Here is a 143,461-nt window from a genome sequence, read left to right as displayed (position 1 = left end):
AAGTGTGTGTGGATGTGGGTTTTCTTTGTCTTTTTTTCTATTTACTACATTTTTCATAGTTTTTATTGTGCTGTATATTTTTTTCTCCCCTCCCCTCCCGTTCTCCCTTCCCTCCCCTTCAACCCTCTCCCATGATCCCCACGCTCCCAATTTACTCAGGAGATCTTGTCTGTTTCTACTTCCCATGCAGATTAGATCCATGTGTGTCTCTCTTAGGGTCCTCATTGTTGTCTAGGTTCTCTGGAATTGTGATTTGTAGGCTGGTTTTATTTGCTTTATGTCTAAAAGCCACTTATGAGTGAATACATATATATTTGTCTTTCTGCATCTGGGTTACCTAATTCAATATGATGTTTTCTAGATCCATTCATTTGCCCGCAAATTTCAAGATGCCATTTTTTTCCACAGTGTAGTACTCCATTGTCTAAATTACTACATTTTCTTTAGCCATTCTTCGGTAGAAGGGCATTTAGATTGTTTCCAGGTTATGGCTGTGACAAATACTGCTGCTATGAACATGGTGAGCACATTTCCTTGTGGTAAGATTGAGCATCCTTTGGGTATATACTTAAAGTGGTATTGCTGGGTATTGAGGTAGGTTATTTCCTAATTTTCTGAGAAATTGCCATACTGATTTCCAAAGTGGCTGTACCAGTTTGCACTCCGACCAGCAATGCAGGAGTGTTTCCTTTACCCCACATCCTCTCCAGCATAAGTTGTCATCAGTGTTTTTTGTCTTGACCATTCTTATAGGTATAAGATAGAATCTTAGAGATGTTTTGATTTGTATTTTTCTGATGGCTAAAGATATTGAACATAAGCTGGGTGGTGGTGGCACCTTTGATCCCAACACTTGGGAGGCAAAGGCAGGCAGGTCTCTGTGAGTTCGAGGCCAGCCTGGTTTACAAGAGCTAGTTTCAGGATAGACTATAAAACTACAGCGAATCCCTGTCTCAAAAAACAAAAACAAAACAAAAGATATTGACTATTTCTTTAAGTGTCTTTCAGCCATTTTAGATTCTCTATTTAGGTATTACCCCATTTTTTTATTGGATTATTTGGTCTTTTGATGACCAATTTCTTGAGTTCTTTGTAGATTTTAGAGATCAACCCTCTGTCTGATGTAGGCTGCCCTTTTGTCTTGTTGACTGTGCCTTTTGCTTTACAGAGCTTTTCAGTTTCAGGAGGTCTCAGTTATTAACTGTTGCTGTGCTACTTGGGTTATATTAAGAAATGGTTCCCTGTGCCAATGCATTTAAGTGTACTTCCCACTTTCTCTTCGATGAGGTTCAGTGTGGTTGGTTTTATGTTGAGGTCTTTGATCCATTTGTACTTGAATTTTTGCATGGATATGGATCTATTTTTATTCTTTTACATGTTGATATCCAGGTATGTCAGCACCATTTGTTGAATATGCTTTCTTTTTTCCATTTTATATTTATTGCTTCTTTGTCAAGGATCAGGTGTTTTGGTTGATATCTGGGTCTTTGATCCAGTTCCATTGGTTCTCCTGTCTGTTTTTATGCCAATACCAGATAGTTTTCAGTGTTGTAGCTCTGTAGTAGTGTTTGAAGTCAGGGATTGTGGTGCCTCCAGAAGTTCCTTTATTGTACAGGATTGTTTGGGTTGTTTTTGTTGCTTTTTTTCTTTCTTTTTTTTTTTTGCTTTTCCATATAAAGTTGAGTATTGTTCTTTTGAGTTCTGTGAAGAATTTTTCTGAGATTTTAATGGGCACATCAGAAAAATCATCCACAATGAGCAAGTAGGTTTCATCACACAGATGCAGGGATAGTTCAACATACAAAAATCTGTCAATGTAATCCACCATATAAACAAACTGGAAAAAAACGACATAATTATCTCATTAGATACTGAAAAATACTTCGACAAGGTACAATATCCCTTCATGATAAAGGTCTTGGTGAGAGCAGGGAAACAAGGAACATACGTAAACATAATAAAGGCAATATACAGCAAGCCAACAGCCAATATCAAACTGAATGGAGAGAAACTCAGAGCAATCCTACTGAAATTAGAAACAAGACAAGGTTGTCCACTCTCTCCATGTTTATTCAATATAGTTCTTGAGGTCCTGGCTAGAGCAATAAGACAACAAAAGGAGACCAAGGGGATAGAAATTGAAAAGAAGTCAAACTCTCATTGTTTGCTGATGATATGATAGTTTACATAAGTGACCCCCAAAATTCTACAACTTATAAACACCTTCAGTAATATAGCAGGATGCAAGATTAACTCAAAAAAATCAGTAGCCCTCCTTTATACAGATTATAAATGAGCTCAAAAAGAAATCAGAGAAACATCACCCTTCACGATAGCCACAAATAACATAAATACCTTGGAATAACTCAAACAAGTGAAAGACCTGTATGGCAACAACTTTAAATCTTGAAGAAAGAAATTGAAGAAGACACTAAAAAATGGAAATATCTCCCATGCTCTTGGGTAGGTAGAATTAATAAATTAATAACATTAATAAATTAATAAAATAATAAAATAAATTAATAAAAATGGCAAGCTTACCAAAAGCAATCTACAGCTTTTCTTTTTCTTGATTACACTCCTATTAATACAATTTTCTGATCATAAACAGGACAGGGTGAGGTATATGTGTAATTCTAGCATTCTGGAGGCAGAGGCAGGAGGATTTTGATATCCAGGTCAGCCTGGGTTTCACATTGAGTTCCAGTTCCACTGGGTCTACGAGACTCAGTCTTGCTGAGTCATGAGGTAGCTCTGTGTCCACCTTTTTAGAAACTGCCAGTGGCTACACCATCTTTGCTCTTGACTGTCATCTCTATGGTGTGTTGAGCTTCTCAGGACCCTTGTCCCCGCTAGTCACTCTCTTTACTGGAGATGGGAGGTGGTACATCACTGTGGTTTGTACTTACATGTCTTGTGACTAGTAATTGTTAGCTTCCCTTTGAGTGTTTGATGGCCATTTGGAAAAATGCCTATAAGCTAACCTTTTGTTCATTTTTAATTAGGTTGTCATTTTACTACTGAGTTGTGACGTTCCCTAAATATGATCCTGTTTCAAAATGTAAGATTTAGTGATATATTTAGGCAATCTTTGTGTCATCTTCATTTTCAGGATAGTGTCATTTGAAGTACAAAAGTTTTAACTTAATTGATGAATAATTTTAAGGATTTGTTTTATTTTTATTTATGTGCCTCTGTCTGTGTTTGTATACGTACGTCTGAATGTGTATATGTTCCAGTTACCCTAGAGCCCAGAAGAGGGCCTTGGATCCCCTGAGCTGAAGTTTCTAGAGCTGAGCTGCCTAATGTGAGTGCTGGGAGCCAAACTCAGGTCCTCTGGGAGAGCAGCAAGTGCATGCACTCAGTCACGAAGCCACCTCGTCAGCCCCTATTTGTTTATGTTTTGTTAATCTCTCTATTTATTTGGTGTATATGGTGTTTTGCCTGTGTGAGTGTCTGTGCGTCACATGCACACCTAGTGCACACAGAGGCCAGAAGAGGGAATCTGGTCCCCCAGAACAAGAGTTATAGATGGTTGTGAGCCACGATGTGGGTGTTGGGAATCAAATCTATGTCTTCCGGAAGAGCAGACAGTGCTTTTAGCCCCTGGTCTTTCTCTCCAGTCCCCCTATTTATTTATTTTTGAGCCAGGGCTTACGCAGCCCAAGCTGGCCTCTCCCTCAGTACATAACCAAGATTGCCTTTGAACTCCTAGCTCTGCTGCCTCTCCCTTCCAAGTGCTGGGATTATAGATGAATGCCACCGTACTCAGCAAAAGTTTTACATTTTGACCAAGTTCAGTTTTTCAGCCTTTGATCACTTAGGACTGTGGGGCTATGGCCAAGACGCTATTGCTTAACCCAAAGCCACAGAGACCCATTTCTCTCTTTCTTTGAAGAGTTATATGGTTTTAAGTGCTTACTTTTAGGCCCATTTCCTGCTCTGAGTTAATTTTTATGTATAATGTGGCACAGGGTCAAATTTCATTTTTTCCACATGGATATTCATTTGTCTCAGCACTATTTCTTGAAAAAGATGACTTTTTCCCATTGAATTATATTCATTCTTTCTTCAAAACTCAAGTGCTCACATGGTTGGGAATGTAGCTCTTTTAGCAGAGGACTAGCCCAGCATGCAGAAATCCCTGGGTTCAGTCCCTCTGTATGCTTAAACCCAGCCATGCACATACCCCACACACATGCACACATACACGCACACATAGGCACACACACACACACACACACACACGAATACATAATTTTCATCTTAAAATCTGTGATTCCAAAATCAGAAAAAGGCAGTGTAAAAAAAAAAAAAAAGAGCATAGCTTCCAATAACTTATAGATTGTATTAGTCTAGAAAATAACAGACTTGGGGCACAGTTCAGTAAGAGGGTGCTAACATACACACACTCTGGGTTCAGTCCTCAGCATTGCAAACGGTAATACCATATTTAAAAATAAGTAACTGGATAACTAGGGAAAAACAACACAGTGTGGGCTGGACAGATGCCTCGGTGGCTGAGAGCGCTTGTTTAACCTTCCAAAGGACCCATGTCAGGCAGTTCTCAATTGCCTGGATACACATACACATCCTGCATACACACACACTCAGACTTACACATGTGTATAATTCCTGCATACACATGAAAGTAACACTCAGACTTACACATGTGTATAACTTAACTTGTTAAAATTTGAAAATTCAACATTGTAGCTGGGCAAGGGTGGCGCAGAAATTTAATCCCAGCCATCGGGAGACAGAGGCAGGAGGTTCTCTGAGTTCCGGGCCAGCCTGGACTACAGAGTGAGTTCCAGGACAGCCTGGACTACAGAGTGAGTTCCAGGACATCCAAGGCTACACAAAGAAACCTTTTATTTAAAAAACAAACAAACAAAATAATATACAAAGTTATAGTTTACAATAGTTGAGTCTAAAGAGAGCTGCAGGGGTAGATAAACATGAGAAAAGGGCTATCCTTCTCTCATTAATTAAGGAAATGAGAAAGTTAAAAAGTTGAGGGTAGAGTTCCGTGGTAGTTTGCCTCGTATGTATAAAGCCGGGATCTGATCTTCATCACTGCAATGGTAATAGTAGTAATAAATTATAATGTAATAATATGATTTATATGATTGTGTCAAAAGTCAACAGTACACGATAAAATATTTAAAGAAGACAAACACTAATTTATGACTAAATTATTTTATTCTCCCAGCCACCTAGATCAAAGAAGTTTTCTTAATCTAGTAAGGATTACCTGTCAAAAATCTAAAGCAAATACTTGTCAACAGCGTTGATGCATTCCCTTTAAGTTTGGAAGAAATCATGTCTATTTTCATGACTATATGATTTTACATAGTAACATTAACCTTGGCCAATCTGATAAGAAAAGGAGAAGAGAGAGAAGGGACTAGGAAGGGAGGGGAGGAGAGGGGAGGGGAAGGTAAAAGGGAAAGGAGAGTGAAGAGAGCTCATGACTGGCGTTTGATCTGATCACGTATTTAAAATCAGTTATATATTAGAACAAGAGGCTTTAAATTTGATGTTAAATATAAGACATTTTATGAGAAGAATAAGACTTCTCTCTGAGTGGTAGCGCATGTCTTTAACCCCAGCACTTGCGAGGCAGAGGCAGGTAGATCTCTGAGTTGACAACCAGCCTGGTCTCCAGAACAAAACAAAATCAGAAGAAAAAGCAGAAACAGCAGAAGAGGAGGAAGAGGAGGAGGAGGAGGAAGAGGAGGAGCAAGAGGCGAAAGAGAGAAAGAAAGAAAGAGAGAGAGAGAGAGAAAGAAAGAAAGAAAGAAAGAAAGAAAGAAAAAAAAAAAGAAAGAAAGAAAGAAAGAAAGAAAGAAAGAAAATGATAGCATTTCTCACCATCTACAATGGCCAATGGGAAATTTTAAAAATAAAATAAAAAAATTATAAAGATAGCATAAAGAATATAGTAACTGCATCTCCACTCCCAATCTTGGTTTTCTTTTTTCCTTCTTCCTTTCTTTCCTTCTTCCCTCTATAACTTCCTTCTCCTCTCCCTTCCTCCCTTCTCCTTCCTCCTCCCTCCCTCCCTCCCTCCCTCCCTTCCTTCCTTCTTTCCTAGACTGGCTCTCACGAGCCTCAAGCATCTGGTGTGACACCAAACTCCTGGTTCTTTGGCCTCCACCTCCCAGTTGGCTTTCCCAGGAGTCAGGTTAGGGGTTCTTGGAGGAAAGCCTGCTTCCAGAGTTGGAACAAGAAAGTGGGAGGCAAGAGGATCTCCCCTTACAAGGAAGTGCTCTGAGGACAGCAGCAGAGCCCTTCTTACAGGAGACCTTCATGCTCCCACATCTGAACAGTTATGTCCAGTATGGTGAAATCAATACCCATGAGGTTTTTTTGGCATAAAATGTAGTTGAATAAAGAAATCAGGGCTGGAGAAACAGCTCAGTGGTTAAGAGCACTGGCTGCTCTTGCAGAGAACCTGTGTTCAAATCCTACAGCCTCTACATGGTAGCTACAACCATCTGTAACTACAGTTCCATGGGATCTGACCTCCACAGGTATCAGGCACACTCATGATGCACAAACACATAAAATAAAAATGAATTTAAAAAAGAAAAAAAATCAATCAAGACAGGGTGTGGTAGTGCATGACTTCGATTCCAGTACTTGGGAGGCAGAGGCAGGCAGATCTCTCAGTTTGAGGCTAACCTGGTCTACAGAGAGAGATCCAGGAAAGGCAGGGCTACCCAGAGAAACCCTGTCTCAAAAAACTAAAAAGAAAGAAATCATTCAAGGAGAATGAACAGATCTTTCACAGACCAGAATTTCAATGAACAAATATGACAGAAATAGCAGGTCCATAAGCATTTAGGAAACGTTACTAGAATAATTGCTCTGTGTCAGAATTCACCCATGGAGATTAATCTTTGGAAATAGGGTATTCATATAGATTCTCAATATCTTTGCAATAGACTTACAATTAAAAAAGGAAAATGTAGCTTTTCAGCAGAAAAACCCATGCATAGTATCTTAGCCAATCTCTCTGTCCATGAATGATGCCAATATACGCAGTCTGTATGTGAACACAGAGCCAGACGTGTCTAGACAGCCATAGTTCTCACAAATACAAAATGTATGATAAAACTTCAATCTCAGAATATCAGTGAGTAGGTTTTTAATATTACCACGTTTCATACATACGGATGTTGTGTATTTTGTCTTTTGATCATGGTTATACAGTATTCTTGGGGGGAAACATACAACCTGCCTCAGAAGAAACATCCAAAAATCCAAAAGGAGGCATTCTATAAAATGGCACATCATTATTTCCTTTTCTGGCAGTTGTTAACATTTGTGGCAGGCAGAGAAAGAAACTGTGGGAATATGTACCAGAGGGCAGGAGGCTTGGGGGCATAGCAGCTAAATGTGTGAGCAAGTCTGAGCTGCATTTGAGGCCAGAGAAAGGACAGGACAGGTCACTTGTTGAGCTTGCAGAAGGCCTGTGTTGAGAGAGCTACAGGAGGCGGGGTTAACTGTGGAGGTGAGCTCGCCTGCCTGTTAGCGGGGTACAGTCCGGCTATGCTCACCACCTTTGCTGAGCTGGGCGCTGCCTGTGGGGAAGCTGGGCAAAGCAAATGTGAGCTCTTTTGTTCTCTTTTTCCGACCTTTTCACAAGGCTGGAAATGATTGCAAAATGAAGAGCTTAAAAAGAAAAAAAGAGTAAAGAGATAGAGGACCCGAACTCAGCCTGTCTTGTGTGGGATCACTTAATATTTTACAAGCTTTCCGTTATCTTCAAATTAATCTACAAATTCAGCTCCTTATCAATCAGAATTCAAGCTGGATTCTCTTTGAGGTTTTTAAGTATCTGTTTGAAATTTTTTAAAAAGATTTTAATGTTTCTAGACAATTTTATTTCTTCTTCATCGTTTTGGACCTTTTTACCCCAATCTCTCCCCACAACACACACACTTCCCTTTACCACCCTTGAATCCTTTCCCACTAAACTCTGAGATTACTTCTGTTTTCTTTTCTTCTTTCCCCACTGAGTTTAGCTTGTGTTGCCTAGCTATTTTGGGAAGTAGGGCCTGCCTTGGTATGTGGTCAACCCACCAAAGGTCACAGCATTAAAGGAGACTGAGACCCTCTCTCCCAGAAGCTATCAAATGTCAACAGCACCTCAGCCAGTGGCGGGATTTTGTGCCCACCTTCTTCCCATGTTGGACTCTTTAAGCAATTTACAAAAGAATACAGTTCCACCAAATGGTAAATCAACCTGAAATAATTACGTGGAGATTCCCTCTGTTACTTACGAAGAAAAAAAAATTCAAGTTCAGATTGTATTGCTCTTGCTGCTATTTGTACCAGAACAAAGAAATGGCGACCACGGAGAGATCCTCAGTACATTGGGGTCTGTTCAAGTGTGCACGCGCCCCGGCTGAGGCACGGAAGCCTCTGCGTACCCAGTGCTCGGATTTATTTTAGGAAGCTAGCTGCTCCTTTCTACCGGGGAGCAAACCGAGGTTTGCTCACTGGGTAGGGGATGCCTGTCTCTTTTTGGTGAGAACTAGAAGCTACGTGGGAGCAGTTGGCAGCCACCTGTGATATTCATTATCAGACCCAGTGGACCCTAGAAGCATTAGTGTGGGGGGTGGGGGGGAACAAAACAAAATGTCATGTATGCCATCCACGTGCGCTTAAAACAGTGCAACGCAAAATAATACATTTGTCGAGTAAACAGATGAAACAAGGCTCACATTAAACACAGCCATGGTGGCTGCCTGCCGGTGGTGGGCGGGGCTGGGAATACCGAGGAGAAAGGAGAGGGACGCATGCTCATTAATCAGTTAATTGCACCAGGAAGAGGCCAGAGCAGAGCAGGAGGAAGATGTATGCACTAACTGAAGAGGAAAGCGTAATTAGCTCCGGCAGGAGGGAAGGGAAATGTGCCGGGTCTGGGTCCTCACCTGAGGGCTTTTTTGATGTGTTTGGAGTCTAGACCATCTCTTTAACTGGTTTTTTCACTCGGAGCATGCTTCAGTGTCCCCCTCCATGTATTTTCCTCACGTTTGAGGCTCAATTGTTCATGAAAGTGGAAATTTGAGGCAGGGTACCTCACTGTTTAGGAGTCCCAGCCTCCGGAGCTGCACCTAGGACTTTTTCTCTCTTCCCTTAAGCTGCTCACTCAGATTTGGGGGCAGAGCTCAAGGCCCTCGGGTGGCACCAGCTACCACTCTTTGCGAGTCTCTCATCCATCCAGCTTCACACCAATTTACAATTGATAGGGCGCTCTGCCTGAGAACAGCCTATGGGTGGGATTTCACTCACTGGCTTTGGAAACCTCAAGTGTATAATTAATGGGAGTTGAAAGGTTTAAGACGACACAGGACAGAGGCTGCTGGATTCCAGGCAAACGCTGGGATGTGGTTTTGGGGGAAATGTTCCAGAGAAAAGAGATTTCCAGAGAGATGCAGCGATGTGGCTCCCAGCATAGAGGATGTTGTGTCTTTGACTCAATTACCCTAGGAGACAGTGGAGTGCCTTCTTGGAAGAGCCTTAAAACAGAGTGGTGGAGAAAATAAAAAAATAAAATCACCCCCACACAGACCTTGTTTCTGGAGTCTTTCTTCCCCGTCCCCAACCAACAGCACAAAACAATGAAGATGGAGAAAATGCATAAGGGTGTGTGGAAATGGGGTGTGTGTGCTAGAATTGTTTTTAATAATTTAAATCCCTTCTCCAGTTCCTTGCTTTTTATGTTAACGTCATGTAGGATTTTGCTGAGGTGTGTTTTCCTAGGGGTTAGAATTCTGGTCGTCTTTTTCATGTCAAGATTAATTGCACAGTTATCTGTAGTGTACTTGAGACTCAAGAACAGGGTCAGGAGAAAATACTTTTCTGTGCCCCCAAACTCCCGATTTTATAGTCACTCTATTTCCACGGGAAACTCGCGCTTCCTCCCTTCCTGCCTGCCCCCTCACCATTGTTAATGGGTGTTTGTTTATGAATAACATTAGAGCAGAAAACCCCATAAAACAAGGCTCCCCCCAAAGGAAAAAAAATATGAAAGAATCAGTTTCAGAATCGAAGACTTGAGAATATTATAAACACAGGAATTCAGTCATTCATTCTGCACAGGGTGGCCGCTGCCTCTCAGACTCTCCTGTGAGGCGGGTACACACTACAAAAGGTGTTTCTCACCGAGCCTCTCACCCAAATCCAGTGACACAGCATTTAGGCTAACACATTTAGAGGTACGTTTATTTTCTTCAGGTGAACAAATGCAGGACAGGAGATGAGCAGGAACCAGCAAAGGATGCTGTGTTTGCACTGTGTTTATGAGTACGACATTGAAGCAGACCCCGCATCCCTGTTCCAGACACACTTCAAGATAAAAGAAAGCATGTCTGTCTCTGACGATCTGAGGCAAAGGGACTATGGCTCTGAAGAGTCCTCCTATCCTCAGCAGTGGCAGCAGGGCCGACCTCATCCTCCTGCCCTTCCGTGTCCCTGATCAAGACTGAAGGAAAGCCTGGCAGGTTTCCTTGGGTGACATGTGTGACCTCAGCCTCGAGCAAGAAAACAGGATCGGAGCCGTTTTGGGCTTCATGCCAGATCCTGTGCCACCGTGGGGATCACACAGACCTTCATAAGGGCACTATTCAGACTCTCCTGTGAGGCGGGGACACACTACAAAGGGTGTTTCTCACCAAGCCTCAGAAAGGCCTACGCAGGTTTAGCTTAACCTCATTGGCTTCATCTTGTGCTGAGAAAGATGTGATTTGTGCTCAATATAACCAAGTTAGGAAAACCCACGGAGGACAGGCTGCAGAATGGAAACCGCGCCCTCCTCCCACACTGTAGCCATGGCCTCCGGAGCTGCCAGCCAGATTCCAAGAGTCACTGGGCACAAGTTGAAGTTAGGTGTTTGGGGGTTCAGAGGATCTGCCAGGGAGTCAGAATGTCTCCCTACAGCCTGAGATTTCTATACTTTCTTTTGGAGAAAGGTGTGGTACATTGTCCCTTGTCCTCAGACATGGTCTCTTTAAATAACTCAGGGGTTGTCATAACAATTTCTTTCTTTTTTTTAACAATTTATTTCTTAAGACAATTTTCTTGAGTCACATTTAACTATGCAAAAACAATGCCCTGAGACCATCATTCCCCTAGACACTTAAATAGCTAGATACTGAATGGTTCCTCACTATACAAACTCACAAGCACACTCACACAAGGACCTGGCATAATTTCCCACATGGAAGGACACTCTTGTGTCTACTCACACAAACATACAGATATTTGCACATGAATCCCCACTGGAGGCATTATCTGACTAGGAGCTGGGTCCCTGGGAGAGGCAGCTGCTGACAGCAGACTTGGGTTGCTGTGGAGGGAGCCGGGTGGCTTTGCAAAGCCAAACTGTCCCAGCTCACATTGAGAGCGTGTTCTGCAGAGGGCCCCACTGGATAGCTTCTGAGCCATTCTTCTGAACAGGGTAGATGGAAAGGCAGATGTGCACAGATAAATGAATAGCCCTGACCTTGGGGGCGGGGTCTAAGCACAAGCTCCTGGTTAGAGAAGCCTTGAAAAGGCCAGCAGGGGTTTGCTGGAGCCTGCCCCTCCAAGTTCTCTGGCTCCCTCCCCGGTAAACGGTGGCTAGGTATGTCCTGTCTCACACCGCTAAGCCAGACCCAGGCCTGCCGAGCGCAGGGCCCAGAGCTGAAGAACCAATTCACACCCAGCTGCTAATGGGTGGTAATGACTTCAGAGACCGGCCTTGCTGCACCCCGCAGGGTGCTCCATTTCAAAAGCATGCCAGCTAGGGGGACCCTTTCATCTGACTAAACGAATGTTTAATAATGTCATTTCACAAATTGGTGGCAGATGACAGCACTCAATTCCCATTACATAGGTCCACCTTGCCTGGTTACAAGTCCTCATGGTGTCACAGCACACACATTCCTTCATTCCCGCCCCCCCCCCCCCCCCCCCCCCGCCCGCCCGCGCCACCGCCACATCTCAGGACCACTCTGTATAGGAAGGCGCCATGGTTGAGGAAGCAAACAGAGGACTTACTCGAAGATTCTCCCACAGAGATACAGAGCGGTGGGTACAAAGACCCGGTTTGAACGCATAAGACACGGGGTTTCCCTCTGTTTGTCTGTCTGCGCATGCTGAAGCCTTAATCTATTATTTAAGCAACCTTTTGAGTTTGACCTGCCATGAAAGTTTCTGCAGCCCCGGTAAGTGTTGCTTTCGTCTAGGTTACCAGCTACAATCACAGTCATCATGAGGAGAAACCAATTATGTTAACGTATGCTCTGCTCAGCCACTGAGGTCATCTGCCTCATAAGCCAGTACTGTGCACAGGTTCAAGGGAAAGCCCAGGCATTTCATCTTTGCCTGGGGACCAGGCGGGGTGGTTCCGGTTACAGACGCTCCCCCTCACACAGGAATCAGATGGACAAGCTCAGGTTTCAATTCGACAAGCAAAGCGTTTGTTTCCTAAGGAGTGGCGGACGCTCACAAGTTTCTGACAGGCTCTTGTGGGCAAGCTTAGCTGTTGCTGGTGGACAACCACTGCTGGGCTGCCTCCGAGGTAGAAAGAGGCCCAGTGCCAAGAGCCTGGAGCTCCTTTCCTCATCTGTATGGCGTTGGTGGGCGTGGCCTCACTGCTTCAGGAACAAGGAAGGCGGATTCCAGCAAAACACCCTGGCCTTTCTGAGCACAGCCTGCCTAAGCAGTTTGTAAAACACGTATGTCCTAGGAGTGACGAACTGAGCAAAACTACCAAGCCAATGTTTAATATTTTAACAGCCAGTGTTTCTGTTTAGGTGCTATTTACCCTGCAGTAGAACTGCAGCTTCTTTGCCTCTTTTTTCATGCAAATCTGACAGGCACCAGGGCCCTCTACAATCAAGCTGTTCTGTGTGCACACACTGCCTTAGGACGGCTGCACAAAATCCAGTGAACGCTGAATTGGAAATCAGAAAAAAAAAAAAATAGGAGTTCCAGTCCGGGATGTGTGATTAACCTCATTGAAATGCTATTTCCATATCTTAAAAATGACGTTAGATTAATGATCTCTTAGGTACTGTTCAGCTCTAGGATTCATAGACACAGAGCGTAATTTGACTATTCAAAATTAGTGCAGGCGCTGATAATTACCGCAGTCTACGCTGATGGCATAATGCTGATCATGGACGTATCATTCATTTGATGCCTTTTTTCCCCTTTGAATACAACTAAAAACATTGCTTGAGAAGAATATTAAGCAAAACCTCATGGAATTGCTTGTATTTGGCCATTTTCAACCTAAAAATTGGCAGTTTCATGTTGCCCGACTCACTGTTCTCTTTTGCAAGGATCTACTTCAAGGCAAGATTCCTACAAGTACAAAGATCTACAGTGAAGACAAGAGATAAGAATATATCACATAATCAGTCATTATAAATATCATAATTTTATGTCTTACAAAATGAATGCAATTATCTCCATAACCCCCCCGCCCGGGTCTCTCTCTGTGTGTGTGTGTGTGTGTACATGTGTGTGTGCGTTTGTGTGTATGTATGTGTGTGTGTTTCTCCAGGGTCTTTCCTATGTACCCTGAACTGGTCCTAGACTCAAATCCCACCCCCACCCAGTGCTACAATTAAATTCATACTCTGTTCATTGAGTACATTTTGTGTGCTATGTCTTTGGTTGTTTTGTTATTTTGTTTGTTTGTTTGTTTTGAGACAGACTATAGTCCAAGTTGACCTCAAACTCAATATGTAGGTAAGAATAGGCTTCAACTTGACCTCAGGAGGGCTTGGGTCATACATAGGCACCACTCTGCTGGGTTTGTGTGGTGATGGGGCATCAAACCCGAGACACGGAGTAAGCTGATAAGTCCTGTTCCACCTGAGCTACACACCAGCGATACCCATGAAGGACTACTTAACGCTTCGTCATTTCATGGGGCTACTGCTCTCACAGTCTCCCCGGGAAATGTGTAACTAAACCATTCCAAGGTTATGAGGAGGAAGCTGGTGCCCAGGGATACTGAGTCGACTTCTAGGGACAAGAGGTGGAGTCGGGATTCAAACCAAGACAGCTCTAGAGCCGGGGTTCTCCCATTCCACCAGATGTGCAACAAATGACCGTCAGCAATGAAGAATCACATGCGTGTCTCAGGAGCACAGAACAAGCAGAACTGAGGGTGCCCGTCCACGGTGGATGAATGCCCATTCAGACGACAGCAGCCACACAGTGGGCAGATTGTCTTCTTTATGGACTGTGGAGCCAACTGGGCTGATGCCTAGGCACCGTCTAGGCCTTGTGGCCTCCCGGGTGCTTGGGACACTCTTGCAGAAGAGGTATTTTCCAACCCTCCAAAACCTATGCTTCATGAGACTGGTTCACAGCACAGAGGCAAGACTCAGCCACCAGCAAATGGGGTTTCCTGGGAATGCCTCAGTAACACTGACTCAGTAGCACTGCCTAGACAACAGCTTTTCATAAGAGAGACAGGGATGATGAGACCCAAGCCTGACTTTAAGAACCCAGGGACTGGAGAGATGGCTCAGTAGTTAAGGGCACTGGCTGCTCCTCTGGAGTGTTCTGGTTCAATTCCAAGAGCCGTTGCTTGCTACCATCTATAACTCCAGTTCCAGGGGACATGATGACTTCTGGGTTCCAAGGGCACTCACAGGCATATAGTGAGCACAATACTCAAGCACAGAAAGGCACGGCTCAAATCAATAATCTTAAAGGGGCTGGAGAGGTAGCTCAGCAGTTAAGAGCACTCACTGGCTGCTCGTCCAAAGGATTCCAGTTCAATTCCCAGCACCCCCATGGAGGCGCACAAGTATTTGTAACTCCAGTTCCAGGGGATCCAATGTTCTCTTCTGGCCTCCTTGGGCACTGGACATGCTTGGTGCATAGACAATATGCAGGCAAAATATACCTACACCTAAAATGAAAATACATAAATCTTTAAAAGAATTTTTTAAGACAGGGTTTCTCTGTGTAGTCCTAGCTGTTCTTGAACTCACTCTGTAGACCAGGCTGTCCTCAAACTCAGAGATTCACCTGTCTGTGCCTCCTGAGTGCTGGGATTAAAGGTATGTACTACCACCTCCCAGATTAAAATATGTTTTTAAGTAAATCTTTAAATAAAGAACACATCATCACTAAGAGGGACCTGGTCCCTACACAGCCTATCAGATGAGATTACAGGCCCTACATCAATGCTTGCATTAGGGCAGGCAGGCTGGTTCCCACAGACCTGTGCTGCAGGACTGCGTAGCATCTGAAGTGCATATTGGGTACAAGGGGCCAGGAAGAAAGACTTAAAATGCAGAGATCTAAATGACAGCACATGGTAAGGATTGAACAGTCTATACATGCAATGGACACCACAGTCAGAGACTTTCTAAAGACCCACAGCACCATACCAGAATCCCAAGCTTGGCTCTCCAGGAAGTTGGTAGAGTCTTCGAGAGGTGAGACCTCCTAAAGTTTGGAGGGCTGTAGGAGGAGGCCACTTGTTTGTTCCTGGCCGCTTAGCCCTGAAATAATCACACAGAAACTGTATTAATTAAATCACTGCTTGGCTCATTATCTCTAGCTTCTTATTGGCTAGCTTTTACATCTTAATTTAACCTATTTCTATTAATCTATGTATTGCCATGTGGCTGTGGCTTACAGCTAAAGTTCCATTTGACTCCAGCGGGTCTACCTGGCTTCTCTCTGACTCCGTGTCCTTCCTCCCAGCATTCAGTTTAGTTTTTCCCACCTAGCTCTGTTACCCTATAGCTCTGTTATAAGCCCAAAGCAGTTCCTCTATTAACCAATGGTATTCACAACATACAGAGGAGAATACCGCATCAGAGGGCTTCGTATCACTTGGGATGTGCCATTAGATTTAAGCCCCTAGGGTCTCTGTCTTTTCTCTTGTGTTACAGTCATGGGGTTCTTTCCTCTGCCATGTCCTGCCTACCACCATGTCCTGCCTGCCACATGTCTAAAGCCATGGCACCATTCACTCAACATGGAGCAAACCCCTCCAGAACTGCAGGCCTGAGCAAACCTTTTCTTACAAGCTGGGCATCTCAAGTATTTGTTTCAGTAACAGAGAAAAACAGGAGCAGAGAGAGGCGGGGAGGGGGGCAGGTGACACAGAAGTTAACTTTGAACAGCCAGTTCACACCACCAGCCTGCTGAGTGGGTCTAGGAGGCCCAGACTCTAGAACAGGAGAACTAGAGCATCCCTGACAAGATCAGTCTTGGTCACTGTCTTTCAAGCCTCCAACTGGTCAGGTGACATCCACACACTTTGTGGAGTTGAATCTACTTTATTCCATGCCTGTTGCAGATACAAATGCTAAACTCATTTAAAAAAACACTTTTACAGAAATATTTTGACTTGATATCTGGCTTCTGCGACCCAACCAAATTGGCACACAGCACTAGCTGTCCTCTCCGTAGGTAAAAATACCTAGAACAGACAGTTTGCAGAGCTGGTAAGTAGACCAGAGGTCCCTGGTGGGGAGAGAGGAAGAACTGGGGTCTATGACTCTTATAACACAATCTAAACACAAGGGAGGAAATGGACAAATTTAGTCAGGGTTGGGTTGTAGGGCAGCAGTAGACCCCTTGCCCTGTGTGTATGAGGCCACAGGTTCTATTCCCAGGAGACAGCACAAGAATGTGCTGTTTTTCCCCCTAAAGGGCATTTTCTAGCAGAAAAACAGGAAGGATTCTGACAGAAACACTCAATGATACTGATGATGGGCCTCCCTTTTCTAGGATCAATAAAAAAAGCCAGGTTTAGAGATGGCTCAGCAGGGAAGAGCATTCGTTGTTCTTGTAAAGGATTTGCATTCAGTTCCCAGCACTCGCAAGAAAGCTCGCGACTATCTGTAACTCCAGTTCTGGAAGATCTGAAGCCTTTGTCTGACCTCAGAGTGCACATGTGACCAGGCACACGTGTGGTATAGCCATCCATTCATCCATCCATCCATCCATCCATCCATCCATCCATTCATCCGACTATACAGACGAAATACTCATACACATAAAATAACTTAAAAAAGAAAGAGAAGAAGAAGCCAACCTCCCGGCCTGGCATCCAGAAAACAGACACATCTTTCAGTCATTCCTCCTAGGCCCAACATGGAACTAGAAATTTTGATAGCATTTTCAACAGAAAGCTAAGTGTGGTGGCTCAAATCCATAATTTCAGCATTTGGGAGACTGGCATAGGATAGGAGGATTGTCACAAGTTTGAAATGAGTTCCAAGTCATACCTTGCCTCAAAAAAACCCCCAACAACACAAACACATATATTCCTAAGGATATGCATCTGCACATATACACATGCCTGTATACACCTGATCACGACTCTACACATGCATACACACACCTGTTCACTCACACACATGCATGTGTAGATACACACATGATCACGACTCCACACGTGCACATGCATATACACACATGACCTTGACCCCATACTGACATCAGACAGTGGGGAGAGTTTGAAGCTAATCCCAGAGCCCACCAACACACCCAAGGTGTCTCCTGGAGCAGCCTACACGTGGGGCCACTACTCCCTAGCCTGCCTGCATTCAGAAGAGCAGAGTTGAGCAACAGGGAGTAAGCACCACCATGAAAGGAATTTTGGGAATCAAAGGAAGGGATGGGCGTGTAGCTCAAGGGCAGAAAGCTTGCCTAACACAAGTGAGGTCCTGGGTTCCAACCCCGTCACCAACAGAAAGAAATGTTTTTTAAAAATAATGTAGGGGAAAGACAGTCAACAGAAGATCGTGGGGCTTGTTGGCCTTTTAAAATCTCCTGCGGTTCTTAGTATGCTATATGAACTTTTAAGTCATAGTGAGAATTGCTAATACATATTTTCTACTGCAGAAAAGGGGAGAAATAAATAAGAACACCCCATAATGAGCTCTAAGCCAAATGATAGCAGAGATAAGCCTTGACTAGCAAAGGGCACCCACTGTCCAGATGCTACCTGTGCCCCACCCACTTCAAGCCCCAAGGGCAGGAGATGATTGTGCTCCCCAGACAAGTGTCCTGAGTGGCTCTGGGCTGTGTTTCAAAGGTAAGCAGCCTGAGGCCCATTGGCTGGATCCTATGTGGCCTGAGGAGATGTGGCCTGTCCAGAGTGGGGGATGCGGGTGCTGTCCCACTCCTGTTCCTCCAGAAGTCAAGATGAGGGTGCATTTGAAATGGACTGTTTTGAAGTACTGGCTATTACACAAACTTTGGTCCTGAGAGTCTGTTTAGGAGTTCAAGTAGGGAAAGGCAGCAGCTACTCCTACATCCTTGACCGAAAGTCAGGGAGGGAGGAAAGGCTCCCTCAATCTGCTCAAACACAGATTGAGCACGTGTGTTTACGATGATCAGCGAAGTGACAGGTGGTGTAGTCAGGCTGCCCTCTTATCGGGATGAGCGTGACAGCATTGGCCTCACAAACAGAAGCAGGACAGACATGAGGATCTGAGCTCAGATCCCAAGCACCTGCATCAAAAGGTGAGCTTGGTGACAGTATCTGTAACCACAGAACTGGGGGACAGGACAGGAAGATTGCCCAGTTTGCCGGTAGCCAGTCTACCAGAGATCCTGGCTCCCGGAAAGACCCTATCTCAAAAAGAAAGTGGAAAGCTAGAAATGGTGGCACATTCCTTTAATCCCAGCGCTCCAGAGGCAGGGGGAATCTCTGTGAGTTCAGCCTGGTCTACATAGCGAATTCCAGGTCAGCCTAGGCTATGTAGCAAGATCTTGCCTCAAAACGGTAAACAAGCAAACAAAAATATTTTAATGAAATAAGATGGAGAACAATATAAAAGGGTATTGACCCCTGACCTTCACATGGAAGAACACAAAGGTGCAAGCACACTTGAGCACACACGCTTGTGCGCATGCTAGTGTGCGCCCATGTGCACACACACATACACACACACAATGGGGATGAACTAAATATCTGCAGGCTAGACCCAGCATGATCTGGTCTCCATCCCACTGACTCAAATAAAGAAACTGACCAACGCTGGTGGATGGAGAATCAGCCACTCACCTCCCCACACACTCCAAGAGGCTGCAGTGTCTAGATGGAGGGTAAACTCTAAGTGGTCCAGAAAACAAAGGCCACTGATGTCCCCAAAATTGCATTTTGGCTTCCTTTCCTGCCCTGTCTTCAGAAGAACCAACATGAAGAAAAGTATTCCCAAAGGAGGAGGAAGCCACTGTTAAGAGTAGAAGATGTGTGTGGGCCGAATCCGATCCTTGGGGGCAACGTGACCCTTAGATATGACCTGAACCAGGGTCAAACCTCTCAATAACATCCAACCACACACACCTGGTGCGGGGAGCCAGTGCACTGACCCCGAGTCCTAGAATTGATTTCATTCTGGAACTGGGCTCTCAGGCCGTCCTACGCTGTCACAGTGTGCGTGTGGATAATTTTCATAGAACACCCAGAGGCTTCCGGAGGTTTTTTATTTTGCTCTCCTCTCTCTCTCTCTCTCTCATATTAAAAGTAAGATGGCTATGGTGGAAATTCCACTGGAATTAACATTTTAGGCAGTGATTATGCGAAGTGAAATGTGCCAAGTTTAAAGCTCCACTGTGGAGATTCTCTGTCCCCAGTGGGATGCCGGAAAGACTTTACCTTTGATGCCAACTGAGCTCCAGAAAATGAAAGGATCCCTCCTTGCCTCGTCTGAGAGACAGAATCAGCAGCATCTCAACTGGACAAGCACTGGAGAGAAATGCTCCAGTGGACGGCAACGGATTAGTCTTTTTTTTTAATATGTAAAATATTTCCTGAGCTTTGTTTAATAAGGATTATTCTACAAGACACTTAACTTGGAAGCATAAAGATTCAAATAATAATATCAAAGTTAGCAGATATCCACATGGATCAGTCTGGAGTAGACGCAGGGACAAAGGTTAGAGATAGGGAGGGGACGAATGCAGCGACTGTCATAAAGATCTTACTCCCCAGGTGAGGGGAACTCAATGAACCACTAAGTAGGAGACAGTGCTGTCCACCAAAGCTCAAATGGAATGTGGGAAAACATCCAGGAGAAGAGAAACAAAGGAATCCCTCTCTCGATACGCAGGGAAAAGTGGAGGAGGAGGGCAGGAAACTCTCTGTGTCTTGGATCCCTGTGGGAGCCAGCTGAGCCAGCTTGGAAAGGCAGGAAAGGGAGCTGAGGAGCAGGAACTGGAGTTCTGCTGGGTAGCCAGAGACAGGAGGAGTCCAGCCCCTGCCAGGGTGCAGGCAGGGCCCAGGCTGCCATGCCCTCATGTGGCTCGGTTTAGAGGCTTTCAGGGAAGAGTTAGGGAGAGAACCCCTAGGCAAAAGCTTGGGCTTTGCTGTGTTGGAGCTGAAGGCTTGGAGGATTTGGTGAGGTGTGCAGTGGAGACACTAAATTAAGTCTTACTCAGCCTGCTCCTCAGGAAAGGTCAAGTTGAATTGTTCATGGATCCCTGACTTTAAAGACGTCGTGGCAGAAAGACAGTGTAACTGATGCCAGGCAGAAAGTCATCTCCATGTCTTAAATGTCTTGAGAGCGGCTCCCAGGATATACTCGGAACATTATTTGGGTAAGGAAGGCTGACCCTTGTACTGCCCTCCCCAAGCATGTGTGAGCTCCTGGGCTCCATGCCCAGCACAACAAAATCTAAAAAGCAGCAAAAGAAAGAGAGCTTCCCATGGACTCCGGCGTGTGAGGCTAGAGCATCATCTCTAAGTGGGATTGCAAGCATGTGTTGACATGCATGAATTGCAGGGATCTGTTTAGTGAACACTGGAAACATCACTGTAATTCCAACGCGGTTGGCTCCTGCAATGTGAATGCACACGTGGAAAGAGCCAGGAGCGGTACTTTCCCTTCAGACAGGAAGTTCACAGCTTGCGCCTAGGCCTCAAGTGATGCACGGACAAGCCAGCCAGTTCAGGTGTGGCCAGCTTCTTACATTTAGTACCTGTGTTGCGCACTCTTGTCCGAGACATGGGCATTAATGGAGTGGTGATTTCTTTATTTATAAAGTCAGCATAATGACATTATTTATGTTTGGAAAAATTAGAAAGATAGCCTTGCCCAGAGACCCAGCATAGAACCTGGACTGGGAAGGAGACCTGTGCCATAGCTCTGCATCCTGTCTTCACCTTTACACTCTTGTGAGATGCCTCAGTCCTGAGAGAGGAGGGAATCCTGAGAGGAGGAGAGATTGTGACGGGCATGGTTCTCTCAAGGATCTTGAGTATATTTCTTGGGATGCATTGAAGATGAGGATTAAGGGATACACTGCTTACATGACTGAAAATTCTACCAAATGCTGAAGAACTAGATGAAAGAAAGAAAGAAAGAAAGAAAGAAAGAAAGAAAGAAAGAAAGAAAGAAAGAAAGAAAGGGGAAGGGAAGGAAGGAAGGAAGGAAGAAAGAAGGGAGAGAAGGAGGGAGGGAGGGAAGGAGGGAAGGAGGGAAGGAGGAAGGGAGGAAGGGAAGAGCAAAAGAGAGAGAGACAGACAGAGAGAGAGACTGGAAAAAAGTGATTTGGACTGTATAGAGTGGCGGCACCCCTTAGTTTGCTTACCTTATTGACTGATGCACAATCCAATAACAAGAATGATGCAGAGCAGACAAACCCCGTTGGCCTGCTGTGCTTGATTTGAAATCTGAAGATTATACCTAGTTTATGTCTCATTATATTTTTGATTCCTTAAATATGTAGCCAGGTCATCTTCCTGAATGTGCTGGCTAGTGTCTTGTCAACTTGACCCAAGGTAGAGCCATTTGGGAAGAGTGACCCTCTACTGAGAAGATGCCTCCATCGAGTCTGCTGTAGACAGGCCCTGGGGACATTTTCTTGATTGATGTGGGAGGGTCCCGTCCATGGTGGGTGGTGCCGTTCCTAGACACGTGATCTTGGAGTGAGCAAGATGTGGGGAGCATTCCAGTGAGATAGGTTCCTCCGTAGGCTCTGCTTGAGTTCCTGCTTCCAGGTTGAGTGTCTGACTTGACTTTCTTTAGCAGTGGACTGTGATCTGGCAATGTGAAAGCCAAATAAACGCTTTCCCCCCAAGCTGCTTTGGCCATGGTGCCCAACAGAAAGCAAACAACGCCATTGGCCATGAAACAGAAACATCTCTCAGATTTTTGTTTGTTTTTTTAAATGATTTATTTACTTTTCTTCTATGTGCATTGGTGTTGTGTTTGCCTGCAGGTCTGTGTGAGAGTGTCAAATCTCTTGGAACCGGAACTATAAGCAGTTGTAAGCTGTTGTGTGGGTGCTTGGAATTGAACCCCAGTTCTCTGAAAGAGCAGCCAGTGTTCTTAATCACTGTGCCATCGCTCCAGCCCTATTATTTTGTTTAGGATTTGAATTTTTTTGTTCGTTTATTTGTTTGAGACAGAGTTTCTCTGTGTAATAGCCTTGCCTATCCTGGAACCCAGTTTGTAGACAGGCTGGCCTTGAACTCACAGAGATCTATCTGCCTGGGGTTGTAGGTGTATGTCACCCAGAGTGTTTTTTTTAAAAGACATACGTATTTATTTACTTATGAGGGGGGGGTGGAGAGAGAGAGAGAGAGAGAGAGAGAGAGAGAGAGAGAGAGAGAGAGAGAGAGAGAGCTGTGAGATGCCCCTGGAACTGGAGTTACAGGTGGCTTGGGAGCTGTCTGATATGTAGTGCTGGGAGCTGAACTCTAGAAGAGCAGCAAGGGTTCTAGATCACTGAGCCATCCCTCCAGCCCACTATATCTGCCTTTAGAAATTCTATATCTTAAGAAATTATTAGCCGGGCAGTGGTGGTGCACGCCTTTAATCCTAGCACTCAGCAGAGGCAGGTGGATCTCTGTGAGTTCAAGGTCTGCCTGGTCTACAGAGCTAGCTCCAAGACAAGCTCCAAAACTACAGAGAAACCCTGTTTCTAAAAACAAACAAAAAATAAAAAAGAGAAATTATTCTTATTGTTAAAAAGTCAAATAGAAAAATTTATGAAGTCTTAAGACTGCATCCCTTCCAGCCCCATACACTCCCACTCCCCTCTCCAATGCTCCCCAGGGCGGCACCAAAGTCGTTCCTCCAAGCAGTAGATCCATCCCTGTGGTCGTGAGACCCAGAGCCCAGAAGCCCTATATGCCTCAGCAACATCTCAGGAGAGTAAAAGTTGGTCACCCAGAGCTGCAGTGTCAGAAGCATCCCTGGGGGGCAGTGATTTAGGGTCCAAGTAGCAGGTGTACCCCAGCATGGACAGTACATACACTTCGACTCCACATTGCATACACACAAACTCCGCTCCACACACCTGACACATAGGAGGAACCCCAAAATGAGATTCCTGCACCCCACAGTTTGAGGGGCCTGATGACAAGTGCCATGCGATGGGAGAAGAAATGGCACCTGACGGACCAAATCGTAAAGCCACAGGCCCGGGGCGCTGTCCCTGGTCCACTGCAGGGGCCCTGCTTCCATCCCTAGCACCAGAGACTAAATAAGCAAGTCTAATGTCATTTAGAATGTCCCATCGATTGCATCACAGAAAGTACCCAAGCTGGTGACCCTGTCATCAAAGCCAACATCCACAGCCAATGAGATGATAGGGATACTGATCTAAAAACCTTCACAGTCAGGGCGGACATGAAATTTTAATGTTGCCTTTTTTTCCCTGAGTTTACAGAGATCAAATGCGTACACTCAGACATTTGTGTTCTCCTGGAAGGTATTATGAATCTTTAATATTATAAGTGAACGCAATCGAATGTGTTTCCCAAATCAGCTATGATGGCACAGCATTCCTTAGCCCCGGAACGTAGCCACCTGGCCCAGCCTCAGTGGCTTATTGGAGCATGTTTCCTCTGCCAGCATCCCTGAGCCCCCACACCCCACCTCCACCATTGCGTATCTATGCCCAGAGGAGTATGACATGCTTCCTGGGACACCAACAACTCCACAGACTTGTTCTCAGCCCTGGATCACAGGGCAATAGCCCATGGTGAATAGCTGGAAAGACGCTGATGGCCTTTTACTGTGTCTCAGTTGCTGCTGGATGCTCTCCGGCATCTCTTCAAAGGGCTTTCTTTCTTACACACCGTCAAACCTAACTCATTTGGGGGAACATTTATTTTGTGTTAAGCCTTGTCTCATGTTAAATCATGTTTTCTTTTGTTTGTAGATCCCAGTTTTTATATAGATGTATCTAGGTACCACTTCCTGTTCCTTGCCACTTCTCTCTACAGGACCTTCCCTCTACTTCCAGCGCCCGCAGCAGGACAACAGTCCAGTTGGAGTGTCCTGAGCCCTGTGACTGCTACACATGGGCCACAGATCTGTCCTGCTTCATGTTGGGCAGAGGTGGGGGAAACCCCTGCAGCACTTTGCCCTGGGACAGGCGGCATGAACAGGAGCAGTACCTCCCAAGACGGGATAGCTAGATCTCCCAGACTTCCACACACCTGGAAACTTCCAGAACAGCTCTTCTCCTTGGAGCGTGAAACTCTGCAAATCTGCAACCACTTTGCTTACTGGGGACCTAAGCAAAGGGCAGGTTTCATCCCCTCCCTGTCTGACTCTGTGTCACTGGGCTTTCCTGAGCAGCACGGTCCCTTGAGGTCATCCTTGCTAGGACCACCCGCTAGAGGTTGCTGATGCATAAAAGCTTCACCGTGAAAGAGCAGGGAATATGATAACACGGAAGAAAAGTAAGCAAATATTTATAATCTACGATGAGCATCGAAAGGAAGGCGGTGTAGGTGACGTGTGAATGTCCAGGATGATTGGATCTGGAAAATATCCTGTTGACATTTTTTTTTTGTTTAAAATGGCATTTGTAGAACTAATAAAACTAACCAACGAGTATGTATCATCTCATAAACTTATGTCTACATACTTACATACATCACCATGCAAATGGACAGGCATTTTGTGTATGTATATGTACCAAGTTGAAAACACAGGGAGTTTTAGAGTTCGTCCTTGTTTCAGGGGAGAAATAGCAGCTAACTGAAAAAGTTGGTCTGATGAATCGTTGCAAGGGAAGGGCTTGTCTCTGGAATATGAGCATCCACAGCCCTGGTGAGAGAAGAGGGAATTGAAGCCCTGAGAGCACCAGGGCTTGGAGCAGGTGCAGGGGACATAACATGGCTGTGAAGGGTAAGCATGGGGACTAGGCTCAAGGTGAAAGATGGAGGGGCATGGGGTTTGCATCAGGTGGAAGGTACGGGGATGTAGGGTGTACATGGAGCAGGGAATATGGATGTGTAGGTTACAGTGTGGTGCACAGAGATGGGGGACATGAGAGCATGGGTCGTGAGAAGGTAGAGGGCTGGGAGTTGTGGGGTGTGCTTGTGGTTGGGCTGGGTGGAGGTCATGGGGGTGTGGGAAGTGTGGGGTACAGGGCAGAGTATGTGGTGGATGGGTGGAAGGGGGTTCAAGAGTTGGAGGGTGGAAGTAAAGGGTGAAGGGGCAGGGAAGGCAGGGAGGGGCAGAGTACACAGGACACCACGGCAGGAGGGGTCTTCGTGAGTGTTTTAGTATTTCCATTGCTGCAACGGAACACCATGACCGAAGCAAGCTGGGGAGGAAAGGGTTTATTTGGCTTGTGCTTCCACATCTCTGTTCATCACTGAAGGAAGTCAGGACAGGAACTCAAACAGGGCAGGAATCTGGAGGCAGGAGCTGATACAGAGGCCATGGAGTGTTGCTTACAGGCTTGTTCCCCATGGCTTGCTCAGCCTGCTTTCTTATAGAAACCAGGACCACCAGCCCAGGGATGGCCCCACCCACATGGCCTGGGCTCTTTTCCATCTATTACTAATTAAGAAAATACCCTACAGGCTTGCCTATGGTCCAGTCTTCAAGAGACATTTTCTCAATTGAGGTTCCTTCCTCTCAGATGACTTTAACTTGTGTCTGTGTCACTGACAAAAAACTGTCAAGTACAGTGAAGTATGGGTGTCCTATCCTGAGGGACATCAGTCAGGGTGACAGAGCCCCCAAGGAACCTGGCTCTGATATTGATTTGCCACGGGCTCATTTCTAGGCAACTGTTTTCAGAATAGGAAGTAGCCTTGGTATTCCCCTGGTCCTCACTGGCATGTCCCTTCTGTTCTGGGAACTGGAGTCATTAGCCCAGCTCTGTCTAATGATGTCGTCTGTTCTCCCTGCTCCTCTTCCCTGAAGTCCCGACTGGTCTTGTCTCTCCATTGCCCAGTTCCCACTCTTCCTATCCTAGGCTGTTCCTACCTGGGATTATCTCCATTATTGGGACCCTAGAGCCGTCTTCACTGATGCCACATCCTCAGGGCCCAGCCCCAGGGGTAACAGAGCTTCCCATGCCCACAGAGGACCCCTGCTTCCCATATCCATGTCCACATTCCTTGCTGCTCTCAGTTTCCACAAGAATCAGAGAAAACAGGGTGAAAAGTGTACCTTTAATCAGCAGCACAACTCACAGCCACAGGTGGAAACCCTTCACGGGCCCACCAACCGGTGAACTCGTAAATAACTGTCCTCACGATGGGCTATCACTCAGCCATGAAGTGAATGATTGAATCACTGACGCACCGCACAGAGAGGGGCCTCGAGAATACCTGCTTAGTGAGAGAAGCCAGGCACAATGAGCTGCCTATGGCGGGAGCCCGTTTGGTGACAGGTCCAAGGTAGGCAGACCCATGGAGACAAAAGCAGGTAGGTGGTTACTAAGGACTGGACGTGGGAGAAGGAATGGCCACTAATGAACCTCAAAGGGGTCTCCTCCACAAACTGTGAAAACATTTTGAAATTAGGTAGGAGTTATGCTTGTATAGCCATGTGATTTCACTAAATTTTACTACATTGCACAATCAAAAAGTATGTTTATTATTATTTTATGTGCAGGAGTGTTTTGTCTGCATGTATGAAAGTGTCCTGTGTGTGTGACTGGTAGCCGTGGAGGTCAGAAGAGGGTGCTGAATCCCCTGGAACTTGAGTTATGGATGGTTACAAACCTCGTGTGGGTGCTGCAGACTGAACGTGGGTCTTCTGCAGGAGCAGCAAGGGCTCATAACCACCAAGTCCTCCCTCCAGCCCCGAGTTATACACTTTAAAAGGGTTTATTTGGGGGCATGAAGACTGGAGTTTAGCTCTCCAGATTCTACCTTTAAGCCTTCAAATGTGGCCATGTGAGCCTGCAACCCCAGTTCTGTGGGACCGAGACAGGCAGATCCTACACCACTGGCTGCTGGTCAGCAGTATAGCTGAAAAGAAATCCTGTCTCAAAAAATAAGGGGCAAAGCAATTGGGAAAAACATCTTGATTTCAACTTCTGGCTTCTCCATGTGCCTGCACAGGCAAACACACCAACACACACATGCATACACACTCACACACTCATCCATAATGGGTTCGTTTGAGGCTGGAGATGTAGCCTGCTTTGATCGCCAGCAGGGGGAACGTTTAATTTGGTGTTGTGTTGATTTTACTTCAATTGAACAAACAAACACAAACAAACCCAGACCTGTGGGTAAGGAAGACTTAGTGACCGAAGGACAAACAAGTTCAAAGGGATTGGTTAAGACCTGGAAATCCAAAATGTAGTTAGTTCTCATGCTCATGGTATTCTGTAGCTTGCTCGGGCCACAAACACAAGGAGCAACTTAGTTTTGTGAGACAAAGCTGTCCTGTGCCACAAATAGCTTGCTCGTAGGCCGCCTCCTGGGATGTCATCTTTTCCCTTGAATTGTTGGGGAAATCCCTATAATTCAGTCTCTGGAATATAGTTGATCTTGGGCTCTAGTTCTGAATTAATCAATGAAAAGTCTCATAGCCGCACTCTTTAGGGAAGTGGAATTCAATGTGATCCATTTGCCCTATTTGTCAGCTCTTCTGGCAGTTGGTTAGATGGGAGAGAAGCTTGAAGTTATTGGCTAAATAGAGATTTTGGGATTATCTTTAAAGTTCAATTATCTATGCTTTGCCTGGCCTCAACCAGCAGTAACAACTCAGGTAGCTAAATAGAAGTCGGGTCCCCATTGCATCTCTTGGATGTTGGCTTATTAATTTCTTCAGTAATAGAGACCCTAAACATGAACCCCCTCCCTTCCTCCCCAAGCCCTCACGCTCTGCATCCTAATTTGTCAAATCAATGCCGTGTCAGAGCCCAGTGTAAGTGGGTAGTTCTCAACAGGAAACAAATGTTCTTAATAACGAAACACAGACAGCCAAGAAGTGAAACTAGAAATTTCCAATATGCATTTGGTAATCTTCACGTTCATAGCCAGGAGGTATTACAAAATGATTCAGCAATGCAGTCGGCAATCTTCCTCAGTGTTTCCCAGCGATGTGTAGGCCGTCACTGTCTTCATTGACTCGATTTGAATTAAGACAGCTTTTAAAAGTGCTGGTTCGTTTTAGCCGGTTTTCAGTGGTGCCACTTCTGCTCACTAGCCACAGTCCACACGCCTTTTAAGGTCTCTTTTCTTGGGCACATTTGTATTTATATTAAACACAATAAATATCTCCCCTTGCAAGAGCACCCCATGACCCTCTTTGATCTGAAGTCCCCACATCCCTTCACTTGACATATAAATTAGCCGGCCCCTCCCGAGAGGCCAGAGGAGGGTAGGGTTTCATCCTCCCTGGCCCCTCTTGAATCTCCAGCATCCTGTTTTCCCATTGCCATGGAGATGCAGCTATGCACACACTGCAACAAACGCCTGGAATGGGAAAAGTCCAGACCGAGATAGAATTACTAACCAAACAAATGCTGTTAGTAACAGGGTGTTGGGGAGGGAGGGACTCCAGGTCCCCTGCTTCCCCACAATCAGATTACAGGTAGAAGTGCAGACAGCGAGACTGAAGGCCCGCGTGGCGATTCTCTTAAAGATACCGCACATGTCTGACGCTCAGGAAAGCAGCACACAGTGCCGAGCAGACGGGCGTGTAAGCTATACTTAGTGGACATGGGAGATGCTCAGCTCAAAGACGTCCCCTCTGTGGAAGTGTCCCTGTCCTGAACCTCAGCACACAGTGTTGTTGTTATAAAAGGAAACACGAGAACCACCAACCCAGAGGCCAAAGCCAGCGGAGACACTCCCTGGAAGCCCTAGCTGCCCCCCAGGTGTCACGTGTGCCCTGAGTAACAACAGCCTTTCACTGGCGATGTCAGACATACTGGCCTAGTCAGTTTCTCTGCGCATTAAAGATCAGTTAACATTGAGGACTTGGTTATGATATTCCGGCTAAGACAGTTGCCTACCCAAGCATCCAAGTTAGCCTGAGTTTTGCTTTTCTTCAACTCCCTTCGGTCTTATGTTTCTAGTGGTGTGTTTGGTTTTGGTGAGAGAGCCCTGACCAGTCTCCAAGGGAGATTAACAAAACAAATGGAAGACATACAGACTTGATAAAGAAATAAATGGTGATTTTCCTCATTTAAAGAGGACAGTGAGATTTTTAATAGGGAATCCTAGAAAATGTTCTAAGCGCAACAGTGACATGGAAAGGAAGTATTAATTAATTTTGTCATCCTGGTAAAGGCAGTGCTCACAGACAGATGCTTGAACTATGGCATTAATTAGGAAATTGCATTTATCCTTTTTACCCAATGCTTGTGACATACTAAAGTTTTCTTACAAAACGTAATGGATTCTGTCACATGAGTGGATTGCTGTGTTTGTACCAACTTTTCAGTGGATTTCAAAGCTGTCTGGAAGAGCCCACTGTCCACAGAACACAGCCACAGCCCGGGTGTTTCATACCAGACTTTCTGTGACTCTGAGAGTATCAATTTGTTGATTTTCACAGTTACTATTTTTTATATTTATGCTGAGTTAGAACTTGCAATGGCTTTAGCAGACAGTATGTCTTTCATCCTGGAGGATCATTCCCTACCTCCACTTTCCTTGGGAGTGTAAAACAAGGGAGTGCTTTAGCTTCCCTTAGAAGTTGTTTCCAGGCAACAGAAAGTACGGGGAAAGGGCTGCTCAGTTGGCAGAGTATTTGTCTAGCATGCACGGAGCAAGCCCTGAATTCAACCCTTGGCACCACATACACTAGGTCTGTTAATACATGACTTCAATTCCAGCACTCAGGAAGTGAAGGCAGGAGGATCAGAAGTCCCAAATCATCCTTTGCTATGTGGAGAGTTCAAGACCTGTCTAGAATCCAAAAATCCTTGTCTCAAAAAAGAAGAAGAAGAGGAAGGGGAAGGGGAAGGGGAAGGGGAAGAGGAAGAGGAAGAAGAAGAGGAAGAGGAAGAAGAAGAGAAAAAGAGTTGTTTTTTTTTAAGGAAAGAAGATAAAGAAATCACAAGGAAGAAAGTCCTAAATTCACCTTGTTTTCCTATCCTAAATTGAACACACTCAGGACAGTCTCTCAAGTGCCTTCTCTTCCCAGCAGAGGACTTTGCAGGCCTGTCTAGATGAATGTTCAGCTAGGTTAACTGTCTGAATTATTGCCAGTGTTGTTTATTGTCTTAGAGAAATGGTCTTTTTGAAGTATGAGGTTCCCAGGGACTGGAGAGTTGTCTCAATGGATACAGTGCTTACTAAGCAAGTGTGAGTTCCTGAGTTGAGATGCCCTAAACCCGGAGTGGCAGCCATACATGTAATCCCGATGCCCTAAGGTAAAGCAATGAAAGCCAGGGGCAGCTAGGCTGCTCATGTATATACACAGCAGCAAACAGCAAAGAGACCCTGTCCTCCTCAAACAGGGTGAATGGTGAGGACCACACTCAAGATTGCCCTCTGTCTTCTACATGCTCCCCCATGCCATGGCAAGTCACATATACACACATAAGTATCACAAACACAACATACATTTATTATATGCACATACATGCACACAAAACATCTAAGGTTCCTGAGTCACTGCAGGAGGGGGGGCAGCACAGACTTGAGGTACTGTTGAATTGGTGCATCTGGGGCTTCCAGCTTAAGACAAAGGACACCCCAGGGCAGATTCCCTGGAAGGCACTGACCGGTCATAGTGGCAGTGCCTTGTGGAAAGACACAGGACGGAGGCAAAAGGAGCTGTTGGCAGATACTCATCTCTTCTATATAATATTACTCAACTGAAACACCTGTTTCCTAGCAACCTGGAAGACAAGGAAAAGCCCATCGCCGCTTTGGTTTTCTTCTGCAGGAGATGCATTGCTGAAGACAGGCACATCAATTAAGGAAATGAAGTCTCCTAACTTTGTCAGCGTTTGTCACTAGCGCTGCTACGGAAGGATTGCTGGCATTGCTGCAAATCGTACAATTTTTAAATGACCTCTGTCACACTGATAAGGATGTCTGGTGAGTTTTTTGTCTATCACAGGCCTCTTGTAGCCGGCCTTTCATGTTCAGATCTCGTAGGCTCCTACGCATCAGGCTCCATGAACAACACACTTTGCTTGCTTGCTTTTAAAACCCTGGGAAGCTCTCAGCCTCCTTCGCTCAACCCTCTACTCATACTTCCTGTGAACAGACGTGGAGAACCTTGGCTAATTTAGTCTTTTTTTTTTTAACTAGTTCTTTAAGCTGGTTAAAACCAGGGATGTCGTTTGAAGGTTGCTCAGTGTGCCTTAGCGCTAACAGCGTCCATCACCCTTCCCAATGCCGTCTTCATTTAAAACCCTTTCGCAAAAATCTCAGACTCCATCATTAGCTACAGAAATACCCTAAGAAGAGGATCTACGTCGTTAATTCTCACACCGTGCCATTTTCGAAGGGTTTAAACGATGTATGGCTTGGGATGATCTGAAGTCAGCAGCGTCCTTCCATGTCACCATTGTGGTTGACAAACGGAAGGAAATTCCTTGGGACTCACTTAGGAGTCATTCCCTATGACCAGGGTTCCTTCCCTGTGGCCCGTGTGCCCTAGTGCCGAGTGACAGGAATGGAGACTACTCCCCCAGACTGTAGAGCCAGCAAGCTGTATCAGTTCTCTTGCTATGAGGAGCAGGGTCCTCACAATGTGGGGTGCAGCTCACCCAGGCTCAGAACCCATGTGTCTAGCAACACATGTGACTCAGACCGAAGAATGATTTCAAAACAGCAGCATAAAGATTAAAAATAAAGCCTTGTAAATCAGTCCTGCATGCTACAATAAATAAACTGGCCAAAGACACGGAAAAGTTCACCCAGACAGCAGGAAGGAAGTCACTTTAAAATTGCAAGCAGTGTACCATTTTTATTTATCATGTTATCACTGTATGATGTGTAGATGAATTTGAGAACGTGTGATATAAGTGTGTGGAGGTCAGAGGACAACTTTCAGAAGGAGGGTCCCTCTTCCCTCCTCGTCTATGAGACACTGTCTCTGGTTTCTGCCGTTTTGGTTGACCCATGGGCTTCTGGGATGATTCTCCTGCCTTCCCACAGAATGCTGAGGTTTCGGATCTGTGACTCTGCAGCCAACTTTCTGCAAGTGTTTGTGCCAGGGCTTGAACTCAGGCTATCAGGCTTGTGCGGCAGGTGTCCACACCTGCTGGACTGTCTTGCCTACCTCAGCAAATAATTGTTTAAGGGGAAAAAGAGACTTTGTTTACAAGAAGAAATATTAGCTGAGGAGTCCACCTTGATAAAGCCTTCTGTGAAAGAAATGCTCCCCGGAACAGGGACAAGAGGCCCACCGAAGTTCAGGACATCGGAGTTGGAAGTACTGTTTACAGCTATAAACTGCACAGACATTTAGCTATAAAAGTAGTGTTGATTAAAAAAAAAAAGACAAGCAAACATACAAAAACAAGCAGCTGGAGAGATGGCTCAGTGGTTGAGAACACTGCGTGCTCTTCCAGAGGATCTGAGTTCAATTCTTAGCAACCACATGGTGGCTCACAGCCATCTCTGGCAAAAGCTTATACACGCAGATAAAGCACTCATATACATTGAATAAATAAATATTTTTGGGGCTGCAGAGATGGCTCAGCGGTTAAGAGTACAGGCTGTTCTTCCAGAGGTCCTGAGTTCAATTCCCAGCAACCACATGATGGTTCACAACCATCTATAATGAGATCTGGCTCCTTCTTCTGGTCTGTAGGCAAAACATCCAGACAGGATGCTGTATACATAATAAATAAGTAAACCTTTAAAAAATAAATTTTTTTTTTTAGAAAAGAAACAAAACAAAAACCTTCTAGATAGGCAGCCTTGGGGAAAAACTAGTATAAGATGTGAGGGAAAGGGCTGACCTGGCCCCGAGGAGAGCACAGTCGGGGCTGTGGTTTCCGTGGAATGAGCTGCCTTCTCTGTTTTCCCACCCCTGCCAGGTTCACCAGGCCCTCACAGACCGTTTCTCTGAGCACCTAAACCCGTCCTGTCCCCATCGCTTTTCCAGGGGACCATACACAACAGCCACAAGGAGTGGGGCACTATTCAGGTTTCTTGGCTCATTTCTGCTTTCCTTCTAGGCTGAGATTCAGGCCTGGCAGTTTTAATGCTAATCATTAACTTCCGCAAGATGATGGCATTTCAGTGGGAATACAAATATGTCCTGTTCTTTGCTGCATTCTCTGTTCTCTGCTGAAAGTCTGGGGTAACCTGCGCACTGTTGGCTGGAGTCCAGCTCAGCCTGCACTGACTTCAGCAGATAATTTGGGCTGAATAAGAACAGGAGAGTGAAGGCCGAGCACTCACTTAGAATACTTAATTTGCACAGTAAAAGCTGATCTTAGAGGCCAGGGAAATGCTCAGCCATTAAGAACACTTCTTGTTCTCACAGAGGACCTGAGCTGGGTTCCCAGCGCTCACAGCCAGGAATTCACAAGGACTCTGAACTCCAGCTCCAGGGAATTGGGCATCTCTTCTGCAGTCACCAGAGAGCACATGTACACACACACACACACACACACACACACACACACACACCACACACACACACACACACACACACACACAAATAATCTTTGCCCACGTGTGGCGGTGAATACCTTCTTTCTAGCACTCTGGATGCAGAAGCAGGCAGAGCTCCGTAAGTCTGAGCCTACCCTGGTGGACTCGGTGGACTCCAGGCCAGCCAGGGCTCCACAAGGGTGGTGGGCATTCTTGCCTTGCAGTCTCAGGTTCTTAGTGTTCAGTTACAAATTCTGGACTTAACTCTTATGCCACATGTGTCGTGTCACAGGGCTTGAAGGAAATGAGGGAAGGACAGGGTCAGGAGTTCAGAGAATCACTACTTTGTTCTCTGTTTTTGGGAATGTGCAGGAGCAGAGCACAGGCTAACATGCAGCAGAGCACAGGCTAACACGCAGCAGAGCACAGGCTAACATGCAGCAGAGCACAGGCTAACACACAGCAGAGCACAGGCTAACACACAGCAGAGCACAGGCTAACACACAGCAGAACATAAGCTAACACGCAACAGAGCAGGAGTTAACACACAGCAGAACTCAGTCTAACATGCAGCAGAACACAGGCTAACACGCAGCAGAATACAAGCTAACACACAACAGAGCACAGGCTAACACACAGAAGAGCACAGGCTAACATGCAGCACACACAAGCTAACATGCAGCAGAACTCAGAACACAGGCTAACACACAGCAGAGCACAGGCTAACATGCAGCAGAACACAAGCTAATATTCTTACACCATATGGTCCTAACTAGGTTTCCTTTTTGTCTTTTTTCTTTTTTGAGACAGGGTTTCTCCGTAGCTTTGGGGCCTGGCCGGGAACTCACTCTGGAGACCAGGTTGGCCTCCAGCTCACAGAGATCTGCCTGGCTCTGCCTCCTGAGTGCTGGGATTAAAGGTGTGCGCCACCACCACCCGGCTCAATAGGTTTTCAATGATTCTCCTAACTCAGTGGACCAGGAAACCCTTCCTGAACTCGGAGAAGTCAGGAAACTACAGACACCAAGGAGCTGGCTTTAGACAAGGTGTAGAGTCTAACTGGAGTGCCTCCTGAGTTTGAGGTGTTGGCTGACCAGGCTTTCAAAACAAGGTTCAGAGATGCCCCTGGGAAAGACCAAACAACTGCAGGCCAACCGAGAGGCCGTGCTACCCATAAATTAATTATGACTAAGTTTTATTTATATAAATGACCTCTCAAAATGATTTACTCAAAAGTACACCCCTTGCTACCAAAATCACACTTTTCATGTTCTTTCTCAGAGAAGAAAAGCAAATCAAAGCCAGGCACAGGGAATGAGGCAGCGGTGGCAGTGGATTTTGTCTGAAAACAATGTGCTGCGTCTCCCTTGCTCTTCACGTGGCTTTTAAACTGTAGTAGGCTGTAGCATGAGTTCTAATTGATCTTAATAATAAAAACCCAGAGTCAGATATCGAGGTTAATGCGGAAGATCAGAGAAACAGAGCAGCCAACCACTAGAGAGTTCTTACTGAGCACTGGTAGCAATGCTCAAACCGGAAGAGCTATCCTGTCTCTACAAAACTTCAGATGACAGGATCCATCTCCACGAATCCTCAGACTCTCTGCTCTCTCTATGAAACCTCGGACATCCCTGAGCTCCTCTGTCCTCCGGACTTACATTCCTCTCTCTGTTCAGTCATAACACTCCTGTCTCCACCTCTCTAGTGTTGCGATTAAAGGCGTGTGATCCCAAGTGATGGGATCACCCTTGTGTGAGCTCTGTTTCTCATTTAGACAGATTCAATCTCAATAGCTCAGGGTGGCCTTGAACTCACAGCCTCTGTCTCCCGAGGACTGAGATTAAAGGTGTTGCCACCACTGCTTGGCCCCTATGGCTAACTAGTGGCTTAGCTCTGCACTCTGATCTCCAGGGAATCTTCATTTGTTAGATTACAAACAAAATATCACTACAGTAGGCCATAATAAAGTTTGATAACATACAAATTAGTATGTTATATGCAAACTGCCTATTTGAAGCCAGTGTAGAAAAATTTAGTCAGTTCCTCCCAGACATTAGATTTTATATTCTTTTAAATTTTTTCAGAATTTTGAGACCCTGCCTATTTATTGACTGTAATTTTTAAAAAGAAAGTATTAGTTATTTTCTTAGGTGGCTGCTCCAAATTCTGTGTTAAAATGGGTAACGTGCCACTATTGTATGGAGTTGTCTGTAGAGGTCAGGAACAGAGAGCTGTAGCCCATTTCAGTGTCTAACAGAGGCCATTTCCCCAGTCCAGCATGGAAGGGAGAGAGCCCAAGACTTTCCTGCTTGGAGACTCTGTCTTCAACCTCAGCCTGTGAACAGTGAGCTTGGAGAAGTGGTAGCTGTGAAGGCTCCTTTCCCATCTCCTCCCACCCAGAAGGCCTTTGTGTTTTCTCTGAGCTGAGCAAAGGGGCTACTGCCCTCTGCATGAGGGAGAGGTCCAGAGCATCACATAAAATTCAGCGTGCTGAGGATTTAACACGTTCGTCACATCCCCCAAAGACTGCTTTTATATATCTCTGCCAGCTGATCTCATGCACACAAGTGCCGAGAGGCTGAATTTGGGAGCAGCTAACGTGTTTTGTCTGGGGATATTTCATTTGTTTGTTTTGAGGTAGAGTTTCCTATTGCGGCCCAGAATGGCCTCCAACTCTCACTGATCCTCCTGCCTCAGCCACCTAAGTCTGGAATTATAAGGCGTGAGCCATCACACTCAGTGTGACGTTAAATCAGTGTTTTTTCAGACCCCTTACTTTACGAGTGTGTATGTGCATGTGCGTGAGCGTGTGTGTGTTTGTGTGTGCGTGTGTGTGTGTTTGTGTGTGTGTTTGTGTGCGTGTGTGTGTTTGTGTGTGTGTGTGTGTGTGTGTTTTAGAACACACACAAACACACAAATGAACACACCAAAAAAGGAACCAGAGGAGAGCCTTCCTGCCCCTAGCCATGGAAGGAAGGCGCTTTGCTCTGTGTGTTCTCTGGTCCAGCCGTGGAGAAAGGGCGCCCACACTCTCTGGAACAGCCAGGGCAGGTGGGCAGGCTGGGCAGTGAATGGACCCCTCTCCTATGTGCACAGAGAGTCTTACTAGCTTAAAGCCTGGCAGAACTTGGCGGAAATACTGCAACAGGTCCTTCCTGTTCAATTACTGTCTCCTACTGCTGATCACAAGATTTTTGTATTTTTGAAAGATACATGGAGAATCATCAGAACCTGTTGTCACAGGGCTGGAGAGACGGCTCAGAGGCTAACAGCCCTGACTGCTCTTCCAGAGGTTCTGAGTTCAATTCCCAGCCACCACATGGTGACTCACAACCATCTGTAATAAGATCTGGTGCCTTCTGCTGGCCTGCAGGCACACGCGCAGGCAGAACACTGTATACATAATAAGTAAATAAATCTTTAAAAGAAAACATGCTGTAGGCCTGAGCAGTAATTACGAACTGTGAAATACAGATTGTTTCCAGCTTCTTTTTAGTGTGTGTGGGGGGGGGGACTGGAGAGGGTACGGTGTACACATGTGTGTTTAGTGTGGTGGGGGATGAGGGACAGGGTGTGTACACACATGTGTGTTTAGTGTGGGGGAGAATGAAGGATAGGATATATACACACGTGTGTTTAGTGTGCGGGGATGGGTTATAGGGTGCATATACACATGTATGTTTAGTATGAGGAGGTTGGGGGATAGGGGATAGGATATGCACACGTATGTTTAGTGTATGGGGGATGGGGAATAGGGTGTACACACATATGTGCATAGTGTAGGGGAATAGGGATATAGTGTATACACACATGTGTGTTTAGTGTGTGTAGGGATAGGAGAATAGTGTATACACACATGTGTGTTTAGTGAGGGGGTGGGGGATAAGGTGTATAGGGTGTACACACATATGTGCATAATGTAGGGGAATAGGGGTATAGTGTATACACATGTGTGTTTAGTGTGTGTAGGGATAGGAGAATAGTGTATATACACATGTGTGTTCAGTGTGTGGGGGGAATGAGGGATAGGGTATACATATACATGTGTGTTTAGTGGGGAGGGAATGAGGGATAGGGCATATACACACATGTGTATTTAGTGTGGGGGTGGGGTATAGGGTATATACACATATGTGTGTTTGGTGTGGGGGGGATGGGGTATAGGGTATATACACATATGTGTGTTTAGTGTGGGGGTTGGGGATAGGGCATATACACATGTGTGTGTTTGGTGTGTATGGGGAATGGGTTATAGGGTATACACACATGTGTGTTTAGTGTGTGTGTATGTGGATATGGAATAGGGTGTATACACATGTGTGTTTAGTGGGAGGGTTGGGAGGTTTAGGGAATATATCCACATGTATACAAGTGTAAATGCCTGTGCACACATTCAGACACCAGAGGAAGACATTTTGGCTAGGGTAGCTGGCCAGAGATCTCCCAGCACCCACCTGTCCTTTCTTCCCTACCCTGGAGTTATAGGAGTACCTGCCTTTTGACTTAGGTCCTGAGGATTTGAACCTGGATTCTCTTGCTTGCATAAGCAAACACTCTAAGCTATTTCCTTAGACTCTTAGCTCTTTTTGAAGTCCTGAGAATGTTCTTCCCAGAGAACACAAAACTGAGCTGTAGTTCCCCAAACTGAAATATACATAGCAATCTCCCAACAGGAGCCCATCTGAGTATGTGAAACTCAAAACGCTGTTGGGCAAGCTTTTGTGTAACGGGCTTCCTGTCTGCACACTTTCACAACCGGACATTTAAATAACAAAGGCAACGAAGAAGCCATCCAAAGAGAGGTGCTCCTGACCAATATTTGACACACACTTCTTCCTTCCACAATCCCGTCTATGCACTCTGAACCCCAGAAAACAGCAAGTACAGAAATACCCTAGTCTTGCCAGATAGCTTTCACCAGGTGCACCAGGGTCTGGTCCCTGCTGCAGGGCAGTTCTCCCCCAGGATGAAGGACACTTGCCCCCCACACAGTGCCAGCCCATCTGGGGTCAGTGAGGACTTCAACCTTAGAGAACAGTCATAGCATGCGTGTGGGTGTCTGATTCCTGCACCAATGCACCATGGGGCATTAGATCTATAACTGCCTATTTATTCATTTATTTATTATTTATATATTTCAGTTTTGAGGTTGGGTCTTACTCTTAGCTCAGATCCCTAATTCATGAGGGGGATCCTTCTGCCTCAGCCTCCTGAACGCTGGAGTTATAGGAATGTGCGAGCCACCAGCTCTATTCACTTCTTTAAAAACATTTTTCACAGGGACTGGAGAGATGGCTCAGAGGTTAAGAGCATTGCCTGCTCTTCTAAAGGTCCTGAGTTCAATTCCCAGCAACCACATGGTGGCTCACAACCCTCTGTAATGGGGTCTGGTGCCCTCTTCTGGCCTGCAGGCATACACACGGACAGAATATTGTATACATAATAAATAAATAAATAAACATTATAAAAACATTTTTCACATATTTATTTTGTGTGTATGAGTGTTTCATCTGCATGCATGTATATGCACCATGTGTGTGCCTGCTGCTCGTGGATATCAGGAGGCATCAGATCACCTGGACATGGAGTTATGAGTGATTTTGAGTCACTACGTGGATGCTGGGATCAAACCCAGGTCTTCTGTAAAAGCAGCTTGTGCTCTTAGCCACCAGGACATCTCTCTGGTCCCTTTATTCACCTTTCCTCCCCGTATCATTTGGTTTTGCGAGACAGGGTTTCTTTGCATAGCTTTGTGCCTGTCCTAGAACTCACTCTGTACACCAGGCTGGCCTAGAACTCAGAGATCCTGCCTCTGCTTCCCGAGTGCTGAGATTAAAGGCGTGTGCCACCACCACCTGGCTTCTTTTGTTCACTTCTTAAAGCATGCAACTTATATTTTAACTTTATTGATATGAATGATCATGCTGACTATGTACGTGTAATAGTCTTTAGTTTAAACAAATCCCATTGCCATCTAATCAAAGTGCTCCCTGCCACCCAGGCCCAGTTTCTTGGTGTGGGACTCCAAACCAGAAATGACTCCTGCGCAGCCCTGTGGCCGCCGGCACAGTCATCAAGGGTAGCCTGCTTAGCCCAACTCTCCTCTATTGCATAGTCAACACCCCAGGTTTTGTTTTTTGAGTATAAAGTCTTATTTCCCCCTTTTCCCTTTTGGGGGGTCAATGTCTCCTGCGCCCCTGCCTTCAGTATTTATGAAGATCATGTCAGTATTTGTTCCTACATTATACGAATCAAACAAAGTGGTCTATGTTCAGTGTGAAAACCAAGAACAGTTTTATACCTCGCTTAGCTTCATCCAGAAGACTCCCAACTCGAGGAATGCCAGGGACTTCAAATATCTCCACCTATTGCCCGGGAGTCGCTGATTTTGCTTTCCCTGGCCTTAGCAACCACACCAGAGCCTGCTTCTGCCAGGTTATCACGTTTTAAGCAATGTGGTATAATCTTTTCTCCCCTCACCCCATGAAAGGCTTTCCGAAGTACAAATTAAAAATGCTTCCTCGGGAAGAACTGAAAAGCACGCAAGACGAACCATTACACATGCCTGTGTATTTTTAAAAAATAAGCACATACATTTTGTTCTCATGATTATGCTCATATTTGCACACGAGAGTAGAGAGAGTCATTTAAAATATGGATCAAGGAATTATTATGTGAGGGAATTGTTTTATTCTGGCCTCTCATTTTTGAGATGAGCTACTGAAGGTCCAGAGAGGCTAACTTAGTCGGTATATGGCAGAGTAAGGAAGGAAGACATTCCTTCTAAGTCCCTGCCTGTGTAGCCCAGGAAGAGCCATTGGCTTTCAGACCTTTGAGCCTCATCTTTGTGTGAAACTAAATAAGACCAGTGTTAATGGAACCAACAATGAAAAAAAACAACTTAATTCATGTACCATTTACCCATTTAACATACACAACTCAGCGACTTTTAGCAAGTACACTTTTTCTGTGTAACTATCACTTATATCTGGTACCCAAACATTTTCATCCTTGCTACAAAAGAAAAGGAATCCCATATCCATGAGCAGACATCTCCCCAAGTCCAGCAACCCAGTGTACTTGACAGTTTTTGTCAACTCGACAAACTAGAGACGCCCAGAAAGGGGGGACCTCAGTTGAGGAATTGCTTCCATCATTTTGGCCTGTGAGTATGTTTGTGGGGGCCTTTTCTGGATTAATGGGTGATGTGGAAGGGCCCACCTCACCGTGGGCAGTGCCAACCCTGCACAGCTAGTCCTGGATTATGTAAAAACCAAACTGAGTAAGTTATGAGAAACAATCCAGTTCGCAGCACCCTCCATGGCCTTTGTGCCAGTCAGCTCCTGCCTTCAGGCTCCTGCCCTGCTTGAGTTCTGTCCTGACTTCGTTGATGATGAACAACGATACGGAAGTGTAAGTCAAATGTCTTAGTTAAGGTTTCTGATGCTGTGAAGAGACACCATGATCACAGCAACTCTTATAAAGAAAAAACATTTAGTTGGCTGGTTTACATTTTCAGAAGTTCAGTCCATTATCATCATGGTGCGTTGTGGTGGCATGCAGGCAGACGCGGTGCTGCAGAGGGGACTGAGAGTAATGCATCCTGACTCACAGGCAATGGGAAATGTTCTGAGACATAGGACAGTATCTTGAGCCTATATTGAGACCTCAAACCCCACCTCCACAGTGACACACTTCCTCCAACAAGATCATACCTATTCCAACAAGGCCACACCTCCTAATAGTGCCACTCCCTCTGGGGGGGCATTTTCTTTCAAACCACCACATCAACTAAAACCTTTTCACCTCTAACTTGCTTTTAGGTCTTAGTGCTTCATCACAGCAATAGTAACCCTCACCAAGACAATATTCCTACTGCATTTCCAGACTCAGATGTCTCTGATGATAGGCCTAGGCCTGGAAGGACAGAAGCCTCTGCGGAAGCCCAGGGCACTCCCTCCGGATGGGTTGCGTCTTTGCTGAGCAACACCTGTTCCTTCTGTGGGCTCAGCGGATAGTGAAGGATTTAACACACTCACTGCAGGGGCAGCTGCTTTAGACTGTGGGCTTCCTCCGTCTATCTGTGCTGTTCAAACAAATTCCTACCAGCTGAGGAATTTCTGAACAACGCACAATTATCTTCATGGCTCTGGAGACTGGAACGCCAAGACCAAGGAGACCGCATTCCAGTGAGGGGGTTTCTGCGTCCTCACATGGCAGAAGGCAAAGGGACATGTTCTTGACATCCCAAATGACCACCACCTCAGATGACTGCACTTCAGGAAAAGTCAGAGAACTCTTGACTCTGGACTCCTTTAGCCACAAAGAGCCCCTTGGCCCGAAGCCCTGCTCCTACTGTTCCCTTTTATCCCCTTGCCAGAATTACAGCTCTCGCAGACATGGAGAAGGGGAGCACCACGCTGGCTGAAGAGCTCTCCTCAGTGTCTTCTCTAAGACTGAGATTCCAGCTGGTTTCCTGCAGTCACCTGCCAGGATGGAGGCGGGACTCTGTGGGATGGAAGGTGGGCCCAAGAAGTTCTTCAACCAATAAGATGGGAGACGATGGGAACCTAGTCAGATGGACAGGTTGGCAAAGCCTCTGGGCAAGGCATGCTTTCCACACTGGAATCTAGCTAAGCCACAGAACGAATGAATGGCTTCATCTCTGCTCATCATATGTGTTTAATGTTACCTTTGGGACAGGGCCAAGCGTCATGACTGAACGAACATTTTAGGCTACACACTGTCCTGCCTTACGATGCTATTCGTAGTGTTCCTTGGAGGCCGCAGCCTTTGCACTCTTAGCATCGCCCATTGTGTGAAGCCTCTTGAAGTTACATGCATGCATGCGCGCATCTGACATTAATTCATAGACTGAGCCTATTCAGCAATTGTCACCAATTTACAGCTTGCTGTAGCTACATTCTGTGGCAAAATATCTTGGTTTGACAGTCAACATTATGATAATTTTTTTCAGTATGCCTTTCCACAAAGAATTATGAAGAGCAGAACAGTTGTTCAAGATGGTGTGCTATCTTACAAGGGAGCAGTCCTGGAGTAACCAGAAAGAGGTCCCTACCCCATCCCCCCCACTCCAGCATACGGACAGGGCACACGGATTTTAAGAACTGTACTGAGACCCATAAATCTTGGAAATTCATATGGATTCAAAACAACCCGGCTTCTAATTGATAGTGTCACAGAGAAGCTAAACAATTGCCCCGGGTTTGAACTTTTTTTCTGTTTTTGTTTTTTTGAGACAGGGTTTCTCTGTGTAGCTTTGGAGCCTGCCTGGCACTTGCTTTGTAGACCAGGCTGGCCTCGAACTCATAGAGATCCGCCTGCCTCTGCCTCCTGAGTGCTGGGATGAAAGGGTTGAAAGGACCGCGCTGTCGTGAGGACACACACGGTTGCACACACAGAAGGCCTTGTTGCGAGTGCTCTTTCTGTCCTGTAGTTTCTCACCTACCGTGTATTGCCCCTGCCGTTGGCATCAGTGGCATTGCCTACATCTTACGTCTGAGTAGAGAATGAACATCTTTAAGTATAAGGTTTGTAGACATTGACCTTTAAACCCCACCGCAGCATGGACGTCCATCACATTTGAAGGGAAAGACATTTCCTTGGCTGGGAGTTTCAACTCAGAGTCTCACATATGCTGGACAAATGTTCTGCCATTGAACTACACTCTCTGAAGTAATTATTTTGATGTAATACTGAAAGTTTTTCAATCAAAACGTTCTTTTTGGTTTCTATTTTTTTCTCTGACTTATAATTCTTAAAAACAAATAGTAGGTGAATTATTTGCCACAAAGGTATCTCCCTGAAATAACTTTTTACTTAGACACTTTTAAAGCTTTTTAGTAAATATTTGATTTTCTTATTTTTTTCTTCAGAGTTTAATAAGAAAACTTTTTAGAATCTACATGCCAGTTTCCTTTTACTGTAACAAACACTGGATATGAACTTAAAAAGAGGGGCCGGAGTGATGGCTTTGTGGTCGAGGGCACTTGCTGCCCTTCCAGCGGACCTGGGTTCCATTTCCCAGCTTCCGGCTGTCTGTATTCCTGTTCCAGGGCATTGACACCCTCACACAGACACATATGCAAGAAAACATCAATGTACCTGAAATAAACAGCAAAAACATTTTTCAAAAAGGCCTATTTTAGTTCACAGTTTAGGAGGTACCTGTCAAGTGTCTGCAGGCCTCGTAGCCATAGTGGCTGGTGCTCCGTGGACGGAACTAGTCATGTCACGGCAACTGGGGGAAGCAGCAACAACAAAAGGAGACCAGGTGTCTTCTTAGTCCGCTTTTCTATTGCCATGAAGACACCATGACCAAAATCCAAACTGGAGAGGAAAGGGTTTATCTGGCTAACCCTTCAGCATTGCTGTTCATCACTGAAAGAAGTCAAGACAGAAACTCAAATAGGGCAGGATCCCAGAAGGCAGGAATTGATACAAAGGCCATGGGGGCTGCTGCTTTTGCTTCTCATGGCTTGCCTCCTCTTCTTCTTCCTCCTTCTCCTCCTCCTCTTCCTACTCCTCCTCCTCCTTCTCTTCCTCCTCCTCTTCTTCTTCTTCCTCCTCCTCCTCTTCCTATTCCTCCTCTTCCTTCTCTTCCTCCTCCTCTTCTTCCTCCTTCTCCTATTCTTCCCCCTTTTCTTCCTCTTCCTCCTTCTCCTCTTCTTCTTCCTCCTCTTCCTCGTCCTTCTTCTTTCTTTTTTAAATATTTACTTGCTTATATGTCAGAAGAGGGCACCAGATCTCACTACAGATGGTTGTGAGCCACCATGTGGTTGCTGGGAATTGAACCTTGAACCTCTGGAAGAACAGCCAGTGCTCTTAACCTCTGAGTCATCTCAGTCCCCTCAGCCCACCTTCTTATAGAACTCAGGACCAACAGCCCACGGATAGCCCCACCCACCATGGACTGGACCCTCCCTCATTGATCACTAAATGAGAAAATGCCTTACAGCTGGGTCTCATCAAGGCGTTTCCTCAACGGAGGTTCCTTCCTCTAATAGCTCTGGCTTGTGGACAAGTTGACACACAAAGTCAGCCAGTTCCATAATCATCTTCAGGGATGTTATCAAAGACCTAGCTTCATTTCAGGCTTACCTCTTCATGGTTACACAGCTTCTCCATAGCAACAAGCTAGGGACTAGATGTTTAACAGGTGGGCATTTGGGGCACTCTCAGGATCCTTAACCACAACACATTCTCTTTGTACAGATGTGAAGTTTCATGCATCTGGATTGGAAGGTCCTGAAATTCAGAGCTGTCTGCACCTTTCTCTTTCCTGTGACTTTAGATAGCAAGGCAGGGAGAAGTTAAAATTACGCCATCACGATTGACCAAGGGAAGCGGCGTTTCTAACAGAGGTAGTAGCATGGTCACATGCTTTTTAAAAAGAAACACTATTTTATTTTTACTTTTTTAAAAAAATGCTTACTTTTGATCTGTTTTGTCTGCAAGTATGCTTGTATAGCACGTGCATGCCCGGTGCCAGGCCAGGTCAGGGCGTACATCCAATTCCTTGGGCATAAAGCTCCAAATGACTGTGAGCTGCCATGTGGGTGCTGGGAGCTGAGCCCTATTCCTCTGAAGGCACAGTAAATGCTCTTAACTACTGAGCCTTCCAGCCCTATCTTAATCTGGTTTTTTGTATGTTTGTTTGTTTGAAAGAGGGGCTCACTGTGCCGGCCTTCAAGTCCCAGTCCTGCCTAGGCCTCCCAGGTGCTGGGATATAGGCTTGCACTTCTCCTCTTTTCCTAGGATTTTAGAGCCCTCCTGTGAGCCTACAGTTCCATGATTCAGTTTTTGAAATTCTCCTCGTGTTTTCGTGTGACAGAAAATTTGAGGACAGGGTGTGCATGAGTATGCCTTTGTAGTTAAGGCTACAGTGGCGTTCCCTGGCCCCGGAAAGGGTAAGGAGTTTAGCTACATGTTATTTCAGAACTACGGACTCTCTGAAAAACCTAAGGTGTGCGTTTGCAGTTAGGTGTTCCAAAGGACTGTTTTCTACAATCGGAAAGATCAGCAAAACTGTATTCGAAGGTTTCCTGCAGAAAACAAGATCTAAACCGGACGCTTAGCCTCAGTGCGCTTAACAGTTTCTCTGCCCCACTCAGAAGCCCACGTGCTAGCAACTGGAGCAGCTCAATTGCAGTTTAAAAAAAAAAAAAGGTTGCGGGGGAGGGGTTGAAGAGTAGAGGGGTCTCATTTCCACTCGGCTGGCTGGGGCGGGTAATTTACTCGCTGGGAACAAGGGGCACAGAGACCACCACTTTGGTTTAAGGCTCTCTTTTACTTTGTCAGTTCCCCTACTTAGGGCCGACCCCCCACCCCCGACACACCCACACACTCTCTGCACCCCCTCTCCCCCACAAGAGACAACTGCCCAGCCCCTCCCCCTTGGCGCCTGGTGACAGGCCTGCTCAGCACCGCGGGGAGACCCGGGTGAGGGGCAGCCCCTCCTCTCTGGGGTCCCTGGCTTTTGTAAATTTGTCAGTCCATCCGTGAACTTTATTTGAACAGAGTTCGGCACTCAGCGGAGGATTGTTTTGTATTACAGCTCACAGCAAAGCACATCTTTTCTATATTTATTTTAAATAAAGGCTTTTCTAGAAGCCGAAGGGTTTAAGCCACAGGAAATAAAGAAGGAAAAGTGCGTTCCGGAGCCTGCCTGAACATCAGTTACTAGAAGACCTCCAGCTCTGCACACCCAGGAGCGGCTGGGGAGGTAAGCCGCTCGGCCCTGGAATTCAACAGCATGGCGTCAAAAGTGCTGACATACCCTGAGGAAGCTTCCCTGATGGACTGGGTCCAGGGGACATAAGCTCAGCCCAAGCTGGCTCTCCCTGGGCAGGTCTTCACGGGAAGGAACAGGCCTCATGGGGAACATGGATGCAGTGTGTGTGTGTGTGTGTGTGTGTGTGTGTGTGTGTGTGTGTGTGGTGCATCTGTGCTCAGGGACACAATCCTAGGTCTGTACCAACAATGTTTTATAAAGATAGGTAAAATTTTAAAAAAGGTTACTGGAAAAACCAGGAATGATTTCAAAAGTGATGCATATTTGCAGAGCCTTATTGCAATCTAAGAGAGAGAGAGAGAGAGAGAGAGAGCGAGCGAGCAGGCTTTCTGGTATTTTCAGACATCTAACATTATAATACAGTTTGATCATAATGAGTGCATCAGCAATTATTGGGGGATCTGTGTTGTTAAGAACATACCCACCTCCGACTGACAGCCCGGAAACAACCTTCAACGTTCTTCACATTTGCTTTTCTTTGATTTCAAATAATCTTTTCCCCAGGACCCACTGGAGGGCTCAGCAAGTAAAGATGCTTGTTGCTTAGTCCGAGGACTGGAGCCTGGGTGTTGTCTTCTGACCCCCACACTCCAGCCACCGTTCATGGCAAGCACACTGCCCCCTCTCCAAAAACGAATATGTAAATGCAATAAAAAATTCATTGGCAAATATTAATTGCACATGACTCTGGGTTCCATAAGGGCACTTTGATATCAGCATATAAGGTACTTGGAGCCTGTGCCCCCACCCCCTCCCCTTGCCACTTCTTTCCCCTCCTCCCAGTCCCCTTTGTTCTGTAGACAGTTACATTTCTTGTTCATAGTAATTCCCACTTTTCACATAGTCAGTATCAATTTCTGCTAAATTATAAGTTGATTATTTTTGCCTCCACACAGTAAAGAGGAGAAAAGCAGGAATTTGCCCCTTTGGTAGCAGCGCAGGAATTCAGCCCACAGTCTTGGTTTATAGGCAGCACAGAGCTGGTAAAGAATGTGCTTCCATCTTGGCTTTGCCCACTAGCTACACACTCAGAGGAAATCTCCGTTGTTATCTCTGACCTAGCAGAGTGTCTGGTTCTCACCCTGGCTGAGTTTATGCCCGCCCTGCTTCATTCATTTTCTCTAATTTTTCTTGGCCTGATTGCTTTCTGAATTTTAAATATGTATGTTTTGCTTGTTTAAAACTTGAGGCAGAATCTCAGTATGTAGCCCAGGTTGCCTTCAGCTCACCATCCTCCTGCCTCAGCGTTCTAAAGCTGGGATTACAGTGGTGTACTGCCATGCCACGTGTATGCTAAACTTTTTTTTTCTTCCAAAACTGGTTCAACTCCAAGAAAGTAAATAAATGAGATTTGCAGAGGGTGCCCTATCCACCACAGCAGAGGGTGCCCTGTCCACTGCAAAGGGTGTTCTGTCCACCACGGCAGAGGGTGCCCTGTCCACTGCAGAGGCGGCCCTGAGGGTGCCCTGTCCACCACTGCAGAGGGCGCTCTGTCCACCACTGCAGAGGGCGCTCTGTCCACCACTGCAGAGGGCGCTCTGTCCACCACTGCAGAGGGCGCTCTGTCCACCACTGCAGAGGATGCCCTGTCCACCATTGAGAGGGTGTTCTGTCCACCACTGCAGAGGGCGCTCTGTTCACCACTGAGAGGGCGCTCTGTCCACCATGGAGAGGGCGCTCTGTCCACCACTGCAGAGGGTACTCTGTCCACCACTGCAGAGGGCGCTCTGTCCACCACTGCAGAGGGCTCTCTGTTCACCACTGAGAGGGCGCTCTGTCCACCATTGCAGAGGGTGCTCTGTTCACCACTGCAGAGGGTGCTCTGTCCACCACTGAGAGGGCGCTCTGTTCACCACTGCAGGCAGCCTGCACATCAGGTGCAAAAGCATAGAATGGTGGTAAAGACAGATGCTGACGTAAGGCCATGCTGGGGGTGGTTTCTGAAGACATCACAGAGTTTATGTAAGCGCAAATGGCCAATAAATAGAATAGCGGTAGATATGGGATTTGTGAGTATCACTGAAAGCCCAGGGCTGGCTTTGTCTTTTATAGAACTACATTTTCACTGGCAAGGTTGTGGTTTCTGTCAAGTGAGAGGGTGCCGTGGCTACGGCTGAGACCATTGCATTCTGCCTTGGTCCTGCTGCTTGCCCGCTCTCCCCTCTGGTCTCCTGGGTGAACTCTGAGATTCTCTGTTGTCATCTGACAAATGGGCTAACAGTAGCCCCTTCCTCGTGTGTTACCGGAGCAGAGTAAATGGCACGAAACACGGACGCTGTGGGATTCTCCTCAGCCTTTTGAAACCAGCCTTTTGACATCAGCCGAGAACTGCACAACTGACCTGGGTGGGGGAGGGGGGATCACACACACAAATCTCATAATGTTTGAAACTTATAATTTTGTGTTGGACTGGATTCATAGCTGCACTTGGCACATATGGCTCACAGGCTGCAGGTTATTCGATAATAAACATACAATCAATTCTGTTTTTAAAATTAACACTTGATTTAATGCCTGACTTCAAGAGTAAATGTGGAATCAATGAACAAAGATACAGTTATGAAAAAGTAGCAAACATTTGCTTATACTCTGGATATGATACACTATTGTTATTGTTATTATTATTATTATTATTATTATTATTATTATTATTATTATTATTATATGATTTTTTGGAGCAAGATCTCCTTAGGTAGTCCAGGATGGCTTTGATCTTTGATCTTCCCGTCTCGGCCTCCTCGGTGCTGCCATTTTCCTTGGCCTTATTATCTTGTCTAAATGCTTACGGCTGGTGTGAGATACTGTGAAAAGATTTGATGAGAAAAATGTCTGGCGGTCTAATACTGCTTCCCCGTGTTTCTCGCTGGTCCCATGATGCTGTCACAAGGACCACAAGTGCAAACGTAAGAGCCTGTGCATTACTGACTCAGTAGAGATCAGATCATGTATTTCTGAAAGATTCTGTGTGCATCCCCAAATTTGTGCTCATGCCTTATAGGTACCCCTGGAGCACCCTCATCCGTTTGGAAGTGGGTCACCTCCACACTGCCTCGAGACCAGGCTGGGTTCTGGCTCCAGAGAAAGCAGTTCTAGCTAGAGGGTTTTCTTTGAGGCCAGGAGGTTTGAATTTACTCAGGCCCCATCTGTGTTTCTTAATACATCTCCAATGCCTGGTACATTCATTCCTCTGTTCCTTTATATTTATAGGCCTTAACATATATCCTCCATTTTTCTATCCTTTTTTTGGGGGGAGGGGGCAGGGTGTTTGTGTGTGTGTTTATTTTTAAAAGGAGTTGCTTGTAAGTCATAAATAAACTACAGATTCTAACTAGAGACAACGTGACTCAAAGCAGGCCTTGGATCCATGTAGACACAGGCCTGCTGGTACCACGGGGTGGAAAGAAGGGCTGGATTCCTGCTGATGCTTATGAGGTTTACAAGGACTAAGACAGCCGGAGGGGGATCAATCACTGTGGGTCACAGAAAAATTCCTGAGGTTTGTTTTTAGTGAAGCTCTAGCCATTTCATTAACAAGTTTATTATTGCTTTTTCAAATTACTTGCTTCCGTTTATCACCATTTTCCCCAGTGTTGATAATTGAATCCAAGGCTTTGTGGGTGCACCAGGCAGCCATTGTAGCCGAGTATTTACCAACCCTTCTCCCTAGCCTACTTCTGTCTTTCTTGAAGGAAGTAAAATTACATCCAGCTACATTCCCTAACACGGATGAGCCTCAAGAATACGATGGAAGTGAAATTATACTTGTTGAAAAGGACGAGAACTGGAAGAGCCGGGTCCCCAGAGTCGTCACATGCAGAGACAGAAAGTAGGGTGATGAATACCAGGGGCTGGGGGAGGGGAGGGAGATCCCAAGTGTTTAATGGCTTGCAGTTTCTGCTGGAAGTGACCGAAAAGTTCCAGACCGGCACTGTGGAGATACGTACACAACTTCATGAAATGTGCCAGCAGTGTATTTAAAAATGGTTAAAGTGTCCATTTCTGTGTTGTTATTGATGCCTCCCAGCCACTGCACCCAGACTCTCAACACAGTGTCCCTAACTTGGGCAAGTCTCCTACATCCTGTGACCACTGACTTTCCTCCTACTGACCCCTCTGAGCCAAGGCTGCTGTCCTTTAAACTATAGCACAAATGTGTCACGTCTCAGGGAAGGGTCTTTCAGAGTTTCTTCCCCTTTCAGGAAAAGTGTGTTTAGCCTACCACAGTGAAGGAGACATGGCCGCTTCTCTTAGTCTCCTTTCAGTTCTGTTGGGAAAGTTTCCCGTCAATGCGCACATGTAATCAGTTATGCATGGCGACATCTAATGAGATTTGGGGGCTGAGACAGTCAAGGGTTTTGCTGTTGTAAGGGATGTGAGATGTTAATAGGCCACAACCTGCCTGCTGAGGCATTTACCATGCTGTGGGGTTGGTACAGAAGTTCACAGAAAACAGCCTCCCTTTCCCAAACGTGGGGACTCTTTCAGAAGAGAACACTTACTGAATTTGTCTCTCCTTTGATGAATTCTGCTCTGTAGCCCCATTCCTTTTATTCTTCAATCCGCTCTGACCCACATCTGTGGAGCCCAGGGTCAGCTATTCTGAAGCCAGCTGTTGCTAGGCCTTTTAGTTAGGATGAAATTAGGAACAGACTTGAGGGTCCTCTACCTGCTGTGAAGTCACCCAAACCTGCAAATAGTGAGAAAATATCGCTGCCTGGCTTAAACAATTGGATAATTTCCACAACATCTGTGCCTCAGTTGGGAATGGGACTCGCTCGCTCTGTGATTCAACAGTGTTATTTGCTAAAGATAACCACAGCAAAAGTCAGTACAAGAAAACCTGTTCGACACGAAGAACAGTGTGCGGGCCAGTGTGCAGGGTTCTTAGTGTTTATTTATTTGCTTGCTTTTCTACTCCTGTGAGGAAATCAGGGAAAGATTGTTATATGATGATTCTGTGAGAAAAATTTTTTAAGAATTCTGCATTGGGGAAAACTGAGCAAAGCATTCTTGTCATTGCACACATGGGTACAATTTGTACAGAATCCTCAGGCTTAGATTCGAAAGGGGGGGATGAACAAATTCTCAAAAGTGTTTGAAAGAACATGAAGATCTCAACTTTGATGGAATCATTGTCCCTGCATTATCTGGTATATAAATGACTACAGAAGAGAAGATTGCCCTTAGTGTAAACAGAGGACTATCTGGGCACAGTTCCCATTAGAGGTGGTTATGTCTAAATGTGTGTGTGTGTGTGTGTGTGTGTGCGCGCGCGCGCGCGTGCAAGAGGTACAGCACTATGTTTCTATTAGCCACCCCTTAAATAGAACGAGAAGAGAGCCGAGACAGTCTAAACGGAGAGGAAAATATTTCATACAATCAGCTTTAGATTCACATTCACGTAGGTGGGAAGCATTTCAAAGGACTGTCTTTAAAACACAGGCACAGCTCCCCCTCCTTTGATGGGTGATTGACAGCTAACTTCCTACCAACATATCCAAGCTGAGGTGCTAGTCCTTGCTCATCTGGATTCTCAATACGGAGAATTTTTAAACTCTAAGGGAAGGGAAGATTTTTCAAAAGAGCACCAAGTTAGGAATGGGGTATTATATTCGAAATAGCAGCAAATATCCAATTTCCATTTTTACATAAAGTGTTTCTTATTCCCAACAATTTAACCCTGTCCCTCACATGGAACAGCTAGGAATATCCATTGGTGATATAAATCAAGTTTAGACTGCATTCCCTATGAATTCCCGTTTTTGGATGTTCTCTCTGTGCACTTAAGTTAGTTTACAGAGCAAAAGATTGCCCTGGACTTGGGCTTGGGTAAATAATGCCACCCTCCTTGAGCTATAATTCACACGGTCTTAATAAATTCAAAGCGTTAGGATTAATATTTGTGTTTGTGCCCCCCCCCCCCCGGCCTCCACAGGGCTTACACTTAGAGCCTGGCTATCTAGTAGATCCTGGTAGTTTGCCTCGGATTTCATGCTCTATTGCAGAGAGTTTCACTTCAGGCTTTCAGACAGGCAAGGCCTTTTCTGGGGGAGGGGAGTGGTGCTTTTTGTTTGCTTTTTACTCTTAGCTCTTCTTTACTGGAACCCCCTAAGAACGTTTCTTATCTAAACATCCCCGATCACGGAGCACATCAAATCGCTGGAAGGAGCAGAGTTTCAAACACTGAACCGATCACTCATTCGGCAGCAGCAGCAGAGGGGAGTTAATGCTTTCTTCCCTTCCTGTTCATCAGCCAGAAGGATCAGCTGGGTTAACGTTATAAATATCCAAATGTTAACCATTAACATTGCTGCTTTACTGAGCTACAGTATTCTAATTTACTTAAATCGGAACGGGAGGACCCCTGCACCCCCAAGGATTCCCAGGGGTTTGCATAGAAGGTGTCCTGAATCTTGAATGGCCTTTTTTTTTTTTAAAGATATTTGAAGAAATGAAACAGCTGCAGTATGGTTGTACCAACAGCTCGAGAACCCTCTCAAAATCACTTTTATACCATAGTTCTTTGTGTGTAGAGAAATCTAGTACTGTATGACAATAAACGACCACGGTGGTTTTGGAGTAACAACCGAAAAACACTTTTCAACTTTGTAACAAACTGGCTGGATCTTCAGGCTGCCTTTTCTAGGTTTGTCACATGGGCACGGGAATCTGACTCTTGACCATCTCTCAAATTTCACTCTCAGATTTCGAATGTATTGTCCAGAAGTGTGCAAGAAAACCATTTGGAAGCACACTGCTATTGCAGACAGAGGAAGCACAGGGTAAAATCACATGGGAGAGGCTGAAGGAAGGAGGCACGTCATGTAAACTATAGAATTGTATGTAGAGGAGGTTTGTTTTCCTTACTGTTTATTACTCTAACTTGTCAATTTTTTAACACATGGGAATTATTAATGCAACCTGTAGTCGAAAACTAGAGCAAAAGAGGCAGATAGATGCTGCGTGCATGTTGTGGGCTTAACTGTGGGCCAGTCCCGATTTAAAAATACTACCCCTCCAAAAAAGAAAGCATACTACCCCCCAAAAAAGAAAGCATACTACCCCCCAAAAAGCTTCAATTAAAATTTGTGCTGTGCATATTTGAGTCTGTGTTGTAGACTGTGTACACACATGTAACATCTACACATGCTACTTACACTCATGTCATTAGCTGAGTTGGGTGAAGTTTTTCTTGTGAATTTTCACTGGGTATTGTAATGAATTATGGGCAAGTCAATAGTTTTCTGTTTTTTTTTTTTGTGAATCAGACTTAAATGTGATTGTTCAGGAATACATCCCACTTAAGCATTCAGGCTGAAACTAGCAACAATTGGCCATGACCTTTAACACGCCTGCTTTCCAAATTAGTGCAGACCATTAATCACAGGGGGCTTACATTTTATGATTCGCGGGCCGTTCCGAGCGGGCCTCCTCCCTCCGCGCCCCCTCCTCGGCGGAAACACACGCTTGCACACGGAAACATCTCACTCTCAGCCAGGCCCCCGCCCGATTGCCAGCTCTGCCAGGGTACAAGCGCCGCCCTATGCAGCTCGTCCGCACAGGAGTTTCTATTGCAAAACCAGTGGCCAGGGAGGGCCCCGAGCTGCATTAGCAGCGAGGGCTAGGCACCGGGAAAAGCCACCGGGAAAGGTAACCGCCCGGATCTTGGCGCCGATTGTTAGGCTGAGCCAACTCCAGCGTCTTGGCCCGAATGCTTCTCCACTGCGGAGTTATCACGCGCAGCAGCCGAACAATATGGCCAAGAGCCTGGTGGGAGAAGATAGTGCCCCTCCGCAGGCCACAGCTCCCCTGGCCTACGTCACCGCGGATCGCGGGGCGCGCTCCCCGGCCCCTCCTCCTCTCTCCTCCTTCTGCTCCAGCTCCCCTCCCCCCTCCCGCAGCCCCTCCCTGCCAAGTACCAAGAAAGCTTCGGGGGAGTCAAATCAAGGTTTTGATTCACAGACTCAATATATTGTCACCAAGTAGGACCCAGGGAGAGTGGCAAGGGCGCGCACCGGGGGGGGGGGGCACAAATGAAGTTTTCAGAACCAAAGCAAAATGAGTTGAACTTTGAAGACATGAGTAAACAGCCCGGTGACAAACGAGTCGAAGCTCCACTCAGCCCCATAGCTGTCCTGTTCTTCCCGCGGCATGCGGACTCCTAGACTCGCTCCCGTGAAGTTGAGGGGACACGCGGGCAGAGTGGACACGGTTTAATCTGGGTTCCAGGTTCAGCGTTCAGGTGCTTGAGAAGGCTGGACATGCATCCCAGGCACGTCTGCACGTATGAATGTGTATGTGTGTGTGTGTGTGTGTGTGTGTGTGTGTGTGTGTGTGTGGTGTGCGCGCGCGTAAACAGCCTCTAGGAACTGGAGCTGTGGCAACCTGAGACCTGAAGCTGAGGGTCGACCACTAGCCGCGGACGTCGTGATTCAGTGCTATTAGGGGAGGAATTATCTGGGTCTGAGTCATCGTGAGCCTCCAGACTTTCTCCGCAGTGTGGCAGAACTTTGTGCTGATGAGACAATAGTGGAGCGTGTGCGTTTCCTTCAGGGCAGACCATTCCCGGGCTGGGGGAAGCCTCGGGCCTGCTCCGGCAGTGGACGCCGGGTCCCGGTCTTTGCTCGGTGCAGTCCCTCCGAGCCCTGTCGGCGCCTGGGCCCCCGCGGGGCGGGTGCGTCCCGGGCGCGCGCGCGGCGCGCGAAGGGGGGCCGGGCGCGTGGCGGGTCCCGCGCGCCCTCGCGCGTCCCCCGCGCCCGGGCGCAGCTGGCGCGGTCGGTCTAGAGCAGCGCTCGGCTCGGCGCCGCGGGCGCTCTGCTTCACCTTCAGATGCGCGGGGCGTGCGCGTCCTCCTCCCGGGGCCCGCCGCCTCCCCTCCAAGGTAGGGGCCGTGGGGCGGGGGCGCTTCCTGGCCCGTGGGAGGGCGGATCGATAGGCAGGGCCGGGAGGGTCGGGACCCATAACGTTCCCAAGACCCTACTGTGCCCGGTGGGGTGGGGGCCTGCTGGGCAGGGGGCGCGCCCTGTAGAAGGTCCCTGGCGCCAGGAGGGCGATTTGGCTTTCTGTGTTGGTAGTTACTCCGCTTGGCAATTCCAGGAGAGGAGAAGATGCAACTTCGGGTGGCGGGGCGAACGCCCGGGAGGTGGCTTTTACCGCAGTGGAGGGGCGGGGTGGGGGCCGGGGTGGGAGCGCGGAAGAGGCTCTGGCTTTGTACACTTCGTCAAAGGCGACGCGGGAGGAGGGGAGCTCGGATGCGCTCTCATCCATTAGGAGACAAAGAGCAAATTGCCTTACTTTAAAGTAAAACGCTCTGGCTAATGAAGGTGGGTGATGGGCGGCGGGGCCGGAGGAGCCGCTTCAATTATTAAGGGTTTGGCGGAGGGGATCGATGCCTGTGGGCACAGAGCGCCGCTGCCTAGGGGACTTGTTTGCGTATTTGTGTTCGGTGGGGGGTGTTCTCACTGTCCCCTCCCCGGGCTTTTGCCGGTCAGCGGGGAGATTTGAGTGACCCTAACACTAAAGAAGTGGGATCTCTAGAAAGGGAAGTTCGCGTAGGGGTGGGGGCGGGGGCGAGGTTCTGGAAGTGACTCGGAGTGGGGTGGGAAGGAGATCCGCGCAGCGGGGACTCCTCGGAATTGCGCTTTGCTTTGCTGGAGTATAGTAGAGTGGGGGGTGGGGGCCTTATTGATAACCATATATATGCATATATGTGTACACACACATACACACACGAATTACACCCGGGTGTGTGAAAGAGAACGCAGAGGGGTGTATACTGCGGGGGTGGGGTGGGGGTTGGAAAGGCGCCTCTCTGCCATTTCCAGGGAGAACATACCGAATAGTTAAGATCAGTATTTAGATTAAACCGCCTCGTCAAGTTTTAAAGAAACTTTGTCTGAATAAGTTTGTCAAAAGCCAGGCCACTGGGGTCTTTAAACCAGCGGTTCATGGAGGAAGGCTGTTGTGCGGTGACTATCAGGCTTTGTGAGTCGGGAATCCAGTGGATCCCTGCAATTAGGACTCCAGAGAACCAGGCTTTTTACCCGAAAATGTGGGTCTGTAAGTCAGCCGCATCCATCACCAGCATTAACAAGCTCTCCGCAGCCGACCAGCCCAGTTCCCCCAACCCCCAGCTTCGAGGTTGTGTGTGTAGCTAACTCATTGCCTGGCTTGCTGATGAAGAGTCACTTAGTCTCCGGGTGAGCACAGCTCAACTTGCTCGCCCCCTCTTTTAAAATATATCCATTTGGTGTCTTATTAAATAAGATGCACAAAAAGCCATTTACTGCTTCATTGTTAGTTTACGTTTTTTTTTTTTCTTTTGAAAAGGCGACTGGTGTAACCTGTGGAATTTGAAATGCAAATAAAAGCCTGTGGGAGTTGAGGCAGAACAAATCGGTACTTATAAAGTGAGAAAGATTTAATGTCTTTGAAATCATTGCAGGGGAGAAAAACTGGAGGGGAGTGTGATTTTTTTTTCTTCCCAGGGAGTGGATTGTGACGTCAGGTCTTTTTGGAAAAGATGTTATTTTTAAGGTCTTGAAGCTCGGGTATGTGAAGTGCTTTACAGGAAAAACAGATTACAAGATTAACATCTGTTAACATGATCGTTTATCTCCAGCCAAAAATAGGTCAGTTCTTTCTTAAGGAAACATGCTTGCTTCAGCATGCTTAAATAATAAAATAACGATTCCAAAAATTAGGGACGAACATATGTTATAAACCGACTCGTGAAAACATTTTTTAATTATTAAATCTCTCAAAGGTCGAAGTCTCTTTTGGGGCGTTGAGAACACTCTACCCTGAGTCTACCCGCCCAGATGCCCCCCAGCCCCTCCTTACTCCAGGCTCCTCGTTCCGGCTGCCTATTTCCCTTTTCGTCTATTGTGGACGTACGGGATATATTTAAATGGTAACTTCTGATTCTGGCTTCGTTAGGGAGACCAACTCCGCATAGATGGCTAACTTTCAGAGCTCTACTGTTGTTTTACCATTAAATAGAACGACTGGGAGGGGGAGAGGGAGAGAGAGAGAGAGAGAGAGAGAGAGAGAGAGAGAGAGAAAAGAAACTGCCTTGCAAAGTCTCCCTGCCCCCTGGGTGTGAGTGACGGCTCTGTCGGCCAATCCGCAGCAGCTTTCTCTATCCCGGAGGTAATTTGGTGTGTGTGTGTGTGTGTGTGTGTGTGTGTGTGTGTATGTATACGCGCGCGCGCACGCGCGTGCTCGCGTCCATGTGTCGGCCCAGAGTCCGGCCAGCCGCGCGCATCCGCAGGCTCCCGCATTTGCACAGATGTGTGCTGTAGACGTGGACATGCTTTTATCCAAGTCTGTCCAGCTAGATGCGCACGCAGCAGTCCAAGTGGAGACCCTGGCCCCTCCCAACGTCTTCCTGCGAAGACTGGGCAGTAGAGGCACTTTCGGATTCAAGTCAAAACCTGCAACACGGGAAGGAAAGAGGAACGATTGATAATACTTCTCAACCATTGGGCAGTCAGGAGCAGCTCCATCCGCCTGGTTCCGGGCGCCAGTGGGGTCGTGTGGCAGCCCCTTGCCGATAGCACGCGTGTAGAGGTCGTGGGTCGTGGAAAAGGATGTTCACTGCGTATAAAACTGAAGGGCACCGTTCGCCTTCCAACTTCCGATTTCATTCTCTCGCGGGGAGTGATACTTAGTCTCTGGCAAATTCTAGACTGCGAACTGCGCCTGGCTAATCAAAGTTCTGGTGCTCACTGGTCTTACCGGTGCTGCGCCCTGGCCGCGTTTGCTCTGCACAACGGGTACATATCACGGGCGGAGCGTGTCACGGGCCACACCATGCTGCCTACGGTCTGAACCTGAGCCGCTCGTCCTAGGAACACCCATAGTGATGGGTGACGAGTGCGGCACTCACTTCAGGACTTGAACGGGCTGGACCTGGATTGCCTAGTTTTGTATTTTAAGTCCTGGGCCTTGGGGGCACTCGGTGGTCTGCCTCGCGATTCACTTAGGGGGTTGGTGGTGATGATGCCATGTTGGGTTAAATACACGCGTGCGCCTCCCCGTTCTAGAGACCCCTGTGGGGCCACAGACCTTGGAAGGCACAGTGTCCAAACCCGGTGGGCAGTGCCTGGATGCACCGAGCTCACTTCGATGGTGTCCCCCTCCACTCCTGAGATTTCCAACTCGGTTACTAGGTGTTGTCGGTCCGCGGGCCGTTTCCACCCAACCGGATCGCCACCCCTCTCGGCCCCCTCTCCAATCTCCGCGAGCCGGTGGCTTGAGGAATGGGTATGTCGTTGCATTAAATCATTCCTATTTCTGTGTGTCCCGGCCGCCCGGCGCCTCTGGGTGGGGTGGGGGGCGTGGGCCTGGGTGACTGGTGGGGATGGGGGGGGGGGAGGGTGCGCGGGGGCGGGGCACCACCTGCCCGCCCTTGAGGCGTGGCGTGCGGCTGGGGGAGGCGGGACACCCACCTGCCTGTCCCGGGGGCGGGGGCGGCGGCCGCTTGTTGCTGGGTTGCGGGCTGTGGGGGGCGGGCCGTGGGCGGGGCTCCGAAGGGGAGGCCCCCGGGTCCGCCGCGCCCCCCTTCTTCTCCGGCGCCCGCCCCCCGCCCCCGTCATGTGCAGCGGACGTCACACGCCTGCACTGTAACCCAAGAAGTGAAAGAGACGGGGACCCGCAAGCCCAACTTCGCACCGTAACAAAGACTGGGGTCCGTGTGGGCCGTGGGGCGCGGGCCGTGGGGGAGGGGCGTGGGTACGGGGGGCGCGGGGGAGGGGCGGCGAGCTCGTGGGGCTTAGGCGTGGGCGTGCGTGGGCGGGCAGGGGCTGGCACGGCCGGGCGGGGGGCTAGCGGAGGAGCGGCGGGGCTTGGCGGCCCAGCCCCGCAGGCAGGCCAGGTAATGGGTTTCCATTTTCAACTTCACTTTGTTCTGTCGGAGGTGGGTTGGGAGGGGAGGCGTCCCCCCCTCCGGGGGGCCGGTTATGTAAGTCTCCACACCTGAGTTGGGCCCTGTTTTCCCCGAGGGGCGGATTTGGGGCGGGAGGGGCCGGTGGGTACGGGGTGCTGGCGGCTGCTTCGCGGGGTGCACGGTGTGGGTGGGGGCTCTTGTGGTCTACGCGTGAGACCTAATCGATGTCTGGGTGGAGAGGAGGTCCGAGTGGACGTTGGGTTGTTTCTAGAAGCCCAGATGTGCCCTTGGGCTGGGGCGGGCCTTCCAGGGTGTCCATTGAGTAACAAAGGACCGAGGGCTTGTACTTCTCTGGTCCACTCGCGGTGCCCACTTCACCAGCAAGTCTCGGAAGAACTTTAGACGGCGTCTTAATTAAAGGTACAGCAGAAAGTCACGTCCCGATGAACCTACCATTAAGTCTTGAATGTTGGTTTAATATAATTTAAAAATTGATGTGTGTTGACCGGCGGCGTAGAAGCAGAGAGGATAGCTCCCCGAGCAGGATCTTTACAGATTACGTTTTAAACCTCCCTATTAATATGATTGAAGTATTTCGGTTTAGGAATGTGTTACTTTAAGGAACTAGGCATGCCTGCTATTTGATATGATACTCGCTACTGCCCTGTACACAAGAGCCCATTTTTATCACTCCTTCATTTTCTCTTGCATTCTTTAATTGTTTCGTCAGAGTAGCTGTGTTATTTTTATTTACCCAGACCGGCTAGAATTAAATATACCACACTATTGTGCGTGACTTCTAAGCCGCCCCCCCCCCAGCAAAATTGGAGATGGAGTTGAGCTGCCCTGGTGTCAGGGGTGTGAGTTGGGTCACTGGAGAGGACAGCTTTAGTTCCAGGAGAGTGACCCCATAGCCATCTCGAATGGGTTCTGGGATAAACTGAACTCAGGGAAAGACTCACAACTGTTTTGATAATCAAATTAGAATCCTGATGTGTTAAGATAAATACATGTCTAATATTTTCTTAGTTCATTGGGAGAACTTGTTCTCTTACGCTTGCTAATTTGAATATACTGAAGCCTTCAGAGTACATTCACATTCTAAAAAGGAAGCCCATGCCAGTGGGTCTGTAATCAAGCTAGCTACAAGAGGAGTGAGTATACATGGCTCTCCAGAAGGGAACAAAACCCCAGTCACTGACTTTGGCTCCTCGCTGCTCCCGACAGTGGACACAGAGAAGGGAGTTTTGATTATTTGTGTTTGTTTCTGAGCTTTTGAAAAATCTAACATATGAAATCATCTTGGGGCCCCAAACTTTCACTTTGGTATGTGCATCTGATACTAATTGCTGATGTGATCTCCTGGTAGCTTATCTGGGCAGCTGTTGAACACTGTTCTTTGTAAACACTTTGTAGATGCAACTCAGGTACCTCTAAAAGTTCTCCGGGGATGTTGAAATCTCATTTCTTAACTTCCCACCACGTCCCAGAGACACTATTAAAGTGAACTGAGAGAAGCCCTCCCCAACAGGTCACACGATGTCTCTCCACTTTCGTAAATGAAACTTTTAACTCCGTTTGCCTTACTGACTCCTACCAGGAGATATTTGAGTTTTATAAGTGGAGCATTTGATGTGATTACGTTTAACAACAATTATGTGAAGGAGAAAAAGAGATTCTTAGAATACTTTGAAGTGGGGAATACTCTAACAGATGGCTCCCAGTCTTCAACTGGGGGAAGATGGTAATGTACCTTGGCAACTTAAGTGGAGTTTAGTCATGGCTCCTTCTTGGAAAAAAACCAGTCCTGGGTTTCAGGGGTTGTTGTAGGCTTTTGTGTATTCATATGCCTGATACATTTTGCCTTATTCATAGTTTACCAGAAGTAATCTTTGAGAAAGAGTTTTGTGGGAGTGGCGTTGAGTGGGACCGGCGGTTGTGTGTAGAATTTCAGCTGCATTCTACCTTAAGGCTGTGGAAATAGGAGCTGAAATGTAAGCTGATTATGTTGGGCAGGAGGGAGGGAGCATGCCCCAGCCTGTGTGCTTTCCTCTTACAATGCTGCTCCTCTAGAGGGTCGCCTGGTCAGCTCACTGTTTTGTTCCAATTCCACGAGAGAAGGACAGGTGTTAATAAGGCACTTGAGGATACAGTTCGCTTACACTGTCCCTGGGTTCACAACCAAAACAATCATGACTGGTACTGTGCAGGGGACAGAGCGGCTTTCACTTTGTTGTGGTTGTTTCTTTTTCTTTGACTGGCCACATTTAGCCCCAAATCACCCAGATTTCTCTTAGTGCTGTACGCGGATTTGATCATTATTAGTGGAACTCATGGAAGAAAGGAGAAACAAATTTGTTAGGTATTTGCTGTATAAACTTTTGAACCTGCGAGTAGCATTCCTTCCTCAAAAGCAGACAGCTTACCAAGTACATGTTTATATGTTTTAGTGCTAGGGAAAAGCTTTTCTGATGAAGGCCTTTCTTAAAAATCCGTTCTTTGTTAGTGTCCCCTCCCACCCCCACCCTAAGTTCTGGAAACAGCAGGGGAATCCCCTGTCTTCCGTCTTCCAGGCTTGTACCTCAGAGCTGTGTTGAGAGTCCACCGGAGTTTTGTTTGCTGCTTCTCCAGGCCGCTTACAATTGGGGACCTTTGACCTTAGCTTCCAGAATTATTCACGTGGAAGCTTGAGGGACTAATTTCATTACTCTGTAGCTGGCTGGGCAGGCGAGCGACCCCTCTGGTGCTGCGGGGAACTACATCTCCTCAGGAGCTGCGTTTTCCCAGCAAGCCCAGCTTCAGGATGTAGGGCTGTGGTGAAGCCCGAGGAAGGAGAAAAGGGCTTTTGGAATCCGAAGCTGCCAGTATCCCTGGCTGAGGAGAGGAACGTGGGGATGCTGGGAGGCAGGTGTGGATGTGCGCCCTGGAGCTGCTCGGGCTGTGGGTAGGGTTGTACTCTTGTCTGCTTCTGCTATGATTGGTCCTGCCGCCTTGAGTGTGAGGCCCTGATCCCAGCCTTTGCTCCAGGCGGCCTGGAGTGTCGTGGCAACCACCTGTTCACGGTTTAGAGTATCAGGGGCATGCGCAGGGCAGCACTTTGCACGTTCAAGCCCTGGCTCCCATCCTCCCATCTTCCTCCAGGAGGGATTTTGCAGCTGGGGGAGGTAGGATCTTTTTCTCCTCCTCTCCTGCCCAGGAGGGTGGGCGGGGGAGTCTTCTTGTCATTGGGAGCCAACTGTGATTATTTCAGAATTTTCAAGAATTTTTTTTTTTAAAGTTAACCAGAAACCCATCTCAAGAAAGGCATCCTATCTAGTATTTCTATTATGGAGAATTTATTAATAAAATTAACCTTATGGAAGGAATACCGAAGGGAGGCATTGAGTGTGAATTTGAAATGTTTGTCTGGAACTTAGAAAACAACTCTAAAGTTGATTTTATCCCAGGCAGCCATACTTCAGGCATATGACCACCTTTCTGGGTCGGTCAGTGTCCTGGCCTGTCCGCTGAGGTAAATGAGGTATATTTCTGAAGGACTGGTGAAAATTGGCAGCTGCAAACTGCCCACTCTGCCTTCTTTATCCCTTGCGTCTGCCTACACATGACTGTGGCAGCTGTGGCCTTCCCTGCCAGACTGAGAGCTCTGGTGTTTGTCTGTGCAGAGATGCTTTCCTGTGCACACACTGGGATTGTCAAGAAGTAGGGATTCTGTGCCTTCTCAGCGTGCCTTCCAAGTAGTTTCTGAAGAAAGATCTGGCGTTTGCTCCTCAGCCCAAATGGTACTGGAAATTACTAAGCAGCGTAATTAGAACTAAGGCTAATTTTAGAAGGCAAACATGTAAATATATGTTAAGTAATGAGTAAGACACCAAACTGGAGGACAGGGAGAAACATTAATCTAGAAGGTAGTTTCGTCAGACGTGCCTCTGTGTTCCGGGATGTGTTCATCCTGGTAGACGATTTTGCTCTGGGAGTTTGTTTTGAGTCAGGAATTTAATGAAGTCGCTGCAGTCCAGATTATTTCTGTCCACGACAGAACGGGGGAGGTTCGCCTCCGCCGTGGGAAGAGGTGGGTGACCGTCTTGCTGTTTTATTTCCAAGCTCAGTTGAGCAGGTGTTTTATTCCTGAAGAACAGGTAGATTGTCTCTCGCTGCCTCTCATACCCTGGGGACCTGCTGATGCTGCTGCCTCCTGCACACAGCTGGCCTGCCCTCCTCCTCCTTAGTTAGGAGCCCTGTCTTAGAGGTTACCGTATGGTGTTAGCGTTCGAGGCCTAGAGAGAGACTCAAAAACGGAGGTGCCCTGTTGAATCTCATATTTTGTTAATGGTGAGGCAATGCCTCTCCCCCCCCCCCCCCCCGCCCCCAGCATTCTCAGCACTTCAGAAATCCTTCTCCTCAGCGCCACCCCCTCCCGTGTGAAAGGGTAAGGGACAATTTGTTTAGGAATTTCTGTCCTTTGTTTCAGCAGAGGGCAACATGTGTCTGTCTTTACCATGTGGTTCTGGTTAACCTATATTGCGTGAGCTGGCTTGGAGCTGTACTGGACACTGATTTATTTTGGCGTTCGAGAATGTTCTTTGAAATTGAGTCCAGTCACTGATGCATCGGAAGTTGCACCCAGAGGTCGCTGTGGCTTTCACAGCTTCTTCAGCCGGTATTTAGGCATGGAAAGCGAGGCTTGTGTTTTTAGAAAATAGGTTGCCATTAAGTGTTGAGTGATTATGCCAGTTCAGGAAAACCTAGCATTCTATAGGCATGGCGAGACTTTCCCGTGGGAGTAAGACTAAGGATCTTGCTGGTCAGAAAGAGAATGTTTACACCGTCAAATGCGTGACTGTGCTGTTGTAGGGCCCCAGCGTCTCTGGATGTGAGAGAATCTCATTAGCCTTCATCTTCCTAGTTTTCCTGTTCCAAAGAAAGGAGTAAACATCCAGGCTTGGTCATCTGTGTGTCCCCAAGCCATGTTCTGTGGACTTTGTAGGCAGGGCACCGCCTAGGGTTTGGAACGTGGAGCTGTGTTTCTTGCACAGGTCACACCGAGATGACCAGTGATAGTATCTCTGTGCCAGTGTGGGGAAAGACCATCACTCATTGATAACCGTATTCCCCCAGGCCCAGATGGATCATTCCAATCATACCAGTCCTTACCATGTCTTTAGCATGACCCATTAGTGTGATGATGATGTTCTGTCCCGGAGTAGCCCTTGGCATGAGGCCATAATGGTTATTGTGATGAGAGGAACACATTACCCAGGCACCCAATTGTCTTCCTTTTCCCAGAAATGGCTTTTTACTTTGGAGAGTCTAAGAGGGAGGAGAACAGTCTTGTTCCTAAAACCGACCGACAGTAAGTGGCTTCCTAGTGCCTGAGCACTTGCCATAGCAACACAAACTTGGGGACGGTTCGGTGGAATCATGGGATTAGTGATAGGATTAAAATTAGCCTCTGTAAATTACCCTGGTGACGGAGAAGCGGGGTATGTTAATGGTTTTACTGGTGGATGGGCTTATCACTTGTTTTCTAGGTTGGTGGAAGATTATAGGCTGTCCTGAATCTCAGCCTTCGTCAGTGGTTGGCGCTCCCGATAGGCACACGTTTTTAAGTGTCTGTCTCCGTTGAAATTCGGGATCTAATTGTGCAGCGTGTGCTTTCGCTGCGTCGTACAAGTGCAGGGGCAGCTGGCACACGTGGTGCGGTCCTCCAGTCCTGCTGGCTGTGAGAACAGGCACCCATTTTAGAAAGTGTAGTACATCTTTTGGCTCAGGGAGGCTTCCTTAGATGCTGACGTGGGGGCGGGTTGTAATTAGTCTTTCTGCGGCTCTGAGGATGGAACCCAGGGCCTTGTGCGTGGGAGGTCAGTGTCCAGCCACTGAGTTGTGCTCCAAGCCCAGGGATAAATTATTAGCTATCTCTTCTTGGTCTGAGCTAGTATGACTTTAGTTAGGCCTCGCTTTGCTCCTTTTTTGTCTGGTTTTCTTCTCTCCTTCCCTCAGTTTGTTTACTTTTGAGACAGGGCCTTGCTTTATACCAGGATAGGGCTTTTATAATCATTTGAATTTCTTTATGTATTTCTGTATTTTTTTTTGACTTTACTGTATTTAGGTGGCTTAGAAGTGATTTTGGGTGAACTTGGGGTTCTGTAGGTGCTGAAATGCAGGAAAATCTGGTCGGTCAGTCAAGGTCTCGATGGGGTGGGGTTTGACCTGGGGAGCTTAGCGTCAGGTTAGTTTTCTTTCCAGGATCCTGGCACTGAACACACTAAACTAGCTATGCTGAAAGTCCATCTGGAGGACAAGGGTGCTACATGTGTGCTGAGTCAGCACCAGACTGGCAAATGACCAGTTGCTAAGCACGGTCTATAGTGCGGCCCCCTCTGCTCACCTGTGGCGCTTAGCACCAGCTCCGGAGAGTAGAAAAAAATCTTGGTTCAGTGTTTGTCTCTCTCCACAGTGAAGTGTTTGTGTGAGAACTGGGCCAGTTGTCACCATCTGAGGCCATAGCAGCTCTGCAGAGTGCAGTCCAGGAGGAAGCAGAGAGCCCTGTCTCCCAGCCAGCCAGCTGTCAGCATAGTTTCCAGGCCAGCCCTGTGGGCAAAGGGGTAGATTTTTCAAGGAAATCCACTGATAGCTACCAGTACCAATAGCAGTGTGTGTGTGTGTGTGTGTGTGTGTGCGTGTGTGCGTGCATACGTGCATGCGTGTGCATGTGCCTGTGAATGTGCACATATGTTCATGCAAGTGTTGATGAACATGGAGCTCATTGATTAGGTTAGGCTGGCTGTCCACCAGGCTCCAAGGATCTGTTTGTGTTCATCTCCCCAGCACTGGGATTCTAGAAACAAACCACTGTGCCCGTTTTTATGTAGGTGCTGGGATCTGAACTCAGGTTCTTATTTGTATATGGCAAACATTTAATTGGTTGAGCCATCTCCAGACCTCATTTTTACCTCCAGTATTGAGATCAAACCCAGGGCCCCTTTCATTTGACAAGTTCTCTACCAATCTGTAGATTCCTAGCTAGAAGCAACACATTTTGTAAGAGCCAGTTATTGGCATGGGATATAGACAGCCTCGAAGAAAGGAGTCTCCAGACACTAGGGAAAGGAGTCAGACGTGTCAACAGCAGTTGTGATGTGTCGCTAGTGCCCTGTGCCCAAAGCCGTAGGCTGGGAGCTGTGGCACGGCTGTCCTCCCGTGGGTAACAGGTAAGCAGGAGATGAAGGCGTTGGCCGAGAGGCCTGGGTGGGACCAGCTGGTAAGGAGTGCTCAGGGCTGGTGAGATAGAGAACTGACCAGGGAGGGGGTACTCGTCTCTAAGCTCACCCGGGGCGCACACAGACAAGATAGCAAGAAAGAAGAGATGTAACAGGGTGGAACAGAGGCCAGATACCTGAGCAGGGTCCTTTTCTCTTTGATAATTCAGCTGAGTGACCAGCATTGGCAGCCCACAGGCTTGGAGGGTTTTGTGTGTGTGTGTGTGTGTGTGTGTGTGTGTGTGTGTGTGTGTTTGTCCTGTGTGCCCTGGTTGACGTCTGCGTGGCCATTTGTGATTATTAATGACCTGTGGCGGTACCGTCACCCATCAGAGTCCTCCATGGGCCTGTGATGTTTAGTTTTTCTTTATTGTTAACAAGCGTAAAAACCCTAGCCTTCTCTGTTGAGATACTCCAAGTAGACATAGCCAGCCATTCTGGATGTTCCCCAAATGGAGAAACGATGTCTAGATTGATTCCCCCACTTAGAATGATGGTTACTTTCCGGAGAGGATTGTGTCGTCATTGTTGACCTGAAGCTGCATGCTTAGTAATCTTAAATATTTATTTAGTTATGTGTATGCATTTGTGTGGGTATGCGTGTGTGCTTGGGATACCCGTAGAAGCCAGAAGAGGATGTTAGAACCCCTGAGCTGGAGTTACAGGCAGTTGTGAGCCAGTTGACAAAAACTGAGAATTGAGCTCAGATCTTCTATAAGAGTAACAAGTGCTCTTAACTCCTAAGCGTGTAAGAAGCCGGTGCTTGCCACAATACGCGTGTGGAGGTCAGAGAACCACTCGGAGGAATTGGTACCTGGGTCCTGTGTATCAAATCTGGCAAATGCTTTTACCGTCTGAGCTATTTCACTGGTCCTATTCGGGGCAATCTGCTAACTTCATAAAAACTTCTCAAAATGTGAGCTGAGAGCTGCACAGGCGTACTGTGTTAGTGTCAGCAGGGTGAGTGTGTGTGTGCAGGGTGAGTGTGTGTGACCCGCCCGCTTGAGTGTCCGGTGATTGAAATCACATTATAGTCACGTTGGTGTTAATAGTTTGTGTTTGTATCTATCTGTTACTGTTAAAAGCTGAGAACTCTTAAGGTCACATATTCAATATGTCATAAAGTACAAATGAGACACAGGACATGGGCTAATTAATTGGTCCTGATGGTGGGAAGCTAAGTTCATACATACAGACCTCAGGATTCCCTCTAGGGGGGACACATGAGCCAGAATTTAGGATCAGAGCTTTCTGGCAACCAAAATAAAAGGCGCGTCATGGTGATATGTGTTGCACCAAGTATTCTGGAAGACCCCACGTGGGTCCTTCCTGGGGAGAGCATTCTTCTCCAGTGTGTAGCACGGGATGCTCTCCTATCGGGCTCTAACACTGCCATTTATTTTACACACAACTCTGGTGCTCAGTGAGTGTCAAGGCAGATGCTGTAGAGGTTTTCGGAGGTGATTCCTTCAGGCTGCTTGGATACCAAAAAGCCGAGGTCATAAGAATAAAACTGTAGCGATATTTTGTTTTATCTTTTAATAAAGAAAAAGCCTCTGGAGGCCAGAGAGGGGTGGCTCACACTTTTAATCCCAGCACTGGGGAGACAGAGGCAGGGGGATCTCTGTGAGTTCAGGGTTCAGGGTCACTCTGGGCTACACACACACACACACACACACACACACACACACACACACACACACGATTGAACTTGTCTAAAAGAGAAATAAAACACACCCAAAGGTGATCCAGCAGTTGGAATCTCATGCCTTTAATCCCAGCACTAGGGAGGTGGAGACAGGAGTGATATGACTGGGCAGAGAGAGGAATATAAGGCTGGAGGAGACAGGAGTTCAGGAAATCTGAGACTTGGTGAGATACATGGAGCCTGGAGATGCAGTCTGAAGACAGAGTCGCCCCTTTGGACTGAGTGTTGGTAGAGGTAAGAACTCTCTAGTGGCTGGCTGTTCTGCTTCTCTGATTGTCAATATTAACCCCTATATCTGACTTTGAGTTTTTGTTATTAAGACCCACTTGAATTCGTGTTGCATCTGACGCCCAAGGAGCTCCCGTTTATCTACTTCTTGTGTATGTGCATAGACCAGCGTGTGCCATACGCAGCACATGTGTGGAGGCCAGAGGTCCAGCTGTGGGAGTGGGTCTTCTTCCACTGTGTGGGTCCTGTGGATTGAACTCGAGTTGCCAGGCTCGGTGGCATGCACCTGTGCTGGCTGAGTTACCCTGCGGGCCCTCTTGCTAGTTATTTATTGTAGGCTTAAACTGGTGAGAGCCTGGGTCGTGTCATGGCCCTTTCCTCAGGTGCCTGGCCTGAGCAAGGCACTGTTGTGAGCTCCTCCGTATGTATTATTTCACATTCGGAACGGCAGGAGGAAGTTGGCAGTTCTTTCTGCCCCTTTTCCCATGCGGACGCGGAAACTCGAACCCTTCTAGACTAGAAGCTGGCTTCTCTGGGCAGGCGACTTCCTTGGTCCTTGATTTGTGACCCCATCACCCGCTATTCCTGTTGAAATTATTGTAGGATGGAGTTTCATCTTGGTCTGAGCCATTTGCAGTAGGGGAACTTTGGGAATCGTGACCCACTCCCCATTCCTGCAGGTGAATTCTTCAAGAGAGGCTGGAGGAGACCATAGCAGCGCATCTGAGTGTGGCTGGCTGTGGAGTCCTCCAGGTCCCCAGTTCTTATGTGTAGTGTTATTTCATCTGTAGTTTAGTAAATAAGACTTGTCTGATGTTCAGGGAGTAAAACAGCCCCACTACTCAGCCTTACAGACCAGGCAGTACTGACACACACCTTTAATCTCAGTAGCCATACGAGTTTGCCATAGAAACCGGCAGTAGAGGTGCACGCCTTTAGTCCTAGAACTATGCATTGTTTGTCATAGCCAGAACCTGGAAACACTCTAAATGCCCCTTGACCAAAGAATGGATAAGGAAAATGTGGTACATTTACACAATGGAGTACTACACAGCAGAAAAAAATGAAGTCTTGAAATTTGCAGGCAAATGGATGGATCTATAAAACATCATATTGAATGAGGTAACCCAGACCCAGAAAGACAGTTGTCATATATACTCACTCATAAGTGGTTTTTAAACATAAAGCAAAGAAAACCAAACTACAAATCACAATCCAGAGAACCTAAACAACAATGAGGACTCTAAGAGAGACATACATGGATCTAATCTACATGGGAAGCAGAAAAAGATAAAATCTCCTGAGTAAATCGGGAGCATGGGTACCGTGGGAGAGGGTTGAAGGGGAGGGGAGAGAAAGGGAGGGGAGCAGAGAAAAATGTATAGCTCAATAAAATTAATAAAAACATTCCCAACACTAGAGAGGAATATAAAATGGGAGCAGACAGCTCTCAGTCAGTCTCGTTCTGAGATTCCTGGAGACAGGGTCGCCACTTTGGACTGAAGTAGAGGTCAGTGCTAGTGGCTGGCTGTTTTACTTTCTGACCTTCAGGTCAAACCCCAATTTCTGTTTCTGGGTTTTTATTAATTATGCTATACTTATGTGACCATCTGGTCTGAAAATAAGCGTGAGCCTCAATTAGCTACTAAGAGTGAACTCAGGAAGACCAAATGCAAGAGGACTTGAGGGCTGCAGACATCTGGGGCCTTCAGCTGTGACTGGGCCCTTCTGCCCTAGTGTTCTCGTGCCCCAGGGGCTGGTCGGGACTTGTGAAACTTCCCTCTCTAGCTGCCCCCTCCCACACCCAAGTCCAGGTGCAGCATTTTGGGGAAGGAGGGCCTATCCCCATCTTGCTCCCTCCGTTCCTCCTTCCTGTGTGTGTGTGTGTGTGTGTGTGTGTGTGTGTGTGTGTCTTTCAAGTGAACCCAGAGCTAGACTGATGACCAGAGAGCCCAGTAATCTTCCTGTCTTCACTCCCCACACAGGATGCTGGGGTCACAGGCATGTGTAGCCATACCTGGATTTTCTTTTCTTTTCTATTCTTTTCTTTGCTTTTTCTTTCTTTTTTAAAAACACAAGTTAGGAATTTGAACCAGGTTTTTATACTCACAGAGCAAGCACACTTAGCCCCCGAGCCGTCTCCCTGGCCCAAGCACACTTTTTCTACAGATAGGCTTTTTGGTGCAGGTGAGGACATCTCTGTTGTCTTGGCCTTGAAGCACTAAAGCCTTAGAGAGAATCCATTACCTTAGAGAAGCCTTTGCTATGGACCCTGGAATTGGGGTTTCTTATGTTTTGATGTCTTGCACAATGTTATTTTTTCCTTCCAACCATCACACATGTCAGAGCCATTCTTATTCCCAGGCTGTTTAAAGACAGGCTTCAGATGGAGTGTGGTCCACTTGGTTGCTGTCTGTGGGTTGTTTGCCACTCATTAAGATAGCATGCTAATAATCATATCAAAAGAAAATTGGGTAAAGTTAATGATGTCTCTAAAAATTCATACATTCAGAGTGTTTCTTAACTCTGTGAGTGCTCAGGAGATGGCTCAGGGGCTCAAGGCCTGCGGTCTGGGTTGGAGCTTCAGAGCCCGCTTGGTGGAAGGAGAGAATCAGTTTCCTTTGTTCCCCTCTGACCCGTGCACATGTTTGCGTGTACACGCAAATTAATATGGTTTTAAAAACATGCAAGCAATCCAGGAATTAATATTGATGTAGTTTTTATTCTTTCTATGCCACCTCTTTGAAACTTATGTGCGGTCATCCCGGCAGCCCGTCCCAGCGTGGACAAGCCCCATTTGGCAGCCTCCTGGGGTTCAGTAGCCAGCATGGTGAGGGAGGCCCCGTTCATATCAGGTCTGGTATGGAAATCCTCACGGCCCACGAACCTCTGTTTCACTGTCCTGTTACCTGTGTTGGAAGGGAGATTGTATTACTTTTGAGGCAGCTGAAATGGATTCTGATGGGTGAAAGTTCTCCAGCTTTGTTCTGGGAGACCATATTGGTAGTCCTGGTGCCCTGGGCACTGAGGGAGACTGTGGGGATACCAAGGAACTTCACCCCCAGCAGCTGCCCCTCCTGCATACACTTGGAATACAGCATCGCCCTTGCTAGGCTATGGCTGGTGCTTCCTGTACCATGGCTTCTATCTCTGCCCCAGGTTTGAAAAATTGCTGACTTCTAGCGTTATTATTACTCAAAAGAGACTCAACAAGATAGGCTTGGTTTTCCGTCTTCAGATCTAGTACGTCTCTGGGCATGTGTGAACACCCCCATCTGTAAAGAGGGAAAAATGCTGATAGTGGTCAGGCCGGAACCCCTCGCAACTGAAGGAGTAGTCATAGAACCCCAAATCATAGAAACAGAAGCCTATGCTCTTGTTCCGCTTGACATCATCCTGCCGGGAGGTGTGGCACGTGTGCCATCATGCGTCTGTTCACTGTGAGGGATGGTGTGAACACCAGGGTGTTCCTGTATACTGTGAGAGATGGTGTGAACACTAGGGTGCCCCTATGAGGGATGGTGTGAATACCAGGGTGTCCCTGTACACTGTGAGGGACAGTGTGAACACTAGGGTGCCCCTGTGAGGGATGGTGTGACTACCAGGGTGTCCTTGTGCACTGTGAGGGATGGTGTGAACACCAGGTATCCCGTGCACTGTGAGGGATGGTGTGAACACCAGGGTGCTCCTGTGCACTATGAGGGATGGTGTGAACACCAGGGTGTCCCTGTGCACTGTGAGGGGTGGTGTGAACACCAGGGTGCCCCTGTTCACTGTGAGGGGTGATGTGAACACCAGGGTGTCCCTGTGCACTGTGAGGGATGGTGTGAACACCAGGTTGTCCCTGTGCACTGTGAGGGGTGGTGTGAACACCAGGGTGCCCCTATGCTGTCCTTGAGCACTGACCTCCCGTAAGTGGAGTGTTGTTCCTTGTTTTAAAGACCCAGAAGGGCCCCAGATCTCCAGGTGGTCACTGTCCACTCAGCTACTAGATTGAGGGATCCTGAGGGTGCTTTTGCAATTCTGAGGTGAATTAGTTTTTAATTTGGTATTTTGCCCCGAGGAGGTATGGATCAAAGATGAGCCTGTGTCCTCTATCATCATCTGATGACAATTCAGCTCTCAGTCTAGTATAAGCTCTGTCAGGTGATTCACTTACTGTTTTTCCTAGGTTTAAAGACGTGCTGAGCTGGCTGGTTTGCTCAGTTGGTTCGAGTGTGGTGTTGGTAAACGTGATGCTGTTCAAAACAGCACAGAGATGTGGCCTCACTCATTAAGTAGATATTATTTGTACATTAAATCTTAAACTTTTTTTTCCCTCCAAAGTTTGATGTGTTTTTGAGAGTCTCACAACCCAAGGTAATTAGAAGATTGATAAACGTTGTCTAGGACTGAGGTAGACCAGATGGAAACCGCACTGAGGACATTTCTGTGAAAACATTGCCCTGGTAGAAGATGAGCCCACTTTCTCCCCAGCCAGGACCCCCCTCCTCTCCTCGCCCCGGGGCCTGCCGGCTTGTTGTGGGGTTACAAGGCGGCACTCTCATTAGAGTCTGTGAAGATGGTTAGGTTTGGTGTTTGCTCAGGGTGCACTGTGGAGGCAGGCAGACCACCTTGTCTGTTTTCTGAGGACAAGGCAGTAGCATTCAGTAGTCGTCTTTAATCAGACAGGGCCCACGCTGTCACGTGGATAGCAGTGACAGAGTCCAGGTCACGGTTGCTAGAAGCCTTGCTGCTCTGGAGAGGAAGGAGTGAACTGAAGTTGCCCAGATGCCTGAGGCTCTGCCACCCTGGGGAGGGGGCACCAGCATCGCAGGGCTCCCAGCCTTCCGATGTGGTCGTTTATTACTCCTGAGCTGCTGGGAATGGGAATGATGTAGAGGGACACTTCACAACAGGCCACACGGGACATCAGGTGGAAGGGAAGGGGCTTAAGGGTGGGCTCCATATTCCTGCTGGGTGTAGGCACCCAGCAAAGCCTCAAGTGGTTTTCAGGCCCCCTGGTTTGGTTAATACAGTTTTATTCAACTTTCAAGGCAAGATGTGAATTGCTTCCTGGTTCTGGGCTGGGCCTTGGGGACTCTTAGTTACCAGTTTTTCCTGCTTGTAAATGCAGATGTTCTGGTCAGCAGGTTTATTATTTTGACTGAGGGTCAAGTTCCGTTCCTGGCTGTATCAATCACCGCGCTGCTTGTTTTGATAAGTGAAACTGCTGCTGAAACGGCCCGGAACTCTGTTTATTATCTCGCGGAATGGCAGTATCAGTGTTCAGGAAACTTGCTCGGCTTTTAAACGTGAGATTGACTTGTGCTCAGGTGGGGTCATCGAGGCCAAGCGTACATTGCTCACTGAGGACAGAAAGTGCCCCTCACCGAGGACAGAAAGTGCCCGTCAGCATGTATGCTGCTGTGGCCAATGGATGTACCTGTTTAACGGAAAGCTATCTCCTGAGGGTCCTTGCTGGTGAGTGGACGGACCTTGTTTGATTGCTGCCTGGGTTCAGAAATCTCCTAGTCTCTGTCTGACTTTAAGCTTCATCACTGGGTTCTGGTCTTGAAAATGATTTAAGTTGCCAGAGCCAGTCACCCCCTGCTGACTGCACATCTGGGGGCTCAAAAGCTCAGGCTGTTTCTAACCAGTCATGTGAAATTTATGGTTATTCAATTGCCTTAGGATCTGCTGGTCAGATGGACGTCAGTATCACAATAAACTAAAGTGTTCTGATTATAACATCCCTCTCTGAGACAAAGCCTGACCGGTTTCAGAGGTTAGTGGAAAACAGATCTCCAGGCTTACAGTCAGTCACTCGGGGCAGAATTCTTGCCCGGTCCTTTGAAAGGCACTTTGTTTAAGACACTTTAAGATGTCTGCCGTTGGAGCTAAGAAAATGGGCTGTGTCCTATTTTTAAGCGGAAGGGATTGTGGCGGCTGAGAGGGAGCGGGGCCGTGTCCCCACAAGGCTCGGAGGTGGACTTTGTCTCTTCTATATCACTTTCTTGCCTGGCAGTGAGGTGACTTGAATGCTGTGGTCCAGGGGAAGCCAATGAGGTTCCAAATGTGTTTCAGTTACTCACCCGGAGTAACTGATTGCCAGGCGTTCTCAGGGTCTTACTGCTCAAGGGGCAAAGACAGACTTTGTCTGCAGACACCCAGGAAGTTTCAAAGATGAAGGTCCATGAAGATTTCAGGATGACAGGAAGCTCCCATTGCCCCTCTTCCATCAACAGCCCAGGTTCCGGCTGTCACTGCAGCTTTGGTTGCCAGCCACAGATTTAGTCATTAATAAATTATTTTATGTGTATGAGGGTTTGCCTGCATGTAGATATGTTTACCTTGTGCATGCCTGTTGCCTTCGAAGGCCAGAAGAAGTCATTGGATCCCTGTGAACTACATGTAGGTGTTGGGAACCGAATCTGAGTCCTGCAAGAACAGCAAATATTCTTAACTGGGGAGCCATCAGCCCCCGTTTTAATATTTTTAAGTTTAAAATTGTTATTATTTCGTGTGTATGGGTGGATGTTTAGATGGCATATATGTGTATGTGTGTGCACCATGTATGTGCAGTACTCACAGAGACCAGAAGAGGGCACCGGATTCCCCTGGAACTGTAGTTACAGAAGATTGTGGGTTGTCATGTGGGTGCTGGGACTCCAACTCAGATGTCTGCCAGAATAATCAGTGTTCTTAACCACTGAGCAGTTCTCTCCAGCCCTCCAGCATCTATGTTAGTAATTTAATTATAGTCAGATGCTTGGGGTGGCATGTTCCATGCCCAGATTAAATGATTTATTTTTCAAATTGTGTGTTATCTTTGTCTGTATTTGTGCTTAAACAAAATGTGTGTTTTCGATGACTAAAAAGATGTCATTGTCTTTGATGTTGTATATTTATAAAATAAAGGAGAAATGGCATTTGGAGGAAAAAATATTAGACATTGTACAATATGGATACAATTTTATGTGAGCCATTTTCTCTGTGCTAGTCTGATGGACTTCTAACTACGTTAGCTTAGTTATGTGCGAAGATTTTCCACATATACACCCTCAGTGTCACAAATTCAAATGGTATCATGTTACGTGAGTTCTTTTACAACTACATTCTTAAGAGTGAAAAATCCGCTGTATACATATACATTAGTATGTACATACACACGTGTGGTGTGTGTGCACACATGTATATGCAGGTACATGTGCACTCACAGCCAGAAGAGTACCTCAGGGGTCTCTTCCTCTATATAACGTTCCATCTTGTGTTTTTTTTTTAATTTTTATTTATTTTTGTTTTCTGAGCACCAGCATTCTGCCTATATGTATGTCTGTGTGGGGGTAGAACTGGAGTTAGAGACAGCAGTGAGCTGCCGTGTGGGTGCTGGGAATTGAACCTGGGTCCTCTGGAAGAGCAGTTAGTGCTCTTAATCACTGAACTGTTTCTCCAGCGCCCCCCCCCATCCCCATATCTTGTTTTTTTGCTACAAAGCCTCACTGAACATGTCCACTAGGCTGACTGGCCAGTGAGCTCTGGGGAATCTGCTCATCTCTGCCCACCTCTTACTAAGGGCACAGGCGTTTATTAGTCATGAATGACTTTAGTGTGGGTGCTGGGATTTGAACTCAGGTTCCCTTGCTTTCATAGCAAACACCATTACATTCTCTTTGTGTTTTTCTAAGTATAAAAATTTAAAGGCATGCATTAATCATGGTCCTGCATGTGCACACCGACTTGAACACGCTCAGTGCCCAGTGTGTGAAAAGCACAGACTCTTTGGATGTCCTTGACCACAGATATCCCTCAGGGAGTGCCGTGCTCACCAACTCCACGCCCTGAGTTTGTTGTCTTTAGATGTTGGGTTGTTTCCGGAGTTTGTCACCTTCATGGGACTTTCTAGGTACACAGTGCATGTTCTTGTGGTAATATTTCTTTAGGGTAAGTTCCCCAAGGAGTGGTATGTGGAACAAAGTGTCATTTTAATGGGTTAATATCCCAGTCGTCCCAATAGAGGCCCCAGTGGCTTGGTTCGCTCCCTTCTTGGTTTCTCTGCTTGTGTTTGATGCTATCAGTCTTTTAAATCTTGACCAGCCTGAAATACCATTGCATAAGATGATAAGTATTTCTTAATGTTTGAAGATCATTTTATTTCTCTCAAAAATCACCTGCTCATTTATTTAGTTTTTTCATCAATAAAATTTTTGCTTTGCAAGAACACTTTGGATAATAGCCATTTCTTAAATGTTTCAAATTTCTTTCCTTTTCTCTTCTTTTCTTCCCTTCCTTCCTTCTTTCTTTTTCTTTCCTTTCCTTTCTTTTCTTTTTCTTAAGACAGGGTTTCTCTGTAGCTTTGGAACCTGTCCTGGAACTCACTCTGTAGACCAGGCTGGTCTCTAACTCACAGAGATCCACTTGTTTCTGCCTCCCCAGTGCTGGGATTAAAGGCGTGGGCTACCACCATCCGGCAACCATCCAAATATCTTTATGGAATGTATTTAAAATTATTTTTATATGTATGTGTGTATGTACATGCATGCGCATTCGTGTGTGTGTGTGTGTATGTGTGTGTATGCATATGCATGTGTGCAGCTGCCTACAGAGGCCAGAAGAAGGCATGAAATCCCCTGGAGCTAGAGTTACAGGTGGTTGTGAATTGACCAGTGTGGTTGCTGGGAACTGAACTTGGGTCCTCTCCAAGAGTTGTATGTTCTTAACTGTTGAGCCATCTCTCCAGCCTTGGTCTTATCATTTGAGACAGGAGCTCATTCTGTGTTCACCATTTCCTACCTCAGCCCCCCATGTTCATGTGTAATCTTGACCCACTATATTCTCTTCATTTTCCTGCGGTGAGGCCGTTGGACTCCACCCACTCCTTCGCTGGGGTCATTAAAGGATCAGTAGTTGGCTTTTATTTGCCCATTCTGCTGTATTCCTCATTGTTACTAAGCATTTCTTTGGTCCTGTTTCTTTGTGGGTTAGCCTTGGGTATTTATTTTGCTTCTTTCTGTATATTGGACTTGTGGACATCTTTGGCAGCCTAGTTCTGGCCTCCTCCATTACTGTGGAGACTTGAGAGCCTCTCATAGGGCTCCTCTCACAGGATAATATTGCTTGTGGAGTCCTGGTTGACTTTTTGTCATGGTGTATGCGTGGAGCCCATAGTGGCCTCTGCTGGCTTCTGAGGTGTGTGGAGCTTTGTGTACGGACTGTGGCGTGTGATTGCTGCCTGTTAGAGGAAGCATTGGTGCCCTTCCAGGTCTATTTATTTTTGCTTTAATCACCCAGGGTTATGAGAGATTTGTCACGTTTCTTGGGTTGTCCTTTCTCTCTGTCGATGTTGCTGTGTTCATGAATGTGTGCTTTGCATTTTATTCTGTTATTTGTCTTAAAAGTTTAGGTCAGTGATATCTTCATAGTTTATAATTGTGTAGTTTACTCTTAGTGGGTTTTTTTTTTTTTGAAACTAGGCATGAACTATTTTTCCCCATTCTTCAGTGCTGGGGGCGAAACCAAGACCTTGTGCATGCTGGGCAGTGCTCTGCCACAGGGCTGCTCTCCAGCCCTGAATTAAACTTCAAATGACATTTTAATTTTTACTGTTGGTTTTCTCTTTCTTTCGAGTATATTTTCGCCTGCTATTTTTGCTCAGCTGTGCAGAGGTCTTTAATTTTAGGAATGCCTTATAGGGCACATTTAACTTTTAATCCTAGTGTGCATTGTTTCTTTTCAGTTTATTCTGTTCATTTCGGAAACAGATTTATTTGTCTGTCCCTTCCTTTCTTCTCTTTCCCCTCTCCCTTTCCTTTTGATAAGGTAGACTCTGTAGTCTAGGCTGTGTTCTTAACTTAAAAGCGTTCATTCCATGCTTCTTTGCGTTTTCCTTTACTTCCATCCATGCATCAATTAATTCTATTTAATTCCTGGCCAGAGGCATTGAGAAAGCACCTTGTTGGCTTCCCCACTGGTTTACATGTGTAGCTTCTGAACCCTTGTGTGTGGCTGTTCAGCTGTCAGCCGATGCCGGGCAGTGGGGCTCCTGCTGTCTGCTGTCCTCTGCTCCTGCCTGCCCTCCACACCACTCTGTGTTCACCCTTTGGTGGTGGTTGTTGTATATAGTCTTGTAGATTTGGTTTTTCGTACATTGTCTAGGTTTTATTTGAGGTGCATTGTTATTGAATGTCTGTTTCTTGGATGGGTTACAGATGTTTAGGCAGGTCTCTCCTTTCCTTGTTTGCAAAAGCAAGTGATCACTGCAGGACTGTTTGTTTATTTGTTTATTTGTTGTGCTCACTACCGCAGCTGCCCTGCAGTGTCTGTACTGTGTACTCTACTGCATCTGCCCTGCAGCGTCTACACTGTGCACACTACTGCAGCTGCCCCCGCATTGTCTGCACTGTGCACACTACTGCATCTGCCCTGCAGCGTCTACACTGTGTACACTACTGCAACTGCCCCACATTGTCTGCCCTGCAGCGTCTGCACTGTGTACACTACTGCAATCTCCCTGCGGTGTCTGCACTGTTTACACTACTGTAGCTGCCCTGCAGCGTCTGCACTGTGCACAGTATTGCAGCTGCCCCATAGCGTCTGCACTGTGTTCACTACTGCACCTGCCCTGCATCGTCTGCACTGTGCACACTACTGCAGCCTCCCTGCAGCATTTCCACACCAGTTTTACTTATGCTTCTTATTCTGAAGAATGCCGCCAGTCTGGAAGGTGTTTTCTGATCAGCGAGCTAACACAGAACCTTTAGAGAAGATGTGCGAAGGGAGAAGGGTAGGAAGGATGTTAACTCCTAAGTTTTATTTACTCTTGGAACCAGCCAGGTACAGACAGAACATCACAGGCAAGGAGTCTGGCTCGCATCAGTCAGAAGTGGAGTGCTTTTAGCCCAGGGTGGTTGTTGAACGGTAACAAACATCAAATGAACTGGGGCCAGAGAGGTGGCTGGGGGCGGGGGTAGGAGCATTTGCTGCTCTCACAGAGGACCTGGGTTTGGACCCACAGCTGTCCTGTCCACCTCTTGGCCTCCATACACACCTGTACTCAGGTGTATGTGCTCCCCTGTAATTAAAAAGATAATAAATCTTAAAAATCAATGATTAATAAGCTGGATCCAAACTAAAAACACGGTTTACTTGGTGCAGTCTTATAAAGTTATTTCCCATTTTATGTTATAGATTGCTGGAGAAGTACACACAGCAGAATATATGTAAGAACTCAAGCACTTAAAAACTTTTACTTTGTATTTTTATTGTGATGATATGTGCATAGTATAAAATATACCATTTTCACCCATTAAATGTCCTATTCAACGTTCACTTTAAGAACACAGGTCTATTAGGTGAGAGCGCCTAAACGCGCCGATTGTTCCTGTGCCTCAGGGTTTCTATTGCTGTGAAGAGACTCCGTGGCCAGGGCCACTTTTATAAAGGAAAACATTTAATTGGGGCTGGCTTACAGTACTGGAGGTTCAGTCTATCATCACCATGGTGGGAAGCCTGTAGGCAGACTTGGTACTGGAGAGGTAGCTTAGAGTTTTACGTCATGATCCACAAGCAGTGGGAAGTGAGCTATGTGCTGCACACAGTGTAGCTTGAGCCTAGAGGAATCCTCAAAGCCCGCCCCCACAATGACACACTTCCTCCAACAAGGCCACACTTCCTCCAACAAGGCCACACTTCCTCCAACAAGGCCACACTTCCTCCAACAAGGCCACACTTACTCTAACAGGGCCGCACCGTCTAATAGTACCACTCCCCATGGTCCAAGCATTCACATACATGAATCTGTGGGGGCCATTCTCATTCAGACCACTGCAGCCTGTTTTCCGGGATGGTGGCTTAGCTCTTAGGGCTCCAAGCTTTCTAATGGAAGAAGGCAAAGCCGGAGAATGGAGTTTCTGTTCAATCCCCACATTGTGTTCTGCTCAGAAATGTGGAGGGCTCTGGTACAAGGCCAGAGTTTCCATGGCTCCTCTGAGTTCCCACCTTCACCCCAGCCCAGTAGTTTCTGACTTTTTCTTCCATTGAGAGAAACCATTTTCCCCTTCAGGCAGTAGTGGAAACTATTTCCAGGCTTTTAGTTATTTCAGAGTAGAAGGGCAGAATTGTAGTTGCGAATTCTGAGCGTGGTAGCTGTGTTGTACAGCCCGTATGCCCAGAAGTCTCCACAGAAGCCTGTTCTTAAGCAACCCTGTACAAAGATGGAGCTGTGTGGTTTGTTCCAACCCCAGGAGGAGCAGGACAGCAGATTCTTAGGAAGTAGTAGTTTGGGAGTAATTTTGACCTGGTGATCTCACCCTGCTGACAGTTTACTAATTTTACATTTTGCTGGGAGAAGGCAGAAAGATTCTGCCAGGCAGCAGAGGTTAGCGTGCCCGGTTCCACCCCACTGGGCGTTTCTGTTCAGGCATTGAGAGCCACATCTGGGAGGGGGACCGTATGACTTCATTAGAACAAACGGAATACTCAGGAGTGAGCTTGAAGCTTCTGAGGAGTGGTGTAGGGCCTCTTCTGAGGTGCTGACCCTGTTGTTCATGCTCTCTTGTTTCTGGGAGGTTCAGGATCTCTCCTCACTAGGAGACAGATGTGCAAGGGTGATGTAGGCCTCACAGCAGAGACTCCTCAAGGACCAAGCTGGGGAGGGATGGTTACAGGGGTGCATGTCTTTATCTGTGGCCCCGGAGTTGGGGGGTGTGTGCGTATGTGTGGATGCATGCGTGTGAGTGTGTATGGGGGGGCATGTCCATGCGCATGTGTGTGGACGTGTGTGTGTGCATGTATATGGGCATTTGTGGGTATGTGTGTGTGTGTGTGGGTGCACACGTGTCTGTGAGTGTGTGTGTGGGAGGCCTGTGTGTGTATGTGTGTGTATGGCCTGGGGCTGCTGATTGGATGACGCTTGCCTCAGGATTCTATGTCCTCTTCTCTGGCACTGGCGTTAAAAGTGTGCACACCATGTGGGGCTCTGGGGATCAGACTGGGGTCCTGTGCTCATGAGGTAAGCACTCTACAGACTGAATTCTCACCTCCACCTAGTTGAGTGGTTTATTTCATCTGGTGACCATAGGCCTGTCCAGGCCGCACAGGATAAACGATACCACCTATCTTAATATCTGTGATTCTAGATAAATACAACACACAATACAATACCAGTTTCTTGACCTCTATAGTTCACTGGATGATCTCCCAAGCTACCTCTGCCGGGAAGTGGGGTGTGTAGCAGGCTGGCATGTTGACTTGGTGCAGTCTCTCAAGAGACCTCTGTGCTCCAAGCCAGTTTGGGGTGGATTGTACCAATTTGTGAGGCTGCCTATACAACAAACTTGTAAACCAGTGGGTAGGGATTAGAAGTACTGGTTTCTGGTTTGCATTTATGTTTGTATTGGCTGCATAAAGAGGGTAAGATGCATGCTATTGTTTTATGCCTGAAAGTGGATTTAAAGGGAAGCAAGAAACCAGCGTGCTTAAGTCGCATGCTAACATCTACAAGAAATAGCTACACTCCTGCTAAGAATTCCGAGCTGCCTAGGTAATGGGGCAGTATTTCCAGTGGAACTTTGAGAGGGTTTCCTGCCCTGTCTCCATGTATGCTGTCCCCATGGTCACACTGGGAGGGAGCAGGGTATCCTGGGTGGTGAGTCTCGCAGTGGGAACCCCATGGCAGATGGCAATGACTTTTCTTGCCTAGCGGTGCCTGGACATTGGCTCTTGTCCAATCACTGACTCTCTGTGGAGACAGTCCTGCAAAGCTTCCCCACACACCGGTGCTCAGAATCACTGTTGCCTTATTTTTGCACCCCCAAAGGGGCTTTTTAGGATCCCTGTCTCTCCATTACCTCATGTCCATTGTGTGCTCACAGCCCAGTCTGTCATAGCTCACCCCTTCAGGTGCTTTCTGGCTTCCTCTTTGCTTTCTAGTTAAGGGTACGGCCATCTAGCATGAATGGCCTTGGCTCGCACTGTCCCTCAGTCCCCCTGCTTGCCCTGATTTCTGAGTTAGAACTCAGCTGCCCGGTACTGGGGTGACATCCCTCATTCTGCTCCTCCAGCTGTGGATCCTGGGGTCTCCTGGATCACCCCATCTCTAGCTGTGCAGCTGTATCTGCTTGGTGTCCTGCACCTTCTGGCTTGATTATTTGGGCACAGTGGAGTGTTTACTGACTGGATCTGTTAGGAGGTGGACCTGCCTGCCACACACTGGCCAGCGCTCGTGACCAGAGTACATCCTGTGCTATAGGTAGAGTGTTGAGGGACACCGGTGGGGACAGTTAGGAAGGGGCAGCAGTCATGGGACTCCAGAGAGAATGTCATCTCTGGCTGTTTTGTCCTATTTGTTTTCTTCCTGTTTCACTCTCTCCCAAAATTATCCAGAGCTTCTGGAAGGTTGGAGTGGGGTGACCCCTATGAACAAGTCTCCCCGTTGAGTGTTTCCCAGCAGGAATCGAGGTCATTAGTGGCTAACCTATCTCACAGAGCTTGGATTAGTAATTCTGGGAGAGAATGGCCATTTCTACTGAGGCTGGACTTGGATGAGCCACTGGGTGTCACATCAGCAGGAGGGGAGTCACTGGTGTCTGAAGATCTTCGGGAGAGCTCATGGGTCTTGTGCCTCTGCGTTTCCTGTGTTTGAGTTGGGTGTGTGTGTTGCACATGAGTGTGCCCTGGCTAGTCCTGTCCTTGTAGCCCTGTCTTCTGGAGTCCTGCCCGTGCATCTCCTTCCCACCTCATCTCTTTCTCCCCACAGCCTCTTTCTGAGGGGATAACTCAAACATCTTGGCATGGAACTCCACTCTCGGCTCCCCAGATCCCGTCAGCCTTCCCTCTCTCAGCCACTCTGAGCTGGGTGACACAGAGTGGTGTGTGTAACCTCTCTGTATCCACACACTGGCAGAATGGTAGTAATTGCTTTCAGGGCGGTGCACAAGCTCACTGGGCGGATACATAGTGGGTTCATTTCGACAATTCCGAGTGGCAAACCCACGGTGTCACCTGTGTCAGGCAAGCATTCTGTGACTGAAGTCCATCCCAGCCCCGTATGTTTAAAAGAGCTGGTGTCACATGGTGCCGGCTGTTGAATTTGTATATCTTACATGTAGCTTCCTGGAGTGGTTCAGATGGTGCCGTAAAACCTGGGCTGGGCGTCCTAAGTAGGAAGTCAGCTGTTGCTTTGGGTTCTGGGGCTGTTAATGAGCAGGAGGCAGAGCTGTTTAAAGACCAAACACTAAAGATGAGGAAACAGTAGCCAGTGGGCCACAGGACATGCCATGCATGAAGCTGGAGAGCGTTGACAGAAGGGAGACAGGTTCTGGCCCCTCATCTAGTCCTTGTGGCTAGCGTCTCCTTGGAAGTGATCTGAGGTGAGGCCATGATTGTCCTCTGTGATGTGGCATCCACTTGTCAGTTACTTGTAGCATAGATTCTCTGTTACTCTTAGTAATGCAAGGTTTGGTTATCCCGTCTCACCTGGCCCTGCCCAGCTTCCCAATATTGAATGACTCCATGCCAGATCTTACAAAATACATAGACTCCAAGATAAGAAAGCAATCTGTTTAAGCATCTGTGTGAATGCCCACGTGCAGGGTTGTGGAGAGGCCTTTGAAGCCAGCTCCTCATACCTTTCTCAGGGTTGAGGGTTACTCTGCCATGTCTTGTTTGGGGAGTTACTTTCTTCTGAGCCTGCGGGCTCTCCTAGCAGTGCTGTCTGGATTCCTGGCTGTCTTGAGACTCTGCAGAGCCCGTCCTGCTGCCATTCCTTCCAGGGGTTTCCACTCTTGAGTCCTCAGACTCATTTCGTGATCTTTCAAAGGACAGGCTGTCTTGATGGTCCCTGCCTTTCTATTCAACAGACACATAAGCACATAAACAGACTGTGTAACTTTAGCACCAAGAAGTTAGAAACATTTTATCATGTCCCTGGAGGGTATGCTCCCCTGTCATCTTCCACGCCCGCCACCAGTGACTCCTCTGTTGGCTGAGGACCGTGACACACTTGTACAGACGAAGATGGAGGCGTTCCGAGTACAGTCCTGTGTTTATTTTGATAGACAGGTCTGTGTCTTGACCACAGATTGGCCCTGTCATCGAGTGGTTTGCTTTGTAAATGTGGAAGCTGCTCTATGGGACTGCCCTCAGGACGAGGAGGACATGTTTGTCAGGGGTATGAGGTGTGCACAGGAAGCCAGTATGGGAGCCCAAGGCTACCTGTTACAGGTTTCCTTGGTGACGCTTCCACAGCCGCATTGGCAGTGGCTGTGATCAGAGGTGGGGTGTTAGATGCCCACGAGTCTGTTCTGCCATTGAACCTCTGTCCAGCGTGTTTCCTGTGCTTGCTGCCTGCATACACCTGAGGTCACATCCTCACCCGGTGGTTTTCCAGAGCCTATGTTGGAGTGCTTCAGCGTGTCTTGAAAATGTGTATGGTAGCCTAGGAGGCTGTGTGTCTGTATTTTAAATTTTTCTGCAGCATATTTTTCTTCAGTATGTGCTTTCTTCAATATCCGCCTCTGATCACAACTTAACCACAGGACTAGTTGCCTTTTGTCCATGTGATCGCAGCTCTCTGCATGACCCTCTGTCTGATCAGATTCAGGTTTTTAGGCATGAAGTACCTGGGTTGCAGGCTGACGATGCTTCCTCCTGGGCCGCGTGTCTGTGGGGTAGAGAGCAGCAGCAGGGCTGGAGGTGGTTTGAGAGTTGATGACTGCTCCTCTCACACCCCCAGCATCTGTGTGGACTGTATCTGCCTGGTGGGTCTTCAGCAGCCTGAGATGCCAGCCTTCTCACCTCAGGCTTCAAGTGTGTGATTACCAGGTCTACGTGAAGCGATGTTCTGGGACAGGTATGTAGGGCTTTTTGGTCCTTTTTCCAGGACTATATTAATTGTAATACTGTTTGGCTGATGTCTCAGACATCATTTCTAGCTAGTTTTTACATCTTAAATTAACCCGTTTCTTTCAACGTGTTTATCATCACAAGGCTGTGGCTTACTTAAGGTTCTGATAGACATCTTTCTCCTTTGGCATCTACGTGGTGGTGTCTCCCTGTCTCCGCCTACTCTTTCTCTATATCTCTTCCAGCCTGACTATATTCTGCCCTGCCATAGGCCAGAACTTTATTCATTAACCAGTTAAAGCACCACATATACAGAAGGATACCCCACATCATCTCCCCTTTTCTGTCTAAATAAAAAGGAAGGTTTTAACTTTAATATAGTAAAATTGCCTATACAAAATAGTTATCAAACAAGAATTATAGTTGAACTATTTAGTCCATTTACATTTGGCAAATTAAGGAAAATACTCTATCATCTATCCTATATTTGTGAGTCTAAAGTTTATATCTAACTTATCTTTTATTATAACTAAGGAAACAATAACTATAACTGTTTTCAACTCTTAAAAGACTCCAGAAGGATATAATGTCACCTAAATAATCAGGAAGTGCATTGTAAGCAACTTCCAGAGTTCTAAAATCGACAGAGACATCTTGCTGCCTGGACAATCACCCAAAGTTCTTTTTAAATGTTGGGGCTTCCATCTCCAGCCTGTAGGCCCATAGTATCTGGCTGACTTTTTCATGAAGCAGAAAATTTGAAAGACTGTTTTGCCCATATTTGCAGTTTGTGAGTCACTTTCTTCTGTGTCCTGCAGTCTGGCAGACTCTTTCATGAAGCAGAAACCTTGAAGGACCCTCTCACCTTTAGGCAAATTCAGCAGTCATTTCTGTGTGTCCTGCATGTCTAGTTCATACAGCATATAATTAAGCAGTCCAGGCAAGAGCAGTTTTTTCCCAAATGGCTGGCAAACTCCTTAAGGAGACTCTTCAATGCCCATCTTCCTCTTGAAGTAATTGGTGCTTCCAGGAGCAGACGTGTCTCACTGTTGAGAAAAGTCTGAGTTCTTAAAACCTTTTAAATTTCAGATTCTATAGTTCTTTGAAAGGTTTAAAGAGTACCTATCCATCTAAAATATATCTCTGTACATCTAGAAAACATAACTAACATGACTACAGTTTGACTGTTATAGATGACTATCTATTAATCTGCATTTCTTAATTATACATTACATTTTTAAATGAGCTTCACAAACACAATACCTTAAACAAGAGCAGCAGAAATATATACACAGTGTCAGAAAATCGATCTTAAATTTGTATCAACAAACCACGATCCGTACCAATGCAAAATATTCATCTTTATATCTATCCCTCTTATATTTTTCTTTAGAAAGACCTTGATTGTGACCATTAACTATTTATAATCAACCTCCTTTAAATGAAAACAAACATTTATAAATTATCATTTTGGGAATTTGGGCATAGTTTTCTTCAAACTTCTTCCTGCTGTTTGTTAGACGAAGTATTTTTAGGGTTCATGGAGGCCTATTTGGGATGGGGAGGTCTTGTTCCATGAAACCATATTAGCTTGGAAGGAATCCGCAGGTTCCCATCCTCTTTGGAAACAAAAGCAGAACCTCTTTTCTTAAGCAACATATCCTTAGACCCCAATTTTGAAGTCAAGACATCTTTATGTTGGTTTAACTTGGTAGCCCCCCAAATTAAATGTCTCTCTAAAGTCAAAAAATTCAAAGAAAACCCAATAATATACATAATCTAGACTCTGTATTTTCTTTGTGTGGCTTTTAAAAACTCTATTACTTTTTAATATTTATTATCTTTACTCCTTTAATTTATGCCTGTCTGTACTTCTTTTTCTGTCTATTCTTTTTCCTCTCTCTCCCAAGCCTATGTACATTTCTTAAACACACTGTGACCTGTTCAGAATCTGCCTTTATTATGTATCTGTAAACATTTTCTGACCAAGAGTTGCCTTTTTTTCCCCCTAAATGCTAAGTGGGTGGGCATGGCTAGGACTAACTTCGTGGTCTTGCCTCTTGGCTCCGCCCCATCCCGCATGGTGGAGATACATTCACTGCCTCTGCAAGCCGTGCTTACTGCCCCAGCTCCAGGAACACGGCAAGTCTATGTCGCATAAAGCAATTTGTAGCACGATGCTCACAAATTCCTTTTAAGTGGAGAAGCTCCCTAAAGAGTCAGAGTTCCAGTGTAAACCAGGAAGCTGTCTCTCAAAGAAGCCATGCAGTTTTTGCTACTAATGCTGAATCAGGAAGCCTTCTCCTCAAGGAGCTGCACCTCTGCTCGCTGCCAGCAGCAGTGCCTATCTGAAAACATGCGGCTACCAGGAAGCTATGCTTGACTCCTATGCTTGATGACTCCCACTTTTGTGGGTCTAGATGCCTTCTTTATTTTTTTCTTAAGGTTTTTTTTTAGGTCTTACGTGGATCCATGCCCCAGATGGTGAGCACCATTGTAAACGGTGACTGCCCATCAAATCCCTGCGGTTTTGTCCTGGTTTGCATTTGAGTTCATGTGTCAGCCAGCCATGGCCTTCTGCTTTCACTGCGTGAGTCTGGGGTCTGTAAGCTCTGTGGCTGTAGCATGCTTGGTTGATGACCAGAGTGGTGATCCAGTCCGGGTGATATTCTATATTCCCATCACATCTGTGTGGGGCTCAGGCATACTCTTAGCACACTTGAGTGGGTTCACTGTAGACATTCGAATTTGGAGATTCTGGAAGGGTGAGATGGAGTATTGAGCCCAGAGAGATGCTTCCAGACTGTCCGCTCTGAGTGCTTTCATCTGAACTAGGCTCAAACCCAGCAGACATGAGCCTTGCATTGTGTGCTGAGTGCTGGGCATATCTGGTGACACCAGGGAGGTCGAATTCTCCTTCTGGCCACATGGGGGAGTTCAGCGCCTCTTGTTGGGTTCTCTAGGCACAGGAATGGTTGGTATGATTCAAACCGAGAGCTCAGCAAGGGACTTTCTAGGCACAATGCTCATCTGTGAGCATATTGGCTCACACCATGACGTCAGCAGTGGTGGAAGGATGAGGTAGCAGTGATTCAGACACTGTGGTTATGGTCTGTGGACAGTGAGAACTCCCTGCAGGATTTTAGTAAGGTCCTTAGCAGAACAGACCTCACCTAATGGATGCCAACAGCTCATTCCTTTCCCAGTGGCTGACCACGTTACCTGTTGTGGGCATGTGTTGTGGAAGGTTGACCACTGTCCTAATGTTTGCCTTATGGGACTGCAGCTGGTCCCTGGATCACTCCAAGTTGTAATGGGAACCACTGCTATCCAAGAAAAATACCTGCATGCCATCCTAATTCCCATGCTTTCTCATGGAGGTGCTATAGAGGCCCCGTAGGGCGGGCTGCTGCTATTTGCAGTACTCTGAGAAGCATGGCTGGTGGTGCATTGCCAACAGAAGGCACTTTAGCACAAGAGAATGGATTCTCTTCTGAATATGTTTTGCTGGATTGTGGGAAGTTTTGCCCTTTGCGGTCTCAAGGGTGTGCACATGGACCGTGCTTGCTAAGAATCCACATTGGGCTGAGCAACCGCAGGGCTGCCCTGGCTAGGGTGGAGGCCGTACGTTTCTCTGTGGTGGGCTGAGTCTCTCTCTGGGAAGGGAAGCACTGCTCTCAGGGCCGTTGGAGCTGTGGGGGAGACCATAGGGATGCTCAGGACGAGTGTATCCACCGTCACAGTGGTGAAGCCAGAACTATCTATGATAGCAGCAGCTAAAGGGTGTGTGTGTGTGTGTGTGTGTGTGTGTGTGTGTTAGAAGGCACCAGCATCCTCCCACAGCCCACAGTAGCCACCGAGCAGATCCACTAGCACATGGCGTACTCAGGTTGTGCAAACACTTATTCTCACGTGGGGCAGGTACACACACTTACGATGCAGACACACTCTACAGGTGCCCGCACGTTCCATGGCTTCACATGCTCACCCACTGGCAGGAGCATGCGTGCTCAGTCACAACTCACACGCTCATAGCCATTCTTTACATGTGCATAGTGGATGCTCTGAAGGTTATGGTGGGGTCCCCAAGTCTCTTTCCCCTGCAGCTCTAGGACCCGCTTCTCTTCTGGGTTCTTCCAGTGGATGTGACTGCACGTGGGCCTACCTTGGTAAGGACTGTGCACGGGCAGTGGCTTGCGCATTAGCATCACTAGAGCAAGGCAGCCTGGGCGTCTGTGACCCCCATCACACTGGCCTTTTGAAAGGTTTCCTTTCAGGGTGGCTTTTCTCTAAGGACTTGGGCGCTTCAGGAAGAGCAGCTGCTAGCAGTGCCTGTGTTGTGAGGGAGGTGACCTTTACACGGTTAGCCTGTGTACTGCTACTTGAGAGGGTGTCCGCGGCACTGATGCTGTGAGGACCGGCAGGGTGGTGAGGGGACGGAGACAGCTTCTTTCTGGATCCCAGCTCTAGATTCATGTGTTTTGGGAAAGGACATCTTCAGGGTGAACAAGTCAAATGGTTGGCACCTTTCCATGCACAAGACCCAGTAAGGGGCAGGTTGCAGTGAAACTCTGTGTGTGTGTGTGTGTGTGTGTGTGTGTGTGTACACATACACATGCTGATGTGAGCCCATGTAGAGTCTGGAGGTTAACTTTGATGTCTTCCTCAAATGCTCTTTGCTTTTTTGAAACAATGTCTGTCCTTGCACGTGGAGCTCTCCACAAGCGGGATCCAGCCATCTTCCCGTCTCTATCCTCCTCTTCTAGGATTATAGACAACACACTTTATAGCACTCTCTAATGGACACAGACTTAGGGCAACAAAGTAATTTCTGCAAAGCAAAATCAACTCACCAGGAAATGAAGCAGGAAGCTGAAAACACTGCCATGATACATGTGGGCAGGAATGGCTTGACTTTGGGGTTTTGGCGCAGAGCAGAGAAGCCCACGGCATGCGTGTGAAGTCATGGTTCCCAGACGGATGCGTTGAATTGTGTGTCTTTGGTTGTATTCTTGCACAAACATGTGGTGGCTCAGTTAAAACTCATGTTCAGCACTGATGGTACATGCAAATACACAGTTGGAGCATTATGGGCTGGAAGCCTTGCTCGGGAGAGCCACCTGAATATGCTCTGCATTCATGGTGTCTCCTTATAGACGAGACCGGCTCATCCTCCTGGAGACAACCCTGTACATTCATCCCAGAGCCCAGGCAGGGAGGAGAGTCTGCAGGCAAAATGGCTTCTCCTCCTGTTGCTTCATGTTTCCAGGAGAATCATGTGTGGCAGCTCAAACAGATACTCAGTTTGGCAGACGCTGGGCGTTGGGTTCTTTTAGTCTCCAGTGCCAGGTTTGGCAGGTTAACTGCCCACTGTCTTCTGTCTTCCATAGAGAAGAGCATCTCATATAGACAGCCACACAGCATCTCTCCATTCAACACATGCCTGTATTGAGTGGTGAGCTTGCATGACTTTGTCTGTTACCAGCTGGGGGTGTGTGGTGGTTCCTATAAATACTCATACATTAGTACTATTCATGAACCGCACAGAATCATGCCTGTGAACAAGCATGACCTGCTGAGTATTGCAGAGATCCAGCAGCTCCACCTCCAGGCCTCACCTTGCTGGATGCAGGCAGATTCCATTTGATCTCTGCCTGTCTCCTAGCAGCACCATGCACATCTGCTCACAACATTTGCATTGGACAAATTAGAGAGGAGGAATCCAGGGCTGTGTGTACCCCTGCGTGCAGGGAGGGGGAAGTGGTGTCCATTAGACATGTGCATCATTAAATGACATGTGCTTTCAGCAGTCCTGACCTTATGGCAAAGGGGCTGTCCTTACGCAGTCATACGGTTAACGACGCCGTTTGGGGTTCTTGGAAAATGTCTGCAAGTCTGGCGTGATTGACATGAGCCGGTGTCGATCTAGCCTTCCGTGTGTCAGCCCTGCTGCAAGTTCACAGAAAGCACTTCTCTCTAGGTCAGTGTTTGTCAGCCTTCCTAATGCTGTGATCCTGTAATACAGGATGTTGTGGTGACCCCAACCATAAAACTACTTCCGTTGCTACTTCATAACTAATTTTTTTTTTACTGTGAGGAATTGTAATGTAAATATCTCTGCTCTCCCATGGTCTTCGGTGATCCCATGAAAAACTTGTTTGCCGCCCCCCCCCCCCACCCAGAGGGTTTGTGACCCACAGGTTGAGAATCACGGCTCTAGGGGCTCACAGGGTGGAGCTCAGCATCTGGAAACTTAGAAAAAAAGTTATTTTATGTTCATTTTCATTAAGAAACTGTTGCTCCCTAGAGCACAGTCTTACTTTTGCAAGGTCAGTGCCCATTCTGCGGACAGCCTTGCCGGTCATTTTCATGGAGAACACAGCGGAGCTTTCCAGAGAGTTAAGGCAGCATTCGGCTTGCTGAGTCTTCGGTTTCTAGTAAGGGACCATATTTCGTCTCCGTGAGCTTTCTGCAGTGCAGTAAACGTGTCTGAAGGTGTATGTTTGGGCAGGGAGAGCAGGGTAAATCCCATCAAATGTGACTTCACGTTCTTCTCAGGAACCAGTCTTTGTAAACACTCTCTGACGGATCACCCTCCCGTAACGCTCTGGCTGCTTGGCAGAAGGGGCCGTGCATGTCAGTGATAAACCGGGTCTCGTTGTCGCCACTCTTGGCAGTCGTCAATCTGGAACATTTAAATGGGTGTAGTGTTTGCACTATATGTTTAGCTAAGCATTTTGGGAGATGAGTTTTTTTTTGGTGATTTCGGGGTATATTGATTGCTGTTTGCATAACGGCAAACAAAATCTTAAGACCTTTTCAGCCGTTTTACCAAAATGCATTTAATTAAGAGTATTGCCTGCTTGAATCACGTGTCTAAGTTCTTTCTTTGATGTCAGTGAAACTGAATGCCGGAGTGTTTATTTTTGCCATGAGCTGGTAAGGAAGGGTTTTCTTTTGGGGTGGGGGATGTCTCCTACACACTGGCCTGCCTCCTAGGTATGGTTAGTGGGAAGCTCAGCAGCTTGCTGGGGGACTTCGTCGCTTCCTGCTCCAGCCATAGTGGTGATGAAGGTTGTTCCTCACACAGAAAGGCGCTTGAGATAACATCAGCTGGTTTGTATCAGCAGCAGCTGTGTGGTGGTCAGGTGAGAGGCTGCAGCTAGGGCAGTGTCTGTGAAGTTGGGCAAGCGTCTGCTGCTTGGGGTAAAAAGTGACTTAGTCCATTGTGGAAACATTGTAGCGAAAGTGCATTTTCTGCTCCACTGATAGGAAACGGGGATTTCTGTGAGGTTGTTTGTTTTCACCTCTGACAGTTTCTAAAAGAATTTGAAGATGTTTGTTAGACACCAGGGTGGGGAGGGTTCTCTATCAGTCAACCTCTGTGAGAAATCTCTCAGCCACGTTTAGGCTGGAATATTCCTGAAGTTTCGTGAAGGCTTCCTGATTTTTGACACTGGTTTTAAAGATAGAGATTTATGGATTTTCATGGTTTTTTTTGGTGTTACACCCCCTCCCCACTCCTCCAGTTTTCAGCTTTCCTGAGGTCTTTGCAGCATTGGTCTTAATGGTGGTGAGGGAGGATGCAGACGCTCCATCCAGGTTGTCCAGAGAGGATGCTGATGCAGGTCTCAGAGCAGGAAGTGGGGCACTTCACAGAGACGCTAAAGAAGATCAGGTTGCTGGAAACTGCTTCAGGCGCATAGGCTCTGCCCTCAGGCCACAGTGCTGCCCCGCATTGCCTGGGAGAGGACAGACACGTACTTGCTTATCTGGAGAGCCTCGCGGAGCAGCCTGGCGCCTGCTGCCCTGGCCATGTTAGCTTTGTGTTAGCTTTGAGATGTTTACTTTCCTAGTGACAAGTCCCTGATACGAGACCCCAAAACTAGCAGATAGTGCACAGCTAGTCCCAGGAATGTGTTAATTTCAGAGCAGCACAGACAGGTAGATGATCTTACACATTGATTCAGAACTCCAGCCCTGTGTCCTATGAAAGTCTCTGCTTGCTGTAGTTACGGAGGCAGGTAGTGTGAATGAAGGGAAGGGTGTCCATTGTCGTTTACTTTTGAGCGTCTCTTGGTATGACCCTTGACCTTGGTTCCTCAGCTGTGACTACCCGTCTTCATATTAAGGGAAAGAACCCAGAGGTTTCTTGCCCCTCTTTTTTTTTTTTTTTTTTTTTTTTTTTTTTTTTTTTTTTTTTTTTTTTTTTAAAGACTTTTATTTATTTGTGTGTGCGTGTCCTCAGAGGCCTTTAGAGGGCATTGGATCTCCTGGGGCTTCAGACAGCTTTGAGCCACACTGTGTGCTAGGAGAACCTCGGTCCCCTGCAAGGGCAGTAAGTGCTCCCATTTGCTGAGTCATCTCTCAGCCCAGATGCTCTGTTTTGAGACAGTGACCGTAGTTACCTTTGTCCTGAGCTTTCTCCTCGGACTTGTGTCTGGAAGATGAAGTGTTCCTTTTGTTTGGAACAAGGACTTTGTTTGGCTTTTTGTTTGCTAAAAGGTAACTTACAGGCAGAGGAATCCCATTTAGACCACATCGTATTTTTACTGTGATTGCACATAGTATCCACCGCCCTTGTCTGAGGTGCAGATCTTGCTAGAAAGACCACGGATTCATAGACAGTGGAGTGGATGCTTCTCTGTATCTGTGGACTGGTGTGATGGTACTTGCTTTAATTTTGTTTGGGGTTTGCTAAAATTTAAAGGGAAGTCTTGTTGAAGACAGCTACATTCTATCCCTCCACCCGTCCTTTCCAAATGAAGCATAGCTGAAGCGCACTGGCAAAACGAGTCCTGGCTGTCCTGGAACTCGCTCTGTAGACCAGGCTGGCCTTAAACTCACAGAGATCCATCTGCCCCTGCCTCCGGAGTGCTGGTATTAAAGGCGTGCGCCACCGGCCGGCAAAATGAGCATTTTTTTTTAAACATAAAATGCCCAGGCTTCTTGTTCTCCGATGTCTCTCGGCAGTGCGCTGCTCTCCGCAGTTGGCTGTGGGTCTGTGTCCTTGTCCTGAGGAGGTAGGAGGAGGGCATTCATGAACGCAGTGGCTGCATTCACGTCTTCTGTTAGAATGGAAAGGACTCCTGTTCATAATGGATTCTTGCTGGTCTGAGGACACAGAAGCCCGCAGACCCTGCCCTGCGGCCTGCACACTCTGGAGCAGTGAATGCAGCCCTTCATGGACCTCTGAGAGACCCTAGTCTGGGGACACTGAACCACAATTGTTAATCTGGTGCAGACTGGTTTGCGAGGAGAGGGACTCTTCATTGTTGTTGGGGACTTTCCCCCATTTGTTCAGATAATACGTGTTTTGTCTGCAGGAGTCAGATAAGCTTGCCCAAGATGTTAATGATGTATTTTAATTCGTGGCTCATAATTCTGCAGTGTGACTTGCGAGGCCCTTCCATTGTCTTCGGGAGAACAAGCCCACAGTGTCCTGCGGTACAGACCGGCAGCTCCCACATGGTGTGTGGGGTGTGCTGGGCCCTGCACCCGCTCCAGCTCCTGGAGTTCCCGGAACTGCCCAGAGGCACGCCAAGCTTAGCTCCCTGCCACTCCCGGAGCCTCTGTAGACAAGCTATTACTCTTCAGCCTTCTCTCTGGGCTAAGCTGCCTTACAAACTGATAGGCTGGTGGGGTCATTGCCCTGCCCCTCTGACCCCCTGCAGCCCACGTTCCTGATGCTTTCTGTCTGTCCACGGAGGAGGGAGCACACGGCCGTGTCCCCACAGCAGGCCTCTGGCGCTGGCAGACACCAGTGCCTCGTAGAAGCCCAGTTTCTTTCTAGGAGAGACTTCAAAAAGCACACAGACAAGTCACCTGGCCTTGGGGAGGCCAGGGCAGTGTAGAGCCCAGTGGGGTTAATGAGTAAATCGGAACTGAACAAGTTTTAAACTAGACAGAGCTTTGAAGGCAGCAGGCTCTGGCTTCATCTCCAAGCCAGTGGGTCTAACAGAGTTCCAGTCTCACTTCCCAGTGAGCAAGTCAGATGGAGCCTGAGTCTCCCTTTCAGAGTGGGTCAGATGGAAGCCTAGTCTCTGTTCCCCTAACCAGCAGGTCAGATGGAGCCCTAGTTCCCCCCCCCTCAGAAAGTCATATGGGGTCCTAGTCCCCCCCCCCGACACAAGCAGGTCAGATGGAGCCTTTGCCCCCGCCCCAGGAAGTCGTATGGGGTCCTAGTGCCCCCCCACACCAGCAGGCCAGATGGAGCCCTTGCCCCCCCCCGAAAATCGTATGGGGTCCTAGTGCCCCCAATACCAGCAGGTCCTGATGCGCAGAGCCCAGCCACACTGCTATCTCAGATGCAGTCCCCTCACAAGAGCTTGTCAGTGCTCACAAATGGCACATCACTCCATCGGGCCTTCTGGAAATGTCTCTCAGTCCTGCCGGCACACGACAGGCATGCTATCTGTAACTGGGGTTTGTGGTTTGCTGCACCTTCTAACCTCGGAGCACCCTCTCTCACCTTGCCTTGCTCAGTTCCAGTCCGTCCCAACATGCTCAGCTCGCCTAGGACCGAGTGCTATCAGGCAGCCTCTTCTCATGTCTGCCCTACATGGGTGCTTGGCACTTGGGGAGCATGTGATGAGTCCTGGGGTGCTGGGAGTGACTCCGCCTCTCGCATTATTCTGTGATAATATGATATGGCCTGTATCATATTCCCTCTTCCATGGGCATCTAGGGTTTTACTTTGGGGTGATTACTCCCCCTATCCATAGAGTGACCCCAGGCACACTGGTGTCACCGATGCCCAGAGCAAGGGTGAGTGTGTATGGGGTGACATGCCTGTGCTGTGGGGTTGTAGGGCTCCTCATCGGGAGGATCTGTGGTTGGCATGGGGCTCAGAAGTTAATTCTGTTTCCAGTCTGTGGAGTTTGATACCCAGGCAGTGTAGCTACTTCGCCTGATGGAGCCTGCTGGGTGACGTGGGGAGCTGGAGAAACTCTCTGTGTAGGGTTTGCTGCCTGGTGGTCTCTTATCTAGAGAGAGTCACTTGACTTTCCTGTGTCACCTGGTGATCGAGGGTCAGAAGAGGCTGTTTGGGGTGCGACAGCTTGGTGCCATCAGGCCTGGGCTGTGCTGTTTATGTAATTTTCTTAAAAGTTCAGTCATACATTCCCGTTCTCTCCAGTTCTATCATATCTAAGACACGTTAATATTTTACTTTCCCCTATTTAAAAAAGTAAATCTGATTATTCAACTTTTATAAAGTGAAACCCACTATTTAGAAATCTCTCTCTGTGTCTCTGTCTCCCTCCCTGCCCATCCCTCTCTCCTTCCCCCCATCCCCTCTTTTTAGTTTTTCAAGAAAAGGTTTCTCTTGTCTGTCCTGAAGCTCACATTGTAGACCAGGCTGGCCTCAAACTCAGAGTATTTGCCTGCCTCTGCTTCTCAAGTGCTGGGATTAAAGGCACGCACCACCAACACCCAGCTCCAAAGCACCTTCTAGAAAGCGACTTCACCCTAACTGGTTCTCTGCACCTTGGAGAAACTTCCACATAGAGCAGACCCCACTGGGAATCTATTTTAAGATGCCAGAACAGCCAAAACAATTTGTTAAAGCCTTGCCTGTCTAGTTCTGAGTTTCAGCAGTGAAAAAATGGGTATACGCTGTCCAAAACCTGCAGTGTTTCACGTGCGCCCTGGTGTCCTCACAGCAGCGGAACACACCACCCTGTGCCTCCTCCTCATGCTTGTGTGGCTCTGGATACCTCTGTCACCCTCGCCTAGGTAGCAAGTTAGCATGTATCAGCTGGGTACTTGAAGGTTGATGTGCTTTATGGAAGCCCCAGCTAGCCAGATGGTGCTGACTGTCTGGTCACAGGGTGCTGTGTGTGTGTGTGTGCGCGCGCGCGTGCGTCACTGCCTGTTGGGTAAGAATATGGTAGGTAAATGTCCTAGCCGAAATCACTGGAGACTGTCCTAGCCGTTGAGGCCTCGGGCTTTAAGGGCAGTAGATTGGTATGGGTGGTGGGTCCTGTGATCTTCATCTCTTCATCAGGGTTCTGAGATCAGTATCTGTGGTCAGTTTTGCAGCTGACATTCTTGATTAATAGCAGTTTGCACCTGTAGCCAAAGGAACACGTATAGTCTGTTGGGTTGGCCCCTAAGTGACTCTGTGAGGGTCTGTGGTGGAATTAGTTCTTGACGAGGCCTACATTAGGAGGAACAGTGACCCAGGCCTCTGGGTCAGAGCGGCTAGGTCTCCATGCAGCTCCTTAGGTAATGGTGCCTGGGCTCGGCTGTGGGCACTCTGCAGTTCATATGACTGCAGTTTCTCCTCAGCACCATTAGTGCTCAGAAATCCAGCCTGGCTGGTTCTCCTGGGCTTTGTTTCAGGATGGCTTATTGAGGACCTAGTGGGCAGTAGGCAGAAGGCTGCCTATGGTACTGAGACCCTGCTCTGAGTGAGTGATGTTTTGTTCATTACAATGCCTGACTTGATGGCCCTAGGTAGAGCTGTAAGCTAGCTTTGGAGATGGCTAGGTAGAACATGGCAGCTGCCCACCGCTTGCCCCAGTCTCTGAGGGTAGGTGTCCCGCTGTGACGGGTTGGGGTGGTTGGAGTCAGACCAAGCATTGAGATGATGGGGAGGAGAGAGATGGGCACATGTCAGTGGTTGAGCAGAGCAACAGAGATCCCTTTTGGTCCTCCGGGTACACATGGCTCTGTCTTGTCATTTCCTTCCATTTTCAACAGATAGATGTCCCAAGGGGGTGGGGTACAGGAGAAGGTGAGGGGGAGAGGATGGAACTAGCTGTGCCGTGCTGTCATAGAGGCGGGATTCCACACCACACGTCTGTAGCTGAGGCTGCACGGGTGTCGTCTGCAGAGGGCATGTGGGTTACGGCATGGGCACTTCAGGCCTTCTTGCTATAACTGTTCCTTGCGTGCTACCTCTGTGGTCCCTGCTTACCTAGTGCCTATTTTTTCTGAGTCTTTCCTGAGGCTGTGGAATGTGACCGTATAATTCTCTTGGGTAGCTGGATGGCATTGAGCACCCTTGACGGATACATGTTCGTTAGTATACAGAGTCTGAAATACCTTCAGGACTATTCATATCCAAGATTTGTTTTCTTCCCCATAATTTATCGCTATATAATTCTTTAAATGTACAAGACTTTTATACCCTATTTGGTCCTTAAGTTACACGTAAATAATTTTTCATCCATATTTTTATATGTTTCTCATTCAGCATTTCCAGAGGTACTGAAGTAATGTCTAGGAAAAGGTGGTACTTCCTAGGTATTATTTGCCTTTTATATTAATTTATATATATCATTGTAAATAGCTATACAGCCATATAAAACTCCTTGATAAAATCATTTAAATACATTTGTCATTGAGACAGGGTCAAGATCACTTGTTTATCCATTTTGAGAAGTTTATATTTTTGCTTTACTTTTGGGGCCAGTGAGCTTTGGGCTTTGTCCCTGCTGTTAGTCTGTGGAGGAGCCAGGAAGGCATGCCTTGCAGGAGACTGCTGAGCCTAGCCTGCTTATGTTCATTTTGTTGTCCTAGAGACCTGTAGGGGGCGCTGCCCAGCCCGGCCTGCCTGTGTTCATTTAGGTTGCTTGGAGACCTGTAGAGGGCGCTGCCCAGCTTGTCTTGCCTGTGTTCATTTGGGTTCCTTGGAGACCTGTAGAGGGCGCTGCCCAGCTTGGCCTGCCTGTGTTCACTTAGGTTCTTTGGAGACCTGTAGAGGGCGCTGCCCAGCTTGGCCTGCCTGTGTTCACTTAGGCTCTTTGGAGACCTGTAGGGGGTTTCTCCCCTGCATGTTTAAGCATGTGCTCTGACAGCAGGCTCTGGAGGGGAAAGCCCTTCCAACAGACGCAGCAGCTGTTCTGTGGCAGGCATTTGTGTGCCGGTCCATCTCACAGTTCCTGCCAGCCCTGGGTGGTCTGGGCTCTCTCCTCAGCTCCATCTGTGTTTTAAGGTCACTCTCAGATTTCTACCTGGTGGAGTGTTTGTGGTCATGTTGCACTCAGAATCCCCAGTTCCTGAGAGGATGCCTGGATGATGCTTGCTATATCCAGTGGCTTGCAGCACGTGCTCCCTCTGTTGGTTGGTGGTTTCCTTCTGGGCTTATCTCAGCAAATGGGTTCAGGGGATGCCCAGAGCAGGCAAGGAACTGGTACTTAAGGGTCTTGGGTGTGCTTGATTAAGACAGGTGTGAGCACATCACTAGATGAAAACGGAAACTCGGCATGTCGTTTCTTTGTGTTCTGTAAAATTCTGCAATTGTGAAGTGTGTGTGTGTGTGACAGAGAGAGAGAGAGAGAGAGAGAGAGAGACAGAGACAGAGAAAGAGAGACAGAAACAGAGACACGAAGGGAGGGAGGGAGGGAGGTAGGGGAGGGGAAAGTGTCTTGGCACCATATTCCGATCTGTACCAGACATAGGCACATAGGCAGCCAGGGTTGGGTGGCTGTCATGTAGTGGGTAGGACTCAGGAAGAAACCTGTTTCTTATTCTCTGGTGGGTGGATAGGTGTAGAATTGGTGTGCTCATACAGTGTGTGGACTTACAAGAAGGGTTGAGCATCTTTTGGTCATTGTTAGGGCTAGAGTTTGAATCTGACCCATGAGGACACAGTGAGCCAGGAAGGAGACCACACAACCTTTTGGTTGAAGGCCTCCTTCCTGCAGTTAGGACTCAGTACCGTGGCTGCAGCTTGGGGTTCCTTGGAACATAGGAAGGAAACTGTAGGCTGGGCCAGCTAAGCCTGGTAGCGTGATCTGTGGCTGTGCCGTAACCAGCAGTTGCACACAGAGACGGGGAGCTGCCACAGCCGCGGGACTTGGGTGTTCCTGCATTCCTAGTGGGGGGCTTGCCTCCCCAGTGGTGAAACCAGCTGTGTGTTCTTCAGCTCCTGTCAGTTGTTCACCCCTGAGGTGCAGGGACCCTGGGCTCCAGATCCAGCCAGACTCCACCTCCATCTTTTACTCTGACCCTCTGCCCTTTATTGCCTTACATCCTCTTGTGCAGAAATCTGCATTTCTCCATGCCTATAAACGGTGTTTCTGTAGTTTTTCTGAAAGATTTACTCTTTTGGTGGGATTGTGGTAGAAGTTACTTCCTTTAGCATGAACTATTAGTTTTAATTACGGGGCGAAGGGCTCGGCGTTCACCTGTTTGCTTTCTGTGAGCAAACTTTCTCTTAGGTTCAGATTGGTTTTCATGGTGGAGTATGTAGGACTGACCACAGGCAATACTGTGCGCTCGATTACACGGGATGCTGTATTTACGGGGCTTTTGTCTCTGTTACAGGTGCTTGCTGCTGTCTGCTACATCCCAGAATATGCACCCACTCATCGCAAGTACCTCTCTCCCCTCTGGGCAGCAGGAGCCCCTCTGAAAATGGAGAGATAAGACCCACCTCCAGGCCCTCACGACACAAGGCTGTGCTCTGACACCCACATCGTCCTAATGGATCGCAGCAGAGAGGCCGAGATGGAGCTGAGGAGAGGACCCAGCCCACCCAGGGCTAGCAGGAGCCATGAGGTGGATGTAGACAAGGCTGCATGCCACAGCTGCTGCATCTGTGGCAAGAGCTTTCCGTTCCAGAGCTCGCTGTCACAGCACATGCGCAAGCACACGGGAGAGAAGCCCTACAAGTGTCCCTACTGTGATCATAGGGCTTCCCAGAAGGGCAACCTCAAGATTCACATCCGCAGCCACCGTACAGGGACTTTGATTCAGGGGCACGAGCCAGAGGCAGGCGAGGCTCAGCTGGGTGAGATGCGTGTCTCTGAGGGCCTGGATGGGTGTGCCAGTCCTACCAAGAGCACCTCAGCCTGCAACCGCATGCTGAACGGGGCTGTGCCGATGGACAACAGCAAGATCCTGCTCAGGAGCAGCCGTAAGGAGGCGGAGGGGGCGGCCGGTGCCCAGGAAGATGCGGAGGCCATGGTGCAGTGTTCCTTCTGTAAGAGCCGGTTTGAACGGAAGAAAGACATGGAGCTGCACGTGCACCAGGCCCACAAGCCGTTCAAGTGCAGGCTGTGCAACTTTGTCACCTTACGGGAGGAGTCTCTGCTGAGCCACATCGAGAGGGACCATATCACCGCACAGGTGCCCAACGGCGGTAGCGAGGCCTGTGTGGAGAATGGCAAGCCCGAGCTGAGCCCCGGGGAGTTTCCATGCGAGGTGTGTGGCCAGGCCTTCAGCCAGACCTGGTTCCTGAAGGCGCACATGAAGAAGCACCGGGGCTCCTTCGACCACGGCTGCCACATCTGTGGCCGGAGATTCAAAGAGCCTTGGTTCCTCAAGAACCACATGAAGGCCCACGGACCCAAGGCAGGGAGCAAGAACAGGCCCAAGAGTGACCTGGACCCCATTGCCACCATTAACAATGTGGTGCAGGAGGAGGTCATTGTCGCGGGCCTGTCCCTCTATGAGGTCTGCACAAAGTGCGGGAACCTGTTTACAAACCTGGACAGCTTGAATGCCCATAACGCCATACACCGCAGAGTCGAAGCCAGCCGGACACGAGCCCCGGCTGAGGAGGGGGACACGGAGGGCCCCCTGGACACCAAGCAGTTCTTCTTACAGTGCCTGAACCTGACACCATTCGTGGCTGGTGACGTGTCCCCCAGCGGGCAGGCTGGACGGCGGGTGGCTGAGTTGGACCCCGTCAACAGTTATCAGGCCTGGCAACTAGCCACCAGGGGCAAGGTGGCCGAGCCGGCCGAGTACCTCAAATATGGGACCTGGGATGAGGCGCCGGCAGGGGATGTCGCCTTTGACAAGGACAAGCGTGAATATATACTGGTGAGCCAGGAGAAACGCAAGCGTGAACAGGACACCCCTACTACCCAGGGCCCCCCCAGGAAGAGGGCCAGTGTACCTGGGGACCCCATGCTTTCTGGCCACCTTGACCCCCGGCCGGCCTCACGTCCCAACCGCAGGGCTGCGGCAACTACTGGCCAGGGCAAGTCCTCCGAGTGCTTCGAGTGCGGCAAGATCTTCCGCACCTACCACCAGATGGTGCTCCATTCCCGTGTGCACCGCCGCGCACGCCGGGACAGGGATCCTGAAGGGGACAGGGCAGTGCGCGCCCGCTGTGGCTCACTCAGCGAGGGGGATTCAGCTTCCCAGCCAAGCAGCCCTGGTTCAGCCTGTGCCATCGCTGACTCCCCAGGCTCTGGGCTGGCCGAGGAGGCGGTGGACGACAGTGGTGAAGAGGCCGTGCCTGAACCCGCACCAGGTGAGCAGGTGGACGTGGGTGTGTCAGGTTCCAGTAGTCACGGAACCCTTCTCCAGCTGCCCTTGTATTCAGGCAGTCTTGCTCCAGGGATTTGCATCCTCAGGTGCATCTATGCTTTGGTGACCTTGTACCCTATTTGAGTCCTGTATCCAAGTGGTCATGAATTCGGGCATCCTACACCTAGTAGTCCTGGAGTTTGCAAAGGTGCAGCTGACACTGTCAGGTCCTCTACTCTCTCCTTTTTGCTGCTCACCTACAAATGCTGCAGTAATGCACACAACTGGCTTCTTGAGTCTATGGTCTCTTCTGGGTGTCTGGATTCTCTAAGGCTTGAATCCCAGACTCCTATGAAATGGCTTTGTCGTCTCTGCTTCTATCAGAACAGAGTTCTCACTGTATGACACCAATATACACACGCTTGTGCATGCTCCACATGCACACAGAGAGACACTGCATATAAACACTCAAAACATACACATACTTGTTCATGTGCAAAACATGTGCATATATCTACACATGTGTATATCATATACATACATGACACACATTCATGGAAACATGTCATAGGTAGTGTGACCCCACAGGCTCATGTATGTGAATGGTCAGTCATCAGGGAGTGGCACTATTTGAAAGGGACTGGAAGGGGTGGTCTTATTGGAGTGGGTGTGGCCTTGTTGTAGGAATTGTGTCACTGCGGGTGGGCTTTGAAGTTTCAGAAGCTCATGCCAGGCCCAGGCTCTCTCTCTTTCTCTCTTCGACCTGTGGTCAGGATGTAAAGCTCTCAGCTCCAGTGCCATGCCTGCCTGAATGTCACCATGCTCCCGTTATGATGGTAGTGGATGAGATCTTTCAGCTGTAAGAAAACCTCAAACCAAATGCTTCCTTTTATAAGAGTTGCTGTGGTCACAGTGTCTCTTCACACAACAGAACAGTGACTAAGACAGATAGACACTGCAAACACACGTATACAGGCACACATGCATATACATAAACGTGGATAATGTCCATGTGTACACATCACATTCGGACATACCATATATCCACAAATACACACTTACTCTGCACAAACAGACATATACAAATGTACATAAATATGGACATGCATACATCATACAAGCATGGAGACACTACACATAGACACTTCAGGCACACATATAAAAACACATGCATATACACAAAGCCTGCATGTACACACACATACATATATCACACAAATGCAAGGAAGCACAAATAGACACAGAAATACACATATTACTTGCTTATGCCCAGTAAACACGCATGCATAAGCACACATAAACATGTACACACCATATGCACAAACATAGCGAAATCATAAAACACAACATGCATTATATGTAGAGATCATAAACATAACACTTGTTGATGCATAGTCATACATGCCCACATATCACATATTTAGCATGCACTGCACACGTCATGAGCTTGTTCTTGTGTGTGCGCGCGCGCGCGCGCACACACACACACACACACACACACACACACACACACACACACTCTACATGCTCATGTACACTCACTTTCCTCTTCTCCTCTCTTAGTGCCAGACATCTGGGTGAAAGACTAACTTAGAATCTCTGTGTAGTTATAATTAATCCCCTCGGATTCAGGTAACCCTGTGGGCTTAGAGACTGTTAATTGGAACAGATTTCTTTTCAAATAGCAGCCATAAAACTGTTTCCAGATCCCTGCGTTGACATTTTCATAATTTTCCCATTTTTAAAATAAATTTTGAGGATTTTGGTGTTGCCTTTGTTGTTTGCCATGGGCAGTTGCCGTGAAGGGAAGGCGGTGCTCGAGGCGTGGAACCTGGGGCTGCACGTGGGATGCTCTGTGGTCTCGCAGCCAGGGAGACTCTTGCTTTTACTTGAAGTTGGGCACTCACAGTCAGAGGCGCCCGTGGCAGAGCTGTTGTGTCTGCAGCAGGGAGGAAGGAGGGCCTGCATGCTCTCCTTAGACAGATGCTCCTCTTCCCTGCTCGGGGCTCACATTGTTAGATTTATGCACTGTGCTACATACCCGACTGCTGCACTTACATCCACTGAGGCATCAGACCTGGGCACAGAAGCCGTTTGGGGAATTCTGTGTGGAGTCTGAGCATCCGCAGGGACTAGAGAACCAGGACAGCATGCTGCCTGTCAATCTCATCGTTCCTGGAGCTGGTCACTCATCTCCAGGGAGGGGTAGGGGAACAGGTGTTCATGAGAGGGGAGGGCTCATTACCGAGGCTCTTCTGTATTCCTCTGGCAGCGTAAGGTACAAAGTCTGATAAGCTGATGGCAGCCCCGGGTTGGCCTTTTTGAACTTTAATCTCTCCCCTTTATTTTGTATACCTGTGAATTTTACTGGCAGTGTTCTGATAACACCAACCATTTTGTCGTGTGTGCATCTTGGGTAAAATATTAGGGAAACGCTGTATCTTTTTTTCCACCATGAGGAGAAAAATTTGTTTTTGTAACATTAGGGATCAAACCCACGGCCTTGGGTGTGGGGTGAGCACTTCCCCAGTGAGTGACGTTGTCATTGTCTATTTTTTGAGACCAGATCTCACGGAGTAGTGGAGGCAAGTCTTGAACTAACTCTGTACCCAAGCTGGCCTTAAACTTTCAATCCCCCTGCCTCAGCCTCCTGAGTAGCAGAGGTTACAGGCTTTCACCGCCCCGTCAGAGAGGAAAGCTTTGGACTCTAACTCCCATCCTCTTTGAGGAAGTGTGCTGAGGTCCATTCAGAGCCAGGCGGCCGCTGAGCAAGATGAGCTTGGCTTTTCAAAGGTTTAAGTAAATACTTAAAAAAGTCATCTCTGTGTGCCTGCCTGTCTGTATGTACACCCTGCCCACGGAGTCCAGAAGAAGCTGTTAGAGCTCCTGAAACGAGTTATGAGTGGTCGTGAGCTTGTAAGATGCTAAGGACCGAGCTCTTGTCCTTCGCAAGAATAGCCTGTGCTTTTAAGCACTGAGCCGTCTCTGCAGCCATACTTCAAAACATTTACCCCCTTGAGTTTATCAAGTATCAGAGACCGTTGCCTCCTTTACAGAAGACTGTGAGAATTTCCACCAGTAAAATGAGACAGTGGCTGGTGCTGGCCCTGCGCTTACCATTGCCTGAGGGTGAGCCTGAGCTCCTCCTCCTCCGCCCTTTACCTGCTCAGTGCGGCCATGGTAGGCGGTCACCTCCACAGCACGGCCATGCATTACTGGGTGTCGAACCCCGAGGGTTTGTGCCTGCCGGGCAGACACACTCTACCACTCAGCCACATCTCCAACCAGACTCTTAAAAAAGAAATTAGCTATTATCTGTCTGTCTTTCTGTCTGTCTATCAAGATATAGATGTATATTTTCCCATTGTCCTATAAATAGCATGTTATATTTGATTTTAGCTGTGGGAGCAGAGAGATGAGGTTGCACCCATTAGTAAGGAAGAAGAGAGATGTTTGTGTCAGTGTCTCTGTGGGAGCATGACAGTGTTGCAGAGTCTCGTGGACCTGCTGATGTCACTTCCTGTGATTTCCAAGGACAGTGTCTTCCCACCTGAATGCCTAGGATTCTGCTCATAGGAGCGCTTGGTGTGTAACTGAGTTATGGGGTCTTGGCTGCTCCTGAAGGAGACAGGTGTCACCGGTCATATCACGTGACTCCTTTCACCCTGTTGGGAAGGTCTGCTGAGTCTTTTGGACCAGCTGTTTTCGAAAAGAAAACTTTGAATCCTGGCGTCTGCATGGTGTCCCTTTCTTGCTCTCTCTTTTTTTCCCCCAAACATGCACAGAACTTTGGAAAATGCTCGTCTATCTTGCTATTAGGATTGCAAGTCTTTAAATAAAGTATTTTATATTTCCATAAGACATCAACGGAATGTCCAGCTAGCATTTAGAAATCAATGATACAGAGAGTGAAACTCTTAACGAGGGCCAGCCTAACATGGCTGTGTTGAAATTAGCATCCAGATCTCTGCTAATTTCATTAAATACCATTTGCTCTGTAGTTTTACCCAAGTAGCAGTTTTGACATCCAAGGGTTTATGTGGGTGCTGCTTTCTGGATCTGCCTGTAGGGGGCTGTCTTGCTCATGGTGGTTCCTTCTGAACATGGCTGGACCAGACAGCCAGCATCCCTGACACATGTATTAGTGTGTCATCGACCTAAGAGTCATGGAAAGCTGCTGAACTGGGCTGTTGAGAAGTGACTCAGCACAGTTAGAAACCGTGTATTTGAAAATCGCAAAAGTTTGCATTTTTAATAGAGGTACAGGGTATATACTTAACTATCTAAAACCCTAATATTTATCTGCAGAAGCACAGCCAGGAGCTCAGAAAACCGCCATTTATAATGATAGACCTCAGGTCAGTAGGTGAGAAGGACGCCGTGCAGAACACAGTGACTAGCAGCACTTGAAGGGATTACACGCGTGACAAGGGTCCTCTCTTCAGGAGTATTTGGAGTTAGGCCATCCTGACCTGCACTCCCTGAGCTGAGAAGCTGGGCCTGCATGGACCAGTGCGGTCGTCACAAGTATTCAGCATGCTTTTCCTGTGAAGCAGCTATGGTCCCGCTCTGCTGTTCACATACCACTACATTAGAACGAATGTGACCGTCCTTGTTCTTGTCTGTGTCTGTTGTGCTGGACACATGTGTGTGTCACCTGCTTGGAGCACCTGACCTTGTATTGTCATTGGATCATCCTAGGTTGGATGTGTGCTGAGTGTGGAGGTGGCAGTTAGAAATAGGCCATTGGGAGCTCTGCTGTTAAGTTCCTATTTGATCTGAAAATGCAGCTGTGTTCTCCTCCCACCCCTGTGGGCCACCCACCCCTACCAGTTTATACAGACTGGGATTACACATGCTTAAGCTGCTGCCTCTGGCTTTCCTGTGAGATCTGGGAACCCGAAGTCAGGCCTTCAGGCTTGTGTGGCTGGTGCATCATCCACTGAACTGTCTCCCCACCTGCAGGGCTCTTTAAGGAAAATCTGCTGGTTGTTCCTGGTCGTGTCAGGAGAATGCCTACTGATAGTGCTCACAGTGATTGGTTTAGAACCTTTGGCTGGAGCCTAAAGCCTGTTCCTGTCAGGTGGATCCATTTCTTGGATGGGGCCACAGGCTGCAGAGATGTTGTAAAGCCTGCATGTACACTTTGTCCCTTGGTGTCATGTGTTGTTCAGAGAAGCCCCTACATTTCCATCAGAACCGAGGGTAGGCTCTCCTGAGCCAGCTGGAGCCTGTGCATGGGGGCAAGGCTTCCCCCAGGTGGCCTCCTTCCTCCAGGGTGTGGCTCTCCTCATGGGTGCGGCTCTGCTATTCCTCAGCTCTGGCAGGAGTTGGTGGTGTGCGGTTCGATTGTGGTGTGTGTTCATGTGGGAATTATGAATTATTTATTAGGTTTGGATTTTGAATGCTGGAACATTGACTCTCACTGCTCATGTATGGTCCAAGGTCTTTATCGGTAAGTTTAGAGGTGGGTGTGTGGGCATTTCTAACTAATTTCCCATGTGCCGGATCTAATCCGAGGCTGGCTTTCCACAAAAGCTTGTAGGAGGTACCCTTTGTTTATACCATTGGCGTATGTTTTTGCATATTAAAAATATTGACAAGCCAGTGGTGGCATATACCTTTAGTCCCAGCATTGGGAAGCAGGCACAGGTGGGTGTCTGTGAATGTGAAGCCAGCCTGGTCTACAGAGTGAGTCCCAGGCCAGCCAGAGCTGTTACAGTGAGTCCCCGTGTTTTATCAAGATTGAAAAAGGGGCTAATTATAGGGCTAGGCAGTAGTACTTTTTTTTTTTTCTGGCCTCTGCTCGATTCTGTGTGTGAGGTTAATGCATTAATATACCGTTTTATCCTGTGTTATTTACAGGGGGAAGCCATTGATTTGAAAGAAGTATTTTCGCAGATTAGTAAGACATTTGGACTGGCTGTGAGCTGCCAAATATGCTCATGTAAAGACGTGCCAAGTCTGGGTGTTACTCATGCGCTTGCTTTAACTGCAGAATGATTACTTTCAGCAGTTATGAATAAGCTGTATTCCAAATCTAATGTGGTTTCACTTAATAGCCTAATTCGTTATTGAAATGTGGTGTGTGAATGGCAATTCAGGGCTGTCGTCTGCGAGCTTGCCTCCTATGGAAAGCTGTATATACGCAGGAATCTGACACCAGAGACCAGATGAGAGTCCATCAGAGTAAAATCTAGTTTTCCATGCTCAGTGCTTGAGTTCAGTGTGAAGTCCAGAGGAATAGTTTGTCAAGGACTGGGCAGCTAGAGAATATCTTTGATATTGAAGTGATGGCTAGGTGTCCAGTCTGACTCTGACTTACAAAGGGATTTAGGGCCAGTGAGATGACTTAGTAGGCTAAGGCCCTTGCCACCAAACCCGATAGCCTGAGTCAGGTTCCTGTAACTCACATGGTAGAAGGAGAGGACTGACTCCCACAGGCTGTCCTCTAACTTTCACGCGTGTGCCGTGACAAGAGTGTATGTGGACACCTATGAAGTAAACAAGTGTTTAAAAGAGAGGAATACTGGGACTGTTAGCCTCTGAGAACTGATAACTGCAAGAGTCAGGAGAACATGGTTTTACAGATCATCAATCATGGCGTTGAACTTGGTGGGGACATGGTGGGAATTTCTCACTTTAAGAAATATCAATGGGCATTCCCTTTTCCAAAATGGTGTAGAATCGCAGGAGAAGGCTCCTAGGTGAAGCTGAACGCTAGCGACATGGGCCTGGATTGCTGAGAACCAGAAAGTTGACGAGTGGGCAGGGTAGGAAGTTTTCCATTCAGGCGCGAGGAAAGTAGTCTGAAAGTACTGGCTGGACTGAGGAGAAAAGGAGCCAGAGCACCAGTGGTTTCTATGGCAACAGTCACTCTGCCGCTGATTGAGGTTCCCTCTGTGGGTGTGACGGTCTGCGCTCCAGGGGTAAATGGCGTGATGACTTGGCCTGAGCAGTTCAGGCTTCCGGCGCCCTGTTGTCCTGGGCGAGGTCCCAGTTTGTGGAAATAGTTTTGTTTGGATGTGAAGGCCACATAGTGTTGGGGTGATGCTCTTGGCCTTTGGGGAGGTTTGAGCCAGAAGCTCAGCAGATGTCTCTAGAGAGGCCAGAGGCTGGTCCTTCCTGTGGCCTCTGGCCTTTGCCTCACAGTGACCATAGTCGTGGTCCAGCCGCAGCATCCTCACCGCGTCACGTCCTGCCATCCCTGCATCCGCTGTCACTGTACTCATCCTTGTCCCCTGTGTCTTCTCCGCCTGGTCCTGCCTAACTGGTCTTCTCAGGGTGGTGTCTTGATGTTCTGTGGTGGCAGAGGGTCTTCTTCGACAAGATTAGGGTCTCCAGGTCCACCCTCTTCACGGAGGACTCTGCACCCCTCACCAGGCATGCCTGACCCTGACCGCCCTAGAGATGAAAAGGAAGGACAAGGGAGAGAATGGTCCCCGCTCACCTGGTGAGGTCGTCTATCTTACCCAGGATGCCTTGGGTGTGTTGAGAAAGCTGGGATGATATTCAGGACTGGGCCCATTTCTGGTACTACAGCTGGTTTTAGGATTCTGCTCAGTCATTTTTTAGTTTTACAAGTTCACGTATGAGGGCTATTTCTGAACAGTCTGAATCACGCCCATGTTCTCAGGCAGGAGACTGTCACCCTCTGCTGACTTTTTTTCACCTACTTCACAGAAATGTTTTATTTTGACCCCACCTCCCACTCTCAGGTCTTTGGAAGGCATTTGTGTAAGGATGTATTTGTGTGGACTCTGTGTGTAGGGTTTGCTACTTCAGGAGACCAGTCTGTCTTGCTCTGGAGCTCCTGTTTTCAACATCTCAGCGTGCCTTAGGGAATTTTCCATGTGGGTAGGATGACCTCTGCCTCCCTTGCTCAGAGGTGTAACATGAGGGCTGGCATCATGGCTAAGAGTTCCAGTAACAGCCAGATGGCTCGGTGGCCACCTGTCACTCTAGGCTCAAGAGGCAGAGACACACTGAGCCTGGTGGTGCACACCTTTAATCCCAGTACTGGGGAGGCAGAGGCTGATAGATCTTTGTGAGTTTGAGACCAGGACCCTGTTACTGAGACTGTCTCAAACAGCAACAAAAGAGAGGCAGAGCCAGGACCCCTGGGATAAACTGGCACACAGCTTGATTTGAATAGCCAAATCAGTGAGCTCTGGGGTCCACAGAGAGGCTGCATCAGAAGATTAAGTGAAGAGAGACGAGAGGACACCAGACGTCAGCCTAGGGATTCCACGTACACACATGCATGCAAACATGCAGACTATACACATGCAAACTACATCTGCGTGTGCACGATGCACGCAGTATTGCAAGATACTGTTTTTTTTTTTTTTCACTTGCTGACTCATGCTCAGGTTTTTTGCCTTCTCGTAGGTGTTGGGCTGTGGTCATCATGCCCCAGATGCAGCTCATGGGAACACTCAGGAGTCTGCTGTGGTTGATGCCTTTTAGTAAAGTTGCTGCTTCCTGGTGTTTGCACCTTTTGTGTCGGGACAGACACTGACCCTTGAACTTAATAATTCTCCTATGTACCATCCAGCCACCTGTGTCATGTTGGTGACACCCTGGCAAAAGTAGTTGAGGAAGGAAGTGCTCACTTTGGTTCATAGTGTAAGGTACAGCCCATTATGGCTGCCTGGTCAAGGCAGCAAACGCTTGAAGAAGCTGGTGACTTTAAATCCGCAGTCGGGGGAAAGAGCAGGGAACGCTGGTGCTCAGCCTACTCCCTAGCAGGTTTTCAAATGGTGCTGCCTAGGGAATGGTGCTGCCCATGCTCTGGGTAGGTCTTTTCATCGCTATCAACCTGATCGAGATAATCCCTCATAGGCATGCCCAGTGTCCACCAGTCTGCGTACTCCCTCCAGGTATGCATGGAAGCTTGTCCACAAGGCGATGTGCATCCTGTCAACTTGACAGTCAACACTAATGGTCACCTCCACCATATACATCACCACATACACCTTCATGACAGCTACACTAACCATCACCTCCACCATATACATCACCATGTACACCTTCATGACAGCTACACTAACCATCACCTCCACCATATACATCACCACGTACACCTTCATGATAGCTACACTAACCATTACCTCTACCATATACATCACCATGCTTTTTGTGTGCATGCTTTTATGCTTACTAACCCTTTATATTCCTTAAAGGGTTTCCTCAGTCATGGACTTGGAGCCAGTACACTTTTCTGGTGTGTATAGTGCTAGGAATTGAGCCTGGGACCTCACACATGGAGGACTCTACTAAGCTATATCCTGGCCTTAGTCTTTCACCTTTTAACTTGCAGTGACTCTTTCTTAGAGATTTAAATATTTTATTTAGTATGTTTCAAATACGTCCTTCTAGTTTTTTTGTTGTTTAAAATTTTATTTATGAAGTCTTTTATTGTGGGAGTTCTAAAAGGTCAGAGCTGTCCCATATCCCTATAGTGTTTTTGAATTTTCGTATATGACTGAGAAAGTCATCTTTGTCCTGCTGTGAAAATACTTTCATCGAGTAAGTCAAACTTGGATTGTTACATTTTCTTCATTCTGCAGTATTAAGCCTCACTGGACTTCATATGCGTTCTGTGAGGAGTTCCTCAGTTTCCCCACATGGTTACCTAGTGTTCCCAACCTTTCCTATTCCTGTTGGTCTCCTCTTCCCTCCTCTGAACTGTGACTGCATCCTACGTGACGCTCCCGTTGATAGGTGTGTTGTGGATATTGTTTGCTAACACTGAGTGTGTCAGAGGCTGAGAGGGTTAGACAGATCTTCTCAGGGTTACACAGTCATGAGTATGGGAGCTAGGACATAATGGCGGTTGTCAGTGCTCACTTAAGTCCCCCACAGGCTGGGGAGGGAGGGGAGGAGGAAGGGCAGGCAGGAAGCGGGCTCCTGACCTTGCACATCTCTTCTCTCCATCCCTGCCCTCTAGCCTGGTCGCCTTGCGCAGCTATCCTAGAATTGATTTGCTCTAAAGCCCAGATAGCAAATCTCTTTTCTCTGAGCTCTAGTGAGACAGATTTCTTCTTTCTATAGTGTTTGTGTGCTCACATCAGCCTCTGCATGCTTCCGGCCTGGGTGTTGATGCACGCACGGCCTTGTTGAAGTCGTTTATCCAGACAGTGTGTTTGTCTTCAGGAGTTGAGGTTGCCAGATTTGTTAAGTGAAAATACAGCATGGTTGATTAAATTTGAAGTGTAGATAAACATAACTCCTCTGAAGAAGCATGAGTATATCCCATGTGGTGTTTGGGTGTTAGAGCAGGGTTCTCCCAGAAGGAAATGGGTTGGCTTCAGGCAGTGAGTCCAGCGGCTGCTCCCCATACTTCCACCAGCGTCAGATTGTCCCAGAAACCGTGGTCTTCTACTTGTCTTCTTTTGGGAATCACTAAAACTCGCAGTTTGTTTATCTGAATCCTTTTTTTTTGGAGGTAGTGTTTTCAACTGCTGTCGCATTATGTGGTATTCATAATGCGCTAATCCCGCGAGAGTCAGGTCTGCATTTGGGCCTCCATGACATCCGCACAGTGTTCAGTTTTTCTGGTAAGAATGCAGATTTGCTTTTGAGTAGTGCGTGTCCAGTGGATGAGGCCTGGGTGAGACCTCCTGCTCAGGGAGGCCTGAAGACCCAAGGAAGTATCTCCTTCCCTGTCTGGCCTGAGGAAGGAATTACTAGCTCTGCCCACATTTCTTTGATCGTCTCTTGTAGTTAGGATTTCCCAGACGTGTCTCCCATTTGTAGTGAAGTATTTCAGCCCCTCTTTTCTGTGTCGGACGAGTTCATAGCGGTGCGCATTCACACAGTGTGAAGTGGGTCTTTGGCCGTGAGTTCCCCTGGTGGGTGTTCTCTTTCTGTCTGGAGTTTTACTGATGTTGGGCCTGACACCACTCTTGTAGGCAGTGGGTGAAGGTGGAGTACGAGAAACAAAGCGAAACAGGGCTAATGGTGCTTCCCTGTGTCTTTGCTGATGGTCAGAAGTCAGTGCACTTTATCTTTCTATTACCCCATATCCGTTTTAATGTTTGCAGAAAATACAGGTAAGGGATTAAAAAAAAAGAGGATGCTACTTTTTAGAAAACTACTGCTGATTTTTTTGACAAGCGATACCAGACTAGGCCTGTTCTGTATTCCCATGTCTTAAACCTGTTCATATGTGTGTGCACATGTGTGTGGATGTGCTTGCACGTGTTGTATGCATGTTCATGTGGAGGTCTTATTTCAGTGCTCAGTGTCTTCCTCTGTAGCTCGCCACATTTATTTAGCCTTATTTATTTTTCGAGCATTTTATAGATGAGCCCTTTTTATGACATTTGTTCCTCCTTTCCCTCCGTCCAGTCCTCCTGTGGCCTCCCTAGCTCCCTCTCATGGCCTCTTGTTCTCTAATGGATAGCACAGGAAATACCATAGTACAGCATAGCAGTGGAAGTTGGTATTTTCACCCAGAGCAGGCTGGTTCTGGCATCATCTGTTCACCTTGCTGTGGGTACCAAAATCATCCCGTAAGTTAAAGCCATTGTTTCTTGATCTCTGGGGTTAGCACTGTGTTGCATGTGCTTAAAGGGAAAACAGATCATAATTACACTTAAAATGAAGTTATTGCTAAAGGGTTTTCCTGTTTTGTTTTTGGATTTGGGGCTGGTTGGTCTAGCAAATACAGTCCTTCTTATCACAGGTCTCAGGCCAGCCTGTTCCAGTGTGTGACCAGGACGCTACATGCCTGGAAGTGAAAGAGCTTATCCTGGGCGGGCGTGGGGGGAAAATAAAGAAGAAAGAGGAAACTAAAAACATCCTTTGATTAATGTAATGACTTTCCAAAACCTGCTTGTTCTTTACTGTGAAAATTCCCAGCTGTGCCTGACACAGACTGAGAAAACTCACCAGGTTGGTAACTAGTAAAATTGTGACTTTTCACGTTTTGTAGTGGGTGGGCACTCTGACCCTTTGAATATTTAGATTTCGCTTCCTATCGGGGTTTGAGGTGACACACACACACCCATTAACTTAGGCTTCCTGAGGGTGTGTGTGGAAGCAGAGTAAATGGCAGCCACCCTGACAGAGGGTGTGTGTTGCGTGGATTTGGGGTAGCGAGACTCCTGCCTGCCACTGTTTTCTGTAATCTTAATCTTGGCGTCACAAATGGAAGAGGAAAAAAGTCCTTTCTAGTGTTATTATTTCTCAGCTTTCAGCGGCCAAGACATCTTGGGTGTGAATTCAGACAGGTTTTTGTGGAGGATTTCCTTAATCCACATGCTAAGGTAAAAGAAAACCATCTTGGTTTGTTCCCAGTTAACTGTCTTAGAGGCATGTCCTACAGAACTCGGTAGAGACAAGCTAGGCCCTTTGGTTAGGGAAAGGCAGGTGGGTCGTCTACATCGTAAATTCTGGAGATTCCTGGTGTAACTCCGAGGGCTCTGGCTTCTACATCTTTGGGGGTTCATAAAATGTTGAAAGAGTGGGCGGAGCTCAGAGCATGCCATTCCAGGATGCTTCTGCACTCTCCTGGCTCTCCCTCTCCTGGATGGGGAGCCTGATCTTTGATGTGGAGCCAGAGAAGGGAACCCTTGGTGGCCGCTGCAGCCAGGCCCTCCCAGTTCAAAGCAGTGCATTGCCACCACCTGCCAAGTTCCATTTCAGAGCCTTACAGCAGCCCTCCATGGCAGCAGGCGGCGCTGCAGGGTGCTGACTCTTCACCTCTCCGTGCTCCGTCCTCCTGGCCCGTGTTCTCCTGTTTATGGAAAGCTTGCAGGTTGTGTTTGCCACACCTGAGGAGGGCTAAGTACTTCTGAATTAAATTTTCTTCCTCCTTTGCTTGCTTATTACCAACAGGTATAACCATAAATGAGATTAAGGCCTTGCTGCCCCTTTAATGTTTAGGAGGGAGCCATGGGGAAGCAGGGACCGCTCTTTATCTGGAATCCACCAAGAAGAAGGCAGCAAGAGGGAGGGTAGCGTGTGTTTTGATTGATTATTATTGATTTACTTATTTTACCAAGTCTTTGCTTGGGTACTGGAAAGACCAGATCCCTGGGCGTCCTCACTTAGGTCTTCAGATGAGGCGAGAAACTTTTCCCTTTTCTTTCTTAAGATCCACAAGAGAATCACAGCCATGATTTTCTAACTCCGGGCTTTGAGCGGCAGGGTTAACTATTTGCTCATAAGCACAAACATCCCCATACAGTAATAAGTGCGTCTGACGGTCACCTCTGTGGTCAGTGGGAAACAGGGACGTGCTGGCCTGGAGTGTCTGCCCCGATCCTGTCCCAGTCTTGGTGGGCTCTGTACCATCGCCGATTCTGCCTGGAAGATGCAGAATGAATGCTTTGAAACTGGGAAGTGCCTCCATCCAGCAAGGACTGAAGTGCGGCTTCCAGGGAGGAGGCTTTGACTATTTCCTTAAAACAGGGCCTATTTCCTCTGCACAGGGCCTTGTGTTCCGAGGTGAAGTTTCCCCTTTCCAGGAGTCATTCTTCCCGTTGGTGAGGTCTAGGATGTGGCTCACTGCACTAGATCCCCAGCTTCTGTCTAGAGTACTTGTGAGGCTGGCGTAGGATCTGTTGTTAGGAGCTCTCCTGATGGTTCAGCGAACAAATTCAATCTTCAGTTGGGAAATGGTCGCAGTAGCATGGTGGCTGGTTGGTAGTCGAGCAGATTGGCAATGGGACCAGAATTGTCCACCGAAGGAATCGTGCCGAGGGTGAGACAGGTGTTGGCCTTGGGAGAAGCACTCTGGTAAAGGGGCTAGGCTCCACCGCTGAGCCAGGTGTTTGAGGTCGGTCAGAAGCATACAGGTCGCCAGCCTTCATCACAGGCAGACTGACTTCTTGACCCATGCTCTGTTCTGCACATTTGAAATGGAGGAATGTTGTTGGTTGTTTTCACTCTTTACGCTTTTGGCTCTTTGGGGGCCCAAATAAGCCACACGGGGTCTTGCTCTTTCTTGTGAAAGCCAGGCCTTCGCTTACTTGTTTTCAGCCAGCTTTTCTTAAGTTAAAAATCCCATCTACCTCCTGCCTCTGGGCTTTTATCTCTGTCTACCTTTCTTGCTCCTTTCCCAGATTTCTGCTCCTATTTATTCTCTCTGCCTGCCAGTCCTGCCTGTCTTTTCTCTGCCCAGCTATTGGCTGTTTAACTCTTTATTAGGCCAATCAGGAACTTTAGACAGACAAGTTATCACAGCTTCCCAGAGTTAAACAAATGCAACGTAAAAGAATGCAGCACATCTCTGCATGATTAAACAAATATTCCACAGCATAAAAGAATGTAGCACATCTTAAAATAATATTGCACAACAGAATGTGCTCGAAACTCTGAGCCCTGGCAGCACCCTTTTTTTCTGGGCAGGTACAGGGTGTGAGAGCACCCAGTTTCTTCCCATCTGCATGAGACTACCTGGCAGCACAGGGCAGGCCGGGCTGTGGAGGAACAGAGCTCTGCTTGCTGAGACGTAACACTGCCTGTATGGCTGATCTCACGCACTGAAGAACTGTATGCATTTAACCATATTGTTTTGATGGTAAGGTTAACATGTAGCATTTTATTAACGTTGAAAATTCATTTAAATTAGTTTTGGTAATGAAACTCCATATCATGTGTTTGATAATGAAAAATGGGTCATCAGAGACAGCTAGTTTCCATGACAAGCGTATCTGAACAGAGGGAGTGGAGCGGATAGCCTCACTGAGGATCCCTTGGACCGCGGTGTGCTGAAGCCTTTTCTGTTGGTGGTGTTCTGCTCGGATGGATGGATGGATGGGTGGGTGGGTGGATGGATGATACCACACGTGTGTATTTGCATGCAAGTACACCACACACACATAGACACACACACCAGTTTGTTCTTCGTCTTCCTGGACTCTCCCATGGATTCAAACCAAGTGTGGATTACAGACGTTTGGGAAGGTGGCAGAACATCACATGGGGTATATTAGGCTTCTCGGCATCCTTCCTTGAGCAGGTAGCACATGTTGGGGACTCACAACCTGTCCATCTCATCCACAGCAACCAGCCTGCTGGAGAGACCGCGGTGCACACAAGGACTGCGTGGGTTCCATGCCGGTCCCTAGCTGTTTGACCTAAGGGACTTAAGTATCCGTGGACTCTGTTGTCTGTGACGTGGACGCTGGAGCCAGTCCCCCATGGTGAATGCGATGAGTCGTTGGTGCCCTGTGCCTCTTAATTTTTAATTCTGATGGTGTTTTCATGGCTCCGCTGTGTCCTGGAGGCTAGGTAGATCCTGGATTGATTAACTTTTGAGTGACTGTTTTGGGCACAAGGATAGGGTAGGCACTCAACCAGCTGTGCTGTGGTCATCATCTTGATTCCTCGGGCTCCGTGGCCTCTGGGATCTTCTCACACTGGTGATAAGGCCAGCACCATGTGAGCTCCGCATTCTTTAGAAATCCTTGTCTCTTCGTCTCCACGAAGTCCTGCTGAATAGTGTGGGTGACTTCTGGAGCAGGCTGCCTTTCTCTGCCTCCTTGGAAGGGCTGTGGGTGAGTGGGCTGATACCTGACAGGAATGAATGAAACACTTCACCTGGAAACTTAGATCGGGCCTTCTGATTGGCCACTGATCGCTGGGAAACCACCACAGTGACTAACGTGCAGGGAACAGGATTAAAGGGTGGAGAGGTCTCCAGTGATCGCTGCTGTCCTGTGCTGTTCTGAGGCCTTCTGGGAAGCTCGAATCTGAGGTTTTGACTTGCAAACTTTAGACAATCAAAAGTGGCCTACCAGTTGGAGTAGTGATGGGTAAGGAAGGGGAGCCAGTTGTCGCTGTTAAAGCAGGAGAAGACAGTCAGGAAGGGAGTCACACTTGAGTGCAGAACTCTGCAATTGACTGCCGTGTGGTCTGTCTCTGGAGCCCTTTGCTGGAAACAGAAACAGTCTAGGGCTGTGATCTGAGTTTAAAGCATGACGCACGACAGTTTCTCTAAGCAGTGACATGGAGCTCCAGAGAGTGAATATTTGGATGAGAATTGAACTTTGCGCTTGGAGATCGGCTGTGTCTGCTGACAGCTGCTCCTGTGTGTGCAGTGTCCTGCTTCCCTGTGCACGGAAGGCTCCTAGTCACACAAGCTCCAGCCTGTCTGGCTACTTAGGCCTGGCCACACTGCTTACAACCCTGTAATCTACCCTAGCCAAGGGCTGGTTTATTTCTCAGAAACTCAACCAGACCAAAGGTGCATAGGGCAGGGTGCATGGGGAGAAGCAGAGCTGCATGGGGCAGGTTGGAGTGTTGACTTATTTTGCTTTGTGCAAGAGTTTTAATCAGGGCAGAGGTGTGTGTGTGTGTGTGATTTAGGTAGCAAGTGCTCAGAACCATGATTCCCTGAACAACTCAGGGCCTCTACTGTTAAGGAGCATACACAGTCAGTACCCAGAGAATAAAGTCGGTCTCACACAGAGCAAGTTGTGCGTGAATGGACTGGGAGAACTCATCATACCCTGAATGCTTTGATCCCTCCCTGTGCCCACTCCTGTGCTCCTGGAGCAACATCTTTGGATCTTTGGATGGTCTCCCCTACCCTCACCTAGGGGCTTGTTTGTCTTGCCCCACTTTACTAAAAGGAGGTCCTAAGAGTCTCCTGCCAGGAGAGGCTGACCTCACCCTTGCCCCTGCACTCACAGGGTGGTACTGACTTGCTCTCCCTGGGTGGTTCGGCCATGATGCTCCCTCCCTCCGTGGAAAGACTTGCGGCAACTCCACCCCAACCAGCTTCCATTCCCTGCAGACTTTCTTATCCCTCTGTGGTGCCTCTCATTCCCTGGGGACTTCCTCATTCTGTCCCCACTGGCTGCTACTGGTTTGTCCAGCTTAGCACTGGGCGGGGGGGGGGGGGGGGAGTACAGGTTTCCTAGGGCTGAGAGCTTTCTCTGGTGAGGCTGGGTGGCATGGGCGAGGTGTCTCCCCTGTTACGTAGTATTGGGATTTGGACCTTCGTAGCTGAATCTACAGGCCCTGGAAAATTTTGGTCCCTGGCCAGTCAGGGCGGACTCTGGATTGCCTGTGTACTAACTTCCTAAGGAATTGTGTTGAAGTCAAGGTAGTAACACCTGCTGGGGGAGACATCTTTAATCAGTTGCTGAATCATTAGGGTATTTAAAGCAGGCTGCTACCTCATCAAATTGGATGCCTTTAAAAATACCAGACACCTTTGAAGTTGAATGTACAGTCTGTAATCTAAGTCTTTTGCCTGTAGATATGTTATTTTGCTTAGATTATTTTTGTCAGATAGTTCAAGGCCATTACTAAAGTCTTCTGTGTTTCATGATTGATAATATTTAGGAATACTGAAACCAAAACTAAGATGTTTAAGACCTTTGGATGAAAGTCCACATAGTGCATTGCAGAATTTGCAGATAGGTTTCCAAAGAAGTCATCGTGTCTGACAACCTTATAGTGCAAGTGCTTGGTGCATTTTCTGCTAATGAATACCTGCTTAGAAGTAGCCTGTCCTGTGGTGTTCTAAAACAGCAGACCACACACGGAGCCTAGGGCTAGAAAATGAATCATAAATTGGGCACAAGCGCCACCTAGTGGCCTTGCCCACATGCTGCGCTGGCTACGACACCGTCAGGGCAGCTGTTGAGTCAAGCACTGTCTGCCTCTATTTCCAGAACACAGAAGGCTTGTGTTATGAAACGGCCTTTGTCTGCCAGTAAGACACGTGCTGGACCAGTAAGCCCCAAGGTTCTGCTAATACATAATTCTGATCCTTTATTTTTAAAAGAAGGATCATTATAGTTTTTTTTTTTCATACAGTATACAGACTTTGGATTGATTTTGTGTTTGGATAAGTATACATTGCTACAGGAAACCCTTCTGCCACATTCATGCTAGGTCGTGGCCGTGTTGGTGAGATGGTACAGCCACACCTCTCCTTTGGAGTCTTAGCCACCCCTTCCCTTTTCCCCTGAGACATTCTGTGTAAGTGCACAGGTGAGCTGTTTATTGATAGTGTAGTTTTTGGAGCTGGAGACCCCATGCCCACCCCTTCCTGTGCAGTGTGGTGGGCAGTGTGACGCCAGGGTTGCACACTGAGTTTTCCCTGGGCTTTTCTGTTCACTCTTATTAATACTTCTCCCTTCTTCCCAACAGTTACTGGGGGAGTTCTCTCTGGGGGAGCTTCCTTCGTTTGAGGAATAACACATGCCCAGAGCCAGCCTAGCTTGCGTTTGTAAGTGAGGATATCTCTATCTAACCAGGAAATGGCTTTTAAACTTACTCTAGTTTCTTCTCAGCTTCATGTCCTCAGACATAGTTGGCCATTAGGGCTGGAGACCCAGGAAGACGTGGGGTAGCAGGACTTTTAAACTTACTCTAGTTTCTTCTCAGCTTCATGTCCTCAGACATAGTTGGCCATTAGGGCTGGAGACCCAGGAAGACGTGGGGTAGCAGGACAAAAAGACAAATTCTGTCACTCTAGTGTACCTCCAATTTAAAACAGAGCTGTGTGAGGTTTTCGTGCTGAGTTCAGAGGACTCAGGAAATTCTGGGTTGCTGGCGTGGGATGAATTCTGTGGATAACAAATCGCTATTTAGTATAAGAAACCCTCACTGAGGCCAGGGACCTTTGATTAACCTTCAAACTGTTGCTGATTCTGCCCTGAATCATGAGAAAGCCTTTGAAAAAAATATCTCAGACTTTAAACATTTTTGTATGTGATCTGGCAAATTTGTCTGTTTAGAAACCCTGCATTTCCTCGGGAGCCGGTTTTTCTCTGCACTACAGGTCAGAGCTTCTAGAAGTTTCTATGAGAGTTCCTACCTTTCTGTCAACTTTCACAGACCATTTGTGTTAAAGATCATATTAGGTCAGAGTATGTTCAAACCTAGCTAGAAATGTGGGATATGTGTGTGTGTGTGTGTGTGTGTGTGTGTGTGTGTGTGCGCGCGCGCGTGTGCGTGTGCGTGCTATAGTTCTTACTGTGTGCACCCCCAGTGGGGAGATAGCTGCCTTGTTCAGACCCAGGGCTGGGCAGAGATCAAGAAGCGGGCTTTTAGTTTGTAGTGACAGTCATCTGAGACAAGGGAATCTCAATTGGGAAAACGCCTCCACAAGACTGGGCCATAGGCAAGCCTGTAGGGCATTTTCCTAATTAGTTATTGATGGGGAGGGCCCAGCCTATGGTGGGTGGGGCTATCCGGCTGGTGGTGCTGGGTAATACAAGAAAGCAGGCTGAGCAAGCCATGGGGAGCAAGCCAGTAAGTAGCACCCCTCCACAGCCTCTGCATCAGCTCCTGCCTCCAGGTTCCTGCCCCCACTTGAGTTCCTCCCCAAGGGCTTTCTGCCATGAACTGTATATGGAATCGTGAGTGAAATAACCCTCTCCTGCCCAAGTTGCTTTTGGTCAAGATGTTTCATCCTAGCCATGGTAACCCTAACACAGTCTGCATGGAAGAGCATGGGGTTCAGGGAGGTTGTAGCTTCCACTCTCCGGGCTGCTGTGGGGTCACCCCCCCCCCACTTGATGTACTGGCTTGGTTTAATATCAGTTTTATTTCAAGCTGAGACTCCTGCTTGTTGGTCATCTTGTATGTTCTGTCCAAGACCCTACCATGTTGGGTCCCACACCACCAGGGCTCGATGGTGTCCTCTCTTCAGGTATCAGGACGTTGCTCTCTTTTCCAGGGTGACTCTCCCTAGGCTTCTTGCCAGGTCTGGTACCCGTTGTCCCAAACAGTGCTGTCTGAGTGACTTAGTTCCGGGGGCTCCTCCGTACACTGTTTAGTGGTCCCCCCATCTTCCCTTGGCTCCGCCCTCCAGTTTGTATCACTATACCACTATTAAAGACAAGGTAAAGACAAACACAAAGCCTTTGGGAGAAACAGTCAGAGATTCAGGAGTTTTGCACTCAGATTGCTTTTCTACAGCTAGGAATGTTTGTTATGAGGCTTGTTAGAAATCCACAGTGCTAAAAATAATCCTGGCCTCTTAATGTTCCACACAGTAGCTCCTAGGTACAGGACTCGCTGCTGCTGCCGCAGCCTCACAGCATCCATTCCTGCCAGCAAATACCGCATGGGGTTAGATTGTAGACCCTTCCCTTTCAGTCAGCAGGACGTCCTAGAAGGGGCACAGGACTAAAACCCGGATGACAGGGAACTCTGAGCACCTAGGTGAGGAAGTAGCCCCTGGAGGCAGCAAGCCCCAGGCATGGCAGCAGGAACAGCTGAGAGCTCAGAGCTTGAGCCACAAGCAGGAAACAGAGGGAGCACGCTGGGAACGGTGAGAGCTTTTGAGCCCTCAGTGACACGTGGATGTATCTCTTCCAATGGGACAGCACCTCCTGATCCTTCCCAAACAGTTCTACCAGCTAGGGACTGAGTATTCAAACATGAGCCTGGGGGGCTGTCAGAAGCCCTGCAAGCGTCATGGCTGCCAGGGAAACAGACACACGAGGTGAAGAATGAAACTCGAGCCGGCACCATTTTAGCCGAGTCTGACTTCGTGGTTTGTTTCTCTCACACACTGAAGCACAGTAAAACTTTGGGAAAAGATTTTCTATGTGACAGCAGCTCTCGAGAAAACAAACAAACAAAAACAAGCTCTAGGCAGAGCTACCTAGAAACTCCCTAGTAGAGTAGCCGAGCGACCTTTCCAGTTAGTTTCCCTGACCAATGAGCAGTGTTCCAGGGCAGGGCCTAGGGAGGAAGGCTGTGTGGTAAACACAAGGATAGAGTCTGCTGATGGAGGTTGCAGAGTGCATGGGCCTCTTCCCTAAGGATGGGCTCTATTTGCTGAGGCTCGGCTCAGGATGGGACCTAAATGCTCAGGGTTTGAGGGGTTAGGTGAAGGCTGGCTCCACAGAATAGCAGAAGATGAGCATCTTGTTAGACAGCATCCACTCCAGCCTTCCAGGAAAATGGGTGTCGTGGTCTTCCCTTGAAGAAAAATGCCTGCGTATTTAACAGATTGTTCTAGTGCCTTCTGGAAGCCGCGTTTCTACCGGGCACGCTCATTCAAACCACCACAGTCCCCAATGTCGTTTAAAGTCCCGAGTTCCCTCTTAAGTGTGGCTCTCCTTGATGCTCCGATTCTCAAACCACCACCTTCCCGGTACAAAGCTCTCTGAGGTGCAGGAACCAAGTTCTGGAGTGGGACCAGCTGTTCCGGCAGCTGGCCACATGAGGCGGGACATGTACTTCCTGCTGGGAGATGGCGGTTTAAAGGTCTGTTCTTATCAGTAGTTCAGAAATAGAAACTCCTGTAACTAGCGGGTCCAGTAGGGCCGGTCTCCAGATGGGCAGCACCTGCTCTGGAAATCTGGCTGCAGCCAGTGTCTAGGTGTGAGCACAGGGTTTGGAGAGCAGAACCCAGAAGGAATTCGCCGCCCCCCCCCCCCCCCCCCACTCCACACACACACAAAATAAAACCAAAAGGCCAGTCTGGTCTGTAGAGCTAAGTTGCAGGGCTATCGAGAGAAGGCCCTATCTTGAAAACTAAAAAGAAACCCACGGAGTGGGTCCAGGGAGCTGACCTCTGCGTGCCTGCCTGTTTACTCTGTTATAGCTCTCTTAGCAGACGTGCACCATTGAGACTCAGAGCACAGGGCCCTCAGAGGCTTTCAGAAGCAAAGGCAGGAGCTGTACAGCCTCAGCCCTAAACAGTATAGCGGCCAGGCTGGAGGGCAGCGTGTGTGCCAGCCTTCTTCAGACCACAGTGACTCCAGAAGCAGGGCTGAGTGGTGTATCCGCGAGTCTGCCTTCTGAGCTGAGCCGTGATCTTGAAGTGAGAAAACCCCTTATGGACTCAAGAATTGGCCAGCTTTGCATGACTCTGTGGTGGGATCACCCAGAATCCACTCGCTGATTTATAGATTGGGTTTTCTTCTCAGCTTTTTTTCTTTTGTGTTTGTTTTCCCCTCACAATTTTAATTGCCAATATTATTTTTAAGTAATTCACCACGCTGCGTGTGTTTCATCTCCACATCATTTCCATTACTGGATACATAAATCATATGAAGACCTTTATGGAATTCATATGTGTTCTGTGCAGTTTTGCAGAGTTGGCGAAACTACGTGATTGCACAGCTCACTGAACACGTTGGGCATGCGCGAAGGGTCTTGGCTGATGCTGCTGAGGGAAGACACGGCTGTGTGTGGTCTGTTTTGCTAGAGCCACTGTCTCTCCAGACATGCTGTTGGCAGCTGCTGATGCGGTGGTGAGCAGTGTGGCAGTTTCTTGATTAACATGGTCTGTCCGCTCATAGCTTCTGTCTTAGTGTACCTCGAAGTTTATGCTTATGAATTTACATATATTCTTATGACTTGAAGTGGCGTGTAAAGTCTATGAAGTGTTCATGTTTTTATATAACTCACAAATAAGTCCTCCTTTTAGGGTGTAAGTAAATGTCTTTTTGGGCAATTTTGTTTGGTTTTAGAATTTTTAAGGGTGTGTGTGTGTGTGTGTGCATGCGTACACACATACGTGCTCACGTGCACCTGTGTACATGCTAGGAAGCTCATACGTGGAGGTCAGAGGGCAGCGTCATGAAGTAAGTTCTTTCCTTCCACCGTGTGGGTCCCAGTATGCTTTGAACTCCCCGTATGCTTGGCTGCAAAGCCCCTTTTCCTAGCACTGAGCCATCTCATGGGATCTTGGAAATTTGTAGTTTTAACCCGGAATTAGAAGGTTTAGAATTTTGATTATTTCAGAATCTTAAGGAATTAGAAGTTTTTATAGCTTAGAGATTCTGATACTTGAATTTCAGTGTTTGAGATCTTGCTGTTTGGGATTTCAAGACCCCATGCCTTTCATTTGGTCTAACCTCAGAGCAGGTGTCCTGCATTCTTCTTGGAGTCAAAGTCGTTCACAGGCATGCACTTACCCTGTTTTCTCGTTATTTCTACTTTGACCTTTTTAGTTTTACCCTGCCAGGTTCCAGGCTTGCATCTCTGTGTTGTCTTTGTTCTGGCCTTTGTCCCTGCTGTGGTCACAGACGACTGTGCTGGTGGTGTCCTATGTATATGAACACCATACCATCCTTTCTCCTCATGTAAGGTACCGTGGACATGTCTCACCTGGCCTTACAGAGTCAGCCACATTGTCCTTGTCCCCAGGATGAGCACCTGCCTGTCCAGTCCAGGCATTCCTCTGTCTCCTCATCTTAGAACGCTCTCATGAAGGGCTTTTCTAATATATTACCAAACCCAGCATACAGTACTTAGAAACTGTTTGTGTCTCAGGAAGAACATGGCCAGGTGCATGGGATGGCCTGTTTTGCTTTCTCAGTAAAGGCAGTCAGTTGCTGACTGTGTTTTTATCTGTGTCTCTTAGCCACTGCCCCCTGGTACTCCAGCCGTTCAGTATATCTGACAAGCCAAGCCCACATATGTGTCAAGGACTCAGTACACAAACGTACCCAGTCATCCACTTAGGGGCCTCTGTGTGTTCTGTTGTCACGGAGCATACTTAGAGGCTCAGACGTGTCCCCAGCCTAGTTACACTAAGGTGGGAGGAGTGGCTAGACTCTCCTGCTTGGGAACCCATGGTTTTCAAACCCTTCCTGTCTCCGATACCCTGAACTGGAGAAGGGCACTGTGGGAAGCTGGAGCCCCCCCCCCCCCCCCCCGCTCGCTTTCTGCCCTGTGTTTGAGCCGAGCAGCTGGGGGGGGGGGCAGACTTTGCACTCCTGCAGGTTTCTTCCCTGTTGTCCTGTGGGTGGAGCCAAATCACTGAAATTGCCCAGTGAACTATTCAGAAGTGTTTGGCTACATAAAGAAAATGTCATTCCTTCAAGGTGGATGCCCCAGTCTCAAAAATCTTAAAAAGTCAGGTTCTTGGTTTTCTTTTGGAAAAGAAAGAATTAAAATTTTCAGAACTACATCATTCTGGTTTCATTTCTTCTGCTTTGATAAAAAATACCTTGATGGAAAGCAACGCAGCGGAGAAAGATTAGACATGGCTTACAGGACAGTGGCATGATTAAAGGGTCTCTTCATGGTCCTGGTTCCAAAGCCCCCACTGAGGAGCCATGATTGGAACCCCTGAGAAGAGCCGCGGTTGCCGGATGTCAAGGATGAACATCCGCTTTCTCCAGGGCAGCTCAGTGTTGTGAGTCTGTATGCCATTACCGCTAGGAAGCATGGTCCCACCCACTCACGTTCCCTTTCTCCCTCGTTTTCCAAAGTCTCTTGGTGTCTACATTCCAGGCGGTGATGATGGTGTCTGCAGTGTGGTTTTTAAGTCACTCTAGCTTAGGCTCAGAACAGACGAGTTCCCTGACGCTCAGTCACCTTCAGGCAGCTTTTTGGAACTGACCAGAGTGAGGATGTGGACACCTCACCCCCCTCATCTTACCTGACCTCAACATTCTGCCCCAGTTGTTAGGAGACTGTAGTTGAGAATCATGCCTGCTAGCCCCTTCTCCTCAGAAAGGAGCATTATCTCTGTTGCTCCTCTCAGGACACTGTCTGTGATAGGTGCTTTCTTGCCCTGACAAAGGCTCCTTTGAAACAGTTTGTGTGATAACGTTCCTGTGCCCTATCTCTCTAACCTACAGAGAACACTTTAGAAGAACTGAGTAAGTCAACACCTGCATTCCACCCAATACTCAGATCTCTGGAGTCTTGGGAAACTCCTGGCCCTCTCACGAGTAACTCTGGACATCTCAGTCTGTATTCTAAGGATCAGGGCTGTGAGCCAAAGGCCTTGTGGTTCATCAGTGGTAAAGAGTCTTTGTGTTCTCTAGCGAGGCCTTGGGCATCTCTGGGGCACCTCCTGCAGATTCACACCCAATTGTGAATAGTCCCAAGACATAGTGAAAATTTAAGGTAGACTTTGTCAAGGTATGTCCTGTCCCAGACTCAGACCCAGGTGTGAATAAAATCAGGACATCAGTACAAATTTAAAGGAGACTTTGCTGAACCGTGTGTCCTGTCCACCTGTAGCAATGCAGAGCCTAGCTCTAACCAGCTGGAGGTGCGGCCAGCACTTACTCCTTCTAGGCGAGGGGGCTGGGAACCCATAGAATACCCTCCCATCTGCACCCACCTCCACTGCATTGAGCTCCCCACCCCCACACTTGGGAGCTCAAGCTTAGTGAGATACCCAGGATTCCCTCAGACCTGTAGGGGGACACGTAGAGAAACCTAGCATAGCAGGGTGTGTGTGTGTGTGTGTGTGTGTGTGTGTGTGTGTGTGTGTGCGCGCGCGCGCGCACTCATAGGCACAAGCCTGAGAAGGGAAACTTAGTATCGAGATTTTAGATACTTGAGAGTTAAAAGTGGCCTTCCTGATGAGGAAGATTCTAAAGGCTGGGCTGAAGTTACTCTGTAGCCTGTAGTTTCTGAGGTGAGCCCGGTGGTTCTGGGAACCATCTGTTTCCCTACTGTTCAGTGTGATCAGGGTTATGGAGGCCTCCATGCTGGCTTTTACCACAGAATGCTCTGTGGCGACCACAGATGGCACGAATGCCTTGCAGAGAGTTCTAGAGCATGTAAATTACCATGTGGTGACAGTTAAGCTCTTGTCCCTGTTTCTTTTAAAGTGTTATTTTATTACAGCTGTTTCTTTGTGTACATGTAACATGTGTGGGACTGCATTGCATGCTTCAGTATGCACACGGAGATCGGAGGGTAACTTGTGAGAGTCTGTGCCCCCTCTGTTTACAGCGTGGGATCTGGGGATCCCACTTGTGCCTTCAGGCTTGGCAGCCAGGAGCAAGTGCCTTTCTCCAGGGAACCTTCTTGCTAGTCCTCAGTTTCTAATTATAACTGGCCGCCTTCTCTTTATTCAGTAGTGGTGTCGTTACATGTAACAAGATACTGTGATTTCTTCGCCCATCTTTTGGTCATTTAAAAAGGTTGAAAGCTGACAGCCCACCTGATATAGTATTACCTCTCTCTGTGTAGTTCATTCCAGACCCAATCTCAGAACGCCCTTTTTGCTGATACCAAGCCCTGGTCCTGATGCCTTGTGTCTTACTCTGTTCTGATGAGAAGTGGCTAACATCCCCTTTTACATTTTGCATCCTGCAGGGGGCCAGCCACGGCACTGCTGTTCTTCTGGAGAGGTGGTACCCACCGTGCTCTCCAACGGAGACCAGAGTCACAAACTCGGAAATAACCTGCCAGAGAAAGACATCAGCGAGCCCAAGGTGGGGATTGCCACGCCATCCGTGTCCATACTTGAAAGCAGCAGCAGAGAGACTGCCAAGTGTCCCGAGCAGCATAGATTTTCTCTTGACTTAAAGATGCCAGCATTTCACCCCAAGCAGGAGGTACCCAGCACTATTGACCGGGTAGACTTCCCTTCGAGCATGGAAATATCCAGCCTGCAGCTCGCCTTGGACAGCCAGGCCGGGCATTCAAAAGAAAAGCTGTCCGATTTGCACAAGGAGCACTGTGGGGCAGGAAAGCGGGCGCCCGCCCCTGACTTGGTTCCGCTGGACTTGAGTATGAAGTCGAGCCGGGATGACCCCAGCAGTAAGGACGCATGCTCCCTGCAGGCGGCCCTGGTCATTCACCCATGTCCTTACTGTAACCACAAGACCTACTACCCTGAGGTTCTGTGGATGCACAAGCGCATCTGGCACAGGGTCAGCTGCAGCTCTGTGGCGCCCCCTTGGACTCAGCCTAATGGCCACAAGAGCATTCGCAGCAGCCTGGTTTTCCTTGCTCGCAGTGGGCGCACAGGTCCTCCGCCTGCTCTTGGGGGCAAGGAGTGCCAGCCACTGCTCCTTGCTCGCTTTACCCGCACCCAGGTGCCAGGTGGGGTACCAGGATCAAAGAGCAGCTCTTCTCCCCTTGGGGTGACCACAAAAGCCGCTAGCATGCCTAAGAATAAGGAGAGCCATTCTGGGGGCCCCTGTGCTCTGTGGGCCTCCAGCCCCGATGGATATCGACAGACCAGAGCTGGCCATAGCCAGGAGCCTCCCAGCGCTGGTGTGCAGGGACCCCTGACCAAACCCAAACAGGAGACCAGCTCCAAGTTGGCACCTTCCCCAGGCAGTGGGGGCCTCAGCAGAAGTGCCACCCCCACACCCTCGGTTATAACCCGTGTAGGTGCCCAGTCCTCAGCCAATAGCAAGCCAGTGGAGAAACTCGGGGTCCCTGCAGTGGGGGCTGGCTTTGCCCCTCCGAATAAGCACAGTACCCCAGACTCTTTGAAAGCCAAATTCAGTCCTCAGCCTCAGGGTCAGCCTCCCACGAAAGGCGAAGGAGGCTCTCCTCTACCTCCCCGAGAACCCCCTGTGAAGGCGGCCCAGGAGCTGAGAACGCTAGCCACCTGTGCAGCGGGGTCCAGAGGGGACGCAGCCTTGCAGGCCCCACCTGGTGCGCCCCCCATCTTACACTCCATCAAGCAAGAGCCGGCAGCTGAGGGGCAGGAGAAACGCTTGGACATCCTCAGTATCTTTAAGACGTACATTCCAAAGGACTTCGCCACACTCTACCAGGGCTGGGGTGTCAGCAGCCCCGGGCCTGAGCACAGAGGTAAGAAGGGTGGGCCCCCTCCTCCCTGGCTGCGCTAAAGGTCATGGGTATACACACTTTCCTGCCTGAGTCTTCAAGGCAGAGACCAGCAAGTTGCAGGTTCTCCCTGACCCAGCTCCCTGGAGCTCAATTGTTGCCCCTTGAGACTGTGTGTCTGGGTCAGTCTCGATCTTGGACTGTCCCCTTCCTGTGGACACTGACTTAGAAACCTGCTTATTCACTCTGTAACACTGCAGCTGGACAGGATCTGACCACACTTCATGTGGGCACGTGAAACAAAGTGTTGGTCCACATTCACTGTGGTTGCTTCCTGAAAGAGAAACTGTCCATTGGAAGTGAGGATTAGGTCTTATATTTGTTTTTAAATAAGGCCCTGCAGGCAGGACCTTGCTGGAGCTTGGATGTATGAATGAAGACTGGAGGACTGAGCTGTCTCGGCTTCTCAAGCAGTACGCAGTGGTGTCTCCAGTCCTTCTTGTCATTCTCAACAAGCTAATAGCAATGCTGGTCCAGGATCTCATGCGCTTGGGGCCGGGGTGTTTTGGATTTTGGATCTTTTGAGATTTCGAAATAGTTCCCTATGCATAGATAGTATTGTGAAAATGGGGCCCAAGTCTAAAGACAAAATTCATGCAATCTGGAGGTGGTTGTGGCGGAGGCAGGGGACAGTAATTTTTAATAAGTTTGTTTGTGGACTGATGAGCGGTGTGAGTGAGGTGGTAAGTTTTGGGGCATCGTGTGGATGTCTGGAGTATTGGTAGCTAGTAGCGCTCCTAAGAACCTGCCTGCAGATTTGCCTGGCCGGTTGGAGATGCCTTGGGACCTGGTGGCCCTGAATGATGGCGCCATTCTTGATTGTAAGTCAAAGGTCGCTTTCACTTTAACGGAACATCAGAGAAACAGAGAGCCTGCTACCTGTTAGAACAACAGCAAGAAGACAGAAAGATGGCAAATTCAAGGCCAGCCTCACTACCTAAGTGAGACTGTACATCAGAAAGTCAAATCCACGCCTCTCCCAGTTGGCAGAACCGTTTCCTTGAGGAGCTTCGTGTGTTCTGAGCCCGTAGCTTCTTGAAGCTGTTACTCCTTGACGTAGTTGTCTTTGTAATCCAGTACCTCAGATCTGGGACCTTGGCAGTACCATTAGGGTACTGTAAGGCAGTGGCACCCGTGGAGACCTGGGTTGGTAGTCTAGTGCTCCGTGGCTGTGGATTCTGGTGAGACTGTTGGTTTTTACTTGATTTGGGGCTGTGTCTGCTGGTGAGTTTCCTTTATCTCGGTCTCAGTTTTGGCTGTGTGGGAGGTTCTTGGGCCCGCAGTCCTGTGTGTTTGTAGATTGCCCTGTCATGAGGTGCCAGAAGGGCCGGCTGCAGGTGGGAAGCTGATCTCCATTCCCTCTGTGTGTGTCCACAGTAGGACAGCCACCTGTTACGATATCCAGTTCTTGACATCTCTTTCCCCTGTTGTCCTGACCTTTGGCGACTGACCCGGATGTCCACACCGTGTTTTAGTGACTGACTCTGATCCTCTCTTTAAACCAGTTACTGCTGGTGGCTTCTGGGACGGGTCTGGCTGTTTGCCTGTTAGTGTATACCTTGGTGAGCTCGGCAGCCAGGGATCCCACACTCAGGAGGCCATAAAAGTTTCAGTTAACCAGAAATATCTGCTATGTGAATGGGATACTAGCTTGGGAGCCAACAGCTCCGATGTGCTTCCCTAGGACTCCAGATTGTGGAGACAGGAAGACGATAGCCTACTTTGAAAGTCCCTCTCCCCCACCCCTTCTGGCCCATGCTGCTCCTGCCCTGTGTTAACATGGGTTAGTCTGGGTGATGCTTTTTTAGGGATGGATTGTGGGGGCCCCCACTTTTGTTGCTACCTTAGGGACCAGGACTCAAAATAAACCCCACTGTCTTCACTATCTTTCTGCAAAGTGACCACAAGGTTTGGAAAGACAGGGTGTACCATAAGTGATTTTTTTTTAATACAGTAGTCATGAAAAGTCACTGTGTCTTCAGTCTGCCCTGCCTGTATTATATGATAATATGGATTGCAGACAGGGAAAAGAGATAATTCTAGATAAAACAGTGTGCCTGTACTTCCTTATTGGAACTTAAAGAAACAAACAAACAAATCAAAACCTGTCTCATTGTTTTGAGTAGTTTCTAGCCTTGTCTTTCTTCTTATAGACCACACCTCACAAGGTAATGGTGAGAAATCCTGTCATGCTACACACGTCTCTGTGCATGGGCAGAGCTGTGTCCTCACTGTGGAGAGCCTGTCTCCTCTCTCCTCACTGTGGAGAGCCTGTCTCCTCTCTTTGTGCATGTCCTTTCTTAAAAAGTAGAAGGGAAGTGCTGTGGTGAATGTGTGTTAACTCAGTGAACGTGCACACTGCTTGGATAGGAAGTAGATGATAGGTAGGTAGGTAGATAGATAGATAGATAGATAGATAGATAGATAGATAGATAGAAACTTAGAGATGGGGCTGTGGTAGGGCTGCTGTTGGCACTGTTGTCATCTCTGTGTGTCTCTGGTGTGGCTGATGAAGTGTTTTGGTGCCAGAGAAGTATACCTCGGAAGGTTCTAGAAGAGCTGTGAGTGGGCCATTGTCCGGCATTCAGCTGGGGTAGAAACTGAACTGGACGGATCCCTTTTCAGATGAGCGTTCCCAGAAAGGAGCACCGCTCTCCACAGGCTTCCTGTCAGCACTTGACTGAAGTGCAGGTGTGACGCTGAGCTTGCAGAACCCGGGGATCTGATTGGGTGGCTGAGCTCTGTTGGCACCAGGATCCTCTGTGCTCTGAAGTGCTGGTTCTGTCTGTTGTGAGGTGCAGGTCACACACATTCCCCCTGTAGGAGGACTTGTCACTGCGTGGGTTGCTTTTCCATTGTCTGGTTTGGTGAGGTCTGATGGCTTTGCCTCTCTTCCCTGGACCCATTGCCCAGGTCATATGTTAGAGAGAGGCCACATGACCATGAGACCTGTGGTCTTTCCTACGGGGTCACCCTCGTTTTCCACCGTGAGTGTCAGCTGTGAGCATTTGTCGGTGGCTTCTCATTGGTTCTCAGCCATCTTTGTGTCTCGAGGAAGTCTACAGGAAATGCAGTGCTGCGGTCTGCAGGGTCTCACGGTGCAGACTCCTTTCCTTCATTTGCTCTGTAAGGAATGGAATGCAGTTGTAGCCAGTTCTCACCAGTTGATTGTGGGACTTAGGGGACAGTCTTGGAGTTAGGTATCCTCTTGCAGTTCTTCCTGCTTGCCTTGAAGGTCACCTTTTGGATGTTAGGGATGTCAACATTTGAAGGACTCGTGGTACAGGAATAACTTCAGCTCCTGTTCAGTTTAGTGGCTGGGGAAGGACACACAGTGGAAGAAGGCTCTTTGTAGCAGGCCGTACCGGAAGCAGGAGAAGGAACCAAGGTGTGGGGGGGGAAGTCCCTCTCCTGGCAAAGTCACATGATGCCCCTGGCTCTGAGGGAAGCCCGGAGCTCAGGCTCAGGGTATATAGGTGCCTGTTGCTCTCCTGCCTTGCTGAAGGCACAGCCTACACTGGGGGCTACTGCCTGCTGCTTGCTGGCACTCAAGAGCTCCAGAGGTAGACGGGTGGAGGCCATAGCTGGGGGAGCTGCTGATGGCCACTGCGCTGTGTCTGTCTCCTGGGACTGCAGCTGTGGGCGCAGTGGGCTCTGCTCCTAATCACTTCCCGTTACCTCCGGCCTTTGTCTCTGCCACACGGATGTCACCTTTGTTTATTACACCACTTGATAGAGCCAGGTGACATCTGGGTGGCGTGTATCCAGCTGCTTGGAGCCACGTGCCCACCACACAGTCTGGCAGTGCCACCCTGTCCCTGTCCTACTCCTGGAGCATATGCTTAATTCACTGTAATTTATGCATTCTTGCAGTCTTGTGTGTGCCTGGCTTGTCAGCAAAGCTAAGCCAAGGCTGACAGTTGTCACCAGGGCCCAGAGGTGGCTTCTCACATTGATATGTCAGATAGACTAATGGTGTCTCCCTCTCTCTCTCCCCTCCTTCTTTCCTCTTCATCTCCATGTTATGCCACATCACGAACAGGGGCACAGCGAACACAGGCCCGCCAGGGAGACTTTGTCTGTGTGGAGTGCGGCAAGACTTTCCACCAGCCCAGCCAACTCAGGGCCCACCTTCGGGCACACACAGGTATAACAACAACCCTGGGCCATGCGACTGGCCAGTGCCAAGTGTATGCATGTTTGTACGTGGGGTGGGGCATGGGGGGACGGGGGATATGTTCTAGTTTCATTGTGGTGTCATGACCAATGCCATAATCAAAAATGACTTGGAGAGGCAAGGGTTTATTTGGTGTGTCCTTCCAGGTCACGATCCGTCACCAAAGGAAGCCAGGGCAAGAGCTCAAAGCAGGAACCGTGATGGAATGTTCCTCACTGGCATGCTTTCTGGCTCACTTACAGTCTTGTGCTTAGTTAACTTTCTTATACAACCTGAGACCACTGTCTGTGCTTAGTACTGCCCACAGCAGACCCCACCCTCCGAGCAGACCTGCCCACAGGTCTTTCTGCCCCAGACATTTCCTCAATGAGATTCTTTCCTTCAGGTGACTCTAGGTTAAGTTGACTAAGCAGCACAGAGATGTTTCCATGAGCCGTTCACTGTCACAGTGGACATATTTAAAGTTTCAGCTTTGCCAAAGCTGTTGCTGGGATAGTCACCTCTCAATTGCCGGCATGGCCGTGTGTGTGTGTGTGTGTGTGTGTGTGTGTGTGTGTCTGTCTGTCTGTCTGTCTGTCTGTCTGTCTGTGTGCCATGCAATTTAGTTTGAGAAAAACAGTCTACATATGTTCCCTTTAGTGTCGACCTTCAGAAATGAGATGACAATGATTTACCCTGACACCACCATCAGGGGCAGCAGTCAGGGCACTATTCTTCAAGCCCAAAACTTGGTGACTTCCATCCTGATGGGTAGAGCTAGTCAGTGAATAGATACAAACCACCTTGGTTGATGAGTGGGGTCCTGAAGCGCCTCCAGCCCTCTGTGTAACTCAGGCCTGAGACCTGCTTGGCCTGCCTGTCTGTCACCACAGAGCAGCAGTCTTAGGGACATGGGTACACGTTGTCTAGCAGTGGGACACACGCATACACGGGAGCTCAGGGACACGGGCCAAGTGGCCAGCAGAGCAGAAAACGGGTCCCTTTACCCATGCACTGGTAATTTATGCAGCCAGTGGTTGCTTTCCCCAGTGATTAGGAAGGGTGGTGGCCCCAGGCATCCATTACTGAGGTTTCTCACTGTGCTATGGGACATGGTTTTCTAGCTGCAGGCCAGGTGCTGATGTCTTCTTGTGAAAATGCTTCCTCCTTAGCAACCTTTTTGATTTGCACTCAGGAATCTCACTGGCGCTCTGCTAACAGCTCCCCTCCTTTTTTCCCCACAGTGGTGTTTGAGTGTGATGGTCCACGAGGTTCTGAAGTTCACACAGCCTCCACGGATGCCCCCAAACAAGTATGTCCTATGGTGCATGTCTGAGTGTCAGTGTGTCTTCAGGGACTTGGGGTATAGGACACCTGTGTATAGCGTGTGCTGTGGAATAATTCCGTGTCATTGGAGCCCACCCAACCAGGACTGTCTGGGAATGAACAGAGAGCAGGAGGCTACATAGCTGCCAGCTGCTACAGACCTGCCCATGATGGCCGCTGCTACAGACCTGCCCATGATGGCCGCTGCTAAGGGGAGGGAGTTGACGGTGACCGAGACGTTGGAAACTCTTAGTCTGGGTCTGAGTTGTCTTGTGGATAAATCACATCTTGTCTCCTTTAAGAGCACTTCTTGTGAGTTCCTCTGTCAGAGATGCCCATCAAAGATGTTGGCCTGGTGTTTCACGGTTGTGTGAACACCTGGTAGAGCAAGGCCCCTGTGTGTCGGCACGCCTGTGTACCTGTCCTTGCACACCTCTCCCGTGGGAGTGTGACTGTCTCACACACGCCATTTGATGTGCAGGGGATGTGGCAAAGCTCCGTGTCATACTTGGTTCTTAGTATGGGTCTGAGGGGAGTCCATGCTTAAGGTTGCTTTTCTGTTACTCTGGGCTGACGGTGGGTGGTGTAGACACCTGCTCCCACTCGCCACCCCCCCACTCTCTAGTCTCCTCGCTTCGCTTTGGTTATCAGGTATTCTAGGAGCCCTCATACCCACAGAGACTCTTCCCTTTGCCCTTTGCCCAAGGTCTGCCTGGAGGATTGGACTCAGCTCTGTGTGCCGGGCCTAACGTGTCCCATGCCCCGTGATGACAGGATTGAGGCCTCCACTGTGGTCCGGCTCTAACGAGACCTCGGGGCACTTTTGAGCATTGTTTTAGCTCATTTCAGTAAAACCTGTGGCCTCAAAAACATCAAGTCGTTCCTTTGTGATAGTGAGACAGTGTATGAAGTAAATGTGACCTCTCCTGAACACCGAATAGAAAGATTTCCCAGCACGGTGTCTGCTCCGGAATCAGATTAGTGCTGTTCGCTCTGACAGAACAAACGGCTGCAGAAGGACCGTTGTGTGGAATGCATGGGATGTAGTGACAGGAAGGTCATGTGGCTGGGATTACATTTAGGCATCACGGCCAGAATGAACCCTAGGCTTTTCTGCTCACAGGCCACCTAAGACTCATCCTGCACAGGCCACCTCCAAGGCCACTAAGACTCACTCCTGCTAAGTGGGGCGGGATGCAGTAGGCAGTTCTGCCAATAACCAGCGAGTTTCTTTGAACTGGGGAGCCTGCTTGCTGTGACTCATCCTTCCCTAGTTTGTTCCCAGGCTTTCGTCACATGGAGACAGGAACGTGGAGGCCGAAGTCGCTAAGGTTTTAGGCTAGCTCATTCTTGGGTTACGTTTGCTTATTCTAGGTATTCATTCACTGAATAATCATTCACTGATTATTGCTGGTCTGTGGTCTGGCAGAGAAGCATGCTGAAGTCTCACCTCTCTCTAAACTCATGCTGTCTCTTAGACTTATTGCCACCGTTCTCTTACGGTCAAGGTCATGGTCACCCAGGACTGACACCTTGCTAGTGTGGATCCAGCCCTTGGGGTGCACGTTAGCTTTGCCATGAGGCCTCAGCAGGTCGGCTCTCATCTGTCCGGAAGGACGGAAGTAGCTCAGGCCTTTGTGTTTAACCCCAGATTGACTTACCCTTCTTTTCCAGTAGCTTCTTGGTTTAATTCCATGTTTAAGGTCTTGTGCTCCATTGGCCCCTTTGCCCTCCCTTACCTTGAAAAGTAACTTGTGTTAATTCATCATAGAATGTTCTGGGTCTTTATGGAAATTCCATCTTTTGCTAACAGATTTTGGAACTGTCAGAATCTTACAGAAATTTGTTGTCAGAAAGCACATCTGTCACAGATTGGGGCGTAAGCTGCCTTCTTCTTTCCTCCTGACTCTCATAGTTTAGTCTTGATAGGACACATTAATTTAGAACCAGTTTATCTCATCGTTAATGCCAGGAATGTACTTTGTTATGACTATCAATGTCCTTCCCTAACATTAGCTAATTAATATTCAAATTGGGCTTTAGAGGCTCTGGGCTTTTGTTGTAGATTGTACAACACTATTTATGCTGAAATCATTTCAGGTGATACTCAAAAGTTGATGGAGTTTAACATATGTACACAAAAGATGCCAAATTACCCAGTTGAAGCAATATTTGAACATTAATTCACTTATTGACAAAATGTATTGACAGCTCCCATGTGCCGGGTCCTGTGTGGGTTGGGGAGATGAAGTCTGTGGATAAGGCTGTTGGGTGGTTTGCAAGAGGGAGTAGGAATGGTGTCTGCCAGAGCAGAAGCTGGGTGTCTGGGAGCTGCTGCTGGGGCAGGGGACTTGAGCCCAGCGTGGGGGAAGAATCAAGGAGGAAGAACATGAAGAACAGTGTGAAAGTCAGCCGGCTGGAGGAGGGCTTGGTGGCACGGGAGGCAGAAGTGTGGGTGCATGTCTGGAGAAATCAGAGCATCGGGTCACTGTGTGAAGTTGTCATTCAGAGGAAAGCAGAGCTTGGAAGCAGAGGGGTGACATCCAGATTTCAGCTCTCGGGCTGGACATGGGGCCAACCAAGAAAATGAACCCTTGGAGGCAGTGAGTGGATCCCGGTGAGAGATTGTGTAACCTGCTCGGCCTAGGCATTGAGGGGGAGGGGTCTGAGAGACTTCAGAGAGGAGTCAGGTAGGATGTAGGTTGTGGATGAGGAAAGATGGGGATCTGAGCTGGTCTGGGTCCTGTCCTAGTCCTTGGCCTGGGTAGGACATTTCCAGCATAATTCAGGCTGTTGAAGAAGACTTTTAGCAATACTTAGTAAGCAGGTATCTCAGGGAAAAAAAAAGATCTTGACAGCAATCTTTATGCTTAATAGCTATCTACATTCAGTTTACTCAAGGTCAGCTAATTCGACTCTGAGATATGAATAATTGAGTTATAAGATACAGTTTGGAGAAGAAGGCTCTCACCTCGATGGGTTAATTCCCTGTCCTGTGCAGCTGTGACACAGTGGTTCCCAGGAGCTGCCCTGCGCCTGGCATGGAGGACATGCACTGCAGTGTTGTATGATATTTTGATCGTGTTCTGACAAGTGAAGCCTGCTAGTAGTCAGAGGGCAGAGTTAACCACTAGCTGACCAAACTTAACCACAGAGGTTTTGGAAGACCGTGGACAGAGAGAGGAAGTAGTAAGGCACAGGGGTGGGTGTGGGCTGGGGATCTGGCTCTCTGAACAAAGGAATGGAGCAGGTAATGAGAACTGCTGGCTTTTCTGATCTTTCAGGTTCTTAACTCAATATCTGACTCCTGAATTTTTATTGCTAAAAAATGATTAGAGTAATGCTTCATCTGATGGCCAGCGTGGGACACCATATGTAATTGGACGTTTTCTGTCCCAACTACCTGCTCCCAAATTACTACATAGAGGCTCATGTTACTTATAAATCAGCCAATAGCTCAGGCTTAATGACCAGCTAACTCTTACATTTAAATCAACCCATTTCTATTAGTCTGGGTATTGCCATGTGGTTCATGGCTTTCCATGTCCTCCAGCATGTCTTCCCAGGCGACTGCCAGGCATCTCTGTGACTCTGCCCTTCTTCCCCCTAGCGTTTTCAGTCTGGCTTTCCTGTCTAGCCTTGTTCTGCCTTGCTATAGACCAACCAGCTTTATTATCAACCCATGAGAGTGCTACATATTCACAGCATACAGAAAGATTATTCCTCACACTGTGTGGGAGCCTCTCTTGGCAGATACTCCAGTGATCAGCTGTCTAGGGAAACTCTCCTGCAGTGTGAGTGCACACAGGACCTGGAGCACGTCACTTGTGTCTCTACAGTGTGCACAGGCCCCTTCCTGCCGTACACCTTCAGTAGTAGCTTATGCTAGGGATCAGCCTGGGGCTTCTGGTCTTCATGTCCCCCAGCCTTTGTGAGACCAGTCACTGCTTCTTTATGAAAAGGAGCGTCCAGGAGGATCGCCGGTTTGCGTCCTCTTGATAGCGTGAAGTTTCCCAGCAGCTCTTCTTGTGAGTTGGGGCATTGAGGTTTTTGCATTGAGAACCACAGAACAACTGTCATGGCTGATACTGTCAACTTGCAGGGTCTAGAACCCCGTGGGAGACCCACCTCTGGGTGTGTCTGTGAGGGTTTCTAGGTTAGGCTGTCTGTGGTGGGAGGACAGCAGTATGTGTGGGGAGCATGTTCCATGGGCTGAGATGCTGGGCTGAACAGAAAGGGTAAATAAAGCCTGCTGAGCAGAGGCATTTCTTCCAGCGGGTTCTTCCGGTTCCCCTTCCCCTCTTCTCTTTGCCCTTGAGCTGTGAGCTCAAAGGTCCCGTCCGTCCCTGAGTTACTGGTGTTCTGTCACAGCCGTGGGGAAAACACTTGCACATCTGCACTTCGGTTTCCCTCATCAGACTTAGAAATCAAATCTACTGTGCTTCCTGGTGGCCCGATTGAACCAGCATGGGACCTAGCAAACCTCTGAAGTGACTGGTTTAACCCTGTCGTCTCTTGGGCCTTTTTTATACATGAACTCGGGAGCAGGGAGCTAATTTGCTGCTGTGCCTGAGAGTCATCTTTTCCTGTACATGTCCTGTGTAAGCCTGTCCTAGGGCCCAGAGCCCAGGACCTTCAGAAAAGCCATGTCACCGATTCACAGGTCTCTAACAGGAAGTACGAGGCTTGTGGCCGTGCCTTGAAAATTACATGAGAGTTTACAGCACAGGTTTACAGAAGGCAGCTCTGGCCACATGACCTGTTGTCTGAACTGCTTGCTTTCTCTCAATTATTGTAAAAAAACAAAATAAAAATAAAAACACAAACTTAGGACATGATGAAGGGTCGTGGCCTTGAGTTTAGGAACTATTTCCTCCTCAGTGGAAGGACATTCAAGTGTAGCCTCCTGATGGGAGGGCAGGTCCTCACAGGACACTGTCCTGTCTTTGTTTAATGTGCTCCATCACGAGGGTGGACAGTATTCCAAACCAAGTTTCCAAGGAGAGTTTTTACTTAAGGATGATGTATCATGTCCATGTTTACGTTCTGATATTCCTCAACATCTGTCCTTAGGAAAAAAAAAACACTTTTTGAAAATTTCATGCTAAAGTGTGGGTGTTCCTTCGGAAAAAAAAAAAAACAAAAAACACTTTTTGAAAATTACATGCCAAAGTGTGGGTTTTCCTGATCCATGGTAAAAACTGTCTAATATTTCAGAGAAACTGTTTTGATTATTATTTTATTGTTCAACAATTCAGATTTAAACTAGTAACTGGGCAGAATCTTGGGTAAATTGCTTGCTGCTTAGCCTGAGGACCCGAGTCATGCATGAAGTTTGGAAGGGCATCCTACACATTTTCCCCTGACCTCACACATGCTCTGCAGTGTGCATGCCTGTGTGCACACACTGTGATTACACACGTGGAGTAAGATATTTTTAAAAGGAGTTACAAGAACTTTTGAAACCAACCCCCCCTCCCCCAATTTAGCGTTTTGCTGTAATGTGAACTAGAGCATCTTGATTTGTTTGGATTTATTGTCAGAATTTAAAGACTATGATTAATAGGTTTTTCTTTATTATTCTAAATGTTAGTTTAAAATAGTTAAGCTGGAGAAATAATTCCATTAGTCAAACTAACAAGAAATGTAAGAAAGAAAAGAAAGAAAAGGCAGCCGGTCCTGCCTCTCTGTCATCCTGTGCTTGGGCGGTGGAGCTGGCACACCGAGGTCTGTGACCTGCGTCTTTGGCCCTTTCTCACCAGTGTGCTTGTAGACTTTTGATGTCACAGTTCTGATACGAGATTTTATTCATAAAACCAAACAGCATCTTCAGAACATCATCTGTTTTCTCTAGGTATAGTCTTCTACCAGATGTAAGCGTAATCGCGGACTTCACCGCGGTCACCTCACCTTGGCCCTGCTGGCTGACTGCTGGCTGGGCTGAGGCCAAGGGCCCTGAGGTTTGGTGTCCAGTTGTGGGTTAGCATCCACAGCCCTTGCCCCGTGGCTTTTTCTGTGCGCCCTTTACGGCGTTTTCGGCTTGACAGACCCTCATGATTGTACAGCTTGGCCCTTTGTCTTACAAGGAGAGAAGGGGAATTTGATCTCACCTGGCTCATGGAACACTGAAGCAGGTTGACCTCTGGCCTTGTCTCTCAGACGTTCTCCGATTCTCTTTCTGGTTTCTGCTGTCTTGGCCAGCAGATATTCTGTGTGAGACCTGCTTTTAGAACCTTGAAACTAAAGCACCAGGCCCCCACCTCTCTGGGCAGCACTGTTTAGGCTCACGCCTGCCTCCCACTTGTCTCTACTAGTCTGACTTAGAGCCTAACTCTTCTGCTTCTCCACTGTGGGACCTGTGTGTGCAAACCAAGGGAAGCGCTATCAGGTTCCCACAGATGGATGTGGCATATGGCTCCATGTTCCCCTGGAAGCTCTGTTGTTCACCTGGGAATCTGCTCCGTCCCGTAGACGTGTGCTTTTCAAACCTCCGTTCCTTTGCTCGGAGCCAGGTCTGCCATTGCTGCCTGCTCCCTGAAGCCCCTGATGCTGTCTAACTCTGGAGACGATTTCCTCGTGCTGCCCCCATGAAGACAACAAGGTTAAAGCACAGTATTTATGCTGGAGTAAAATGAGCTGCCCTAGAACCAGAGGCCTTGGTTGCCTCTGCCACTTTGCTTGTGAAGAGCACCCTGTGTTTCTGGGTCTTTCTAAGAAAATTCATAGGATAAACGCTCTTGGGACTGGAAGACAACTCAGCTTGCCTGATGTTTTCTTTCTTTTGCAGGGGAGAGACCATACCAGCCCAGGGACTGTGCCAGCCGGGCCCCTCCGAAAGGGGACCTAGAGACACGCCGCCAGCGCTCGGCCCCGTGATGGTGTTGACCGCAACCTCACGGGCGATTGGAAGGCTCCCAGCAGTGACCATGGCCACCTTGGAGAAGAGGAGCCAGGGTCTCCTGACCAGATAACCTTCGACCTGGGAGCTGCTATGCTAGAGCAGACCAAGGGAGATGCCTCCCTTTGGTCACAATTAGGGACAGCGAAGATGCTATGCCTAGAATTCCGTGTAGCTCTTTCACACACATGTATGTGCTCATAACCATGGCCTGTGTTTCCTCATGGTAAGCGGTGGTACTGGCAGGCACAGTGGGAGCTCAAGGCATCGGTATTACTTAAAGACAAGCATGAGACACTGGAAAAAAGATACTGGTGTGTTTTGGATGGAGGGACAAGCTAAGCCCGGTAGGAGGGTGCTCCAATGCTTGAAAGGACAGGTGACGCGGTCAGGACTTGGGGGCGCAGAGGCCTCTCCCTGCCTCAGTGGGTATTCAGTAGCAGGTCAGACGGAGGGAGGTGGTCAGGAGCTGTAGGGCTTGCTGGTGCTCACGCTTGGGAAGGCAGGGCGATGACAGACTGAGCCTCACAGTCCAGAGGTCTGGCCATGACCCCCCCTGAGCTGCTCACAGCCCCCTCCTGCTCTGTGTTTTCACCACGTGGGCCGTGCCTGGCACAGGAAACATGGCAGAGGTGGGAACACATCTAAACCTACTTTGGAAAAGAGAGTTAGTTGAACACTAAGAGCAGGCGTCTTTGTTTATTCTCAGGACCTTTTTGTAACAGGGCTCCATTCTGCAAACTGCTCACAGGAGAAGACTATACGTCTTAACAGATGAAGCCACTGACTCCTCCCAGTTTGGGCCTGTTTTAGTGATGGCAGAAGAATCCTTGAGCAGAATGGGGGCCCTAAATCATTAGGGTGCTAATGCTCTG

At 47.9% G+C, this 143,461-nt stretch overlaps 1 protein-coding gene across 7 annotated transcripts; it reads left to right on the top strand.

The window, feature by feature from the left end:
- Nucleotides 1–55,329: 55,329 nt before the first annotated feature.
- Znf516 (zinc finger protein 516) lies at nucleotides 55,330–142,790 on the top strand. Of its 7 annotated transcripts, none has more exons than XM_087895895.1 (6): nucleotides 55,330–55,479; nucleotides 100,777–102,715; nucleotides 128,716–130,170; nucleotides 134,249–134,353; nucleotides 135,607–135,674; nucleotides 142,476–142,790. In XM_087895895.1, exons 2-6 carry the CDS (start codon nucleotides 100,936–100,938, stop codon nucleotides 142,533–142,535), a joined length of 3,468 nt encoding a protein of 1,155 aa, XP_087752021.1. In that variant the 5' UTR covers nucleotides 55,330–55,479; nucleotides 100,777–100,935; the 3' UTR covers nucleotides 142,536–142,790. The 7 variants fall into 7 exon arrangements, with proteins under 7 accessions (XP_087752021.1, XP_087752023.1, XP_087752022.1 ...); XM_087895897.1 differs by lacking the exon at nucleotides 55,330–55,479 and adding an exon at nucleotides 55,814–55,921; XM_087895896.1 differs by lacking the exon at nucleotides 55,330–55,479 and adding an exon at nucleotides 57,832–58,865.
- Nucleotides 142,791–143,461: the final 671 nt, after the last annotated feature.

The sequence above is a fragment of the Myodes glareolus genome, chromosome 13, assembly GCF_982192425.1.
Source record: "Myodes glareolus chromosome 13, mMyoGla1.1, whole genome shotgun sequence".
Taxonomy (NCBI): domain Eukaryota; kingdom Metazoa; phylum Chordata; class Mammalia; order Rodentia; family Cricetidae; genus Myodes; species Myodes glareolus.
The sequence above is the reverse complement of the archived record's forward strand: the minus strand, read 5'-3'. Positions and strand labels throughout refer to the sequence as shown.

Coding starts and splice junctions, on each gene's coding strand:
- Znf516 (XM_087895895.1), top strand. CDS start 100,936: ATGGATCGCAGCAGAGAGGCCGAGATGGAGCTGAGGAGAGGACCCAGC. Junction 130,171..134,248: donor CCCCGGGCCTGAGCACAGAG/GTAAGAAGGGTG, acceptor CATCACGAACAG/GGGCACAGCGAACACAGGCC. Junction 135,675..142,475: donor CCACGGATGCCCCCAAACAA/GTATGTCCTATG, acceptor TTTCTTTTGCAG/GGGAGAGACCATACCAGCCC.